Here is a 140,482-nt window from a genome sequence, read left to right as displayed (position 1 = left end):
CGTCCGAGGGCCATGGCCTGCGGTCCAGCGTGTTCCTGTGTAAGTTGTGATGCTGTGTACAGTTGATGGCGCGGTGTATAGCCTCCCATCCGGGGAGCCAGAAACTGTGGACTTACAGAAAATATTCGGATATGCGAGTCACGAGGACTTCTGATCCCACAGGCTCGATACAGTTAGTTGGTCTGCTTTTTCTTTACTCTTCCTTCACTGTTTTTGGTAGCCAGTGATTGACGTGACCCTTTGCTCAAGCCAGCGACCTTGGACCTCGATTCAGCGACCTTGGGGTCATGTGTATGATCCCATGTTCAAGCCGGCCACTAGGGTTCAAGAGCTGGTGAGTCTGTGCTTAAGACCGGGAGCTGGGCGTTTCTATCTGGGTCTTCAGCGTCCCAGGCGGACACTCTACTGCGCCTCCGCCTGGTCAGACATCGGAAGCCTGTTACATTTCCCTGCATAGCGAGGCGGTGAGCTTGGCCCTTTCCCGCATCCCCAGCAGAGGTGTTATATATGTTATTTATTTCCAGCCAGTAAAGAGATGCATTCGTTACTCAAATGGCAGTTGCCTAATCAATTTCTACATACACATGTACATATGACATTAAATCCATTCTAATCCTCAGCTTCTAACTTACTTCCGTAGATTCTCTTGTAGTATTTTTTACTTTTTAAGTCTTTATTTTTAAAAGTATAATGTAAACGTGATCTTTGTTTTTCTCTAGAGCAGTGCTGTCTATTAGAAATATAATGTAAACCACTTCCGTTAAGTTTTCTATTGTGGCTGCATTAAAAAAAAAGTAAAAAGAACCAGGTGGAATTAAACTTGATTTTACCAACTGAATCCCTTGTATCATTTTTACACGTAATTAATTTTGAACCATTGTCATTGAGATATTTTGCGTTCTTTTTTATACCGAGTCTCTGACACCTGATGTATATATTACTTGCATCACATCTCAGTTCAGACTAGGTGTGTTTTAGGTGCTCACTGGACACATGTGGCTTGTGCTTGTTGTATTGAACAGGACACATCAGCTGGATTAGGTGAATGGATAGCTGTGCCAACTCCATTTATGTAACTAGTTTTGTGTTTTTTGTTTTGACAGATTGTCAGACAGATGGGAAGGGAGAGAGATGAAAAGCATCAGTTCTTCCTTGCGGCACCTTAGCTGTTCATTGATTACTTTCTCATATGCGTCTTGGCCAGGGGGCTACAGCAGACCGAGTGACCCCGGTGACCTCGGGATTCTGAATCTGGGTCCTCCGCATCCCAGTCTGATGCCCTATCCACTGTGCCACCACTTGGTCAGGCTGCTTACTTCTCTTGAGCTGAATTTACCACGAAACACTTGAGATCCTGTTCCAGCCCCCCCATCAGAACTCGCAGCTAAGCTTCCAGGTGAGAGCAGGCCCCCTGCACACAGGTGGGGGGTGGGGGTGGGGGGAGAGGCCCCCAGGGGTGAGAAGCGGGGTCAGGCACACTCAGCTTCTGCTCCAACGCCACCGCCACCGGTTAGGTCCGACTTGACTAGGCCAGGGGGTGGGGATGGCGGGCCATTTGGGGGAAATGTCTTCTCAGGGAAACCATGAGAATGAAGAGTAATTGTTCCCCCCAATTACTTTGAGTAGGTTGATATAGGAGTGCTTTTTTTTTTTTTTTTACAGAGGCAGAGATAGACAGGGACAGACAGACGGGAACGGAGAGAGATGAGAAGCATCAATCATCAGTTTCTCGTTGCGCGCTGCAACTTCTTAGTTCATCGATTGCTTTCTCACATGTGCCCTGGTGGGCCTTCAGCAGACCGAGTAACCCCCTGCTGGAGCCAGCGACCTTGGGTCCAAGCTGGTGAGCTCTTTGCTCAAGCCAGATGAGCCCACGCTCAAGCTGGCGACCTCGGGGTCTCGAACCTGGGTCCTTCCGCATCCCAGTCCGACGCTCTATTCACTGCGCCACCACCTGGTCAGGCAGGAGTGCTTTTTAAAACTGTGAAGTTGACATATTTAGAAAAGTCAAAACTAAAAAGTGTGGCACAAAGATATTTCTATTAAAAAAAAATCAGCCAGCTCAAGAAACAGGACACTGCCTGCCCTTAAGAACCCACCCTCTTGGGCTGCCTGCCCGCCCGCCCGCCCCTACCCTCCGTGAGGCAGGCTGCCCTGGCCTTGGTCACTTACGTCCTCGCTCTTCTGTATAGATCTGCCACCAGCTCGGTACGTGTTCCTAAACACCGCAGTAGTTTAGTTTTGCCTCAAGTCTTTTTGTAAAGAGTCACGTTGGACTCCTTAGTGTGTATGCTGCTTTGCTAGCACGGCGTTTCTCGCTCGCCTGTTGTACTTGTGGCTCGTTCATTTTCCACTGCTGGGCATCTCCACTTTAGGAGTGTGCCGAGTTACTCACGCCGTTGCTGGTAGCCTCCGGGGCGCTCTGCCAGTATTGGATAAAAAATTTATTGATTTTAGTGAGAGACGAAGGGGGGGAGAGAGAGAAAGACAGGAACATTGATCTGTTCTTGTCTGTGCCCTGACCAGGGATCGAACCGGCAACCCCTGTGCCTCAGGAGGATGCCTCACCAACCGAGCCGTCCGACCAGGGCTCTGCTGGGTTTCTGGCTGCTGTGAATAGCCGCGTATGTATTTTACGTGTGCTTTCTTACAGTTGTGAATGACTAGGAGTGGAGCCGCTGGGTCACTGGTCAAGCGTGTGTTCATCATTAGTAGATGATCCGCACCGTTTCCCAGAGGGTTTTCAGCGCCCCGCAGCTCAACCAGTACTGCTTCACATTCCCGTCAGCACTGCTCGCTTTCAGACTTTAGAATTTTAGTCACTGTTACCGAGTACTGTTGTGGTGTCAGTTTTTAATTTGTATTTTCCATAATTAGACATGAGATCGAATACCTTTTCCTACGCTTGTAGACCATTTGATAGCCTCTGCTTTTCAAGTGTCTGTTCTGCCCCTTTTCTGTCCTTTTGAGTTGTTGGCCTTTTTCCTATGGAGGAGGCTGAAGCGAGCACTGGAGGAGTTCCTTCTTTTCCTTTGATTTTAGTTTTTAAATTTTATTTATTTATTTATTCATTCATTCGCCTGACCAGGCGGTGGCGCAGTGGATAGAGCGTCGGACTGGGATGCAGAGGACCCAGGTTCGAGACCCCGAGGTCGCCAGCTTGAGTGCGGGCTCATCTGATTTGAGCAAAAGCTCACCAGCTTGGACCCAAAGTCGCTGGCTTAAGCAAGGGGTCACTCGGTCTACTGAAGGCCCATGGTCAAGGCGCATATGAGAAAGCAATCAATGAACAACTAAGGTGTCGCAGTGAAAAACAAATGATTGATGCTTCTCATCTTTTTCTGTTCTTGTCTGTCTGTCCCTGTCTATCCCTTTCTCTGACTCTCTCTCTGTCTCTGTAAAAAAATAAATAAAATAAATGTTTAAAAAAAGAAAACTCAGCAATTAAAAAAATGTTTAAAAATAAAAATTGCCTGACCAGGCGGTGGTGCAGTGGATAGAGTGTCGGACTGGGGTGCAGAAGACCCGGGTTCGAGACCCCGAGGTCGCCAGCTTGAGTGCGGTCTCATCTGGTTTGAGGAAAAGCCCACCAGCTTGAACCTAAGGTCACTGGCTCCAGCAAGGGGTTACTCGATCTGCTGAAGGCCCGCGGTCAAGGCACATATGAGAAAGCAATCAATGAACAACTAAGATGTCGCAATGAAAAACAAATGATTGATGCTTCTCATCTCTCTTCGTTTCTGTCTGTCTGTCCCTGTCTATCCCTCTCTCTGACTCACTCTCTGTGTAAAAAATAATAAATAAAAATTAAAAAAAATAAAATAAAATTTACTTATTTATTCAATGAGAGGAGGGGAGGCAAAGACAGACTCCTGCATGTGCTCTGACAGGGATCCACCTGACATGCCCACTAGGGGACGATTCTCTGCCCATCTGTGGCATTGCTCCGTTGCTCAGCAACCAAGCTCTTCTTAGTGCCTGAGGCAGAAGCCATGGACCCATCCTCAGTGCCCCGGGTAAACTCACTCTAGTTGAGCCTTGGATGCAGGAGGGGGAGAAGAAGAGAAAGAGAGAGAAGTGGGGGAGGGGAGGGGGGTGGAAAAGCAGATATGAGCTTCTCCTGTGTGTCCTAACTGGATGAGTTCCTAATATATTTTGTATAAGTTCCTTATATATTTTGGATATTACCCCAGGACATCTATAAGCCAGGCGGATACTCTACCAGTAAACAACAGTAAACAGTGGGCCATGGCTCTTTTCCTTTGGTTTTATTAAGGTACATTTACACAAATCACTGTATCAAGTTCCTGATATACAGTGTAATAACTTTACTTACACGTATTGTGAAACGGTTATTACAGTAAGTAGCATCCATTATCTCATATAGATACAAAGAAATAAAAGTACTTTTTTGTGTGTGAAGAGAACTTTTAGGATTTACTCTCATAACAACTTTAAATATATCATAGTGTTAGTGGTGGTCCTTGTATTGTTACATCTCCAGTACTTATTTATAATTTGAAGTTTGTACCTGTGACCACCTTTATCCTGTTCACTCACCCCTGGCTCCTGCCTCTGGTAACCACAAGTCTGATCTCTGAGTTTGTGTGTGTTTAAGGTTCTGCAGATAAGGGAGATCATACAGTATGTGTCTTTCTCTGTGTGACTTAACTTCACTTAGCACGATGCCCTCAGGGTTCACCCGTGTTGTTGCAAGTGGCAGGATCTCCTCTTTTGTAGCTGAGCGATGTTCATTATATATTACAGACCACGGCTTCTTATCTAGTCATTGGTGGTGGACACTCAGATTGCTTCCATGTCTTGACTGCTGTACACGATGCTGATTTGAATGTGGGGGTGCAGATGTCTCTTCAACACAGTGCTTTTGTTTCCTTTGGATGTATTACCAGAAGTGGAATTGCTGGATCATAAGGCAGTTCTAGTTCTAACGTTTTCATGAAATGTCTTACTCTTTTTCCATCGTGGGTGCATCAATTTACAATCACATAGCAGTGCACAAGGAAGGGTCACCTTTCTCCACATTCTTGCCAACACTTGTCATTTCTTTTTTTTTTTCTTTCTTTTTGGTAATAGGCATTCTGACAGCTGTGAGGTAATAGTGTGGTTTTGGTTTGCATTTCTCTGATAATCAGGGATACTGAGCACCTTTTCATGTACTGGTGACCACTTGTGTGCCTTCATTGAAAAATGTCTGTTCAGGCTCTTAGCCCATTTTTAAATTGAATTATTATTATTATTATTATTATTATTATATTATTTTCCTATGGAGTTGTATAAGTTCCTTATATATTTTGGATAACAGCCTCTTATAAATGGTTTGCAAATACTTTTTGCCATTTCATAGGTTGTCATTTCTTTTCTGTGCAGAAGCCTTTAGTTTGTTGGGGTCCCACTTGCTTATTTTTTATTTTGCTGCTTGTGTCTTATGCATCATATCCAAAACCTTATTGCCGAGACCCAATGTCAGGGAGCTTTTTTCATGTTTTCTTCTGGGAGTTTTATGGTTTCTGGTCTTACCTGTAAGTCTCTAATCAATTCCAACTTAATCTATGTTAGTGGTGTACTGTAGGGGTCTAGTTTCATTCTTTTACAGGTGACTATCCAGTTTTCCCAGCACCGTTTGTTGAAGAGACTGTCTTTTCTCCATTGAACATTTGTGGCTCCCTTGTGAAATGCCAGCTGACTGGTGGTATGGATTTATTTCTGGGCTCTCAAATCTGTGCCATTGGTCTATATGTGTGTGTTTTTTGTTGTTGTTGTTGTTTTTTTGTATTTTTCTGAAGCTGGAAACGGGGAGGCAGTCAGACAGACTCCCGCATGCGCCCAACCAGGATCCACCCAGCATGCCCGCCAGGGCGCGATTTTCTACCCACCTGGGGCGTCGCTCTGTCGCGACCAGAGCCACTGTAGTGCCTGAGGCAGAGGCCACAGAGCCATCCCCAGCACCCGGGCCATCTTTGCTCCAATGGAGCCTTGGCTGCGGGAGGGAAAGAGAGAGACAGAGTGGAAGGAGAGGGGGAGGGGTGGAGAAGCAGATGAGCACTTCTCCTGTGTGCCCTGGCCGGGAATCGAACCCGGGACTTCTGCACGCCAGGCCGACGCTCTACCACTGAGCCATCCGGCCAGGGCCTATATGTGTATTTTTATGCTGCTACCTCACTGTTCTGACCACTGTAGTTTTATAACATAGCTTGAAACCGTCAGTGTGGTGCCTCCCGTTTTGTTCTTTTCCCCACTGCCCTGCGGCGTCATAATTGTCAACACTTATCCACATCTGCCCACATCTGTACTTGTGCCAGCACCACGTCGTCTCAATCACTAACTTTATTGTCAGTCGTAGTGGCTGACAGGAAAGTCTTCCCACCTCCCCCTTGTTCTGCAGGGGCTCACGTGCCCCCGGAACGTGTGATAGAGGAGCATGCCTGTTAGGAAGAGAGCTGTTAACTTTGTAGAGGAAAGGCCATGTCCGACTCCATCAGGGGACCTGGAAGAGAGGGGAGCCCCTCGTGTGCAGGATTCAGTGTGAAGAAAAGGGGTGCTGAGGGCAGAAGTGGGTGCAGAAGGAGGCGCAGGGTATGGGGTCGCCTTCGGTTGGATTAGGTTGGTCCATGTGTCGTAGCTGAAGGGGGGGCAGTGGCGTAAAGAAGTAGAAATGTATTCTTTATATTAAAGTATGTGGAGGCGGTATCCAGGGTCTGTCTCATGTTCTTCTGGGTCCTGGGTTCCAGCTTCCCTCCAGCCTACATGCTAACATCACTGGGGTGTGGCCCTCGCCCTTCTGCCCGGGAGGGTGCCGGAGCTCTGGCTGCCTCCGCTGTGAACCGGGAGCAGGACGGGGGAGGAGGAAGACCAGCGTGCAGCCCCCTCTCAGGAAACGTTTCCGAGGGCCACCCGGCACTCTGGTAAACCCAGGATACGGTTTTGCCCTCGCATTGAACTTCAGCTGTTGCCAGTTCCTCGTGCGGCTGGTCCGGGTTAATTAAGTAGACGGCTGACCTTGGAGTGAGTGTTACGGGGACCGTGTTCTGCTCTCGGGTTTGCTGCGGCAGTTTGTGTGTTCAGAGGACTCGAGGGACGCGAGGTCGGCTTTCCTCTCAGTTTTGACGCTTCTGTAGCAGGACTTCTCGCTGCTGGCTTTTCATTTCCCCAGAGGAGCCCCCTCCGTTCCTCCGGCCTCTGGTGAGTGCCCCAGGGGTGCCCACGGGAGGGCGGGAGGGAAGGGAAGCTCCTCTCAGTCACAGGCCCCTACGACCTGCGTGCGACCTGCTTCTCTGGGTGGCGGCAGCACGGTGTGCTCAGTTTTGCTCCGTGAACAATGTATCGGGATTTCCACACTGTCCTGTGTATGCCTAACTTAAGTGAGCGGGTTTATAAGAAAGTCCCTTAGATGTTTTCCCCCATCTTTCCTTTTGCGGCAGGAAACCGCCATGAACAACAGCGGTTGCCTTAGAAACCACAGGGTTTCACTGTTTACAAACTGGCCTTCGGTGCAGACGGCGGACTCGGGCCGGAGCACCGCGCCGTTCGCTCGCAGGGGCGCTCGCGGTGTGCGCTGACCGCAGGGGGCGTCTGCGGACCGGCCAGGGGGTGAGGGGTGGACGTGAAGTTTGGATGTCCATAGTAACGGACACCCAGGCGGCCAGCAGAGGGAGGAGACCAGAGGCAGGGATGCCGGAGGAGAGGGGATTCTCGGTGTGAAATGACGGAGCGCCTGACTAGGCTCGTTAGGAAACCAACATTACAGCCGGGACGCCCGGAGAAGCCGGACCTCAGGGCGTGCGGAGCCGCAGCGGCCAGACGCCCGGTGTGGCTGTGACCGAGCACCCGAACGGGCCCAGGCGGCACAGAGGGGTCGGGGACGGTGGTAGACCAGCAGCCCCTCGGCCCTGCCTGCCTTCCCTCCTCTCCTCGTGGAAGGTGGGCGTGGGGTCGGAGGCTGGCAGACTGGCAGGGAGCCTGTCTGGTGGGGAAGGAGCAGGGTGAGCCGGCGGGGAGAAGTGGAATAGGAGCAGAAAATATCTCAGACGTAGAAAGACCTGCAGAGCACCTGACCAGGGGGTGGCGCAGTGGATACAGTGTCGACCTGGGATGCTGAGGACCCGTGTTCGAAACCCGAAGTCACTGGCTTGAGCGCAGAGTCGTTGAAAAACAATCATTGAACAACTAAAGTGATGCAACTACGAGTTGATGCTTCTCATCTCTCCCTTCCTGTCTGTCTGTCATTCTCTGTCCCTCTCTTGCTAAGAAGAAACAAAAACAAACCCAGTAGAGCAGGATAGCTATGTGATGACATACGGGATGCTCCACGGTATAATGGGAAACGTGAGAGATTTGAAATCAGACCATTCGAAGTTTAAATCTAGAAGTCCTGCCACTTACCAGCTTTGTCACCTTAAAGAAATTGTTTTCTGAACTGCAGTGTTTCATCTGTAAACATTATATAAGACTCGCTTCATAGAGGTGATTTACTGTAAAGGACTGGCTCGCTAATGCTAGGTTTATAACGTGAGAGTTATTTGTAAATAGTGTGATGTTACTGTCTAAGGTCCCAGTCACTTATGTATTTACGTGCATTTTATTTCATTTAGACCAACTGAAGCCTCCGAGATGCATGATGACGGAGTGGCCGTTTACCTGTGTCTGCATTTCCGGAGAACAAGGCTTGAGTGCAAACCACCCTAGGACGACGAGCCTCAACAAGGAGCTGACCAAGGATGTGAGGGCGATCTGGCTGTGACATCTGTCACCCCATGGATCGCCAGGGTTGATCTGGCTGGCTAGGCGGGTGTCCCCTTCCTCCCTCACCACTCCATGTGCATCCCTCCCGAAGCTGCACGCTCGGTCGAAGAGGACGACCTTCCACTTCCCCGCTAGAGGAGAGGACCGTTCTTCGGTCAAGAGTATATGAGTAGCTGTGCTCCCTGCTAGATCCTCCAAACAAGTCTCAAGGAGCTGACTGAGATGGTTGAACGCCCACGGCACTAGACTTGGAACAGTTGCTTCAGAAGGAATTACTTCTGCCGCTGCCCTAGAAGCCGGGCGTTGGCAGCGACAGTTGTTAGAGAAACAACTGTGGGTTCAAGAGTCAAGTTCTGGCTTCAGGCCGAGGGCCGGCAGCGGCAGGAGCTGAAGTGGACGCTGCGGAAGGAGCTGTGGAAGAAGATGCGTCCATGCAGCGGAGTGTCTCTGCGTCGGTGGGAGCGTCTCTGTGTCAGTGGGAGCGTCTCTGCGTCGGTGGGAGCGTCTCTGCGTCAGTGGGAGCGTCTCTGCGTCAGTGGGAGTGTCTGCATCAGTGGGAGCGTCTCTGAGTCAGTGGGAGCGTCTCTGCGTCAGTGGGAACGCCTCTGCGTCAGTGGGAGTGTCTCTGCATCAGTGGGAACGCCTCTGCGTCAGTGGGAGTGTCTCTGCATCAGTGGGAACGTCTCTGCGTCAGTGGGAGCGTCTCTGAGTCAGTGGGAACGTCTCTGCGTCAGTGGGAGCGTCTCTGCGTCACTGGGAACAGGCGTTTCCAACGCATCCTGTTTGAGGAGGTTCAGGCTGGAACTGCCATTGGCAACCTCAGAGCCCGGCTGTGGTCGCCCGAAGGCAGACACGCAGCAGCCGAGAGTCCCCCAGGGGCAGGCACAGCCCCCTCCGCGGGCAGTGGGGCACTCTGTGGTCCGGCCCCACACCAGACAGAGCTGATGGAGTTAGGGGTGAAAGTCAGGCAGAAACCCACCGAGTCCTGGGCAGCCTGGTTGCTGTGGTTGTGGGACGTAGGGGGTGGATGGCATCATGCTCTCCGGAACAGAGATGGAGAAATTAGCCACCATTACCACACACTCCCCCTTGAGGCAGCATCTTCAGAACTGCCAGGACAACCCAGGAAACCACACCCTATTAGAACCGATGACTGCCACTCGAACAGTCTGGCAGAACACGGGAGACTTGCCGGGGGCAGTGAGTCGGTGGCAGTCATATACTGAGCTGCAGCAGGTCCTCCCGGAACTGGGTACGAGGAATGCTGCTTTCAACCTGAGGTCCTGTGGGCCAGATTTACGGCAGTGATGAGGGACTTTATTCTCTGTAGTGCCTCATCAGCCCTTTTGGGGTCATTAGTGGCTATCTTGAGCCCCTATGTTGGGCAGCCTATTGTGATCTCGGGTTTCGAACACGGGTAACACTGTTATCCTGACGGTGGCAAATTTGGGAGAGGAGGAGGCAGCATGAGACCGTAAGGCTGTGTGGGCTGCTGCCTGTGCTGTCCCCCCACGACTAACGAGAAACGGGCCTGTAAAGGTCACCTGAACGCAGGTGTGGGTAGATTTGATTGCCATGGGGGCAGATAGGGAGAAGTTAGATGGCAGGACTCATAGAGCCCTGTTAGAGCTCTGGCAGCAGCTTAAACCAGAACAGAGGTTCCAGCTGCTGAAAAAGCGGGGGAAGTGGACGGCCCGGCAGCTGCTGAGGAAACGGCTGGTGTTCATGTGGCACAGCTGCAAGGTCACATTGGCAGCAGCTGCCAATAAAAAGCAGAGGCGGCTAAGAGAACTGTCAAGGGGTCACGGGCCTTTGAGTGTGTTCGGTCCCACCAGGCCCTGTGAGCTTGCTGAGGGGCTGGGTGGGGCTTGTGGCAACAGAGTGTTTATGGAAAGGCACTGAGGTCCGTTATCAAAGAGCTGTGTGGCTGGTTGCCTGTAATGAACCTTCACTTTGGGTGATTTGCACAGACAGCTGGGCTCTCTTGTGGACTGACTGTGTAATGGGTTCTTGTAGCAAGGCCTGAAACAAGAGGGGCCACTGGCTTGCTTGCTGGATGGACACGCCGCTGTGGACAGCATGGGAGACCATAATGGGGGGCAGCACCTGTGGGGGCCTCCTGCTCCGACAGCGTCCCTATCCAGTCGCAGAGACGCACTGAGGACACTTCACTCAGGCCGGGCTTTGGGCAGCAGAGCAACATGGTCCTGCCTGCCCCAAAGGCCAGCGGCTTCTGTGGACATGACTGGACTGTGCAGGCCCCCAGCCACAAGGGGTGGCCTTGCTGGCCCCATGGGGTGGGAGGCTATGGGTGGGCCTCCAGCTAACTCCCTGGGCTGTGCTAGGGGACGTCACTATGAAGGACACCTGTGTAATGACTGTCGTTCTTGGTATAGCGTGTGCCTTTGTGATTTGGTTGCTGTCGTCTGTGCGGTTCCTGTTTATGTGATGTGTGCCTCACTCCTCACTCCGGCCATCGCGGAGGATGCCTGTTGTGTAGTCTGTGAAGCGGGGGGCCGTCTTGCTGTTCGTGTTCCCGGCCTGAGTGCTCGTCCGCCCTTGTGAGAATCTAATAAACGGGAACAGCCCAACCCCTTCTGGCTCCCCGGTTCCTCTACCCTCTGCCCGAATCCAGTGTGGACCTGCCTGGCCTCGGTCACCCGCCTTACACAACCTCTGTGCTGTGTCTTGTGTCTCTCACACCCTTGAGATTTTCTAAAGATGTTACAATAAGTGTACACATGTATCCAACCCAAATATTAAGTTAAGCTCACCAGTTTTTCAATTTCCTGCACAGGGAACTCGAACTGCGTGGACTCTTCTGAGACTCAGCATTGGGTGATCGAGCTGTCACTCATCTGGGAGGCTGCCCTTCCATTTTCTCTGTTGAAATCTCACACTTTATGATCACAGCACAATTGTGCTATTTTCCTATTGATGTAGGCGTGGTTACTCCAGTGTTTGCTCTAAACATCAGTGTACAAGTCTCCTGGGCACAAGGCAAGACAGTCCCCAGAGTCCGTGGTCAGGGTGGGCGTGCTGAGCTCTGTGGGTCAGTACTCTAACCAGACTTGATAACGCTCACGGATTTCCAAGGCGCTGGTGCCAATTTACCTTTACAGGGAACGTGTAAGGCTCCACGTCCCTGATGTGTTCATTCTGCAAATAAACTAAACTCAGCTGACAAATAAGAATTAAGAGGTGAGTATCAGTTCCTTGGCTGCAGAATCCTTAGGCATTTTCTTTCATTTTTTTTTTTTGTTGTTGTATTTTTCTGCAGTTGGAAATGGGGAGGCAGTCAGACTCCCGTATGTGCCAGACCGGGATCCACTCGGCATGCCCACCAGGGGGTGATGCTCTGCCCATCTGAGGCGTTGCTCTGCTGCAACCAGAGCCATTCTAGCACCTGAGGCAGAGACCACGGAGCCATCCTCAGCGCCCGGGCCAACTTTGCTCCAGTGGGGCCTCGGCTGCAGAAGGGGAAGAGAGAGACAGAGAGGAAGGAGAGGGGGAGGGGTGGAGAAGCAAATGGGCACTTCTCCTGTGTGCCCTGGTCGGGAATCGAACCCGGGACTCCTGCACGCCAAGCCGACTCTCTACCACTGAGCCAACCGGCCAAGGCCCTGAGGCGTTTTCTTTCCAGGTTTTTTTTGGTGTGTGTGTGTGTGTGTGTGACAGAGACAGAAAGAGGGACAGATAGGGACAGACAGGAAGGGAGAGAGATGAGAAGCATCAATTCTTCATTGCGGCACCTTAGTGTCCTTAGTTCATTGATTGCTTTCTCATCTGTGTCATGACGGAGGTGGGGGTGGCTACAGCAGACACATGCCGGTTCGATGCTCTACCGCTGAGCCAATTGGCTAAGGTCACTAGAGAAAGTATTTAAATCAACTTTCTTAAATGTATTCAAAGAGATAAAGGAGACCAGAGACATAAAAGTAAAGGAAGCGGGGAGACATATGTTTAACATAGAGAGTATCAATAAAGAACTAGAAAAATTTAAAAGGACCAAGTGGATCAAGCATTGACCTAGAATGCTAAGGTCACTGGCTCAAAACCTGGGCTTGCCTGGTCAAGGCACATACAGGAAGCAACTACTATGAGTGGATGCTTCCCACTTCTCCCTCTTTCTCATTTTTTTCTTTCCCTCTTCTCTCCAAAAATCAATAAATAAAATAAAAAAAAAAATATTAATAAAAGGAACCTAGAAGTTATGGAGCCAAAATATACCATAACCAAAATAAGAAGTTTACCAGAGGGTTTCAACAGAAGATTTGAATATGCAGAAAGAGAATCAGCAAGCACACTTGAAGGTAAGCCCATTAAAATTAGCAGACCGAGTAACCCTTTGCTCAAGCCAGCGACCTTGGGTCCAAGCTGGTGAGCTTTTTTTTTGCTCAAACTGGCGACCTCGGGGTTTCGAACCTGCGTCCTCCGCATCCCAGTCCAACGCTCTGTCCACTGTGCTACTGGTCTGCCTCTTTCCAGACTATTACTACCTTTTCTTTCCTTTTATTCCCTTTACTTTGTCATTGTACTTTTTTTTTTAATTTTTTTAAAATTTATTCATTTTAGAGAGGAGAGAGAGAGAGAGAGGAGAGAGAGACGGGGGAAGAGCTGGAAGCATCAACTCCCATATGTGCCTTGACCAGGCAAGCCCAGGGATTTGAACCGGTGACCTCAGCATTTCCAGGTTGATGCTTTATCCACTGTGCCACCACAGGTCAGGCTGTCATTGTACTTTTAACATATACGCTCCCCCCCAATTCATATGTTGAAATCCTAACCCCCAAGGTGATAATGGGAAGAGGGGGGCTTTTGGGAAGGTGGAGCCCTCACAAATAGGATTAGAGCTCTTACCAGAGACCTGAGAGAGACCCCTGTCCCTCCCGCCACATGAGGTCACAGCTAGAAGGCACCATCTATGACAGTGGTTGGGAAACCTCAGCTTGCGAGCCACATGTGGCTCTGGCCCCTTGAGTGTGGTTCTTCCACAAAATACCACATTCTGGCTCTACCTCCATAAGGAATGTACCTACCTATATAGTTTAAGTTTAAAAAATTTGGCTCCCAGCCTGACCAGACAGTGGCGCATGACTACATTTTTTTTTTCAGGGACAGAGAGAGAGTCAGAGAGGGACAGATAGGGACAGACAGACAGGAACAGAGAGATGAGAAGTATCAATCATCAGTTTTTCGTTGCGACACCTTAGTTGTTCATTGATTGCTTTCCTCATATGTGCCTTGACTGCGGGACTTCAGCAGACCGAGTAACCCCTTGCTCAAGCCAGCGACCTTGGGCCCAAGCTGGTGAGTTTTTTTTTTTCTCAAACCAGATGAGTCCGCGCTCAAGCTGGTGATCTCGGGGTCTCGAACCTGGGTTCTCAGCATCCCAGTCCGATGCTCTATCCACTGCGCCACAGCCTGGTCAGGCCCTATGACTATTCTGTAACTTCCTTCCCTTTTCTTTTAGTCTCTGTGTGTCTTTTGACCTGAAGTAACTACATATTTAAAACATTATTATGTGATAACTCTAGAAACCAGATTTGTCCTCCTTCCCTGGTCTTTGGCTTTCTTGTTCATTGTGGGTGGTAATTGGGTGTTTCGTGACTTCTGAACTATTTTTGTAGAAACTGTATTCTTTGTCTGTGGTTAGTGAGGCCTGTGTTCTGTTAGTGTAGTGGTCAGCTAGTGATTTGACAGATATTCCCTTAAGTGTCTGGAGACACAGAAAAACAAACAGCATCTCTCAGTTTTTGGAGCTGGGTTCTGTTTATGTGTGAATTGTGACATGCCTGTGACACTCATCTGTGCCCTTTACAGCTCTTGCCTGTCCCATTCCTTCCTGTATATAGAAAAGGAGGTCAGCCTGAGGTGACATCACGGCCTTCTCGGGTCTTTCCTGATCACATGCCCCAAGCTGGACGTGCTCATGGCCCTCAGGACTCCCAGGAGGATATGAGAGTTCTCACAACACTTACTGCCTGTGGCTCCTCCTTCCCCAGCTCTGTCTCCCCAGCTCTGTCTCCCGGGCTGTTTCTACGTCCATTATTTGCCCCAGCTGATGTTTTTGTTCCAGTGACAGCTGCTGGTTCTTTGACATGAAACAGATTTCGCACCTGACCAGGTGGTGGCGCAGTGGACAGAGCATTGGCCTGGCATGCTGAAGACTCAGGTTCAAAACCCCGCCCTGGCCGGTTGGCTCAGCGGTAGAGCGTCGGCCTAGCGTGCGGAGGACCCGGGTTCGATTCCCGGCCAGGGCACACAGGAGAAGCGCCCATTTGCTTCTCCACCCCTCCGCCGCGCTTTCCTCTCTGTCTCTCTCTTCCCCTCCCGCAGCCAAGGCTCCATTGGAGCAAAGATGGCCCGGGCGCTGGGGATGGCTCTGTGGCCTCTTCCTCAGGCGCTAGAGTGGCTCTGGTCCCAACATGGCGACGCCCAGGATGGGCAGAGCGTCGCCCCTGGTGGGCGTGCCGGGTGGATCCCGGTCGGGCGCATGCGGGAGTCTGTCTGACTGTCTCTCCCTGTTTCCAGCTTCAGAAAAGTGAAAAAACAAAAACAAACCCCAAGTTCCCAGGCTTGATCTCGGGGTCACCAGCTTGCACATGGGATTTTAACATGACCCCATGGTCACTGGCTTGAGCCCACAGGTTGCTGGCTTGAGCAAGAGGTCACTGGCTCAACTGGAGCTGCCTCCTTGCCCCCCTCAGTCAAGACACAGAAAGCAATCAGTGAACAACTACAGAACCGCTTTACAGTGTAGCCCACATACAAAGCAGGGACCATGAGTGCACGCTCCTGTGAGTGACAGACTAAGGGAGGGAGCAGGGGCCATGAGTGCACGCTCCTGTGAGAGAAAGACTAAGGGAGGGAGCAGGGACCATGAGTGCACGCTCCTGTGAGTGACAGACTAAGGGAGGGAGCAGGGGCCATGAGTGCACGCTCCTGTGAGTAGTGCACGCTCCTGTGAGTGACAGACTAAGGGAGGGAGCAGGGGCCATGAGTGCACGCTCCTGTGAGTAGTGCACGCTCCTGTGAGTGACAGACTAAGGGAGGGAGCAGGGGCCATGAGTGCACGCTCCTGTGAGTGACAGACTAAGGGAGGGAGCAGGGACCATGAGTGCACGCTCCTGTGAGTGACAGACTAAGGGAGGGAGCAGGGGCCATGAGTGCACGCTCCTGTGAGAGACAGACTAAGGGAGGGAGCAGGGACCATGAGTGCACGCTCCTGTGAGTAGTGCACGCTCCTGTGAGAGACAGACTAAGGGAGGGAGCAGGGGCATGTGTTCCTTAGATTTCCAAGTTCCACATGAAGAGAACCCCCTTCCAGCAGGGGGAGCTGCATTCCTCCCCTTGAGTGTGGGCTGGACGGATCTTGTAGGTATCTGTGGTTTTGTGGGGTTTTTTGGCTTTTAAGAGTTTCTCTTTGTCTTTAACCTTTGCCATTGTAATGATGATGTGTATTGATGTGGCCTCTTTGGGTCCATCTTGTTTGGGACTGTCTGTGCTTCCTGAACTGGTGTATCTTTTTTCTTCATCAAGTTAGGGCCACTTTGGATCATTAGTTTTTCAAATAGGTTCCCAATCCCTTGCTCTGTCTCTCCTCCTTCTGGCACCTTGTGGTGTGGACGTTGTCACGATTCCTGTTGTCCTACAGGCCCCTTAACTACCCTCACTCTTATTGATACTGTTTCCATTTTGCTGCTCTGATTGTGCGTTCCTTTTTTGTACCTTGTTTTCTAAACCACTTATTCTACCCTCATCCAACCTCCTCATCACTCCTTCCAGTATATTTTTTGAATTTATTTTATTTATTTATTTATTTTTGTATTTTTCTGAAGCTGGAAACGGGGAGAGACAGTCAGACTCCCACATGTGCCCGACCGGGATCCACCTGGCACGCCCACCAGGGGGCGATGCTCTGCCCCTCCGGGGGCGTTGCTCTGCAGAGACCAGAGCCACTCTAGCGCCTGGGGCAGAGGCCAAGGAGCCATCCCCAGCACCCGGGCCATCTTTGCTCCAATGGAGCCTTGGCTGCGGGAGGGGAAGAGAGAGACAGAGAGGAAGGGGGGGGGGTGGAGAAGCAGATGGGCGCTTCTCCTATGTGCCCTGGCTGGGAATCAAACCCGGGTCCCCCGCACGCCAGGCCGATGCTCTACCGCTGAGCCAACCGGCCAGGGCCTTGAATTTATTTTTAAATGTATTGTGTTGACTTCATTTCAAGTGTCCGACTCAGTAGCACGCCGTCTGCACATGCGTCCTGCCCTGCCACGCCCCGTGCCACCCCTCTTCCCACCCCCATTTCCCCCTGTGCCCCCTCCTCCTGCCTCCACCTTCCCTTCCCCTCCAGCTATTGCCACCCGGTTGTTTGGATACATGTGCGATGTATATATAATTTGGCTAATCTCTTTACCTTCTTTGACCCAGTCCCCTCATCCCCCTTCCCTCTGACAGCTGTCCCTCTGCTCCCTGTGTCCCGGACTCTGTTTCTATTCTGTTCCTCAGTGCTCATTCGATTCCACATATAAGTGAGACCATAGGGTATTTGTGTACCTCTGCCTGGCTTATTTCACTTAGCATCATCTCCAGGTCCACCCCTGCCATCCCAAAGGTAAGATTTCCTTTTTTTTCATGGCCATTGTGTGTATGTACCACAGCCTTTTAACCCACTCGTCCACTGACGGACACTTGGGCTGTTTCCAGATTTTCACTATTGTGAACAATGCTGCCATAAACATGGGGGTGAGACCCACTTGTTTATTTTTTCCTGTATTTCACTTGCCTAAGGAGATATATCAGCAAGAATGTTCCTACAAGAGATGTTTGAGACTCTACTGCCTATAGGAATTTCTTTTAGTCATTTATGATTTTCTGACTTACATTTATCCGTTTTATTTCTGTGTTTGGTGTAAGTTAGTGGTCTAGTTTTATTTTTTTTGCATATACATGTCCAATTTTCCCATTTATCAAAGAGAATGTTTTTACTCCATTATATACTCTTGCCTCCTGCCTCAAATATTAATTTAATATAAAGGTGTGGGTTTATTTCTAGGTTCTCTGTTATGCTCCATTGATCTATATGCCTGTTCTTATGCCAGTACAAGGCTGTTTTGATTACAATGGCCTTGTAGTATAACTTGATATCAGGAATTGTGATACTTCCCAGTTTATTCTTCATTTTCCAGATTTCTGAGGCTACTCAGGTTCATTTTTGGTTCTGTATAAATTGTTGGAATATTTTTTCCAGATCTGTGAAGTATGCTATTGTTATTTTTATAGAAATTGCATGAATCTATAGATTGCTTTGGGTAATATAGACATTTTAATAATGTTCATTTCTTCCAATGCATGAACACAGTATATGCTTCCATTTGTTTGTATAAACAGCCCAAGGGTCCATCAGTGGATAACTGGATAAAAAGGCTGTGGTACATTTACACAGTGGACTACTATGTGGCCACAAAAAGGAAGGAAATATTACCTTCTGCAACAACATGGGTGGGCCTGGTGATTATTATGCTCAGTGAAATAAGCCAGGCAGTGAAATACAAATATCATATGATCTCACCTATATGTGGAATCTAATTAACACAATAAACTAAGGAACAAAATAGAAACAGAGGCAGGGTAACTAGGACCAGATGGAAGGCTGTCAGAAGAAATGAGAGGTGGGGATGGGATCAAAGATGGTGGAGGGAGTAGTCAGATTATATACATAGAACACATGAAATACAGGAAACAAGGTAGCAACAGGCCCAGGAGAGAGAGGGGTGAAAGGGGGAGGGGCAGAGGGTGGTGTGGGGGTGGAAAGAGACTTCGCGTGGGGCACGGGGGCGCGATGCCGTGTGCAAAGGGTTTATAATGCGTGGGATACTTGTAACCACGTCAACACAATAAGTTAAAAATATTTCTTTTTAAATAAAATGTTTTAAAACACACACACACAAAATGAATGGGACTATATCAAAGTAAACAGCTTCTGCAGAGCAAAAGAAACTGACAGCAAAACAAAAAGGCAGCCGACTAGAAGATACTTCCAAACAACAGCTCTGACAACAGGTGAACATCCACAATATAGAAAGAACGCATACAATTCAACAAGAAAAAAACAACCCAATTTTAAATATGGGGAGAGGACCTGAACAGACACTTCTTCCAAGGAGACAGACAAATGGCCAACAGATATATGAAAAGATGCTCATCTTCACCAGCTATTAGAGAAATGCAAATCAAAACTGCAATGAGACACCACCTTATACCTGTTAGAATCGCTATTACCAACAGGACAGGTCATAACAGTGTTAGAGAGGCTGTGGAGAAAAAGGAACCCTCACTCACTGCTGGTGGGAATGTAGACTGGTACAGCCACTGTGGAAGACACCATGAGGCTCCTCAGAAAATTAAAGAGTAGAACTACCTTATGACCCAGCAATCCCTCTACTGGATATTTACCCAAGAAACTTGAAAATATTTATTTGCAAAGATATATACGCCCTTATGTTCCTTGCAGCATTATGCACAGTGGCCAAGACATGCAAACAACACAGTTATTCTTCGATGGGTCATTACATGAAGAGGATGTGGTACATGTATACGATGGAATAGCACGCAGCCATAAGATAAAATCCTGCCATTTGTGACTACATGGATGGATCTTGAGAACATCACGCTAAATGAAATAAGTCAGACAGAAAAATTCGAGAACCATATGATTTCAGTCATATGTGGGATATAAAACTGAAAGCAACAAATGAACAAATAAACAAAAACTCATAGATCCTGACCTGTGGTGGCGCAGTGGATAGAGCATCAACCTGGAATGCTGAGGTCGCCGGTTCGAAACCCTGGGCTTGGCTGGTCAAGGCACATAGGAGAAGCAACCAATCAATGAAAAACTAAAGTGAAGCAACTATGAGTTGATACTTCTCACTCCCAACTCCTCTCTCCTCTCTCCTCTCTCTCTAAAATCAATAAATAAAATCTTTAAGAAAAGAAAAAACTGCCTGGCCTGTGGTGGCGCAGTGGATAAAGCATCGACCTGGAACGCTGAGGTCGCCGGTTCAAAACCCTGAGCTTGCCTGGTCAAGGCACATATGGGAGTTGATGCTTCCTGCTCCTCCCTTCCCCTTCTCACTCTCTTTCTCTCTTTCTCTCTCACTCTTCTCTCTAAAAAAAAAAAAGAAAAGAAAAGAAAAAACTCATACAAACTGACCAACAGCACAGTGGTTACCAGAGCAGGGGGGAGGTGGGGGAGTAAAGGGCAGAGGAGGTCAGGAAGTGGTGACGGATGATGTGACCGGGTGGTGGACAGCCAGTGAACTTACAGATGATACACAGAGAACTACTGCACACTTGAAACCTATGTCATTTTATTAATCAATGTCCCCACTGCCGAGACCAGCTCAGCAGGGGGGGTGCAGGAGAGGAAGATGCTGCAGGACTTAAGAAAACACACACACAAGACACAACGTAGAGAAAAGACGGCCCCAGGGGACTCCCGGCCTCCAGGACTGAGAGCCCAGCTCTCTGCAGCCTCATTGTTTATTTATCGGTCTCTTTGCTCATCAAGCACATTAGCAGAGCCTGGTCAGACTAGTCTACAACGGATTCAGGTGCAGAGAGGGGTAATTCACACCTTTCAGGTGTGCAGGAAAAGACCACAGGGATCAGCTGTTTCCTATAAACACTCTCCTCAGTGCTGCAGGGGCTGCGTTCTGCCCCCACAGGACTTGGTGGTCCGAAGTCCACACCACAGACTTGTCTCAGGACCACAGCCTAATTCCCAGCCATTTTCCTACACCCCACCAATAAATTAAATTTTTAAAAGTCTATTTACAAAAATGAACAGAGGGCCTGAATAGACTTTTTTCCCCCCCAAAACAGACATAGAGCTGGCCAACAGACGTGAATAGATACTGAAGACCAGTAGTCATCAGGGAAATGCCAATCACAACCCAATGAGGTGTCACCACACAGCTTGCAGAGCGGCCCTTTCTCCAAATGCAACAGAACACAAGCCTTGCCCAGGATGTGGAGTGAACTTCATGCTCTGTGGGGGGGGGGGGGTGTAAACTGGGGGAAAGTGTGGAGATTCCTCCAAAAATTAAAACTTCCAGGGACTTATCCAAACAAAGCAACAACATAAATTTAAAAAGATAAATCCTTCCCTATGTTCACCGCAGCGTTACTTACAGTCGTCAAAGTATGAAAGCACATTAATTCTTCACGGACGGGCGAATGAGTAAAGGTGTCATGTGTGTACGGTGGAATTAATCAGCCGTGAAAAAGAAGGAACTCCTGCTCTTTGTGACAGCAGAGAAGGACTTCGAGAGTATCATGCAAGTTACATAAGTCAGAACAGCAAACACTGTATGATTTCATTTATCTGTGGAATCCAAAAAACAAAGGAAATGAAACAGAAACAGACTCATAGATACAGAGAAAAAAGCTGGTGGCTGCCACAGGTGAGGGGGGCGGTGAGTAGGCAAAAACAAAGTGACAGAATTGAGGACTGAGAAGTACAAATGACCAGCTGTGAAGTAAGTCACAGGATGCAAAGTACAGCACAGGGAACACAGCCAGTGACATCCTTACAACTGAGTGCAGTGACAGGCAGCACCTGACTTACTGAGGTCACTACCCCACAAGGCATATAAATGCCCAATCCCTATGTTGTACACCTGCAACCTACGTAGTGTTGTATGTCGACTATAGCTTTAAAGTACATTTTGAAAAACAAAAGATAATGTTTGCATCACTTTTGCCAAATCCCTCGAAAGTCACGTGCCGGCATCATGACCCTCATTGCTACACACGTCAGCATGCATCTCCCAACAGTAAGAACATTTCTTCCTATCTGTAATATTATCACAACGGGGAAATTAATTCTCAAATCTTTTCTAAGTTACAGATAAAATTAGCGTCATTATCCTCTAAGTGTCAGATTTCACATCAATTTTTTTAAAAGTATCTCTAATTTGGTAGCAACTCTGCAATGTCTACATCATCATCCACCCTGTGCACATACACACTGATTCTACTGGGATGAGGACCCCAGCTGCCTAAGCCTTCTGTCCCCTCAGCAGGACAGAAGAGGTCCCTGTGCCCAGGTCACACCTGGTGCCCCAGGAGTGTCTCTCCTGAAGCAGGTGACGGGCAGATCTGAGAGCTGTACCCCCATCCCACAAGGGTCAACAGTGAATCCATGGACTCCCTGTAACACCCCTCCTCTACCAGGGATTGAACCCCACAATCAGGGTGTCAAGGAAGTGTCCACACACTGGAACTAAGACTGACCACCCCATACCTCCTCATTCCCACCGACAGAGCCCAAGTGAGAGCCCCAGACCCCTGCCCCTCCCACCTCCCTCTCTCACACTCACCACCATCTGCCCTGAATCCACCAGGATGAACCTCCTTCTCTCCTTTTCCCTGTCTGTCTCAGTCACCCCTGGTCCCCCAAACATCCTGCACACTCATCTACACAGGCTCCGTGCACCCCTACTCTGTCTCTCCTCACACCTCCTCCCCAGCTCCTGAAACCTTCCCACTGTGTCCCCCGGAGGTCTCAGCCCAGGATCAGCCAAATCCACACAGTCCTCCCAGGGTGTTCCTGCACCTGCAGCTCTGACAGGGACCTGGGTCTCCCTGAGGACACGGCTCCCTCTGAAGTCCTGCCATGGGGGTGTCTCCCCTCCCACAGACCTTATGCCCTGGGCCTGGAGGTGGGTGGGGTCCTTCTCCTCAACTGCTTTGACTTTTCCCTCCCTCTTCCCTAACATCCCTAATGTATCATCAGATCAGAGCCCCCACTCCCCTCATTGTAGGTGATCCCTGGGGACCCCTAGGCCATCACCTCATGTCTTCTAGCTCCTGGCTCACTGTCACCCTCCCCAGAGTGCCACCTCCTTGACCTCAGTGATTTCAACCTAATCAGATGAGGAAGGATGAACAGTGGTCCCCAAACATGTCCAGCCTGAATCTTTGCAGCCTGTGGACAGGCTTCCTTACATGACAAAGGGACTTGGTGATGTAATGAAGGTTAAGGACCTTAGGACAGGGAGACCATCCTGGGTCACCTGGCTGGGCCCAATCATGTCACATAAACCTAATAGCAGAGAGGTTTCTCTGGCTGGAGTCAGAGATGCTGCAGGAGAGATGAGGGTGAGGGGAGGCAGAGAGGTTCCACGTGGGGGAAGGATTGTGTGTGCTGTGGGGGCCACGTTCCAGAACTGAAGACATCCTCCAGTGTCAGGAGCCGATCAACAACTGCTGGCTGACAAGGTCACAACAGGAGAAGACCCACAACTGCTGGCTGACAAGGTCACAGCAGAAGAAGATCAAAAACTGCTGATTGACAAAGTCACAGCAGTGAAGACCAATGGCTGCGGGTTGACAAAGTCACCCAAAGGAGAGACACAACGATACTTCCCCCTTTGACTTTTTGAATTAATCTGGCCTTATATCCCCCCTTTTCTGGGTGTGTGCTATTATTTATGGCACAGGGATAATAGTATCATGCTTTCCCTGTAGATTTGTAGTAATTTCTTTGGAAATGAGACAGAGGTTGTGAGTTCCACAGAAAAGCCTGTAAGCCCCTTGAACTGGGCTCATAGACATAAGAGGCTGGCTATGATATCCCTCGTAAAGGGTTAAGTCTGTAGGAGAATTCCCTCTTAATCATGTTAGAAAGAATAGATTGTGACTTGTGAATGGGTAGGAGGCAGTGGCTGTGCACAGAGCACCTTTCAGCCTTCACTTAATTCAACATTTTTCCTCCCTAGCCTTTTCATGTGATAGAGTAGAGAAACTTTCCTTTCTTCTTGCTTATTTGATCTGCAGATAGTGGTAGACTCTGAGAAGAATCGAGTTAGAACTTAACTAGTGTTTAAATATAATAAATAAGTAATATTTGACTAGACAATAGAATCTTAGGTAAGGTGTAGTAGAATGGCCCATTGTGTGGCGTAGGATGAAAGCGCAGTTGGCAAGAAAAGAATGTTTTACTAAGAGAATTGTCTTTTGACTAAAGGCAATTGCTAGGCTTTCTCAATGAGATGTTCTCATGAGATTTATATGCTTTCCAAGATTTTTTGATAATGAGAAGAATGTAGGTGAATCCATAGAAATAATAACAGTTACTGTCTTCTGAAATTATGTTGCTACTAGGCTATCTTGCAAGTGCACTCTGTATATCTTTGGATGAAAGCTACTCTTAATGTTATGTCAATTTCCTTATGGGCAAGCCTTTTAGAATCTTGTGAGAAAAAGTAGGACACTGCTTAAACTCAAAGCCATTTACCTGAGCAAGCGGTGGTCCATTGTTAGTCCTTAATGATTTCGTCTGCTAATCTCTCTCTGCCCCTTGACTCACAACAGCAGTAAAGTTAGTTAACTATTAGTACTAATACCTTAAAAGCTTTTACCAATGTTGTTATCGCTATTCAAGTTATTTTGTATTTTGAATGATTTGCTACCTGGTTTGTGATTTATAGATATAAATTAACTGTTATTCGGAAACATGTAAACATAGTGAAACAAAAGCAATAATTAACACCATGTAATTGTAACTCAGTGTGTGTATAAAAAGGGACCTATACTAGCATTTGAGAGAGATGCCTGACAGTAAATGCTAACCAGAGAATAAAGAGAAAGAAAAGAATTTGGCTCTCTCACTCGATTTCGCCGACGCTGTCTCCTCCTGTGGGACCCCTGGATCCCCCCCGGGGCTGGACCCCGGCACTCTGGGAGCTCAGGGTGGCTCCAGCTGACACCCAGCGAGGAAACAGGGACTCAGTCCCACATCTGCAAGAATCTGAGTTCACACAACCAAGTGAATGAGCTTGGCAGTGGATTCTTCCAGAGCCCCGGTGAGGACATGTCGGATGTGTAACCTGCACAACCATGAGATAATAAAGGGCTGCTGTTTAGAGCCACTTGGTTTGTGGTCACTTTACAGCAGGGACAGAATACTCAGTCCCTGGCTCCTCACTTCCCTGAGCTCCTCTCCTCCATGACCTTCTGCTCTGCTCTTCCTGGGCCCTCTCCCTTGTCATCCCCTAGACTTGTCATTGCCAATAACCCAGCCCTCCCACAGTCTCCACGCCATGCTTCCCACGCTCTGCCCTCCATCTCCCTACTCACCCCGCAGGGCGGCCTGAGCTATGGAAACACTGGTGCGATTATTTGATCACATGTGTAATGTAATGTCAGCAAACCATTCATCACAAATGTGCCTGTTTCCCAGGCCCAAGACCACCCTGTGATACATCACCTCCCACAGTCGTTTGTGCCCACTGGGATCCCAGGTTATTATCCGACCATCTTGTCACTCTTTTTTTTTTTTTACAGGGACAGAGAGAGAGTCAGAGAGAGGGACAGATAGAGACAGACAGACAGGAACGGAGAGAGATGAGAAGCATCAATCATCAGTTTCTCGTTGCGACACCTTAGCTGTTCATTGCTTTCTCATATGTGCCCTGACCGAGGGCCTTCAGCAGACCGAGTGACCCCCTGCTTGAGCCAGCAAACTTGGGTCCAAGCTGGTGAGCTTTTTTTGATCAAGCCAGATGAGCTTGCACTCAAGCTGGCGATCTCGGGGTCTTGAACCTGGGTCTTCTGCATGCCAGTCCGACACTCTATCCACCGCGCCACCGACAGGCCCATCTAGTCACCGTCCCTCACCTCTCGATGTCCTCTCCTCCCTCCTCATTCATCTTCAATTCCATGAGACAGCATTTCAGTCCCTCCCTTGGTCTCCCTTGCCTTGTCACTCTTGCTTAGAAAAACCACACAACCAAGAAATTCTACCTCTGCCCTCCCTGCACCTGCCCCGTGCAGCTACAGGAGGCTGAAGACAACACAGACACGTGGATGCTGTCATGTTACCATCATGACCCAGACCACAAGGGGGTCCACACTGCTGCCCATAATCATCCTGTCCCTGCACGGCTCCCTCAGTCTCCCCTATCCTCTGCTCAAACACCCACCCTCCTTCCCCATCTCGTTACTGCCAGTGACCTTGTTTCCTGCTTCACTGAGAAAACCAGACACATTAGAAGACGATTATTACAGATTTCCAACACTGTCTACTTGGAGACGTCACCACAGGTGAGCTGTCCACACTCCCAGCCAGAGCCGTCCCTCTGCTGGTGCTCGAGGCCTCATCCCTTCTCGTCTACGTAAAGGTGCTGGTCCAGCAGTTCTTCCCTTTTCCTCTCTTGTCATTCTTTCCTCCACTAGGCCACGTGGCAGCGTGAGAATGCACACCCAGACCTCAGCCTGAGGGAGCATAACTGACCGATGGCCCCGCTGCTGTGCTCTCAAATCTGCTGCCCCATTTGCTCTGGGACCTCACTTCTCACAGGCTCCTTCCCGTCAAAGATGAGAACAGCAGGGAAACTGAGGCAGGACCATTGCCCCTCTGAAGGCTGACTTAGGCTCTAGGATCCCTGACACCCTCTCTGAACTTTCCTTACTCTGCCCTGGGTCTGGGACGCCTCCAGCCAACCTCCCTTCTCTCTCCATCATTTGGATGACCACATTGAGCACTTGTAACTTCTAGAATGTACATGCTGCTGTTGAAATGCACAGTGACACACGGCTTCCCTGGGCTTCTCTGTACTGAGGACGTGGGGGACTCACAGATAAACTCAGGGTTACTGAATGAAGATCATTTCACAATGTAACAATCCCGAGTCACAGACACACTGTGTGGGAAGTAGAATTCAGGAGCTCTGTGAGTCTGACTGCAGTGCTGGGTAGACACATTTCTGTACAAGGGGCCAAAATCACTTCTTTACAGATCAGCTTCCTGACGTTCAGGGTTTCCAAGACTGTGCTCCCCACTGGGGTTCACAGACAACAGGGAGACTGGTCTCTGAGGATCTCCATCCCCTGTTTTCAGACACAGCTCCTCCAGGGTTAAGAGAAACAAACTCCTGTCCGTCCACCTCCATTCCCAGGGCGAGCTCACTCTCTGACATCTAAGTCCTGGGGGTGAGTTTTCTTCTAGAAGAGTCCAGGGGGAGAGATAAGGGGTGCGAGGCAGGGAGTCCATTTCAGGGGGAGGGATTCCGGGGAGAGAAGAGAGGGAAGGGGCGGGGCCCAGCCTGGGGGTCTCCCTGGTGTCCTCACACAGCCCCTGGGCCAGGACTCAGGGACACAGGGTGACAAAGAGCTGTCCGTCAGGAGGAGGGGTCAGGACACAGTCCCGGGTCCCCAGGCCTGGCTCTCAGGGTCTCAGTCCGAGGGCGGAGTCTGGGCGGGGAAGGTCAGTGTTGGGGAGTCCCCATCTCCCCGGGTTTCACTTCTGCTTCTGACAACCTGTGTCGGGTCCTCCTTCCTGGATACTCATGATGAGTCCACAGATGTCACTCCCATTGGGTGACCGGTTTCTAGAGAAGCCAATCAGCCTCCCCGTCGTTCCCGGTTATAAGGTCTCCGCGGACCCGCCCGACACAGATTGTCCCCAGATCCTGAGAATTCGCGTCATGGGGTCCCCCACCCTCCTCCTGCTGCTCTCGGGGTCCCTGGTCCTGACCCCGACCTGGGCGGGTGAGTGCGGGTCGGGAGGAAACGGCTTCTGCGGGGAGGAGCGAGGGGACCCAGCGGGGGCGCAGGACCCCGGGGAGACGCGTGTCCACCGCCCCCTCCTGACCCCTGCTCTGTCCCGGCCCCTTTTCTGTTTCCCGGGACCCACGCGGGTAAGGGTCGCGCGTCTCAGAACCTCCCCGTCCCCAGGTTCCCACTCCCTGAGATATTTCTACTCCGCCGTGTCCCGGCCCGGCCGCGGGGAGCCCCGCTTCTTCGCCGTCGGCTACGTGGACGACACGGAGTTCACGCGGTTCGACAGCGACGCCGCGAGCCCGAGGATGGAGCCGCGGACGCCGTGGATGGAGCAGCCGTGGGTGGAGCAGGAGCGCCCGCAGTATTGGGACGAGCAGACGCGGGGCGCCAGGAGCACCGCACAGACTTTCCGAGTGAACCTGAACACCCTGCGCGGCTACTACAACCAGAGCGAGGACGGTGAGCCACGCGGGCGGGTCCCGGTCACGACCCCATCCCCACGGACGGGCCGGGGTCGCCCGAGTGTCCGGGTCCGAGCTCCACCCGAGACCGCGGGACCCCTCACCCCACCCGGGAGGAGTCCGCCGGACTTTGACCCAATTTCGTTTTCGGTTTCGGTTTAATCCCCGCGGTCGGGGCGGGGCCGAGTGGGCGGGGCTGACCGCGGGGCGGGGTCAGGGTCTCACACCATCCAGTTGATGTACGGCTGCGACCTGGACCGGGACGGGCGCCTCCTCCGCGGGTACTGGCAGTATGGCTACGACGGTACCGACTACCTCGCCCTGAACGAGGACCTGCGCTCCTGGACCGCGGCCGACGCGGCGGCTCAGATCTCCCGGCGCAAGTTAGAGAAGGGCGGTGAGGCGGAGTTCCAGAGGAACTACCTGGAGGGCAGGTGTATGGATTACCTCCGCCTTTACCTGGAAAAGGGGAAGGAGACGCTGCAGCGCGCAGGTACCAGGGCCGCGGGGCTCCCTCCTCTCCCCTCGGGCTGCGGCTCCTACACGGAGACAGGAAATGGACCGGGGTCAGAACACCCTCCTTTGGGTCTGGACATTGCGTCCCCTGGGTTTTCAGATCCGGGACCAGACAGCGACTCCCCCTTCTCTCAGGGACAATTAGGTGCAGTGTCTCTGGGATGGAGGGGAGACCAACCCTGAACTAACCCATCAGCGGTTCCCCTTGACCCTGGCAGTGACCCCGGGACCCACGGGGATTTTCTCCCTCAGGCCTTGTTCTCTGTCCCCTACCCAGTGTGTCTGAGGTCTGACCCGGCTTTTCTGGGTCACTTGTCCTCCACCCAGGTCAGGACTAGAAATCCCTTTTCTCCTCTCATAGACCTGCCTGCTACCCTGAGCTGTGTCCCTCGGAATCTAGAACTTTCCAAAGACTAGATCATCCCAGGTGCCTCTGTCCAGCTGGTGTCTGGGTTTTCTGCTCCCGCCCCCACCCCAGCTGTCCTGTCACCTCTCACGATGGTCACAGGAGTGCTGCTGGAGTGGCTCATAAAGGATGAAAAGTTCTGCATTTCTCACCCCTCTCCTCAGACCCCCCAAAGGCACACGTGACCCACCACCCCATCTCTGACCGTGAGGTCACCCTGAGGTGCTGGGCCCTGGGCTTCTACCCTGCGGAGATCACCCTGACCTGGCAGCGTGACGGGCAGGACCTGACCCAGGACATGGAGTTTGTGGAGACCAGGCCTGCGGGGGACGGGAGCTTCCAGAAGTGGGCGGCCGTGGTGGTGCCCCCTGGAGAGGAGCAGAGCTACACGTGCCATGTGCATCACGAGGGGCTGCCCGAGCCCCTGACCCTGAGATGGGGTGAGGAGGGGACGTGGGCACAGAGCCTCTTCTCAGGGAGCAGGGGCCTCTGGAGGACTTCAGCAGGGTCAGGGCTGTGGCCTTGGGGTCAGGGCCCTCACCTTCCCTTCCCTTCCCAGAGCCTCCTCAGGCCACCATCTCCACTGTGGTCATCATTGCTGTCCTGGTCCTCCTTGGAGCTGTGGTCACTGGAGCTGTGGTGGGAGCTGTGATGTGGAGGAGGAGGCGCTCAGGTAGGGAAGGGTGGGGTCTGAGTTTCTTGTCCCACAGGGGGTTTCAAGCCCAGGAAGAAGTGTGTCCGCTTCATTAATGGGAAGTACTGTCCCCACACATGTGCTTGACCAGTCTGGGGCTGTTTGTTAACAATGACTCTTTAGTGAGGCACGTGTGAACATGAGGGACAGATTTATCACTTGATGAGTCAGTGATGGGGACCTGGTCCCCAACAGTCACAGGTCAGAGGGGAGGGTCCTGCTGAGGACAGACCTTCAGAAGGATGGGTGGTCCAGTCCCCACACATGTACTTTCCTCAGGTTTCCTGGTCCTGCCCTGGGTCTGTAGTCACAGTTCTGGAAACTTCTCTGGGGCCCAGGACTAGGGGTTCCTTTAGGACCTCATGACCTTGCCTCCTCCCTGATCTCTCACAAGATATTTTCTTCCTGCAGGTGGGAAAGGAGGGAGCTACGCTCAGGCTGCCAGTGAGTATGGAGGGGTGACCCCTGAGACCCTGTGACAGTGCAGACAGGAACCATGAGGGACCCCACTCCCCATAGTTCCTCCTTTAGTCTCCTGTCCTGGGGGCTCTGACCACGTCCTGTTGTGTTCTACCCCAGACAGTGACAGTGCCCAGGGCTCTGATGTGTCTCTCACAGCTTCTAAAGGTGAGACCCTGATGGGAGGGGTTGGGACAGAGGGGACAGGATATTTTGAGCACATGGTGAGCTATTGAGAATGTCAGCAGTTACAGCCACTGACCTGAATTTGTTTGTGATTATTTTCTACAGCATGAGACAACTGCCTTGTGGGGGACTGAGTGACGGAAGATGCTTCACATACACACACACACACACACACCCGCCAACCCTGTTTGTGACTTCAGGAACCTCTCACTTCTCTCTCTGCAAAGGGCATCTGAACATGTCTGCATTCCTATCAGCATAGTGTGAGGAGGTGGGAGGCTGGCCCACCCCTGCCCCCACATCTCCTCCCCACACTTCCCTGTCCAGCAGAGGGGGGCTGAGCCTCCCCATCCCTGTCTGTACTTCGTGGAGCACTGAGCTGCAGCTTCTTACTCCCTCATTGAAATAAAACTGTGGGTGTGAATTTGTATTTTCAGTTCTTGAGTTGATGGGTTAGAGGAGAAGACCCTAAAGTGTGAGAGGAAATAAATGGGAGCACTGAGAACTTTCCAGAACCTCTGTGTCTGCTGTGCTGAGTCTGTTGCAGGGACAGGAGAGGCTGGGAGGACCAAGTGTTGCCGGGGTCCAGCCCCGGGGGGAATCCAAGGGTCCCACAGGAAGAGAGGCGTCGGCACGAATCGAGTGAGAGAACCGAATTCTTTTTTCTCTTTAGCATTTACTGCCAAGCATCTCTCCCAAATGCTGGTCTAGCTTTATTTTTATTTATTTTTTTAATTTTTAAATTTTTAATTTTTTATTTATTCATTTTAGAGAGGAGAGGGAAAGACAGAGAGAGAGAGAGAAAGATAGAGAGGAGAGACAGAGAGAAAGAAGGGGGGAGGAGCTGGAAGCATCAACTCCCACATGTGCCTTGACCAGGCAAGCCCAGAGTTTCGAACTGGTGACCTCAGCATTTCCAGGTCGACGCTTTATCCACTGCGCCACCAAAGGTCAGGCCTAGCTTTATTTTTATACACACACACTAAGTTACAATCACATGGTATTCAGAATACATTGATTAATCATTGTTTTTTATCACTATGGTTACATATTTCTAGGTAACAGTTAATGCATTTCTATAGCTATAAATCAGATGATAAGTCGTTCTAAGTACAGTTATACAATAACTTGAACAGCAATAACAATATTGGTACAAACTTCTAAAAGGTCAGTACTGATTAATAACTCTACCTTGCCTAATGTCCTATTGTCTACTCAAATTTTATTTATCTACTATATCCATATACTAGTTAAGTTCTAACTTTATTTTTCTCAGCATGTTCCACCACCTGCAGGTCAGGTAGGTATGCAAGAAGAAAGGAAAGTTTCTCTACTCTACCACATGAAAAGGCTAGGGAGGGAAAGCGATGAATTAAGTGAAGGCTGAAAGGTGCTTCTGTGTATAGTTACTGTTTCCTACCTCTTCATAAGTCACAATCTGTTCTTTCTAACATGATTAATAAGAAGAAATTCTCCTATAAACTTAACCCTTTACGAGGGATATCATAGCCAGCCTCTTATGTTTATGAGCCCAGTTCAAGGGGCTTACAGGCTTTTCTGTGGAACTCACACCTTCTGTCTCATTTCCAAAGAAATTACTACAAATCTACAGGGAAAGCACGCTATTATCCCTGTGCCATCAGTGATAGCACACACACCCAGAAAAGGGGGGATAGAAGGCCAGATTAATTCAAAAGGTCAAAGGGGGAAGTATCATTGTGCCTTTCCTCTGCTGTGACTTTGTCAACCAGCAGTTGTTGATCAGCTTCTGACAGAGTGTGGTCAGGCCTGTGCCCAGTCGGTGCTCAGAGCATCATGGGCTTTGACGTGGTCATTCCTCAGCTGGGTCACCTCTCTGCTCCTTTGTCCTCATCTCTTCAGTGGAACCTTGTCCCTCCAGGACCTGTGATCACAGGGACTCAAATGTCACCCAGGCCTTGTAACTTGTCCTAATAAAGGACCCCTCCAGGTCTGTGAGCACTGATGGCATCATACGCTGGTCAGCTGACGTTCAGGCCTGGGTCCACCTATCAGCCCCGTCTCCTGGGTCTTTATTTGTTGTTTCTTTGTTTCTGTGGGACAATGTGATTGATTTTGTTTATGCTTGGGGTTCCAGTCTCATTCTCCTCTGGGTGTCCCTGTCTGACAGCAGGCGATGATTTGTCTGTCATTGTCCCACAAAGCCCAAGAGGTCCCTGCACACAGGGTCCTCTGTGTGGTATTGAGAGAAGAATTTTCAGACGCATCCTGCTCGTTCCTCCTTTTGGTGCTTTATGGTTCTTTCCATCTTTTCCAAACCTTCTCAAAAACACAAACAAACAAAAACAAGCTCTGGAATGAGCAGAGAGGAGGGATTCCTCAGCTTAGAGAAGTCCCTGCTGGAATTCTCTCTGCCTACCCGCCCTCCCCTGCCCTGCGCTCTAGGGATGGCTCAGTGCAGACTCCGGGACGTGCAGAGTGGGGTCCACTGTAGATTTAGGGGAGCAGCCCAGGAAAGTGCAGGTGCATTGCGGTCAGTGTGAGGGCACCTTGTGCTGCAGCCGCCACAGGACAGCTGTGCTCTGAGGCCCCATCAATAGAGACGCGTCTCTAGCGCAGGGAGCTGCCCCACACGGACCACTCAGGAACCACGACTGGGTGTGTGCAGACGTGTGGCACTGTTGTTCACGTGGGGACATCACTGATCAGGAACACTGCTGGCCTGGGGAGCCTGTGTCGTGTGGGGAGAGACAGGTGTGTATGAGCGCAGTGAACAGGGAGGTGTCTGTGTCAGAAGGGGGGGTGTCCTGGGAAAACGCAGTGGGGAAGGCGACCCCGAGTGTGGGCTGTGGGGACAGGAAGATGGCTGTGTGATTTGGGGGGTCAGTGTGGGTCTCACTGGGAAGGTGGCCTTGAGGAAAGGTGTGAAGGACATGAGGAATTGTCCACGAGGATGTGAGGAGGAGTTCTGTCCAGGCAGGAACGTCCAGTGCTAATGGAGGCCTGCGTGGGAATCCACAGAGGCCCGGCCACACCCCGTGGGCCTGAGGACGTTAGAGGACGCGGGCTGTGCTCTGAGGTGGGAGCCGTGCTTTGTAGCAGGAGAGGAACATGGTCTGACGTCCCCTTTAATTTTTATTTTATTTTATTACTTTTTAGCGAGATAGACAGGGACAGACAGGAAGGGAGAGAGATGAGAAGCATCAACTCATAGTTGCTGCACCTTAGTTATTTATTGATTACTTTCTCATATGTGCCTTGACCAGGAGGGAGGGGCTCTAGCCGAGCTGTGACACCTAGCTCAAGCTGGGGACCTTGGGCTTCAAGCCACTGACCTTTGGGCTCAACACAGTGACCATGGGTCATGTCTATGATCCCACGCTTAAGCCAGATGAGCCCAGGTTCAAACCGGTGACCTCGGGGTTTTGAACATGGGTCCTTAGCGTCCCAGGCCGACGCTCTGTCCACTGCGCCACCACCTGGTCAGGTGGACGTCCCCTTTGAAGGGTCGCTGTGGCTGCTGTGCTGAGAACAGACGTGGAGGCGAGGGGGGCAGTGGGGAGCAGTGGGGTCTGTGCAGGCTCCAGGCTGGAGGTGCTTCCCCGGGGTGAGCGGTGGACGCAGTGGGCGTGGTGGGATCTGGTCCCTTCTGAGGATGGACTTCACACAGTGGTGGGATCCAGCCGGTTCACACCGGTTCTGCAGAACCGATGCAGACTTTTTTGTTGAGTTCGGTGAACTGGTTGTTAAAATGGTACTTGTCATCAGGGTTCCCTCTAAGGTGGGCGCCTGGGCAGCCGCCCCATGTGGAAATCACAAATTTACATTCCTCACTCTTTTTTAACATTTATCTGTGCAACAGCGCATTCTAAATGCCCATAGTAACGTTCATTCCGTCCATAGGTGAAAAAGATTTGACAGAACTATACTTGTGATATTTATGTATTAATTGCATAAAACTCGTTATACCTTTGATGAAATCCTACATTTTAATTCTTTTATGTTTATTACTTCATCAACAAACGTATAACATAAAGAGAAAAAGTGCCAAACAACCAGGGGTGACAAGCTGTCATTTGTTTCAGCTTTGTGTTGCTCCCCAAATTCCCCCGAGATATTATACGTGTGCTGCTGTTCCCTGATCAAGAACAATATGAAAATATCTTAAGTAACAGTTTTATTGTTTTTATCAGGTGTTATTTAAATTTTTTATTAAGATTTGAAACTCTTACAATCTAGTTTTGTGTACCTCTTTTATCATTCTTATTTAAGTATTAAATTCATGAAATAGTAAACTACCCTTCGGTATATCATTTTTTTATACTTGAAACAGTATTAGGATAGAGAACCAGTTGTTAAATCATTTGAATCCCACCACTGACTTTACAGCTTCCTAACGGGTTGATCTGGGGTGCGAGAGAGGAGTCAAGGTCGCCAAACATTTCAGGACACAAGTAGACAGACGCTGTCAGTGGAGATGGGGAGGCTCTGGAAGGAGCATATTTGAGGGGGCATCACAGGCGTTCATTGTAAGAGATATGGATCCATCATATCTCTTACATCTTGAGATGTTTGTTAGAAATACAAGAGAGCCTGACCGGGAGGTGGCGCAGTGGATGGAGCGTTGGACTGGGATGTGGAGGACCCAGGTTTGAAACCCTGAGGTTTCTGGCTTAAGCGTGGGCTCATCCGGCTTGAGTGTGGGGTCTCTGGCTTGAGTGTGGAATAGTTGACGTGACCCCATGGTTGCTCCCTAGAGCCCAGGGATCGCTGACTTGAGCAGGGGGTCATTCGCTCTGCTGCAGCCCCCTGGTCTGGCACATGTGGGAGCGCAATCAATGAACAACTAAGGAGACTAAGGAGCCACGATGAGGGGTTGATGCTTCTCATCTCGGTTCTTCCCTGTCTGCCTGTCCCTGTCTGTCTCTCTCTGTGTCTCTGTCTCTGTCACAAAAAATAAAAAAAAGAAAGAAAGAAATACAAGAGAGTCGTCCGATTGGCAGTTGGACAGATAAAGCCGGAGATGAGGAGAGATGCCTGCCAGCTGGAGAAATTTATGTCAACAGAAGAGACGGCAAAGAAAGAAGGTCCGGCAGTTGTAAACATTCTGCTTCCTCCAACCACACCCAGAACCTTTCACAGGTGAGTCCACTAATCCCTCCTGGAAGACGCCTGCTCTTCTGCACAGTATTCAGGAGAAGGAGGGTATATAGAGAAAGCCAAACAACTAATTTATTAGGCATGAATAACATCGATCCTAACGCCAGTTAAGAAAGAAATAAGAAAAAAAAAATAGAAAAATCGCATTTAAGAAAGCAGATGTGGAAATCCTGAGAAAATTCAGCAGACTGTATCTCTCAGTATACTATGAAGCAAATATTTTAACCAAGTTAGGTATCCCAGGAATACAAGAGTATTTAACCTTGAAATGTCTTAATGAAATCCACCACTTCATTAAGACTAAAAAGACAGGAATGATCATATCTTACTGTGTAGAAATCACTACAGATGAAATCAGTGCTCTGTCTGACCCACACTTCTTAGTCATGTTCACATTTAAGGACCCAGGAGACTCGATTAGCCCCTCCCTGCTAGCAGGATGATCTCCTTACTCCATGGTCCATGCCTTTAATGTCACCCTCAAAGTCCCTCTTGCTGAGCATGGTGACAGTCACAGGCTCCAGGGATTAGGGCTTGGACATATTCGTGCGGCCGTTATTCTGCGACCACAGCTGCATGGTGACTGAATGAGGAGGTTCAACATGAGTCTGGTTCAAGTCCAGAGGGGAGAAGAGAGCACATGGAGGGGGCGCGGTGTGGAGTAAAAAGATATATTTTCAAATAAGTGTAACTGGACATATTAGCAAAATACCTGCTCTGAATACATTGACAATGTCATAGGAACACGTGAGAAAGAAGGAAAGCAGAAAAACCAATTGGTGATGATGGATCCATATAAATGAACACTGTTTTTATACCATATTAATAATGTCGGGTTCAAAACACATAAAAAAGATAAAGTACCATGTTGTGCTGTAGTTTCTCCCCTGTATCCCACGACACCCAGGCGATGTCGTCCTCGACAGCTGAGAGAGCTTGTTACTTTTATTCAGATGCCACTTCTTATACACAGTACCCAGAATAAAGTAAGTACTTAGTCAATGTTACCAAATTAATGAATTACCGGGACGTCCTTAGAAGACCAGGAATTGTGATGCACAAGTACAACTTTAAATAGGCTGAAGGGAGTGACCTCAGAGAAAATGGTGGCCTAGGAACTTTAAAGGTCCGTCTTTACTCAGAACAATGAAAAACTAGCAAAAAATCTCAGAATCCACTTTATCAAAGTATGGAAAATTTAGAGTGTTTATAGCTACCAAGAAAATGCTAAAAACAGAAGAAGGCAACAGGGGTTGAACAGGACAGCCCTGTGTTGTCTTGTTACCCTTGACCCCTCCCCCTCCCCAGCTGAGCTGTGACCTTGAAGGCAGTGCCACCCGTATGAGTGGGTTCTTGGTGACAGAGGAATCAGAGTGGACATTGTCAAAGAATCGTGACTTTCTGTTGTGACCTGTCAGGTGGCTCCTTGCAGGATAAATGTAAATGTTTTACCTTTACTTTTTCTAACTCAGACCTCTCTCAGGGTAGAGAATGAACTAAGGCAAAGACCATGAGCAAAAACTATTTCATGTCAAGGAACCAGCAGCTGTCTCTGGGCTAAAACATCAGCTGGGGCAAATAATGGACGTGGAGAAGAGCCTGGGAGACAGAGCTGGGGAGGGAGGAGCCACAGGCAGTAAGTGTTGTGAGGACTCTCACATCTTCCTGGATTCTAGGTGCTTCTGTGTATCATCAATGTGCAAAGAGGAATCAAGACTCACCCACCACAGGAGGGCACCTGCAGTGCAGACAGGAACACACCTGGACCAGCCGGCTCAGGTGAGCAGGTGACCAGGAAGACGGCAACACTAGACCCCCCACAGAGCACTTACTACATAAGGCCACTCTATCAAGATGGGAGACAGAGCAGCTCTACCTAAGAGATACATAGAAACAAAGACAGGGAGGCAGCTACAGTGAGGAGACCAATAAATACATCTCAAGAGAAGAACAGTCTGACCAGGCGGTGGCGCAGTGGATAGAGCTTCGAACTGGAATGCTGAGGACCCAGATTCGAGACCCTAAGGTCACCAGCTTGAGCATGGGCTCATTCTGTTTGAGCAAGGCTCACCTGCTTGAGCCCAAGATTGCTGGAGCCCCCCGATCAAGGCATATATGAGAAGCAATCAATGAAAAACTAAGGTGCCACAACGAAGAATTGACGCTTCTCATCTCTCTCCCTTCCTGTCTGTCTGTCCCTATCTGTCCCTCTCTCTGACTCTCTCTGTCTCTGTCACAAGAGAGAGAGAGAGAGAGAGAGAGAGAGAGAGAGAAGAACAGGTCACAACTCCAGAATAAAAAATAAAAACTGATTACAATGAAGACAAGCAATGAACCAGATACAAAGTTCATTTATTTATTTATTTATTTATTTATTTATTTATTTATTTATTTTCATTTTTCTGAAGCTGGAAACAGGGAGAGACAGTCAGACAGACTCCCGCATGCGCCCGACCGGGATCCACCCAGCACGCCCACCAGGGGCGGTGCTCTGCCCCCCAGGGGGCGATGCTCTGCCCATCCTGGGCGTCGCCATATTGCGACCAGAGCCACTCTAGCGCCTGAAGCAGAGGCCACAGAGCCATGCCCAGCGCTCGGGCCATCTCTGCTCCAATGGAGCCTTGGCTGCGGGAGGGGAAGAGAGAGACAGAGAGGAAAGCGCGGCGGAGGGGTGGAGAAGCAAATGGGCGCTTCTCCTGTGTGCCCTGGCCGGGAATCGAACCCGGGTCCTCCGCACGCTAGGCCGACGCTCTACCGCTGAGCCAACCGGCCAGGGCCAAAGTTCAAAATACTGGTTCTATGGATGCTCAGTGGACTTAGGGGAAGAGCACGTGAACTCAGTGAGAACTTACACAGAGAGAGGAAATCATTTTAAAAAGCCAGTGAGAAATTAGGAACACAGTAACTGAAATGAAGATTGCATTGGATGGAGTTAACAGCAGATGAGATAAAGCAGAGAATCAAGTCAGCAATTTGGAACAGAAGTTAGCAAAAAACACCCAATCAGAACAGCAAAAAGCAAAATAGAATTAAGAAAAATTGAGATTGTTTAAGAGACCTCTGGGACATCATCAAGCATAAAAACATTCACATCACTGGGTACCAGAAAGGAGGGAGAGAACAAGGCGTTGAGAAATCTATTTGAAGAAACGACTGAAAACTTTCTTAGCCTAGAGAAGGAAATAGACATACAATCCAGGAAACCCAGAGTCCCAAACAAGATAAACCAGAGCCGTCCACACAAACACATCATAATTAACATGCTAAAAATTAAAGACAAAGAGAAATTATTTTAAATTTTTATGTAGAAAATTAAATTTAACAGGGTGACATTAATCAATGAGAGTCCATAAGTTTCAGGTAAACATTTCTACAGCATTTGAACTTGATTATGTTGTCTACCCATCGTCCAAAGTCAAATCATTTTCTGTCACCATATATTTCATCTTCTTTGCTCCCTTCTCCTCTCCGCCCTCCCCCAAGTCCCCTCCCTGGTAATGACTTCACTTTTATCTATGTCCCTGAGTCTCAGTTTTATATCCCATCCTGTGTGAAAGCATATAGTTCTTAGCTTTTTCTGATTTACTTATTTCACTCAGAATAATGTTCTGCAGGTTCATCCATGTTGCCTTAAATGGCAGTGTGTCATCATGTCTTATGCTGAGTGGTGTTCCAGTGAATATATGGACCAGCTCTCCTTTATCCAGTCCTCTATCCAGGGACACTCTGGTTGTTTCCATGTCTTGCCCACTGTGAATAACGCTGTGATAAAGATGGGGGGGGGTATGTGTCTTCACGTAACAATGTTTACAAATTTTTAAGGTAGATACCCAGTAGAAAGATTTTTGAATCATAAGATAGTTCTTCTTAATTTTTTGAGGAGCCATCATTTTTTCTTCCATACTGGCTGTACCAGTTTACATTCCCACCAGCAGGGAGTGAGGGTTCCTTCTGCTCCACAGCCTCTCCAACTCTTATTACCTGTCTTGTTGACAACAGCCAATCTAACAGGAGTGAGGCAGGACCTCACTGTGGTTTTGATTTGCATTTCTCTAATAGCTGGTGTAGATGAGCACCTTCTCATATATCTGTTGGCCTTCTGTCTGTCTTCTTGGGAGAAGTGTCAGTTCAGTTCCTCTCCTCATTTTTTAATTGGATTGTTTGCTTGTTTGTTGCTCAGTTTGTGAGTTCTTTACATATTTTGGATATTAATCTCTTATTGGAGCTGTTGTTTGTAAATACCATCTCCCATTTAGTTGGCTGCCTCTTTGTTTTGTTATCAGTTTCTTCTGCTGTGCAGAAGCTTTTTAGTTTGATAAGGTCCCGTTCATTTATTTTTGCCTTTACTTCCCTTGTCTTTGGGTCAAATTCACAAACTGTTCTCTACGCCCAACGTCCATGAGCTTAGTACCTATGTTTTCTTCTATGTGATTTATTGTTTCAGATCTTATATTTTGGTGCTTGATCCATTTTGAATTAATATTTGTGCAGGGGACAAACTGTAGTCAAGTTTCATTCTTTTGCACATGGCTTTCCAATTTTCCCAGCAACATTTATTGAGGAGACTTTCTTTGCTCCATTGTGTGTTTTGGCTTTTTTGTTAAAGATTACACTGGAGAACACAATTTTTGTTGCATCCACAAAAACACTTGTTTTTACCTAATTCGAGTGTGCTGATCTCAAATCTGACATTAGTTTTTTTTCTGTAAGCTACAGTTAATTTGCAATAGAAGATTTTAAGTTTTCATCTTATTGTAAAATTTGCAACATTTAGTTTAACATAATGAAGTAGAATGTCTTCTTGGGCATCATCTTTGTGAAAATATAATAATTTATATAATGCAGTAAATACACTGGTGTCCCCAGAACATCTAATGGGCCGACCCATCAGTCAGGGTTCCAGTCCCGTGATGGCTGAGTGAACTGGACTGGTTCACTGATGCTTCTTTTTTTAAAAAAAAATACATGATTTTTGTGTGTGTGTATTTTTTTTGAAGTTAGAAGTGAGGCGGCAGAGTCCTGCATGCGCCCAACTAGGATCCACCCGGCATGCCCACCAGGGGGGATGTTCTGTCCATCTGGGGCGTTGCTCTGTTGCAACCAGAGCCATTCTAGTGCCTGAGGTGGAGGCCATGGAGCCATCCTCAGTGCCCGGGCCAACTTTGCTCCAATGGAGCCTTGGCTGCAGGAGGGGAAGAGAGAGACAGAGAGGAAGGAGAGGGGGAGGGGTGGAGAAGCAGATGGGCGCTTCTCCTGTGTGCCCTGGCTGGGAATCGAACCTGGGACTTCTGCACACAACGCTGACGCTCTACCACAGAGCCCACCGGCCAGGGCCTCCCAGACTCTTCTTTGAGGAGAAGAGGTTGGCCCAGGCATGCTGGAAAGCCCCTTTACCCTGCACCCCGCCCCCCCCCCCCCAGCCGGAACACTAGAATAGAATTCATGAGTGGCGGCCGCTAGGGCGGAAGGATCCCTCGGGAGCGCCGCTCACACCAGATCCCAAGGGTTTCCAGCCCCCGGCGGCAGCATCACCCCTCTCCCTCCCCCCTGCAGAGGAAGCTCCAGGAGGAGAGGCAGCCATCGTGGCCGAGTTCGAGCAGGGCCACCAGTTCCTGCGGGAGCGGGAGCAGCGGCTGCTGGACCAGCTGACCAGGCTGGAGCAGGAGCTGGCGGAGGGCAGGGAGGAGGACCAGGCCCGGGGCGGCAGGGAGCTCGCCCGGCTGACGCTCCTCATCTCCGAGCTGGAGGGCAGGGCACAGCAGCCGGCTGCCGAGCTCATGCAGGTGAGACTTCTTCCCGGGGGGCAGGGAGCTTGGGCACCAGGGCGTCGGTTCCCCGGGGAGCCACTCCCGCTGGGGACCTCGGTGTCCTCCTCGGAAACAATGGGCCTGATCATCCTGCCCCCAAGCTCCTGTCCCGGTGGTGGCTTGGACATCAGATGAGATGACTGGGCTGCTGACACTTTAATAAAGAAACGTTCTGGCCCTGGCCGGTTGGCTCAGCGGTAGAGCGTCGGCCTAGCGTGCGGAGGATCCGGGTTCGATTCCCGGCCGGGGCACACAGGAGAAGCGCCCATCTGCTTCTCCACCCCTACCCCCCTCCTTCCTCTCTGTCTCTCTCTTCCCCTCCCGCAGCCAAGGCTCCATTGGAGCAAGGATGGCCCGGGCGCTGGGGATGGCTCCTTGGCCTCTGCCCCAGGCGCTAGAGTGGCTCTGGTCACGGCAGAGCGTCGCCCCTGGTGGGCGTGCCGGGTGGATCCCGGTCGGGCGCATGCGGGAGTCTGTCTGACTGTCTCTCCCTGTTTCCAGCTTCAGAAAAATGAAAAAAAAAAAAAAAAAAAAAAAAAAAAAAGAAACGTTCTGCCTGACCAGGCGGTGGCACAGTGGACAGAGCATCGACCTGGAAGGCTGAGGTCCCAGGTTCAAACCCTGAGGTCCCGGCTTGAGTGAGGGCTCATCCAGTTTGACTGTTGGATCATAGACACAACCCCATGGTCTCAGCGAGCCCAAGGTCGCTGGCTTTAGCAAGGGGTCACAGTTCCCCCCCCAGGAAAGGTGCCCACAGCCCCCCCCCCCCCCGCGCATGCCAGGAAGTGAGAACGCATCCTTGAATCGGGGACTTGCTGTCCACTGAAACAAGTCCCCTGTGGGGTCCCAGCCCCGTGCCCCTGTGTTACGGGGCATAATCACCCCTTTCTCTCCCCCTTCCAGCTTGCCGTGAGGGTTGAGGGAAACACGGGGACAGAGAGGCCGTGTCTGTCATCGTCTCAGGGATCCACGGAAGAAGTTCTGGATGGAGAAACCCACTGCCCAGGTGACTAAGAGGAGGACGGGAGAATTCCCAGATAAGCTTCTGTGTCTTTCTTTGTTTTCATTCATTTAATAAATACTGAGCACTAACCACAGGTCAGCCCCTGTGCTAGGTGCTAGAGACAGTGGTGAACACGGTGATCACATTATGCCCCGTGGAACTTAACGTCCTCAGTGGATGCTGTGAGACTCATGAAAAAAAGACTTTTGCAAACTTCAGAGAACTCATACCATTAGGAAGTGCTGCCCCCCCTCAGTGTTCCCCAACTTGGTTAATGGCATCACCTTCCAACCACTGTCCAGCTATAAACTTAAGAATTGCTCTCAGCTCCTCCCTCCCCTTACCTGCCCCCAGTTCTAATCTACCACCAGCCTCTTCTGACTCCCCTTTAGCCCTTTCAGTGGTGAGTGGTTTTTTTTTAAATGAAATTAATAATTAGTTCCAGTTTTATTAACCTAAAATCATGTTTGTTTGATAACCAATTTATGGAAACAAGAAGAACATACATTTGCCTTTTTCAATGTTGCCTGACACTTTTTTACAATAAATTGATCGCACTCTGGACGGTCAGGAGCCTCGAGGACGTCCATGAACGTTCGTGCTGCTCAGAGGTTAGAAAAGTCTGACGCGTATCGCTTCTCACCTTCTGTTCCATGCTCCTACACCGGGCACTTTGCTGCTACTCGAATAATCACAAGTGTCCGTATAATAATGACAACGGCAAGCCTTTGCTGATCACTTACCGTAGAATGGGCGTGTGTTAACAGCTTTGCATGCATAACATAATTTAACCCAATAAACTAGATTCCAGCACCCCTATTTCCAGGGGGGAGTCTGGGGTGCAGAGTGAGCTCCGGAGGTGCACATGGCTAGTGAGACAGCTCAGCACACCCCCCCATCCCTGAGACTCCACCCCCCGTCTGCTCCTGGATCCCTGCCCAGTCCCCGCCTGGTCGGTCTGCTCTGCCTTCCTGCTGCTGCTGGAGTGTCCTTCCAACGTGCAAGCTCATCTGTCTCTCCTGCTGTAAGACAGCCAGTGGCTCCTCACCGTGTCCAGGTCAGGGTGTAACAGCGACAGGCCAGTCCTGTGTCACCCTCTGCTGTCCTGCCACTCACACAGCTCCCAGACTCCGCGCTGACTCACCTCACATCTGCTCCTCCTGCTGCCTCCTCTGTCCTCCCCGCCCGACAGGAAGCTGCTCCTCCTCAGCCTTGGCTCCAAGTACACACTCAGGTTTCAGCACTGACTGATGTGTTTCCACCCTTCTGCCCTCCCTCTCCTCCTTCTTTCTCTCTCTCTCTCTCTCTCTCTCTCTCACACACACACACACACTGAAAACAAAACTACATACTTCCAACCCTGAGTCCCTGGGGGTTGGTCTCAGCACAGTATCAAGTCAGTAAGTGCCTGAGAGGCATGTGGTGGTGGTCACTCTTCGCAGCGCCATCCCAGTAAGCAGATAAGACCCTCTTCCTCAGAGGATGCTGAAAAGGGCAGAAGCTCCTGTCCTCTCAGGCCAACTCACGGAGTTAGACTGCTTCCGGCAGCTACTACAGCTGAGACTGGTCCTACCTCGTCTGCCGGAAGCCTCTCTCCAAGACTTATTTCAAAGCGTTTTTAATTGATTTTAGGGGGGGAGGTGGCACAAGAAGTGTCAAGTCACAGTTGCTTCAGTTAGTTGTTCACTGCTTGCTTGCTGGTTGTCACATGTGCCTTGACCCTGCAAGCCCAGGGTTTCAAACCGGCAGCCTCAGCCTCCAGGTTGATGCCTTATCCACTGCACCTCCACAGGCCAACCCTCTCTAAGCCTCTTGAAAGCCCATTCAGTCACCTCTAAAACTGCAGAAACTCCACTAGCTCCTGACCAGAAGACCACAGGAGCACTGGCCTCTGATGGGAGAGGAAGTGAAGTGATGCCCTCCTCTGCCGTCCTGCACGGGGCAGAGCGTTCCCCGTGCAGACGGGAGAGAACAGTGACTAATGACCATGAACAACGGGGGGTCCTGACTAAGAGTCGTCCAAGGAAAAAGCCAGAGACAGCAAACTGACCCTGCTCTCCATCCCAGAGCTTCAGCTGGAGTCCAGGCCACAAACATGACTGCATCCACTTCTCTCTGGGCTCTGGCTCCCCGCCCCCCTCCTCCCCTCTCCACCATTCTGTTCTCCAAAAAGCAGCCAGATGGTGTTTTTAAAACTATTACCAGTGATTAGAACACACTCCTGGATAACACCCTCCAACAGTCCCCCATCCACTTGAAATAAAATCAGAAGTTTTTACCAGGAAGTTCAGGGTCCACTCTCTGCCTCCTTATTTCACACCACTCTCCACTTTAATCACTACAGGCCAGAAACGTCTTCTGTTTCTTAAAACAAGCCCCCCTCTGGGCCTTTTGCTGTGCTAGCCCAAGGCCCCTGCCCTGGGATTTTACAGAGCTGGTTTCTTCTCAAGGAATAAACTTACCTTTCCAACGAGGACTTCCCTGGCCACTCTGTCTAAAGTGGCACCCCTTCCTACCCCATCACTGCCCATCAGATTTCTCCCCAGCACACCACAACTACACTCTATCTTCTTCTCTGACTTCCTGTCTCTGTCTTCTCCCTGTTAGGACTGGTTGACTAGCGACAGGGGCTTCCTCAAGACGGGCTAGCCCCTACTGTGTGCTGGACCCTGGGATAGCATGCTCTTCCTTTCCGGGAGGTAAATTAACCAGTTCAAGGTCACAGAACTAGGGACTACGCGACTTCTGAGTCCAATGACTGACCTGTCCAGCTCCCCAACCCCTCTCACCTGTGCCCCTCTTAGGGGAGGGTCTCATGCTGTGTAGGGTTCACTCTCATACTGACATAAATAAAAGCAGATTGGTCTAAATTGCTTCAAGTTATTAAAGTATTTTCCCCTTCACCTCATCCCGAAAGCCACACAACAAGAAGTACAGCGCATCAAGGTGCGATATCCCCGCCCCTAACACAGCAGCGGGGGCGGGGAGACCTCGGCCTGTGGAGGGATGGGGTCCTCGTTTCTGGTCAGAGAGATGGGGACGCTGTGAGTCACGGGGGAGGCTTCAACCCTGTGGAAGCTCCGAGAAGCCCGGGCTCCGAAGCAGCAAGAAGTGAATCGAGGCTGGAAGGCGCTGTAGGCCGATGGGGGTCACACCTGGCTGGGGGGCGGGGCAGGGGGGGGGCAACGGGACGAGAGAAAAAGTAACTTAATCAAGGTCCCTCGGCACGTGCACAGCGCCGGACCAGGGGTCTCCTCTCCCCCGGCCCCTTTTCTCTCCGTCAAGGGGGCTTCTCAAGGAAATCCTGAGCCAGGGAGTGGAAGGAGGCCCGGGGCAGCCCAGGGACCCCTCAGAGGGCAGGGGTGGGACAGCGTTAGGATGGGGGCAGAAAGGACTCTAGGAGGAGGATGCGGCAGGACCTGTGAAGGTGGGAGGGGGCAGGCCAGGGGGAGGAGGAAAAGGCAGAAGTGAAAATAGAGTGGGGGGTGTTGTGAAAACAGGGTCTGAGGGGCCTGGCAGGTTGGGGACAGGCTGGGAGTGAGAGTCTGATGGTGGAGGAGCCCAGGGTTCGCGGAGGCACCGAGGGAGTCCGGCTGGGGGAGCCCCAGCCCTGGAGAGGCAGGAACGGGGGGGGGGGGGGGGGGGGGCCAATACAGGGGAGAGTCCCACGAACCGGGCACACCCTGGCGCGTGGTGGACGAAGGCTGGAGAGTTTCAGGGTGAGGGCCGGTTAGAGCCTTGGGGTGGGAGCCGGGGAAAGCCCTGGGGTGGGGGGCCAGGGGACGGGCTATCACTGAGCCAGGTGCCTGCCCTTCCTGTCCTACTCTCCTGCCTTGGCCCTCAGAGGGTCGCCTGGTGGTTCTCACTCTGCTTCCAGGGACCCAGGGATGGAGCCTCTAAATTTGCCCGGCTTGAGGGTCATGCTGCCCTTTGTCCTCCCCAGGGAAGCTGCTGGGAGACTTGGAATATAAAACAGGAGAGTGTCCAGAGGGTTTTCTGGATTAACCTCTCCCCACAGCGATTGTGACAGTCCTTCAGTGCCCCTGGGGGGGGGGGCAGACCAGCACAGCTCATAATTCTGGGTTTTGAGGGAGAACAGTGCAGAATTAAGAAAACAGACTCATTAAGAAAAAGGATGGGACCGGGGGGACTCTTCAATGTTGATGGCAATATCCGAGTGCCCCATAGACCCAGTTTGCTTTATTACATAGCCATATGCAAATCAAGGAAGTCTTTGATACAAAGTTACACACCTGAGGCTAAAACAGGAACTCTCCCAAGGCATAAACAGGACTCCCCCCACCATGCATAAGTGAAATCAACCAACATCTGAACAAACAAAGAGTCAGAGGAAGGACATGTAAATTGCTTCCAGCAACTTAAGGAAGCAAGTGAAGTGGGTGCAAATACTCAGCATCACAGCCAATATGGAGGTGGAGGGGGAGAACTTAGCCTTTTGCTAAGCCTCCAATCTACAATGGCTTTTGCCACTTGCAGTCTATTACATATCATTTTTATTTTATTTTATTTTTTTATTTTATTTTATTTTTTTTATTTTTTTACAGAGGCAGAGATAGACAGGGACAGACAGACAGGAACGGAGAGAGATGAGAAGCATCAATCATTAGTTTTTCATTGCGCGTTGCGACTTCTTAGTTGTTCATTGATTGCTTTCTCATATGTGCCTTGACCGCGGGCCTTCAGCAGACCGAGTAACCCCTTGCTGGAGCCAGCGACCTTGGGTCCAAGCTGGTGAGCTTTTCGCTCAAGCCAGATGAGCCCGCGCTCAAGCAGGCGACCTCGGGGTCTCGAACCTGGGTCCTTCCGCATCCCAGTCCGATGCTCTATCCACTGCGCCACCACCTGGTCAGGCTCATTTTTATTTTTAAAGATTCTATTTATTGATTTTACAGAGAGGAGAAAGAGAGTAGGGGGAGGAATGAGAAGTATCAACTCCTGGTTGCTTTACTTTAGTGGTTCATTGATTGCTTGTGTGTGTGCCTTGACCAGGCAAGTCCAGGATTTCGAACTGGTGACCTCAGCGTTCCAGGTCGCTGCTTGATCCACTGTGCCACCACAGGTCAGGCCATATCCTCTTTTATTTTTAATTTGTGTGCTGTGATTTTCACTCATCTGATTTCCTAGTTTCCCAGATTCTAATTTGGAGGCAGACTGAAAAAATACAGAACACAAAATTAATATAGCCAATGCTAACAGATACCCAAACATTCTAATACATTACAGGAATTAAAGCCTCTAAGCAAATTCTTAGCCAATATAACAGGATCTATACGAGTCTTTGCTGTTTTGAATGTCCTTAACATGTTCACCAAGTCCGTGCGGACACATCATCATTCCACATCCCTGCAAATGCAACCCAACCCCACTTCAGTCCATTGAGAGCTGTCACAAGGGGCAAGAGTCCAGGAAAAGTCCACATGGCACTGAAATTGTTGTCACATTTCTATACTTCGCAGCTCACATCCAAGTCCCAATGACCGCTGCTTCTAGCTGGTAACGATTCAAGTAACTGGAAAAGCCATCTGCAACATGTGTGGAGACAGAGCTTCCGTTCTCTTTAAACTGGAGAGGTGAACCCAGGGGGCCTTTCTCTGGAGCTGTACAGCCGTGGGGTGGTGAGGAGAACCTTGGGATACACTATGCTGGGTGGCAGAGGTAAATTCGTAAGAGAAGTTGGCAAAAAGGAGAAAGAGAGCTCTAAGTTAGAATTAAGGCCTGGCCGGGTGGTGGCACAGTGGATAGAGCATCAGACTGGGATGCCGAGGACCCAGGTTCGAGACCCCAGGATCGCCAGCTTAAGCACGGGCTCCTCTGGTTTGAGGAAAGGCTCACCAGCTTGGACTCAAGGTCACTGGCTTGAGCAAGAGGTTACTCGGTCTGCTGAGGGCCCGCGGTCAAGGCATATATGAGAAAGCAATCAATGAACAACTAAGGTGTTGCAACAAAAAACTGACGATTGATGCTTCTCATCTCTCTCCATTCCTTCTGTCTGTCCCTATCTATTCCTCTCTCTGACTCTCTCTCTCTCTGTAAAAAAAAAAAAAAAGTAGGAATAAAAAAAGAAAAAGAAAAAGGAACAATAATTTGAGGCTCAAAACCTATAAGCTGTAAAAGTCGCCTACACCCTTTGATAATCAAGGAGGTGACAAGATCAATATACGGAGATAAAACTTTCTTAGGAGTAACAGCTAAATGAATCCATTCAGTAGGACCTGAAGCCACAATAGTCCCGTTGGAGTGTAACTCGAGGGACAAATTAGTAAGGCAATTGATTCTTCAGGATTTATGCGTTTTAGTTGTGCTTGTTGCAAGGCTTTTTCTACAAGCTGTAAAGCTTGCTGTCCCGCAGCTGTAAGTAGCGGAGGAGAAGCTGGTTCAGCCGAGCCTCTAAGAATATGAAAAAGTGGCTTCGGTTCCCCGGTAGTTAATTTCAAGGAAGGTCTAAGCCAATTAATACCTCCTAATAATTTCTGGAAATCGTTTAAAGTTTGCAAATGATCTGTCCTGATTTCTAATTTTTGCTGATGAATTTGTTGTCACTCAATAAGTTGTGCTAAATAAGAGAAAGGTAAAGATTGCTGTACCTTTTCAGGAGCTATATAAAGTCCTGATTCTTTCAAAGAATATTCTAGTTGTTGCAAAATGGTCAGCACAGTGTCTTTATCTGGATGAGCAATAAGAATATCATCCATATAATGAATTATGTACGCCTTAGGGTGCTTTCTTCGTACTGGAGAGAGAGCTTGAGCAACATATTTTTGGCACAAGGTAGGACTGTTAGCCATACCTTGAGGCAAAACTCTCCACTGGTATCGCTCCATTGGAGCCTGGAAATTAAGTGAAGGGACACTGAATGCAAAACACTTGCAATCCTGAGGGCTTAAAGGAATAGTAAAAAAGCAATCCTTCAAGTCAACAACTACAAGGTGATAATTCCATGGAATGGCAGCAGGAGAAGGGAGTCTAGCTGGAGAGGACCCATAATTCCATAGTCTTATTTATTGCTCTCAAATCTTGTAATAGTCTCCAGTTTCCTGATTTCTTTTTGATAACAAATACAGGCGTATTCCATGGCCTATTAGATGGTTCAGTGTGCCCAAGCTGTAGCTGCTCTTGTACCTTAAGTTTCTCCTGAGAAAGGGGCCATTGGTCTACCCGTACAGGATTATCTGATTTCCAAGTAATTGGGTCTGCACAATGCATTATTGGGGTAGCAGGAGCTACCAAGGCCCCTATGCTAAATTTTGATATCCTAATCCACGCCTTCTGGTATTGGGTGCCACTTCTATGGGGGTGAGAATTCCTCGCTGTTCTTTTCCTAGTCCCTTAGTGGGAAAAAATCCCTGATCAAGCATTTGAGTGCTGACTAAACTATTAGGATTGACAAGTAATGCGCCTATATTTTTCAAAACATCTCTACCCCACAAATTAACTTGCAATCCAGGGAGTACATAAGGCTTAAAAGAATCCAGAATGACCTTCTTTATCTTCCCATTGTAAAAAACTAGAACTTTGTTGAGGGGATTTTCTCTGCCCTGTACCTTGTAATTCCGTGGCTGCTGCATGAGTGGGCCAGGAAGGAGGCCAGTGTAGCTTAGCAATGACAGATACATCAGCTCCAGTATCTAAAAGTCCTTTAAATTTACACCCTTGTATTGTTAGTTCCATTTCAGGGAGTTCCTGACCTATTTTTTGAATCTAATAGGCAGCATCAGTGGAGCCAAATCCTCGATTCTCTCGGGGTCCCTTTTGCAGGGTTTGGCCTTGTCTTAAAAGAGGTAAAAGGGGAGAGCTCCAATGTCTGGATTTGGGCGGGAATTGAAACCGCCTCTGCCCCCTTCAAGAAACTCGTAGCTGCAGGTACCCAGCCTTGAAGGGAGCTATGGCGCGGCCTGTGAGGAATAAGAAACCTGTCAGTTACAGACAGTTTGAGGACTCTGACAGCGATGATGATTTTATTTGTGCAACTGCACCTTTAAATAAGAAATCCAGAACACCACCAAAGGAGTTAAAACAAGAAAAGTCAAAAGCTAAATTGAAGAATCTCCAGAAAGAAGGCATCCCATTACAAGAGAAAACTCCTATACAAAGGTTAAGTGCGTGCGTGCTTCCCAACTGGGTGGAACTGGTAGTAAGGATAGACTTCACAGTGAGGGGAAACAGATTGCTTTAGATGACAAGCCCTACCAGAGAGACTTAGAAATCGCTCCAGTATTATCAGCAAAGGAACTCCCAACAGTCAACATTGATGAGGAAAAGTCTCAAGGCGCTGAAAAACATGGCAGTAGTGCAGCACAAACAGCGGCTACATCTCCTCACATCTCCAATTGCAGTGCAGCCAGTGATTATTGAGATGTGGATAAGATTACCGAGGAAGATGATTTTCATGGTGCTCCGGGGCACAGAATAGCAGCATCGAAAGCTGTGGTGCAACAGAGGAGGACTCTCTTGGAAGGCAGTGCTAATGACTCTGAACCAGACTTTGCAACTGGTGAGGATTCTGAGGATGAGTCTGACTTTAGTGAGAGTGAAGATAATGATGAAGACTTCACTCTGAGAAAAACTAAGGAAATTAAAAAGAAAGAAGGGAAGGTTAAATCCCCAGTTTAAAAGAGAGAGAAGAAAGGTAAATCCAAATGTAATGCAGTGACTTCAGTAGACTCTGCTCTAGCTGCTGTCAACTCAGAACCTCAGCCCTCACCCAAAAAGGCTTCTCTCACTTCAGAGGCCACCAGGAAGACACTGTGGCCCAGAAGGGACCAGGAATCTGCCCAGAGCTGCACACTCACTTCCTGCCTCTCAGGTATCAAAACGCAGAGGCCCTGTTCCCACCTTTGTGCCTCTGAGCGCAGACAGGACCCTGAGAGCAGGACACGCCTGACACTCTGCACAGCTGCCCCACGCCCAGGATGACACCAGAGTCCACAGGGGTGGTCTCCTCCCCTGGACCTTGAACACGCTGCTCAGGACTCACTCTGTCCCGGGACACGTCCATGCATGCAGGGGCGGCACACACTGGGGACGGTGACACGCCTGGTGTCTGCACCAGAGGAAGGAACACGTGACACGCAACCCTCATGACCACACCGTTGCTCAGACGAGGATCCCCTCCTCACTCTGTCCCCAGTGAGTGTCACACCCTGAGGACCACAGGCTTCACACCAGCCCTCTGCCTGGGGCGTGGCGGTTCCCAGGACTGGTTCCTTATTTTGGGATCCGGCCACACCCCGGGGACAGTGGGTGGGGCTGTGCTGGCTCCTTGTCTCTAATCCTTCAGGAGGGAGACTCGCTCAGTGAGGGGGGGCTCTGACTGCGGCTACCAGCCCCCGGCCTTTCCCGGGCTCCAGGATGGTGGCCCCGCAGGTCCCTGGGGCGCCCTGGATGGCAGCCCTGATGGTGTCCTTGGTGATGCTGAGCTGCCCTGTGGCTCAGGGCGCTGACCCCCCAGGTGAGTGTGGAGCTGCAGCTCTCGGAGAGCCTGGGTCAAAGGAATGACCCGCGGGCTGTCCCACCAGGCCCTGTCCACAGACAGGCTTTGAGGGCGTGACATCGTCCAGAGGCCTTGTTGGTCAAATAAGTTTGTAAATATGATGTATATGTTTGCTCGCTTATAGTTTGTATTGGGTGTGGGGGACAGGCTGTAAGCAGGCAGGGTCCTTATAGCCTAAGGCTTAGTTTTAAGACTAAGCCTTTCCCACCTTTTTAATACTAAGATCTTCTCAACACTAAGCTTTCCCCCACACCCTGGACTGTTGCATGATGTGGGGTGGTGCACTCTCATGAGGAATCCCATTATGCCTCAGATAAGTGGCTTTGTATCAGAAACTTTCTTATTTGTATGTTGGCTACAAATTTGGGGGACACCTCCTCTCGAGTTCAATAATTTGCTAGAACAACTCAGAGGGTCAGAGAAGTGCTGTGCTTACTGTCACAGGTCTTTCTAAATGACACAGTGAGCGGCCAGATGAAGAGGGACGTGGTGAGGTGGGGAAGTGTCCTGACTGCAGGGGTGTAAAGCCAGGAGGCACGGCCAGGGCCACCATCAGAGCAGCCGCCTGGCCCATGCAGGTTCGCATTGGATTCGGACAGTCGGTAAAGAAACAATGGAGCCACAAACTGGTGGGCCATAGTCTTTAATTCTAGCTTGCACCCGGCGGGCAAGTAAAACATACACTGGGCTCCAAAACCCAATCACATTCAGTGCTCACAAAGCCACTGACTTATCCGAGTTTCCTAGAATCAAAGGTTTCTAGCTCACCAGACTTATTCTCCTCAGTTCCCCATCTCCTTCCTTATCCCAGATACAAACTCTGTACAAACTGGCATCTCACTCAGCACTCCGCCATCTTGGCTGCTTTTCCTGGCCTCCTCCACGTGGCCTCCTCCCGCTGCTGGCTCTATTCTCTCTGCTCTCTCATGCTAACCTCAGGAACCAAGTGGGCAAACTCTCGTTCTACCCCCATTTTATATCGTAGCTTCACAATCTCTAATCCAATATACAAAGTAGGGAAGTCCCTAATACAAAGTCACTTCTCTGAGGCATGATTGGATTGTACCACCCCACATCAAAAAGGGTGGGAAAGGCTTAATCCCAAAACCAAGCCCCAGGCTACAAAGTTTCTCAACACACATTAATATCACCTGGGCGATGGCCTCACGTGGGCAATGTCATCTTTAACAAAGTGAGCATAATATATTTTATCTGCCCAACAAGGGGCCTCCGTCACCAGGGAGCTGGAAAATGTCACACCCCTTCCCCTCCAGCATGTGAATGTGTTCGGTACTTCAGAAGCTCTCTGAACCCCATTGTTAAGGGTTTTTTAATGGAAGTTTCCCTATGTGGACATGATGATTAAATCATTGGCCATTGGTGATTGGACTCCCCAGAGGTGGGGCAGTGAGGCTGAAAGCTCCAGCCCTCTCATCAAGCTTGGTCTCTGGTGACCAGCCCCATCCTGAAGCTACCCAGGACCTCAGCCACGGGCCATCTCATGAGCCTCCCAGAGACACTCCTGTCACACCTGGGGAGTCTGAGGGCTTCAGGAGCTCTGTGCCAGGAACCAGGGGAAAGAGCAAATATTTTACATTATAGCACAGGCCTTAGATCACAGATCCATTACTCAAAAAAGCAGCATAGCAGTTAAAAGACGCTGACACACCCAGCGCTTAGGTTTGATTGAGGCCAACACTCAAAGTGAAAAACTATTCCTGCCCCAGGGAGTCTGCTGTGGTAAAGTAACATTCCACCAGGATTATGTAGAGACACCCAGTCCAGATGAATTTTAAAGTTTTATTAAAAGATTTATTAATATGCCGGTTGCATATGTCTAACATGGGGCATATTTGACCCAAATCGTGCAGCCCCAAATGTATCTCAGAGGCTGGTTATATACCCTTTGATCACATGCAGGTTGGCAGGGGGGTGTGTGTGTGTGACAGTGTTGGTCAAATAAGTCTGTAAACATGATATATATGTTTGCTTGCTTGTGACTTATAATGGGTGTGGGGGACAGGCTATAAGCAGGCCAGGTTGTTGTAGCCTGAGGTTTGGTTTTGGGACTAAGCTTTTCCCCACACCCTTGACTGATTGTATGATCTGGGTGGTGCACTCTCATGAGAAATCCAATTATGCCTTGGATAAGTGACTTTGTATCGGAGACTTCCTTGTTTGTATATTGGATTAAGGGATTTTGGTTTTCTACACTATAAAGTGGGACAGACCAGGAGCTCAGACACACAGTTCCTGCTATCACAATTGCAGGGGCTCCCCTGATCCCTTGCCCTTCATGGGAAGAGCTGGTTTTCTGCTTTTCCCTTGTCTTCTTTTGTGGTTTGCCTGTCTTGGTGAGACACCAATAAATAGGATGGCCCCCCATCCTCTGACTCCGCCATTTCTTTATCGTCTGCCCGAATCCAATGGGAACCTGCATGTGAATGGTCACGATGGTGGCTCCTGGCCTTACAGACAGCATGACTATAAAGCCAGTAGCCATGGCCACCATCACAGCCGCCTGGCCCATGCGGGTTTGCATTGGATTCGGACAGACAGTAATGAAACAACAGAGCCAAAAACTCGTGGGCCATTTAACCCTAGTTTGCACCCAGCGGGCAAGTAAAAACACACACTGGGCTCCAAAACCCACTCATTCAGTGCTCACAAAGCCACTGACTTATCCGAGTTTCCTAGAATCAAAGGTTTCTAGCTCACCAGATTTATTCACCTCTGTTCCCCATCTCCTCTCTGCACAAACTCTGCACAAACTGGCTTCTCCCTCAGCACTCCACCATCTTGGCTGCCTCTCCTTGCCTCCACATGGCCTTTCTCTGCTCTCCTCTCTAATGCAAATCCCAGGAACTGAGAGAGAGCAAGCTCCCGGTCTGCCCCACTTAATAGTGCAGAGATCAAAACCTTTAATCCAATATACAAACAAGGAAGTCTCTGATACAAAGTCACTTATCTGAGGCATAATGGGATTGCGCATGAGAGCGCACCACCCCACATCATGCAACAGTCAAGGGTGTGGGGAAAAGCTTAGTCCTAAAACCAAGCCCCAGGGTACAAGGATCCTGCCTGCCCACAGCCCGCACCCAACACACATTAATATATAATCAAGCCCATCCCAAGCAAGAAGGGCAACCAATACCATCACCTGGATCATATATTGGCCATGCTTGGTCTACGTGGATTTATAAAAACATTAAACTTTCAAGGTAACACAATGGTGATGTCATTTTACATGTCAAAATACATTCATAAGCTTTTTAGTGTCTATCTCTCCTCCTTTGCCTAGAGGTACATGTCACTCTCAGGATTCCAGGAAGGAGGGAAAGTTAACATCAGTGTAGGGTGGTATGTAAATGTCTCTTATTGAAAGGGAAAGGAAGCTCTTCAGATAACTCAATCCTTTCGGAGAACTAAAACTAAATGACCAGTTGTCCTTGTAAATCAGGAGACTTCTATATCCCTTTTCCTCCATTTTCCAAAGAGAGGACGGGACAGAAAGCCTGACTTTTCCTCTTTAAAATGGCATCACCAAATACTAAGTTTTACAGTTCTCTGGCACCTTACCACATTCCTCACTGGATTTATATCCTGAGTCAAATCCTTGACTCATTTTTAAGGAGGTGCATAAGGCTGTTGAGTGGGACTATCAGCCTCTATTATGCAGCAGATATTTATCAGGTAGACTTGATGTTTTTATTCATAATAATAGTCTACTGAAGAAATAAATGTTACTGATTTATTTCTTACAACCTGCACAAATTTTATGTAATTTATGTAAATTCTTAATTTTATAAATTTTCTTCCGTTCTCTTTTAAAAGTGTTTCCATACCCTATACCTTTAGTTACTAAAATTATACAATTCCTTTTCAGTTAGAATTAAAAAAAAAATCTTAACCTTGCCTGACCAGGCGGTGGCACAGCGGATAGAGCGACGGACTGGAACGCAGAGGGCCCAGGTTCAAGACCCCAGAGTCTCTGGCTTGAGCACAGGCTCATCTGGTTTGAGCAAGGTTCACCAGCTTGAGCCCAAGGTCACTGGCTCGAGCAAGGGGTCACTCGGTCTGCTGTAGCCCCCGGTCAAGGCACATATGAGAAATCAATCAGTGAACATCTAAGGCAGGGGTCCCCAAACTTTTTACACAGGGGGCCAGTTCACTGTCCCTCAGACCATTGGAGGGCTGGACTATAAAAAAAACTATGAACAAATCTCTATGCACACTGCACATATCTTATTTTAAAGTAAAAAAACAAAACGGGAACAAATATAACATTTAAAATAAAGAACAAGTAAATTTAAATCAACAAACTGACCAATATTTCAATGGGAACTATGCTCCTCTTATTGACCACCAATGAAAGAGGTGCCCCTTCCGGAAGTGCGGTGGGGGCTGGATAAATGGCCTCAGGGGCCGCATGTGGCCCTCGGGCCGTAGTTTGGGGACCCCTGATCTAAGGTGTCACAACGAAGAATTGATGTCTCTCATCTCTTTAAATGATCTCTCTCCCTTCCTGTCTGTCTGTCCCTCTCTCTGACTCTGTGCCACAAAAAGAAAAAAAAAAGCCAATGTTTGATTTGAGGCTGGAGGAGAAAATGGATTCTCCTGGGATAAGAATGTCAGATGCTCATTTGAAAAAAAAAAGTGGATACTAACCTGGCATGGGAGATACTATGATCACGAAGGTGGTTTTCCCAGGGCGAGGCTTATCCATTGCACTCCGGATGTGCTGACCCCAGCGATTTCCACAAACGTGGGAAACTCGACTGCATTTAAAAAAAAAAAAAAAGTGTTTCTAAAAGGATCTTCTCTCAGCGGCCACTGTCAGACCTCAGAGTCTGTTGCTATGGTAATTTCTGAAACTCCGTGAATGGGTCAGTCAATAAATACTTTCTCCTTTCGGCACCTGTCACGTGTGCGTGGGAACCGGCCTCCCCGCGGAGGCAGGTGGTGCAGACACTGAGCTCCTCCGCAGACGGCGGTGACCCGGCCTCCCGCCCCGTCTGCACGTCTCAGCCTGAGATGCTGCAAAAAGGAGAGTTTCACAATGTCCCTCATCTTTTTTCTTCTCCCTCTCTCTTTCCTCTTTCTCTTTCTCTAACTCTCTCTCTCTCTCTCTCTCTTCTCTCTCTTCTCTCTCTCTCTCTCTCTCTCTCTCTCAGACGCACTTTTTCTGGTTTTCCGGGCTTGTTTGTATGCTTTTCGCTCCCCGTGAGCCCAGGGAAATGAGCGCTGAGAGGTTCCTCGCAGAGTGATACAATAGTTACAGAGGCCGGAAGTCCTCGTGCAGAGTGAACCTCGGCGCTCTGATGGGAGGGAGAACCATGGCTGTACTTCTAGGTTCTTGATTTGAGAAGGAACAATGTTGCCCAACCCCCGGGCTCCTGTATCAGATTTCCGGCTGCGCCCCCTGCCTTCCCTAAGGGACTCTCCTGTGTGGCCCCAGTTCCCCAGGGTCTGGTCAGTGACCTGCTGCTGAGACTGGCCAGGAACCTGTGCTCAGACTCCCCTTAAACTTCTGCCTCCTGTTCTGGACCTGATCCCACCCCGGGGCCCCAGACCCCCGGTCTGCTGTCCTTGAGTCCGTCTCCTGCCCCGCGAGCTGAGCCCCGGGGTCCGGCTCTTCCGTCCCTGGCGCTGGGCGCACACGGACCCGCAGAGCCCCGCGGAGACTCCACCAGCGCTGTGCCCAGGAGGAGAGACTGAGCGCGGGAAGGACTGATGGGCGGCTGAGGGGGACCTGGGCGGGGAGGCTGGTTCAGAGCGCAGCCGAGAGTGGGAGCGGAGGTGTGGGCTCACGTCAGAGTCCACGCAGACCAAACACAGGGGACCTTGTTTCCACGGAGCCGGGGAAGCCGAGGGAGAGGGAGAAAGCCAGGACGGACACTGGCGCTGGCCGAGCTCCTGCTCGCCGCCAGGGGGTTTGAGGGGCACTTCTTAGGCTCCTCTCTGTCAGCCCACACAGCACGCCCACCACACAGGCGTGGCTGTCCCTGTGTGAGAGACGAGGACACTCTCACAGGGTGCGGAAGGTCCTAGACCCCGTGAGACAGGATGGGGCTGACTTCAGTTTATATTCTTCCTTCTCTACCACAAGTTTTGGGCTCTGTTCTATATCAGGGGTCGGGCACCTTTCTGGCTGAGAGAGCCATGAACGCCACATATTTTAAAATGTAATTCCATGAGAGCCATACAACAACCTGTGAACATTACGCATTATCCAGTAAAAATTTGGTGTTGTCCTGGAGGACAGCTGTGATTGGCTCCAGCCACCGACAACCATGAACAAAATGAATGGATTGCAATACATGAGAATGTTTTAAATTTTTCTTTTCTCTCTCTCTTTTTTTTTTTTTTTTTTTTTTTACAGAGTCAGAGAGAGGGATAGACAGACAGGAGTGGAGAGAGATGAGAAGCATCAATCATCAGTTTTTCATTGTGACACCTTAGTTGTTCATTGATTGCTTTCTCATATGTGCCTTGACCGTGGGCCTTGAGCAGACCGAGTAACCCCTTGCTCAAGCCAGAGACCTTGGGTCCAACCTGGTGAGCTTTTTTTTTGCTCAAACTGGCGACCTCAGGGTTTCGAACCTGCATTCTCCACATCCCAGTCTGACGCTCTGTCCACTGCGCTACTGGTCAGCCGCTTTCCAGACTATTAATTACTACCTTTTCTTTCCTTTTATTCCCTTTACTTTGTCGTTGTACTTTTACCATATATGCCCCCCCAATTCATATGTTGAAATCCTAACCCCCAAGGTGAAAATGGGAAGAGGGGGGCTTTTGGGAGGGTGGAGCCCTCACGAATAGGATTAGAGCGCTTACAAGAGACCTGAGAGAGACCCCTGTCCCTCCCGCCACATGAGGTCACAGCTAGAAGGCACCATCTATGACAGTGGTTGGGAAACCTCAGCTTGCGAGCCACATGTGGCTCTGGCCCCTTGAGTGTGGCTCTCCCACAAAATACCACATTCTGGCGCTACCTCCATAAGGAATGTACCTACCTATATAGTTTAAATTTAAAAAATTTGGCTCTCAGCCTGACCAGGCAGTGGCGCATGAATAGATTTTTTTTTTTTTTTTTTAAACAGGGACAGAGAGAGTCAGAGAGAGGGATAGACAGGGACAGACAGACAGGAACAGAGAGATGAGAAGTATCAATCATCAGTTTTTCGTTGTGACACCTTAGTTGTCATTGATTGCTTTCTCATATGTGCCTTGACCGTGGGCCTTCAGCAGACCAAGTAACCCCTTGCTGGAGCCAGCGACCTTGGGTCCAAGCTGGTGAGCTTTTTTTTTTGTATTTTTCTGAAGCTGGAAACGGGGATAGACAGACAGACTCCCCCATGCACCCAACTGAGATCCACCCGGCACGCCCACCAGGGGCGACGCTCTGCCGTGACCAGAGCCACTCTAGCGCCTGGGGCAGAGGCCAAGGAGCCTCCCCAGCACCCGGGCCATCTTTGCTCCAATGGAGCCTTGGCTGGGGAGCCTCCCTCTCCACCCGGGAGGGGAGGAGAGAGACAGAGAGAAAGGAGGGGGGGGGGTGGAGAAGCAAATGGGCGCTTCTCCTATGTGCCCTGGCCGGGAATCGAACCCGGGTCCCCCACACACCAGGCTGACGCTCTACCACTGAGCCAACTGGCCAGGGCTAGTGAGATTTTTTTTTTTTTTTTTCCTCAAACCAGATGAGTCCGCACTCAAGCTGGTGATCTCGGGGTCTTGAACCTGGGTTTTCCGCATCCCAATCCGATGCTCTATCCACTGTGCCACCGCCTGGTCAGGCCCTATGACTATTCTGTAACTTCCATCCCTTTTCTTTTAGTCTCTGTGTGTCTTTTGACCTGAAGTAGCTACATATTTAAAACATTATTATGTGATAACTCTAAAAACCAGATTTTTCCTCCTTCCCTAGTCTTTGGTTTTCTTGTTCATTGTGGGTGGTAATTGGGTGTTTCGTGACTTCTAAACTATTTTTGTAGAAACTGTATTCTTTGTCTGTGGTTAGTGAAGCCTGTGTTCTGTTAGTGTAGTGCTCAGCTAGTGATTTGACAGATACTCCCTTAAGTGTCTGGAAACACAGAAAAACAAACAGCATCTCTCAGTTTTTGGAGCTGGATTCTGTTTATGTGTGAATTGTGACATGCCTGTGACACTCATCTGTGCCCTTTACAGCTCTTGCCTGTCCCATTCCTTCCTGTATATAGAAAAGGAGGTCAGCCCGAGGTGACCTCATGCCTTCTCGGGTCTTTTCTGATCACACGCCCTGAGCCGGACGTGCACATGACCCTTCAGACCCCCAGGAGGATGTGAGAGTTCTCACAACACTGACTGGCTGTGGCTCCTCCCTCCCCTGCTCTGTCTCCCGGACTTGTTCTACGTCCATTATTTGCCCCAGCTGATGTTTTTGTTCCAGTGACAGCTGCTGGTTCCTTGACATGAAACAGATTTTGCAGCTGACCAAGTGGTGGCACAGTGGACAGAGCATTGGCCTGGCACACTGAAGACCCAGGTTGAAAACCCCAAGTTCCCAGGCTTGATCTCGGGGTCACCAGCTTGCGCATGGGACTTTAACATGACCCCATGGTCACTGGCTTGAGCCCACAGGTTGCTGGCTTGAGCAAGAGGTCACTGGCTCAGCTGGAGCTCCCCCTTTACCCCCCTCCGTCAAGACACAGAAAGCAATCAGTGAACAACTACAGAACCGCTTTACAGTGGAGCCCACATACAAAGCAGGGACCATGAGTGCACACTCCTGTGAGTGACAGACTAAGGGAGGGAGCAGGGACCATGAGTGCACGCTCCTGTGAGTGACAGACTAAGGGAGGGAGCAGGGACCATGAGTGCACGCTCCTGTGAGTGACAGACTAAGGGAGGGAGCAGGGACCATGAGTGCACGCTCCTGTGAGTGACAGACTAAGGGAGGGAGCAGGGGCCATGAGTGCACGCTCCTGTGAGTGACAGACTAAGGGAGGGAGAAGGGACCATGAGTGCACGCTCCTGTGAGTGACACACTTAAGGGAGGGAGCAGGGACCATGAGTGCACGCTCCTGTGACTGACAGACTAAGGGAGGGAGCAGGGACCATGAGTGCACGCTCCTGTGAGAGACAGACTAAGGGAGGGAGCAGGGACCATGAGTGCACGCTCCTGTGAGTGACAGACTAAGGGAGGGTGCAGGGACCATGAGTGCACGCTCCTGTGAGTGACAGACTAAGGGAGGGAGCAGGGACCATGAGTGCACGCTCCTGTGAGAGACAGACTAAGGGAGGGAGCAGGGACCATGAGTGCACGCTCCTGTGAGTGACACACTTAAGGGAGGGAGCTGGGGCCATGAGTGCACGCTCCTGTGAGAGACAGACTAAGGGAGGGAGCAGGGACCATGAGTGCACGCTCCTGTGAGTGACACACTTAAGGGAGGGAGCTGGGGCCATGAGTGCACGCTCCTGTGAGTGACACACTTAAGGGAGGGAGCAGGGGCCATGAGTGCACGCTCCTGTGAGTGACAGACTAAGGGAGGGAGAAGGGACCATGAGTGCACGCTCCTGTGAGTGACACACTTAAGGGAGGGAGCAGGGACCATGAGTGCACGCTCCTGTGACTGACAGACTAAGGGAGGGAGCAGGGGCCATGAGTGCACGCTCCTGTGAGTGACAGACTAAGGGAGGGAGCAGGGGCCATGAGTGCACGCTCCTGTGAGTGACAGACTAAGGGAGGGAGCAGGGGCCATGAGTGCACGCTCCTGTGAGTGACAGACTAAGGGAGGGAGCAGGGGCCATGAGTGCACGCTCCTGTGAGTGACAGACTAAGGGAGGGAGCAGGGGCCATGAGTGCACGCTCCTGTGAGTGACAGACTAAGGGAGGGAGCAGGGGCCATGAGTGCACGCTCCTGTGAGTGACAGACTAAGGGAGGGAGCAGGGGCCATGAGTGCACGCTCCTGTGAGTGACAGACTAAGGGAGGGAGCAGGGGCCATGAGTGCACGCTCCTGTGAGTGACAGACTAAGGGAGGGAGCAGGGACCATGAGTGCACGCTCCTGTGAGTGACAGACTAAGGGAGGGAGCAGGGACCATGAGTGCACGCTCCTGTGAGTGACAGACTAAGGGAGGGAGCAGGGGCCATGAGTGCACGCTCCTGTGAGTGACAGACTAAGGGAGGGTGCAGGGACCATGAGTGCACGCTCCTGTGAGTGACAGACTAAGGGAGGGAGCAGGGACCATGAGTGCACGCTCCTGTGAGTGACAGACTAAGGGAGGGAGCAGGGGCCATGAGTGCACGCTCCTGTGAGTGACAGACTAAGGGAGGGAGCAGGGGCCATGAGTGCACGCTCCTGTGAGTGACAGACTAAGGGAGGGTGCAGGGACCATGAGTGCACGCTCCTGTGAGTGACAGACTAAGGGAGGGAGCAGGGACCATGAGTGCACGCTCCTGTGAGAGACAGACTAAGGGAGGGAGCAGGGACCATGAGTGCACGCTCCTGTGAGTGACACACTTAAGGGAGGGAGCAGGGGCCATGAGTGCACGCTCCTGTGATTGACACACTTAAGGGAGGGAGCTGGGGCCATGAGTGCACGCTCCTGTGAGTGACAGACTAAGGGAGGGAGCAGGGACCATGAGTGCACGCTCTTGTGAGTGACAGACTAAGGGAGGGAGCAGGGACCATGAGTGCACGCTCCTGTGATTGACAGACTAAGGGAGGGAGCAGGGGCCATGAGTGCACGCTCCTGTGAGTGACAGACTAAGGGAGGGAGCAGGGGCCATGAGTGCACGCTCCTGTGAGTGACAGACTAAGGGAGGGAGCAGGGGCCATGAGTGCACGCTCCTGTGAGAGACAGACTAAGGGAGGGAGCAGGGGCATGTGTTCCTTAGATTTCCAAGTTCCACATGAAGAGAACCCCCTTCCAGCAGGGGGAGCTGCATTCCTCCCCTTGAGTGTGGGCTGGACGGATCTTGTAGGTATCTGTGGTTTTGTGGGGTTTTTTGGCTTTTAAGAGTTTCTCTTTGTCTTTAACCTTTGCCATTGTAATGATGATGTGTATTGATGTGGCCTCTTGGGGTCCATCTTGTTTGGGACTGTCTGTGCTTCCTGAACTGGTGTATCTTTTTTCTTCATCAAGTTAGGGTCACTTTGGGTCATTAATTTTTCTTTTTTTTTTTCTTTTTCTTGTATTTTTCTGAAGCTAGAAACGTGGAGGCAGTCAGACAGACTCCCGCATGCGCCCGACCAGGATCCACCCAGCACGCCCACCAGGGGCAATGCTCTGCCCATCTGGAGCTTCGCTCTGGCAAGACCAGAGCCACTTTAGCGCCTGGGGCAGAGGCCAAGGAGCCATCCCCAGCGCCCGGGCCATCTTTTGCTCCAATGGAGCCTCAGCTGCGGAAGGGGAAGAGAGACAGAGAGGAAGAAGAGGGGGAAGGGTGGAGAAGCAGATGGGCGCCTCTCCTGTGTGCCCTGGCCGGGAATCGAACCCGGGACTTCCGCACACCAGGCCGACGCTCTACCACTGAGCCAACCGGCCAGGGCTGGGTCATTAATTTTTCAAACAGGTTCCTGATCCCTTGCTCTGTCTCTTCTCCTCTGGCACCTTGTATGGACGTTGTCACGTTTCCTGTCGTCCCACAGGTCCCTTAACTACCCTCACTCTTTTTTTTTTTTAAATTTAAATTTTATTTTATTTATTCATTTTAGAGAGGAGAGAGAGGGGGGAGAGAGAGTGAGAGAGACAGGGGGGAGGAGCTGGAAGCATCAACTCCCATATGTGCCTTGACCAGGCAAGCCCAGGGTTTCGAACCGGCGACCTCAGCGTTTCCAGGTCGACGCTTTATCCACTGCGCCACCACAGGTCAGGCTACTCTCACTCTTATTGATACTGTTTTCATTTTGCTGCTCTGATTTTGTGTTTTTTTTTGTACCTTGTTTTCCAAATTACTTATTCTACCCTCATCCAACCTCCTCATCACTCCTTCCTGTGTATTTTTGAATTTATTTTTAAATGTATTGTGTTGACTTCATTTCAAGTGTCCGACTCAGTAGCACGCCGTCTGCACATGCGTCCTGCCCTGCCACGCCCCGTGCCACGCCCCTTCCCACCCCCATTTCCCCCTGTGCCCCCTCCTCCTGCCTCCACCTTCCCTTCCCCTCCAGCTATTGCCACCCGGTTGTTTGGACACATGTGTGATGTATATATAATTTGGCTAATCTCTTTACCTTCTTTGACTCAGTCCCCTCACCCCCCTTCCCTCTGACAGCTGTCCCTCTGCTCCCTGTGTCCTGGACTCTGTTTCTATTCTGTTCCTCAGTGTATTGTGCTCATTCGATTCCACATATAAGTGAGACCATATGGTATTTGTCTACCTCTGCCTGGCTTATTTCACTTAGCACAATCTCCAGGTCCACCCCTGCCATCCCAAAAGGTAAGGTTTCCTTCTTTTTCATGGCCATTGTGTGTATGTACCACAGCCTTTTAACCCACTCGTCCACTGACGGACACTTGGGCTGTTTCCAGATTTTCACTATTGTGAACAATGCTGCCATAAACATGGGGGTGAGACCCACTTGTTTATTTTTTCCTTTATTTCATTTGCTTAAGGAGATATATCAGCAAGAATGTTGCTACAAGAGATGTTTGAGACTCTACTGCCTATAGGAATTTCTTTTAGTCATTTATGATTTTCTGACTTACATTTATCCGTTTTATTTCTGTGTTTGGTGTAAGTTGGTGGTCTAGTTTTATTTTTTTTGCATATACATGTCCAATTTTCCCACCACCATTTATCAAAGAGAATGTCTGTACTCCATTGTATACTCTTGCCTCCTGCCTCAAATATTAATTTAATATAAAGGCGTGGGTTTATTTCTAGGTTCTCTGTTATGTTCCATTGATCTAGATGTCTGTTCTTATGCCAGTACAAGGCTGTTTTGATTACAATGGCCTTGTAGTATAACTTGATATCCGGAAGTGTGATACCTCTCAGTTTATTCTTCATTTTCCAGATTTCTGAGGCTATTCAGGTTCATTTTTGGTTCTATATAAATTGTTGGAATATTTTTTCCAGATCTGTGAAGTATGCTATTGTTATTTTAATAGAAGTTGCATTGAATCTATAGATTGCTTTGGATAATATAGACATTTTAATAATGTTAATTTCTTCCAATCCAGGAACACAGTATATGCTTCCATTTGTTTGTATAAACAGCCCAAGGGTCCATCAGCGGATAACTGGATAAAAAGGCTGTGGTACATTTACACAGTGGACTACTACGTGGCCACGAAAAGGAAGGAAATATTACCTTTTGCAACAACATGGGTGGGCCTGGCAATTATTATGCTCAGTGAAATAAGCCAGGCAGAGAAATACAAATATCATATGATCTCACTTATATGTGGAATCTAATTAACATAATAAACTAAGGAACAAAATAGAAACAGAGGCAGGGTAACTAGGAACAGATGGAATGCTGTCAGAAGAAAGGGAGAGGTAGGGATGGGATCAAAGATGGTGAAGGAAATAGATTATATATACCGTGTGTCCATAAAGTCATGGTGCACTTTTGACCAGTCACAGGAAAGCAACAAAAGACGACAGAAATGTGAAATCTGCACCAAATAAAAGAGAAACTCTCCCAGTTTCATACCTATTCAGTGCAGTTCGATGTGGGCTCACACACAGATTTTTCTAGGGCTCCTTAGGTAGCTATCCCGTATAGACTCGTCACTGACTGATGGCCTACCAGAACGGAGTTTCTCCACCAAACTGCCGGTTTCCTTCAACTGCTTATCCCACCGAGTAATGTTATTCCTATGTGGTGACGCTTCGTTATAAACGCGCCGATATTCATGTTGCACTTTGGTCATGGATTTGAATTTAGCGAGCAACAGAACACACTGAAGTTTCCTCTGTTCCGTCCACATCTCAACTGGCATGACTGTGGGCTGCTCCGCTGTATACACGGTGTTACGTCATCATCTGTGCATGTGTACATGCTGCCACATCATCCTACAGAAACTGGGGGGGGGTTCCTTTTATTTGGTGCAGATTTCACATTTTATCGTCTTTTGTTGCTTTCCTGTGACCGGTCAAAAGTGCACCATGATTTACGGACACACTGTATATAGAACACATAAAATACAGGAAACAAGGTAGCAACAGGCCCAGGAGAGGGAGGGGTGGAAAGGGGGAGGGGCAGAGGGTGGTGTGGGGGTGGAAAGAGACTTCGCATGGGGCACGGGGGCGCGATGCCGTGTGCAGCGGGTTTATAATGCGTGGGATACTTGTAACCACGTCAACACAATAAATTAAAAATATTTCTGGCCCTGGCCGGTTGGCTCAGCCGTAGAGCGTCGGCCTGGCATGCGGGGGACCCGGGTTCGATTCCCGGCCAGGGCACACAGGAGAAGCACCCATTTGCTTCTCCACCCCTCCCCCTCTCCTTCCTCTCTGTCTCTCTCTTCCCCTCCCGCAGCCAAGGCTCCATTGGAGCAAAGATGGCCCGGGTGCTGGGGATGGCTCCTTGGCCTCTGCCCCAGGCGCTAGAGTGGCTCTGGTCGCTAGCAGCAGAGCGACGCCCCAGAAGGGCAGAGCATCGCCCCCTGCTGGGCAGAGCCTCGCCCCTGGTGGGCGTGCTGGGTGGATCCCGGTCGGGCGCATGCGGGAGTCTGTCTGACTGTCTATCCCCGTTTCCAGCTTCAGAAAAATACAAAAAAAAAAAAAAAAAAGGCAGTAGACTAGAAGATACTTCCAAACAACAGCTCTGACAACAGGTGAACATCCACAATATGAAAGAACTCATATAATTCAACAAGAAAAAACCCCCAATTTTAAAAATGGGGAGAGGACATGAACAGACACTTCTCCCAAGGAGACAGACAAATGGCCAACAGATATATGAAAAGATGCTCATCTTCACTAGCTATTAGGCCGGAAGTGCAAATCAAAACTGCAATGAGATACCACCTTATACCTGTTAGAATCGCTATTACCAACAGGACAGGTCATAACAGTGTTAGAGAGGCTGTGGAGAAAAAGGAACCCTCACTCACTGCTGGTGGGAATGTAGACTGGTACAGCCACTGTGGAAGACACCATGAGGCTCCTCAGAAAATTAAAGAGTAAACGGACTGAACTGGGGTTGGGTTGCATTTGCAGGGATTTGGAATGGTGTTGGTGCCAACTTGGACTTGGTTGCCGGGGTCCAGCCCCGGGGGGGATCCAGGGGTCCCACAGGAAGAGACGGCGTCGGCGAGAATCGAGTGAGAGAGCCGAATTCTTTATTCTCTGGTTAGCATTTACTGCCAGGCATCTCTCTCAATGGCTGGTCTAACATTACTTTTTATGCATACACACTGAGTTACAGTCACATGGTATTTTGAATACATCATTGTTTTAGTTTCACTATGGTTACATATTTCTAGATAACAGTTAATTCATATCTATAAGCTACAAGTCAGGTGGTAAGTCATTCAAAGTACAGTTATACAATAGTAATAATAATATTGGTACAAACTTCTAAAAGATTAGTACTAATTAATAACTCTATTTTACTCTTGTTGTGAGTCAAGGGCACAGAAAGAGATAGCAGACGAAATCATCAAGGACTAGCAGAGGACCACTGCTTGCTCAGGCAAATAGCCTTGAGTTCATGTAGTGTCCTAATTCTTTTCTCACAAGACTACAAAAGGCTTGCTATTAAGAAACTGACATAGTATAAAGAGTAATTTTTACTTAGAGATACATAGAGTGCACCTGCAAGATAGCTAGTAGCAACATAATATCAGAAGGCATTAGTTGCTACTGCTGCTATGAATCCCACCACATAACTCTCCTATTCTAGGAAAATACAAAAATCTCATGAGAATGTTTTACTGAGAAAAGCCCAGCAACTGTCTTCAGTGACAAAACAAGTCTTTTAACAAGACATTCTTTACTAGCCAGCTGCACTCCTATCCAAGGCCACGCAACAGGCCACTCCACTCCACTTTACCTAAGATTCTAATGTCTAGTTAAACTTTATTTATTTACTATATTCATATACTAGCTGAGTTCTAACTATATTCTTTCTAACATGATTAATAAGAAGAAATTCTCCTACAAACTTAACCCTTTATGAGGGATATCATGGCCAGCCTCTTATGTTTATGAGCCCAGTTCAAGGGGCTTACAGGCTTTTCTGTGCAACTTACACCTTCTGTCTCATTTCCAAAGAAATTACTACAAATCTACAGGGAAAGCACGGTACTATTATCCCTGTACCATAAATAATAGCACACACCCAGAAAAGGGGGGAATATAAGGCCAGATTAATTCAAAAGATTGAAGGGGGGAGTATCGTTGTGCCTATCCTTTGCGGTGACTTTGTCAACCCGCAGCTGTTGGTCTTACTGCGGTGACTCTATCTTCTTTTTGCTGTGACTTTGTCAACCAGCAGTTGTGGATCTTCTGCTGTGACCTAGTTAGCCAGCATTAGTGGATCGGCTCCTGACACTTGGTGAACATGTTAAGGACACTACTCTTTTATAGATTCTTGTTGTATTGGCCAGGAGTTTGCTTAAAGGCTTTAACCACTGTAAAAAAAAAAAAAAAAAAAAAATATATATATATATATATATATATATATATATATATATATATATATATGGAAGGCTGGATAAAGAAGATGTGGCACATATACACTATGAAATACTACTCAGCCATAAGAAATGATGACATCGGATCATTTACAACAAAATGGTGGGATCTTGATAACATTATACAGAGTGAAATAAGTAAATCAGAGAAAACCAAGAACTGCATGATTCCATACATTGGTGGGACATAAAAACCAGACTAAGAGACATGGACAAGAGTGTGGTGGTTATGGGAGGGGGGGAGGGGAGGAGGGAGAGGGGAAGGGGGAGGGGGAGGGGCACAAAGAAAACTAGATAGAAGGTGACGGAGGACAATCTGACTTTGGGTGATGGGTATGCAACATAATTGAATGACAAGATAACCTGGACATGTTTTCTTTGAATATATGTACCCTGACTTATTGATGTCACCCCATTAAAATTAACAAAAATTTATTTATAAAAAAAAAAATTAAAGAGTAGAACTACCTTATGACCCAGCAATCCCTCTACTGGATATTTACCCAAGAAATTTGAAAATATTTATTTGCAAAGATATATACACCCTTATGTTCATTGCAGCATTATGCACAGTGGCCAAGACATGCAAACAACACAGTTATTCTTCGATGGGTCATTACATGAAGAGGATGTGGTACATGTATACAATGGAATAGCACACAGCCATAAGATGAAATCCTGCCATTTGTGACAACATGGATGGATCTCGAGAACATCACGCTAAACGAAATAAGTCAGACAGAAAAATTCGAGAACCATATGATTTCAGTCATATGTGGGATATAAAACTGAAAGCAACAAATGAACAAATAAACAAAAACTCAGACCCTGACCTGTGGTGGCACAGTGGATAGAGCATCAACCGGGAATGCTGAGGTCGCCGGTTCGAAACCCTGGGCTTGGCTGGTCAAGGCACATAGGAGAAGCAATCAATCAATGAAAAACTAAAGTGAAGCAACTATGAGTTGATACTTCTCGCTCCCAACTCCTCACTCCTCTCTCTATAAAATCAATAAATAAAATCTTTAAGAAATGAACAAACTCATAGAAACTGACAACAGCACAGTGGTTACCAGAGCAGGGGGGACGTGGGGGAGTAAAGGGCAGAGGAGGTCAGGAAGTGGTGACGGATGATGTGACCGGGTGGTGGACAGCCAGTGAACTTACAGATGATACACAGAGAACTACTGCTCACTTGAAACCTATGTCACTTTATTAATCAATGTCCCCGCTGCCGAGACCAGCTCAGCAGGGGGGGTGCAGGAGAGGAAGATGCTGCAGGACTTAAGAAAACACACACACAAGACACAACGTAGAGAAAAGACGGGTCCAGGGGACTCCCGGCCTCCAGGACTGAGAGCCCAGCTCTCTGCAGCCTCATCGTACTTATTCGTGTCTTTGCTCATCAAGCACATTAGCAGAGCCTGGGTGAGATTAGTCTAGAATGGGTTCAGGAGCAGAGAAGGATGACTAACTAATAGCTTTCAGGTGTGCAGGAAAAGGCTCCAGGGATCAGCTGCTTCTATGAAACCATCTTATCAGTGCTGCCGGGGCGGGTTCTGCCCCCACAGGACCTGGTGTTCCGAAGTCCCCACCACACACTTGTCTCAGGACCACAGTCTAATTCCCAGGCATTTTCCTACACCCCACAAATAAATTTAATTTTTAAAAGTCTATTTACAAAAATGAACAGAGGACCTGAATAGATTTTTTTCCCCCCAAAACGGACATAGAGCTGGCCAACAGACATGTGAATAGATACTGAACACCAGTAGTCATCAGGGAAATGCCAATCACAACCCAATGAGGTGTCACCGCACACCTCAGAGTGGCCCTTTCTCTAAATGGCAACAGAACACAAGCGTTGCCCAGGATGTGGAGTGAACATCACGCTCTGTGAAGGGGGGAGGGTTGTAAACTGGGGGAAAGTGTGGAGATTCCTCCAAAAATCAAAACTTCCAGGGACTGCCTGACTGGGTGGTGGCACAGTGGACAGAGCGTCGAACTGGGACGCAGAGGACCCAGTTTCGAGACCCTGAGGTCGCCAGCTTGAGCGCGGGCTCATCTGGTTTGAGCAAAAGCTCACCAGCTTGAACCCAAGGTCGCTGGCTCGAGCAAGGGGTTACTCGGTCTGCTGAAGGCCCGCGGTTAAGGCACATATGAGAAAGCAATCAATGAACAACTAAGGTGTCGCAACGAAAAACTGATGATTGATGCTTCTCATCTCTCTTCGTTCCTGTCTGTCTGTCCCTCTCTCTGTCTCTGTAAAAATAAAAAAAATAAAAAATAACTTCCAGGAACTTATCTAAACAAAGCAACATTAATTTAAAAAGATAAATCCTTCCCTATGTTCACCGCAGCGTTACTCAGTCGCCAATGTATGAATGCAAATTAATTGTTCACGGACGGACAAATGAGTAAAGGTGTGTCATGTGTGTACGGCGGAATTAATCAGCCGTGAAAAAGAAGGAACTCTTGCTCTTTGTGACAGCAGAGAAGGACTTCGAGAGTATCACGCTAGTTACATAAGTCAGAACAGCAAACACTGTATGATTTCACTTATCTGTGGAATCCAAAAAACAAAGGAAATGAAACAGAAACAGACTCATAGATACAGAGAAAAAAGCTGATGGCTGCCACAGGTGAGGGGGACGGTGAGTAGGCAAAAACAAAGTGACAGAATTGAGGACTGAGAAGTACAAATGACCAGCTGTGAAGTAAGTCACAGGAGGCAAAGTACAGCACAGGGAACAGAGCCAGTGACATCCTTATAACTGAGTGCAGTGACTTACCGAGGTCACTACCCCATAAGGTGTATAAACGCCTAATCCCTATGTTGTACACCTGCAACCTACGTAGTGTTGTATGTCGACTAGAGCTTTAAAGTACATTTTGAAAAACAAAAGATAATGTTTGCATCACTTTTGCCAAATCCCTCGAAGGTCACGTGCCGGCATCATGACCCTCGTCGCTACACACGTCAGCATGCATCTCCCAACAGTAAGAACATTTCTTCCTATCTGTAATATTATCACAACGGGGAAATTAATTCTCAAATCTTTTCTAAGTTAAAGGTCAGATAAAATTAGCTTCATTATCCTCTAAATGTCAGATTTCACATCAAGTTTTTAAAAAGTATCTCTAGCCTGACCAGGCAGTGGCACAGTGGATAGAGCGTCGGACTGGGATGCAGAGGACCCAGGTTCGAGGCCCCGAGGTCACCAGCTTGAGCGCGGGCTCATCTGGTTTGAGCAAAAAAAAAAAAAAAAAAAAAGCCAACCAGCTTGAACCCAAGGTCGCTGGCTCCAGCAGGGGGTTACTTGGTCTGCTGAAGGCCCGCGGTCAAGGCACATATGAGAAAGCAATCAATGAACAACTAAGGTGTCCCAACGCGCAACGAAAAACTAATGATTGATGCTTCTCATCTCTCTCCGTTCCTGTCTGTCTGTCCCTGTCTATCCCTCTCTCTGACTCTCTCTCTGTCTCTGTAAAAAATAAATTAATTAATTAAAATTAAAAAAAAAATAGCTCTAATTTGGTAGCACCTCTCTAATGTCTACATCATCATCCACCCTGTCCACATACACATTGATTCTACTGGGATGAGGACCCCAGCTGCCCCTCTCAGCCTTCTGTCCCCTCAGCAGGACAGAAGAGGCCCCTGTGTCAGGGGTGTTACAAGGAGTGACACACCTGGTGGCCCAGGAGTGTCTCTCCTGAAGCAGGTGACGGGCAGATCTGAGAGCTGTACCCCCATCCTACAAGGGTCAACAGTGAATCCATGGACTCCTTGTAACACCCCTCCTCCACCAGGGATTGAACCCCACAATCAGGGTGTCAAGGAAGTGTCCACACACTGGAACTAAGACTGACCACCCCAAACCTCCTCATTCCCACCGACAGAGCCCAAGTGAGAGCCCCAGACCCCTGCCCCTCCCACCTCCCTCTCTCACACTCACCACCATCTGCCCTGAATCCACCAGGATGAATCTCCTTCTCTCCTTTCCCCTGTCTGTCTCAGTCACCCCTGGTCCCCCAAACATCCTGCACGCTCATCTACACAGGCTCCGTGCACCCCTACTCTGTGTCCCCTCACACCCCCTCCCCAGCTCCTGAAACCTTCCCACTGTGTCCCCCGGAGGTCTCAGCCCAGGATCAGCCAAATCCACACAGTCCTCCCAGGGTGTTCCTGCACCTGCAGCTCTGACAGGGACCTGGGTCTCCCTGAGGACACGGCTCCCTCTGAAGTCCTGCCATGGGGGTGTCTCCCCTCCCACAGACCTTATGCCCTGGGCCTGGAGGTGGGTGGGGTCCTTCTCCTCAACTGCTTTGACTTTTCCCTCCCTCTTCCCTAACATCCCTAATGTATCATCAGATCAGAGCCCCCACTCCCCTCATTGTAGGTGATCCCTGGGGACCTCTAGGCCATCACCTCATGTCTTCTAGCTCCTGGCTCACTGTCACTCTCCCCAGAGTGCCACCTCCTTGACCTCAATGATTTCAACCTAATCAGATGAGGAAGGATGAACAGTGGTCCCCAAACATGTCCAGCCTGAATCTTTGCAGCCTGTGGATAGGCTTCCTTACATGACAAAGGGACTTGGTGATGTAATGAAGGTTAAGGACCTTAGGACAGGGAGACCATCCTGGATCACCTGGCTGGGCCCAATCACGTCACATAAACCTAATAGCAGAGAGGTTTCTCTGGCTGGAGTCAGAGATGCTGCAGGAGAGATGAGGGTGAGGGGAGGCAGAGAGGTTCCACGTGGGGGAAGGATTGTGTGTGCTGTGGGGGCCACGTTCCAGGACTGAAGACATCCTCGGGTGTCAGGAGCCGATCAACAACTGCTGGCTGACAAGGTCACAGCAGAAGAAGATCAAAAACTGCTGATTGACAAAGTCACAGCAGTGAAGACCAATGGCTGCGGGTTGACAAAGTCACCCAAAGGAGAGACACAACGATACTTCCCCCTTTGACTTTTTGAATTAATCTGGCCTTATATCCCCCCTTTTCTGGGTGTGTGCTATTATTTATGGCACAGGGATAATAGTATCATGCTTTCCCTGTAGATTTGTAGTAATTTCTTTGGAAATGAGACAGAGGTTGTGAGTTCCACAGAAAAGCCTGTAAGTCCCTTGAACTGGGCTCATAGACATAAGAGGCTGGCTATGATATCCCTCGTAAAGGGTTAAGTCTGTAGGAGAATTCCCTCTTAATCATGTTAGAAAGAATAGATTGTGACTTGTGAATGGGTAGGAGGCAGTGGCTGTGCACAGAGCACCTTTCAGCCTTCACTTAATTCAACATTTTTCCTCCCTAGCCTTTTCATGTGATAGAGTAGAGAAACTTTCCTTTCTTCTTGCTTATTTGATCTGCAGATAGTGGTAGACTCTGAGAAGAATCGAGTTAGAACTTAACTAGTGTTTAAATATAATAAATAAGTAATATTTGACTAGAAATAGTATCTTAGGTAAGGTATAGTAGAATGGCCCATTGTGTGGCCTAGGATGAAAGCGCAGTTGGCAAGAAAAGAATGTTTTACTAAGAGAATTGTCTTTTTTTTTATTTTATTTTTTTTTATTTTTTTTTTAAATTTTTATTTATTTATTCATTTTACAGAGGAGAGGGAGGATAGAGAGAGACAGAGAGAGAGGAGAGACAGAGAGAGAGAGAAGAGGGGGAGGAACTGGAAGCATCAACTCCCATATGTGCCTTGACCAGGCAAGCCCAGGGTTTTGAACCGGCGACCTCAGCATTTCCAGGTTGATGCTTTATCCACTGCGCCACCACAGGTCAGGCAGAGAGAGAATTGTCTTTTGACTAAAGGCAATTGCTAGGCTTTCTCAATGAGATGTTCTCATGAGATTTATATACTTTCCAAGATTTTTTGATAATGAGAGGAATGTAGGTGAATCCATAGAAATAATAACAGTTACTGTCTTCTGAAATTATGTTGCTACTAGGCTATCTTGCAAGTGCACTCTGTATATCTTTGGATGAAAGCTACTCTTAATGTTATGTCAATTTCCTTATGGGCAAGCCTTGTAGAATCTTGTGAGAAAAAGTAGGACACTGCTTAAACTCAAAGCCATTTACCTGAGCAAGCGGTGGTCCATTGTTAGTCCTTAATGATTTCGTCTGCTAATCTCTCTCTGCCCCTTGACTCACAACAGCAGTCAAGTTAGTTAACTATTAGTACTAATACCTTAAAAGCTTTTACCAATGTTGTTATCGCTATTCAAGTTATTTTGTATTTTGAATGATTTGCTACCTGGTTTGTGATTCATAGATATAAATTAACTGTTATTCGGAAACATGTAAACATAGTGAAACAAAAGCAATAATTAACACCATGTAATTGTAACTCAGTGTGTGTATAAAAAGGGACCTATACTAGCATTTGAGAGAGATGCCTGACAGTAAATGCTAACCAGAGAATAAAGAGAAAGAAAAGTATTCGGCTCTCTCACTCGATTTCGCCGACGCCGTCTCTTCCTGTGGGACCCCTGGATCCCCCCCGGGGTTGGACCCCGGCACTCTGGGAGCTCAGGGTGGCTCCAGCTGACACCCAGCGAGGAAACAGGGACTCAGTCCCACATCTGCAAGAATCTGAGTTCACACAACCAAGTGAATGAGCTTGGCAGTGGATTCTTCCAGAGCCCCGGTGAGGACATGTCGGATGTGTAACCCGCACAACCATGAGATAATAAAGGGCTGCTGTTTAAAGCCACTCGGTTTGTGGTCACTTTACAGCAGGGACAGAACACACACAGCAGAGGACGCTCAGTCCCTGGCTCCTCACTTCCCTGAGCTCCTCTCCTCCATGACCTTCTGCTCTGCTCTTCCTGGGCCCCCTCCCTTGTCATCCCCTAGACTTGTCATTGCCAATAACCCAGCCCTCCTACAGTCTCCACGCCATGCTTCCCACGCTCTGCCCTCCATCTCCCTACTCACCTCGCAGGGCGGCCTGAGCTATGGAAACACTGGTGCGATTATTTGATCACATGTGTAATGTAATATCAGCAAACCATGCATCACAAATGTGCCTGTTTCCCAGGCCCAAGACCACCCTGTGCTACATCACCTCCCACAGTCGTTTGTGCCCACTGGGATCCCAGGTTATTATCCTACCATCTTGTCACTCTTTTTTTTTTTTTTTACAGGGACAGAGAGAGAGTCAGAGAGAGGGACAGATAGAGACAGACAGACAGGAACGGAGAGAGATGAGAAGCATCATCAGTTTCTCGTTGCGACACCTTAGCTGGTCATTGCTTTGTCATATGTGCCCTGACCGAGGGCCTTCAGCAGACCGAGCGACCCCCTGCTTGAGCCAGCAAACTTGGGTCCAAGCTGGTGAGCTTTTTTTGATCAAGCCAGATGAGCTTGCACTCAAGCTGGCGATCTCGGGGTCTTGAACCTGGGTCTTCTGCATGCCAGTCCGACACTCTACCCACTGCGCCACCGACAGGCCCATCTAGTCACCATCCCTCACCCCTCCATGTCCTCTCCTCCCTCCTCACTCATCTTCAATTCCATGAGACAGCATTTCAGTCCCTCCCTTGGTCTCCCTTGCCTTGTCACTCTTGCTTAGAAAAACCACACAACCAAGAAATTCTACCTCTACCTCCCTGCACCTGCCCCGTGCAGCTACAGGAGGCTGGAGACAACACAGACACGTGGATGCTGTCACGTTACCATCATGACCCAGACCACAAGGGGGTCCACACTGCTGCCCACAATCATCCTGTCCCTGCACGGCTCCCTCAGTCTCCCCCATCCTCTGCTCAAACACCCATCCTCCTTCCCATCTCATTACTGCCAGTGACCTTGTTTCCTGCTTCACTGAGAACACTGGACACATTAGAAGATGATTATTTCAGATTTCCAACACCATCTACTTGGAGACGTCACCACAGGTGAGCTGTCCACACTCCCAGCCAGAGCCGTCCCTGTGCTGGTGCTCGAGGCCTCATCCCTTCTCGTCTACGTAAAGGTGCTGGTCCAGCAGTTCTTCCCTTTTCCTCTCTTGTCATTTTTTCCTCCACTAGGCCACGTGGCAGCGTGAGAATGCACACCCAGACCTCAGCCTGAGGGAGCATAACTGACCGATGGCCCCGCTGCTGTGCTCTCAGATCTGCTGCCCCGTTTGCTCTGGGACCTCACTTCTCACAGGCTCCTTCCCGTCAAAGATGAGAACAGCAGGGAAACTGAGGCAGGACCATTGCCCCTCTGAAGGCTGACTTAGGCTCTAGGATCCCTGACACCCTCTCTGAACTTTCCTTACTCTGCCCTGGGTCTGGGACGCCTCCAGCCAACCTTCCTTCTCTCTCCATCATTTGGATGACCACATTGAGCACTTGTAACTTCGAGGATATACATGCTCCTGTTGAAATGCACGGTGACACACGGCTTCCCTGGGCTTCTCTGTATTGAGGATGTGGGGGTCTCACAGACAAACTCAGAGCTACTGAATGAAGATCATTTCACAATGTAACAATCCCGAGTCACAGACACACTGTGTGGGAAGTAGAATTCAGGAGCTCTGTGAGTCTGACTGCAGTGCTGGTTAGACACATTTCTGTACAAGGGGCCAAAATCACTTCTTTACAGATCAGCTTCCTGACGTTCAGGGTTTCCAAGACTGTGCTCCCCACTGGGGTTCACAGACAACAGGGACACTGGTCTCTGAGGATCTCCATCCCCTGTTTTCAGACACAGCTCCTCCAGGGTTAAGAGAAACAAACTCCTGTCCGTCCACCTCCATTCCCAGGGCGAGCTCACTCTCTGACATCTAAGTCCCGGGGGTGAGTTTTCTTCTAGAAGAGTCCAAGGGGAGAGATAAGGGGTGCGAGGCAGGGAGTCCATTTCAGGGGGAGGGATTCCGGGGAGAGAAGAGGGGGAAGGGGCGGGTCCAGTCTGGGGGTCTCCCTGGTGTCCTCACACAGCCTCTGGGCCAGGACTCAGGGACACAGGGTGACAAAGAGCTGTCCGTCAGGAGGAGGGGTCAGGACACAGTCCCGGGTCCCCAGCCCTGGCTCTCAGGGTCTCAGCCCCAGGGCGGAGTCTGAGCGGGGAAGGTCAGTGTTGGGGAGTCCCCATCTCCCCGGGTTTCACTTCTGCTTCTGACAACCTGTGTCGGGTCCTCCTTCCTGGATACTCATGATGAGTCCACAGATGTCACTCCCATTGGGTGACCGGTTTCTAGAGAAGCCAATCAGCCTCCCCGTCGTTCCCGGTTATAATGTCTCCGCGGACCCGCCCGACACAGATTGTCCCCAGATCCTGAGAATTCGCGTCATGGGGTCCCCCACCCTCCTCCTGCTGCTCTCGGGGTCCCTGGCCCTGACCCCGACCTGGGCGGGTGAGTGCGGGTCGGGAGGGAACGGCCTCTGCGGGGAGGAGCGAGGGGACCCGGCGGGGGCGCAGGACCCCGGGGAGACGCGTGTCCACCGCCCCGTCCTGACCCCTGCTCTGTCCCGGCGCCTTTACAGTTTCCCGGGACCCACGCGGGTAAGGGTCGCGCGTCTCAGAACCTCCCCGTCCCCAGGTCCCCACTCCCTGAGATATTTCTACTCCGCCGTGTCCCGGCCCGGCCGCGGGGAGCCCCGCTTCTTCGCCGTCGGCTACGTGGACGACACGGAGTTCGTGCGGTTCGACAGCGACGCCGCGAGCCCGAGGGAGGAGCCGCGGGCGCCGTGGATGGAGCAGCCGTGGGTGGAGCAGGAGGACCCGGAGTATTGGGACCGGAACACGCGGATCTACAAGGACACCGCACAGGATTTCCGAGTGTATCTGAACACCCTGCGCGGCTACTACAACCAGAGCGAGGACGGTGAGCCACGCGGGCGGGTCCCGGTCACGACCCCATCCCCACGGACGGGCCGGGGTCGCCCGAGTGTCCGGGTCCGAGCTCCACCCGAGACCGCGGGACCCCTCACCCCACCCGGGAGGAGCCCGCGGGACTTTGACCCGGTTTCGTTTTCGGTTTCGGTTTAATCCCCGCGGTCGGGGCGGGGCCAGGGTCTCACACCCTCCAGTGGATGATTGGCTGCGAAATGGACCGGGACGGGCGCCTCCTCCGCGGGTACTGGCAGGACGCCTACGACGGTACCGACTACATCGCCCTGAACGAGGACCTGCGCTCCTGGACCGCGGCCGACGCGGCGGCTCAGATCTCCCGGCGCAAGTGGGAGGAGGCCCGTGAGGCGGAGCGCGTGAGGATCTACCTGGAGGGCAGGTGTATGGAGGGACTCCGCCTTTACCTGGAAAAGGGGAAGGAGACGCTGCAGCGCGCAGGTACCAGGGCCGCGGGGCTCCCTCCTCTCCCCTCGGGCTGCGGCTCCGACACGGAGACAGGAAATGGACCGGGGTCAGAACACCCTCCTTTGGGTCTGGACATTGCGTCCCCTGGGTTTTCAGATCCGGGACCAGACAGCGACTCCCCCTTCTCTCAGGGACAATTAGGTGCAGTCTCTCCGGGATGGAGGGGAGGCCAACCCTGAAATAACCCATCAGCGGTTCCCCTTGACCCTGGCAGTGGCCCCGGGACCCACGGGGATTTTCTCCCTCAGGCCTTGTTCTCTGTCCCCCACCCAGTGTGTCTGAGGTCTGACCCGGCTTTTCTGAGTCATTTGTCCTCCACCCAGGTCAGGACTAGAAATCCCTTTTCTCCTCTCATAGACCTGCCTGCTACCCTGAGCTGTGTCCCTCGGAATCTAGAACTTTCCAAAGACTAGATCATCCCAGGTGCCTCTGTCCAGCTGGTGTCTGGGTTTTCTGCTCCCGCCCCCACCCCAGCTGTCCTGTCACCTCTCACGATGGTCACAGGAGTGCTGCTGGAGTGGCTCATAAAGGATGAAAAGTTCTGCATTTCTCACCCCTCTCCTCAGACCCCCCAAAGGCACACGTGACCCACCACCCCATCTCTGACCGTGAGGTCACCCTGAGGTGCTGGGCCCTGGGCTTCTACCCTGCGGAGATCACCCTGACCTGGCAGCGTGACGGGCAGGACCTGACCCAGGACATGGAGTTTGTGGAGACCAGGCCTGCGGGGGACGGGAGCTTCCAGAAGTGGGCGGCCGTGGTGGTGCCCCCTGGAGAGGAGCAGAGCTACACGTGCCATGTGCAACACGAGGGGCTGCCCGAGCCCCTGACCCTGAGATGGGGTGAGGAGGGGACGTGGGCACAGAGCCTCTTCTCAGGGAGCAGGGGCCTCTGGAGGACTTCAGCAGGGTCAGGGCTGTGGCCTTGGGGTCAGGGCCCTCACTTTCCCTTCCCTTCCCTTCCCAGAGCCTCCTCAGGCCACCATCTCCACTGTGGTCATCATTGCTGTCCTGGTCCTCCTTGGAGCTGTGGTCACTGGAGCTGTGGTGGGAGCTGTGATGTGGAGGAGGAGGCGCTCAGGTAGGGAAGGGTGGGGTCTGAGTTTCTTGTCCCACAGGGGGTTTCAAGCCCAGGAAGAAGTGTGTCCGCTTCATTAATGGGAAGTACTGTCCCCACACATGTGCTTGACCAGTCTGGGGCTGTTTGCTAACAATGACTCTTTAGTGAGGCACGTGTGAACATGAGGGACAGATTTATCACTTGATGAGTCAGTGATGGGGACCTGGTCCCCAACAGTCACAGGTCAGAGGGTCCTGCTGAGGACAGACCTTCAGAAGGATGGGTGGTCCAGTCCCCACACATGTACTTTCCTCAAGTTTCCTGGTCCTGCCCTGGGTCTGTAGTCACAGTTCTGGAAACTTCTCTGGGGCCCAGGGCTAGGGGTTCCTTTAGGACCTCATGGCTCTGCCTCCTCCCTGGTCTCTCACAGGATGTTTTCTTCCTGCAGGTGGGAAAGGAGGGAGCTACGCTCAGGCTGCCAGTGAGTATGGAGGGGTGACCCCTGAGACCCTGTGACAGTGCAGACAGGAACCATGAGGGACCCCACTCCCCATAGTTCCTCCTTTAGTCTCCTGTCCTGGGGGCTCTGACCACGTCCTGTTGTGTTCTACCCCAGGCAGTGACAGTGCCCAGGGCTCTGATGTGTCTCTCACAGCTTCTAAAGGTGAGACCCTGATGGGAGGGGTTGGGACAGAGGGGACAGGATATTTTGAGCACATGGTGAGCTATTGAGAATGTCAGCAGTTACAGCCACTGACCTGAATTTGTTTGTGATTATTTTCTACAGCATGAGACAGCTGCCTTGTGGGGGACTGAGTGACGGAAGATGCTTCACATACACACACACACACACACACCCGCCAGCCCTGTTTGTGACTTCAGGAACCTCTCACTTCTCTCTCTGCAAAGGGCATCTGAACATGTCTGCATTCCTATCAGCATAGTGTGAGGAGGTGGGAGGCTGGCCCACCCCTGCCCCCACGTCTCCCCACACTTCCCTGTCCAGCAGAGGGGGGCTGGGCCTCCCCATCCCTGTCTGTACTTTGTGGAGCACTGAGCTGCAGCTTCTTACTCCCTCATTGAAATAAAACTGTGGGTGTGAATTTGTATTTTCAGTTCTTGAGTTGATGGGTTAGAGGAGAAGACCCTAAAGTGTGAGAGGAAATAAATGGGAGCACTGAGAACTTTCCAGAACCCGTGTGTCTGCTGTGCTGAGTCTGTTGCAGGGACAGGAGAGGCTGGGAGGACCAAGTGTTGCCGGGGTCCAGCCCCGGGGGGAATCCAGGGGTCCCACAGGAAGAGAGGCGTCGGCGCGAATCGAGTGAGAGAACCGAATTCTTTTTTCTCTTTAGCATTTACTGCCAAGCATCTCTGCCAAATGCTGGTCTAGCTTTATTTTTATTTTTTTTTTTAATTTTTAAATTTTTAATTTTTTATTTATTCGTTTTAGAGAGGAGAGGGAAAGACAGAGAGAGAGAGAGAAAGATAGAGAGGAGAGACAGAGAGAAAGAAGGGGGGAGGAGCTGGAAGCATCAACTCCCACATGTGCCTTGACCAGGCAAGCCCAGAGTTTCGAACTGGTGACCTCAGCATTTCCAGGTCGACGCTTTATCCACTGCGCCACCAAAGGTCAGGCCTAGCTTTATTTTTATACACACACACTAAGTTACAATCACATGGTATTCAGAATACATTGATTAATCATTGTTTTTGTATCACTATGGTTACATATTTCTAGGTAACAGTTAATGCATTTCTATAGCTATAAATCAGATGATAAGTCGTTCTAAGTACAGTTATACAATAACTTGAACAGCAATAACAATATTGGTACAAACTTCTAAAAGGTCAGTACTGATTAATAACTCTACCTTGCCTAATGTCCTATTGTCTACTCAAATTTTATTTATCTACTATATCCATATACTAGTTATGTTCTAACTTCATTTTTCTCAGCATGTTCCACCACCTGCAGGTCAGGTAGGTATGCAAGAAGAAAGGAAAGTTTCTCTACTCTACCACATGAAAAGGCTAGGGAGGGAAAGCGATGAATTAAGTGAAGGCTGAAAGGTGCTTCTGTGTATAGTTACTGTTTCCTACCTCTTCATAAGTCACAATCTGTTCTTTCTAACATGATTAATAAGAAGAAATTCTCCTACAAACTTAACCCTTTACAAGGGATATCATAGCCAGCCTCTTATGTTTATGAGCCCAGTTCAAGGGGCTTACAGGCTTTTCTGTGGAACTCACACCCTCTGTCTCATTTCCAAAGAAATTACTACAAATCTACAGGGAAAGCATGATACTATTATCCCTGTGCCATCAGTGATAGCACACACCCAGAAAAGGGGGGATAGAAGGCCAGATTAATTCAAAAGGTCAAAGGGGGAAGTATCGTTGTGCCTTTCCTCTGCTGTGACTTTGTCAACCAGCAGTTGTTGATTAGCTTCTGACAGAGTGTGGTCAGGCCTGTGTCCAGTCGGTGCTCAGAGCATCATGGGCTTTGACGTGGTCATTCCTCAGCTGGGTCACCTCTCTGCTCCTTTGTCCTCATCTCTTCAGTGGAACCTTGTCCCTCCAGGACCTGTGATCACAGGGACTCAAATGTCACCCAGGCCTTGTAACTTGTCCTAATAAAGGACCCCTCCAGGTCTGTGAGCACTGATGGCATCATACGCTGGTCAGCTGACGTTCAGGCCTGGGTCCACCTATCAGCCCCATCTCCTGGGTCTTTATTTGTTGTTTCTTTGTTTCTGTGGAGCAATATGACTGATTTTGTTTATGTTTGGGGTTCCAGTCTCATTCTCCTCTGGGTGTCCCTGTCTGACAACAGGCGATGATTTGTCTGTCATTGTCCCACAAAGCCCAAGAGATCCCTGCACACAGGGTCCTCTGTGTGGTATTGAGAAGAATTTTCAGACGCATCCTGCTCATTCTTCCTTTTGGTGCTTTATGGTTCTTTCCATCTTTTCCAAACCTTCTCAAAAACACAAACAAACAAAAACAAGCTCTGGAGTCAGCAGAGAGGAGGGATTCCTCAGATTAGAGAAGTCCCTGCTGGAATCCTCTCTGCCCGCCCGCCCTCCCCTGCCCTACGCTCCAGGGCTGGCTCAGTGCAGACTCCGGGACGTGCAGAGTGGGGTCCACTGTAGATTTAGGGGAGCAGCCCGGGAAAGTGCAGGTGCATTGCGGTCAGTGTGAGGGCACCTTGTGCTGCAGCCGCCACAGGACAGCTGTGGTCTGAGGCCCCATCAATAGAGACGCGTCTCTAGCGCAGGGAGCTGCCCCACACGGACCACTCAGGAACCACGACTGGGTGTGTGCAGACGTGTGACACTGTTGTTCACGTGGGGACATCACTGAAGGCAGATCAGGAACACTGCTGGCCTTGGGAGCCTGTGTCGTGTGGGGAGAGACAGGTGTGTATGAGCGCAGTGAACAGGGAGGTGTCTGTGTCAGAAGGGGGGGTGTCCTGGGAAAACGCAGTGGGGAAGGCGACCCCGAGTGTGGGCTGTGGGGACAGGAAGATGGCTGTGTGATTTGGGGGGTCAGTGTGGGTCTCACTGGGAAGGTGGCCTTGAGGAAAGGTGTGAAGGACATGAGGAATTGTCCACGAGGATGTAAGGAGGAGTTCTGTCCAGGCAGGAACGTCCAGTGCTAATGGAGGCCTGCGTGGGAATCCACAGAGGCCCGGCCACACCCCGTGGGCCTGAGGACGTTAGAGGACGCGGGCTGTGCTCTGAGGTGGGAGCCGTGCTTTGTAGCAGGAGAGGGACATGGTCTGACGTCCCCTTTAATTTTTATTTTATTTTATTACTTTTTAGCGAGATAGACAGGGACAGACAGGAAGGGAGAGAGATGAGAAGCATCAACTCATAGTTGCTGCACCTTAGTTATTTATTGATTACTTTCTCATATGTGCCTTGACCGGGAGGGAGGGGCTCTAGCCGAGCTGTGACACTGAGCTCAAGCTGGGGACCTTGGGCTTCAAGCCACTGACCTTTGGGCTCAACACAGTGACCATGGGTCATGTCTATGATCCTGTGCTCAAGCCAGATGAGCCCAGGTTCAAACCGGTGACCTCGGGGTTTCAAACCTGGGTCCTTAGCGTCCTAGGCCGATGCTCTCTCCTCTGTGCTACCACCAGGTCAGGTGGACGTCCCCTTTGAAGGGTCGCCGTGGCTGCTGTGCTGAGAACAGACGTGGAGGCGAGGGGGGCAGTGGGGAGCAGTGGGGTCTGTGCAGGCTCCAGGTTGGAGGTGCTTCCACGGGGTGAGCGGTGGATGTAGTGGGCGTGGTGGGATCTGGTCCCTTCTGAGGATGGACTTTACACAGTGGTGGGATCCAGCCGGTTCACACCGGTTCTGCAGAACCGATGCAGACTTTTTTGTTGAGTTCGGTGAACCGGTTCTTAAAATGGTACTTGTCATCAGGGTTCCCTCTAAGGTGGGCGCCTGGGCAGCCGCCCCATGTGGAAATCACAAATTTACATTCCTCACTCTTTTTTAACATTTATCTGTGCAACAGCACATTCTAAATGCCCATAGTAACGTTCATTCCGTCCATAGGTGAAAAAGATTTGACAGAACTATACTTGTGATATTTATGTATTAATTGCATAAAACTCGTTATACCTTTGCTGAAATCCTACATTTTAATTCTTTTATGTTTATTACTTCATCAACAAACGTATAACATAAAGAGAAAAAGTGCCAAACAACCAGGGGTGACAAGCTGTCATTTGTTTCAGCTTTGTGTTGCTCCCCAAATTCCCCCGAGATATTATACGTGTGCTGCTGTTCCCTGATCAAGAACAATATGAAAATATCTTAAGTAACAGTTTTATTGTTTTTATCAGGTGTTATTTAAATTTTTTATTAAGATTTGAAACTCTTACAATCTAGTTTTGTGTACCTCTTTTATCATTCTTATTTAAGTATTAAATTCATGAAATAGTAAACTACCCTTCGGTATATCATTTTTTTATACTTGAAACAGTATTAGGATAGAGAACCAGTTGTTAAATCATTTGAATCCCACCACTGACTTTACAGCTTCCTAACGGGTTGATCTGGGGTGCGAGAGAGGAGTCAAGGTCGCCAAACATTTCAGGACACAAGTAGACAGACGCTGTCAGTGGAGATGGGGAGGCTCTGGAAGGAGCCTATCTGAGGGGGCATCACAGGTGTTCATTGTAAGAGATATGGATCCATCATATCTCTTACATCTTGAGATGTTTGTTAGAAATACAGGAGAGCCTGACCGGGAGGTGGCGCAGTGGATGGAGCGTTGGACTGGGATGTGGAGGACCCAAGTTTGAAACCCTGAGGTTTCTGGCTTAAGCGTGGGCTCATCCGGCTTGAGTGTGGGGTCTCTGGCTCGAGTGTGGGATAATAGACGTGACCCCATGGTTGCTCCCTAGAGCCCAGGGATCGCTGACTTGAGCAGGGGGTCATTCGCTCTGCTGCAGCCCCCTGGTCTGGCACATGTGGGAGCGCAATCAATGAACAACTAAGGAGACTAAGGAGCCACGATGAGGGGTTGATGCTTCTCATCTCGGTTCTTCCCTGTCTGCCTGTCCCTGTCTGTCTCTCTCTGTGTCTCTGTCTCTGTCACAAAAAATAAAAAAAAGAAAGAAAGAAATACAAGAGAGTCGTCCGATTGGCAGTTGGACAGATAAAGCCGGAGATGAGGAGAGATGCCTGCCAGCTGGAGAAATTTATGTCAACAGAAGAGACGGCAAAGAAAGAAGGTCCGGCAGTTGTAAACATTCTGCTTCCCACCAACCACACCCAGAACCTTTCACAGGTGAGTCCACTAAACCCTCCCGGAAGACGCCTGCTCTTCTGCACAGTATTCAGGAGAAGGAGGGTATATAGAGAAAGCCATACAACTAATTTATTAGGCATGAATAACATCGATCCTAACGCCAGTTAAGAAAGAAATAAGGAAAAAAAATAGAAAAATCGCATTTAAGAAAGCAGATGTGGAAATCCTGAGAAAATTCAGCAGACTGTATCTCTCAGTATACTATGAAGCAAATATTTTAACCAAGTTAGGTATCCCAGGAATACAAGAGTGTTTAACCTTGAAATGTCTTAATGAAATCCACCACTTCATTAAGACTAAAAAGACAGGAATGATCATATCTTACTGTGTAGAAATCACTACAGATGAAATCAGTGCTCGTCTGACCCACACTTCTTAGTCATGTTCACATTTAAGGACCCAGGAGACTCGATTAGCCCCTCCCTGCTAGCAGGATGATCTCCTTACTCCATGGTCCATGCCTTTAATGTCACCCTCAAAGTCCCTCTTGCTGAGCATGGTGACAGTCACAGGCTCCAGGGATTAGGGCTTGGACATATTCGTGCGGCCGTTATTCTGCGACCACAGCTGCATGGTGACTGAATGAGGAGGTTGAACATGAGTCTGGTTCAAGTCCAGAGGGGAGAAGAGAGCACATGGAGGGGGCGCGGTGTGGAGTAAAAAGATATATTTTCAAATAAGTGTAACTGGACATATTAGCAAAATACCTGCTCTGAATACATTGACAATGTCATAGGAACACGTGAGAAAGAAGGAAAGCAGAAAAACCAATTGGTGATGATGGATCCATATAAATGAACACTGTTTTTATACCATATTAATAATGTCGGGTTCAAAACACATAAAAAAGATAAAGTACCATGTTGTGCTGTAGTTTCTCCCCTGTATCCCACGACACCCAGGCGATGTCGTCCTCGACAGCTGAGAGAGCTTGTTACTTTTATTCAGATGCCACTTCTTATACACAGTACCCAGAATAAAGTAAGTACTTAGTCAATGTTACCAAATTAATGCATTTCCTGGACATCCTTAGAAGACCAGGAATTGTGATGCACAAGTACAACTTTAAATAGGCTGAAGGGAGTGACCTCAGAGAAAATGGTGGCCTAGGAACTTTAAAGGTCCGTCTTTACTCAGAACAATGGAAAAACTAGGCAAAGCTCTCAGAATCCACTTTATCAGAAGTATGAAAAATTTGGAGTGTTTATAGCTACAAAGAAAGTGCAAAAAACAGAGGAAGGCAAAAGAAATTGAATAGGACAGCCGTGTGTTGTCTTGTTACCCTTCTCCCTTCCCCCTCCCCAGCTGAGCTGTGACCTTGAAGGCAGTGCCACCCGTATGAGTGGGTTCTTGGTGACAGAGGAATCAGAGTGGACATTGTCAAAGAATCGTGACTTTCTGTTGTGACCTGTCAGGTGGCTCCTTGCAGGATGGATGTAAGTGCCTTATCTTTATTTTTTCTAACTCAGAACTCTCTCAGGGTAGAGAATGAACTAAGGCAAAGACCATGAGCAAAAACTATTTCATGTCAAGGAACCAGCAGCTGTCTCTGGGCTAAAACATCAGCTGGGGCCAATAATGGACGTGGAGAAGAGCCTGGGAGACAGAGCTGGGGAGGGAGGAGCCACAGGCAGTAAGTGTTGTGAGGACTCTCACATCTTCCTGGATTCTAGATGCTTCTGTGTATCATCAATGTGCAAAGAGGAATCAAGACTCACCCACCACAGGAGGGCACCTGCAGTGCAGACAGGAACACACCTGGACCAGCCGGCTCAGGTGAGCAGGTGACCAGGAAGATGGCAACACTAGACCCCCCACAGAGCACTTACTACATAAGGCCACTCTATCAAGATGGGAGACAGAGCAGCTCTACCTAAGAGATACATAGAAACAAAGACAGGGAGGCAGCTACAGTGAGGAGACCAATAAATACATCTCAAGAGAAGAACAGTCTGACCAGGCGGTGGCGCAGTGGATAGAGCTTCGAACTGGAATGCTGAGGACCCAGATTCGAGACCCTAAGGTCACCTGCTTGAGCGTGGGCTCATTCTGTTTGAGCAAGGCTCACCTGCTTGAGCCCAAGATCGCTGGAGCCCCCCGATCAAGGCATATATGAGAAGCAATCAATGAAAAACTAAGGTGCCACAACGAAGAATTGACGCTTCTCATCTCTCTCCCTTCCTGTCTGTCTGTCCCTATCTGTCCCTCTCTCTGACTCTCTCTGTCTCTGTCTCTGTCGAGAGAGAGAGAGAGAGAGAGAGAAGAACAGGTCACAACTCCAGAATAAAAAATAAAAACTGATTACAATGAAGACAAGCAATGAACCAGATACAAAGTTCAAAATACTGGTTCTATGGATGCTCAGTGGACTTAGGGGAAGAGCACGTGAACTCAGTGAGAACTTACACAGAGAGAGGAAATCATTTTAAAAAGCCAGTGAGAAATTAGGAACACAGTAACTGAAATGAAGATTGCATTGGATGGAGTTAACAGCAGATGAGATAAAGCAGAGAATCAAGTCAGCAATTTGGAACAGAAGTTAGCAAAAAACACCCAATCAGAACAGCAAAAAGCAAAATAGAATTAAGAAAAATTGAGATTGTTTAAGAGACCTCTGGGACATCATCAAGCATAAAAACATTCACATCACTGGGTACCAGAAAGGAGGGAGAGAACAAGGCGTTGAGAAATCTATTTGAAGAAACGACTGAAAACTTTCTTAGCCTAGAGAAGGAAATAGACATACAATCCAGGAAACCCAGAGTCCCAAACAAGATAAACCAGAGCCGTCCACACAAACACATCATAATTAACATGCTAAAAATTAAAGACAAAGAGAAATTATTTTAAATTTTTATGTAGAAAATTAAATTTAACAGGGTGACATTAATCAATGAGAGTCCATAAGTTTCAGGTAAACATTTCTACAGCATCTGAACTTGATTATGTTGTCTACCCATCGTCCAAAGTCAAATCATTTTCTGTCACCTTATATTTCATCCTTTTTACTCCCTTCTCCCCTCCCCCCTCCCCCAAGTCCCCTCCCTGGTAATGACTTCACTTTTATCTATGTCCCTGAGTCTCAGTTTTATATCCCATCCTGTGTGAAAGCATATAGTTCTTAGCTTTTTCTGATTTACTTATTTCACTCAGAATAATGTTCTGCAGGTTCATCCATGCTGTCGTAAATGGCAATGTGTCATCATGTCTTATGCTGAGTGGTGTTCCAGTGTATATATGGACCAGCTTTCCTTTATCCAGTCCTCTATCCAGGGACACTTTGGTTGTTTCCATGTCTTGCCCACTGTGAGTAACGCTGTGATAAAGATGGGGGGGGGGGTATGTGTCTTCACGTAACAATGTTTACAAATTTTTAAGGTAGATACCCAGTAGAAAGATTTTTGAATCATAAGATAGTTCTTCTTAATTTTTTGAGGAGCCATCATTTTTTCTTCCATACTGGCTGTACCAGTTTACATTCCCACCAGCAGGGAGTGAGGGTTCCTTCTGCTCCACAGCCTCTCCAACTCTTATTACCTGTCTTGTTGACAACAGCCAATCTAACAGGAGTGAGGCAGGACCTCACTGTGGTTTTGATTTGCATTTCTCTAATAGCTGGTGTAGATGAGCACCTTCTCATATATCTGTTGGCCTTCTGTCTGTCTTCTTGGGAGAAGTGTCAGTTCAGTTCCTCTCCTCATTTTTTAATTGGATTGTTTGCTTGTTTGTTGCTGAGTTTGTGAGTTCTTTACATATTTTGGATATTAATCTCTTATTGGAGCAGTTGTGTGTAAATACCATTTCCCATTTAGTTGGCTGCCTCTTTGTTTTGTTATCAGTTTCTTCTTCTGTGCAGAAGCTTTTTAGTTTGATAAGGTCCCATTCATTTATTTTTGCCTTTACTTCCCTTGTCTTTGGGTCAAATTCACAAACTGTTCTCTATGCCCAACGTCCATGAGCTTAGTACCTATGTTTTCTTCTATGTGATTTATTGTTTCAGATCTTATATTTTGGTGCTTGATCCATTTGAATTAATATTTGTGCAGGGGGACAAACTGTAGTCGAGTTTCATTCTTTTGCACATGGCTTTCCAATTTTCCCAGCAACATTTATTGAGGAGACTTTCTTTGCTCCATTGTGTGTTTTGGCTTTTTTGTTAAAGATTACACTGGAGAACACAATTTTTGTTGCATCCACAAAAACACTTGTTTTTACCTAATTCGAGTGTGCTGATCTCAAATCTGACATTAGTTTTTTTCTGTAAGCTACAGTTAATTTGCAATAGAAGATTTTAAGTTTTCATCTTATTGTAAAATTTTCAACATTTAGTTTAACATAATGAAGTAGAATGTCTTCTTGGGCATCATCTTTGTGAAAATATAATAATTTATATAATGCAGTAAATACACTGGTGTCCCCAGAACATCTAATGGGCCGACCCGTCAGTCAGGGTTCCAGTCCCGTGATGGCTGAGTGAACTGGACTGGTTCACTGACTCTTCTTTTTTTAAAAAAAATACATGATTTTTGTGTGTGTGTATTTTTTTTGAAGTTAGAAGTGAGGCGGCAGAGTCCTGCATGCGCCCGACTGGGATCCACCTGGCACGCCCACCAGGGGGGATGTTCTGTCCATCTGGGGCGTTGCTCTGTTGCAACCAGAGCCACTCTAGTGCCTGAGGTGGAGGCCATGGAGCCATCCTCAGTGCCCGGGCCAACTTTGCTCCAATGGAGCGTTGGCTGCAGGAGGGGAAGAGAGAGACAGAGAGGAAGGAGAGGGGGAGGGGTGGAGAAGCAGATGGGCGCTTCTCCTGTGTGCCCTGGCTGGGAATCGAACCTGGGACTTCTGCACACAACGCTGACGCTCTACCACTGAGCCCACCGGCCAGGGCCTCCCCGACTCTTCTTTGAGGAGAAGAGGTTGGCCCAGGCATGCTGGAAAGCCCCTTTACCCACCCACCCCAGCCGGAACACTAGAATTCATGAGTGGCGGCCGCTAGGGCGGAAGTATCCGTCTGGAGCGCTGCTCACACCAGATCCCAGGGGTTTCCAGCCCCCGGCGGCAGCATCACCCCTCTCCCTCCCCCTGCAGAGGAAGCTCCAGGAGGAGAGGCAGCCATCGTGGCCGAGTTCGAGCAGGGCCACCAGTTCCTGCGGGAGCGGGAGCAGCGGCTGCTGGACCAGCTGACCAGGCTGGAGCAGGAGCTGGCGGAGGGCAGGGAGGAGGACCAGGCCCGGGGCAGCAGGGAGCTCGCCCGGCTGACGCTCCTCATCTCCGAGCTGGAGGGCAGGGCACAGCAGCCGGCTGCCAAGCTCATGCAGGTGAGACCTCCTCCCCGGGGGGCAGGGAGCTTGGGCACCAGGGCGTCGGTTCCCCGGGGAGCCACTCCCGCTGGGGACCTCCGTGTCCTCCTTGGACACAACGGGGCTGATCATCCTGCCCCCAAGCTCCTGTCCCAGGGGTGGCTTGGACATCAGATGAGATGACTGGGCTGCGGACACTTCAATAAAGAAACGTTCTGGCCCTGGCCGGTTGGCTCAGCGGTAGAGCGTCGGCTTAGCGTGCGGAGGACCCGGGTTCGATTCCCGGCCAGGGCACACAGGAGAAGCGCCCATTTGCTTTTACACCCCCCCCCTTCCTCTCTGTCTCTCTCTTCCCCTCCCGCAGCCAAGGCTCCATTGGAGCAAGGATGGCCCGGGTGCTGGGGACGGCTCCTTGGCCTCTGCCCCAGGCGCTAGAGTGGCTCTGGTCACGGCAGAGCGTCGCCCCTGGTGGGCGTGCCGGGTGGATCCCGGTCGGGCGCATGCGGGAGTCTGTCTGACTGTCTCTCCCTGTTTCCAGCTTCAGAAAAATGAAAAAAAAAAAAAAAAAAAAAAAAAAGAAACGTTCTGCCTGACCAGGCGGTGGCACAGTGGACAGAGCATCGACCTGGAAGGCTGAGGTCCCAGGTTCAAACCCTGAGGTCCCGGCTTGAGTGAGGGCTCATCCAGAAAGGTGCCCACAGCCGCCCCCCCCCCCCCCCTTCGCATGCCAGGAAGTGAGAACGCATCCTTGAATCGGGGACTTGCTGTCCACTGAAACAAGTCCCCTGTGGGGTCCCAGCCCCGTGCCCCTGTGTTACGGGGCATAATCACCCCTTTCTCTCCCCCTTCCGGCTTGCCGTGAGGGTTGAGGGAAACACGGGGACAGAGAGGCCGTGTCTGTCATCGTCTCAGGGATCCACGGAAGAAGTTCTGGATGGAGAAACCCACTGCCCAGGTGACTAAGAGGAGGACGGGAGAATTCCCAGATAAGCTTCTGTGTCTTTCTTTGTTTTCATTCATTTAATAAATACTGAGCACTAACCACATGTCAGCCCCTGTGCTAGGTGCTAGAGACAGTGGTGAACACGGTGATCACATTATGCCCCGTGGAACTTAACATCCTCAGTGGATGCTGTGAGACTCATGAAAAAAAAGACTTTTGCAAACTTCAGAGAACTGATACCATTAGGAAGTGCTGCCCCCCCTCAGTGTTCCCCAACTTGGTTAATGGCATCACCTTCCAACCACTGTCCAGCTATAAACTTAAGAATTGCTCTCAGCTCCTCCCTCCCCTCACCTGCCCCCAGTTCTAATCTACCACCAGCCTCTTCTGACTCCCCTTTAGCCCTTTCAGTGGTGAGTGGTTTTTTTTTTAATGAAATTAATAATTAGTTCCAGTTTTATTAACCTAAAATCATGTTTGTTTGATAACCAATTTATGGAAACAAGAAGAACATACATTTGCCTTTTTCAATGTTGCCTGACACTTTTTTACAATAAATTGATCGCACTCTGGACGGTCAGGAGCCTCGAGGACGTCCATGAACGTTCGTGCTGCTCAGAGGTTAGAAAAGTCTGACGCGTATCACTTCTCACCTTCTGTTCCATGCTCCTACACCGGGCACTTTGCTGCTACTCGAATAATCACAAGTGTCCGTATAATAATGACAACGGCAAGCCTTTGCTGATCACTTTCCGTAGAATGGGCGTGTGTTAACAGCTTTGCATGCATAACATAATTTAACCCAATAAACTAGATTCCAGCACCCCTATTTCCAGGGGGGAGTCTGGGGTGCAGAGCGAGCTCCCGAGGTGCACACGGCTAGTGAGACAGCTCAGCACACACCCCCATCCCTGAGACTCCCCCCCCCCCCTCTGCTCCTGGATCCCTGCCCAGTCCCCGCCTGGTCGGTCTGCTCTGCCTTCCTGCTGCTGCGGGAGTGTCCTTCCAACGTGCAAGCTCATCTGTCTCTCCTGCTGTAAGACAGCCAGTGGCTCCTCGCCGTGTCCAGGTCAGGGTCCAACAGCGACAGGCCAGTCCTGTGTCACCCTCTGCTGTCCTGCCACTCACACAGCTCCCAGACTCCGCACTGACTCACCTCACATCTGCTCCTCCTGCTGCCTCCTCTGTCCTCCCCGCCCGACAGGAAGCTGCTCCTCAGCCCTGGCTCCAAGTACACACTCAGGTTTCAGCACTGACTGATGTGTTTCCACCCTTCTGCCCTCCCTCTCCTCCTTCTCTCTCTCTCTCTCTCTCTCTCTCTTTTACACACACACACACACACACACACACACTCAAAACAAAACTACATACTTCCAGTCCTGAGTCCCTGGGGGATTGGTCTCAGCACAGTATCAGGTCAGTAAGTGCCTGAGAGGCATGTGGTGGTGGTAACTTCGCAGCGCCATCCCAGTAAGCAGATAAGACCCTTTCCCACAGAGGATGCTGAAAACGGCAGAAGCTCCTGTCCTCAGGCCAACTCACGGAGTTAGACTGCTTCCGGCAGCTACTACAACTGAGACTGGTCCTACCTAGTCTGCCGGAAGCCTCTCTCCAAGACTTATTTCAAAGCTTTTTTTTTAATTGATTGATTTTGGGGGGAGGGGGAGTTGGCACAAGAAGTGTCAGGTCATAGCTGCTTCAGTTAGTTGTTCACTGCTTGCTGGTTGTCACATGTGCCTTGACCCTGCAAGCCCAGGGTTTCAAACCGGCAACCCCAGCCTCCAGGTTGATGCCTTATCCACTGCGCCACCACAGGCCAACCCTCTCTCAGCCTCTTGAAAGCCCATTCAATCACCTCTAAAATTGCAGAAAGTCCACTAGCACCAGACCAGAAGACCACAGGAGCACTGGCCTCTGATGGGAGAGGAAGTGAAGTGATGCCCTCCTCTGCCATCCTGCAGGGGGCAGAGCATCCCCGTGCAGACGGGAGAGAACAGTGACTAATGACCATGAACAACGGGGGGTCCTGACTAAGAGTCGTCCAAGGAAGAAGCCAGAGACAGCAAACTGACCCTGCTCTCCATCCCAGAGCTTCAGCTGGAGTCCAGCCACAAACATGACTGCATCCACTTCTCTCTGGGCTCTGGGCTCCCCGCCCCCCTCCTCCCCTCTCCACCATTCTGTTCTCCAAAAAGCAGCCAGATGGGGTTTTTAAAACTATTACCAGTGATTAGAACACACTCCTGGATAACACCCTCCAACAGTCCCCCATCCACTTGAAATAAAATCAGAAGTTTTTACCAGGAAGTTCAGGGTCCACTCTCCGCCTCCTTATTTCACACCACTCTCCGCTTTAATCACTACACGCCAGAAACGTCTTCTGTTTCTTAAAACAAGCCCCCCTCTGGGCCTTTTCCTGTGCTAGCCCAAGGCCCCTGCCCTGGGATTTTACAGAGCTGGTTTCTTCTCAAGGAATAAACTTACCTTTCCAACGAGGACTTCCCTGGCCACTCTGTCTAAAGTGACACCCCATCCTACCCCATCACTGCCCATCAGATTTCTCCCCAGCACACCACAACTACACTCTATTTTCTTCACGGATTTCCTGTCTCTGTCTTCTCCCTGTTAGGACTGGTTGACTAGCGACAGGGGCTTCCTCAAGACGGGCCAGCCCCTACTGTGTGCTGGACCCTGTGATAGCATGCTCTTCCTTTCCGGGAGGTAAATTAACCAGTTCAAGGTCACAGCACTAGGGACTACGCGACATCTGAGTCCAATGACTGACCTGTACAGCTCCCCAACCCCTCTCACCTGTGCCCCTCTTAGGGGAGGGTCTCATGCTGTGTAGGGTTCACTCTCATACTGACATAAATAAAAGCAGATTGGTCTAAATTGCTTCAAGTTATTAAAGTATTTTCCCCTTCACCTCATCCCGAAAGCCACACAACAAGAAGTACAGCGCGTCAAAGTGCACTATCCCCGACCCTAACACAGCAGCGGGGGCGGGGAGGCGTCGGCCCGTGGAGGGATGGGGTCCTCGTTTCTGGTCAGAGAGATGGGGACGCTGTGAGTCACGGGGGAGGCTTCAACCCTGTGGGAGCTCTGATAAGCCCGGGCTCCGAAGCAGCAAGAAGTGAATCGAGGCTGGAAGGCGCTGTGGGCCGATGGGGGTCACACCTGGCTGGGGGGCGGGGCGGGTGGGGCAACGGGACGAGAGAAAAAGTAACTTGCTCAAGGTCCCTCGGCACGTGCACAGCGCCGGAACCAGGGGTCTCCTCTCCCCTGGCCCCCTTTTCTCTCCGTCACGGGGGTTTCTCAAGGAAATCCTGAGCCAGGGAGTGGAAGGAGGCCCGGGGCAGCCCAGGGACCCCTCAGAGGGCAGGGGTGGGACAGCGTTAGGATGGGGGCAGAAAGGACTCTAGGAGGAGGATGCGGCAGGACCTGTGAAGGTGGGAGGGGGCAGGCCAGGGGGAGGAGGAAAAGGCAGAAGTGAAAATAGAGTGGGGGGTGTTGTGAAAACAGGGTCTGAGGGTCCTGGCAGGTTGGGGACAGGCTGGGAGTGAGGGTCTGATGGTGGAGGAGCCCAGGGTTCTCGGAGGCACCGAGGGAGTCCGGCTTGGGGAGCCCCAGCCCTGGAGAGGCAGGAACGGGGGTGGGGGGGAAGACAGGGGAGAATCCCACGAACCGGGCACACCCTGGCGCGTGGTGGACGAAGGCTGGAGAGAGTTTCAGGGTGAGGGCCGGTTAGAGCCTTGGGGTGGGGGGGCCAGGGGACGGGCTATCACTGAGCGAGGTGCCTGCCCTTCCTGTCCTGCTCTCCTGCCTTGGCCCTCAGAGGGCCGCCTGGTGGTTCTCACTCTGCTTCCAGGGACCCAGGGATGGAGCCTCTAAATTTGTCCGGCTTGAGGGTCATGCTGCCCTTTGTCCTCCCCAGGGAAGCTGCTGGGAGACTTGGAATATAAAACAGGAGAGTGTCCAGAGGGTTTTCTGGATTAACCTCTCCCCACAGCGATTGTGACAGTCCTTCAGTGCCCCTGGGGGGGGGGGGGGAGCAGACCAGCACAGCTCATAATTCTGGGTTTTGAGGGAGAACAGTGCAGAATTAAGAAAACACTCATTAAGAAAAAGGATGGGACCGGGCGGACTCTTCAATATTGATGGCAATATCCGAGTGTCCCATAGCCCCAGTTTGCTTTAGTACATAGCCATATGCAAATCAAGGAAGTCCTTGATACAAAGTTACACACCTGAGGCTAAAACAGGAACTCTCCCAAGGCATAAACAGGACTCCCCCCACCATGCATAAGTGAAATCAACCAACATCTGAACTAAGAGTCAGAGGAAGGACATGTAAATTGCTTCCAGCAACTTAAGGAAGCAAGTGAAGTGGGTGCAAATACTCAGCATCACAGACAATATGGAGGTGGAGGGGGAGAACTTAGCCTTTTGCTAAGCCTCGAATCTACAATGGCTTTTGCCACTTGCAGTCTATTACATATCATTTTTATTTTTAAAGATTCTATTTATTGATTTTACAGAGAGGAGAAAGAGAGAAGGGGGAGGAATGAGAAGTATCAACTCGTGGTTGCTTTACTTTAGTGGTTCATTGATTGCTTGTGTGTGTGCCTTGACCAGGCAAGTCCAGGATTTCGAACTGGTGACCTCAGCGTTCCAGGTCGCTGCTTGATCCACTGTGCCACCACAGGTCAGGCCATATCCTCTTTTATTTTTAATTTGTGTGCTGTGATTTTCACTCATCTGATTTCCTAGTTTCCAAGATTCTAATTTGGAGGCAGACTGAAAAAATACAGAATAAACACAAAATTAATATAGCCAATGCTCACAGATACCCAAACATTCTAATACATTACAGGAATTAAAGCCTCTAAGCAAATTCTTAGCCAATATAACAGGATCTATACTAGTCTTTGCTGTTTTGAATGTCCTTAACATGTTCACCAAGTCCGTGCGGACACATCATCATTCCACATCCCTGCAAATGCAACCCAACCCCAGTTCAGCCCGTTGAGAGCTGTCACAAGGGGCAAGAGTCCAGGAAAAGTCCACATGGCACTGAAATTGTTGTCACATTTCTATACTTCGCAGCTCACATCCAAGTCCCAATGACCGCTGCTTCTAGCTGGTAACGATTCAAGTAACTGGAAAAGCCATCTGCAACATGTGTGGAGACAGAGCTTCCGTTCTCTTTAAACTGGAGAGGTGAACCCAGGGAGCCTTTCTCTGGAGCTGTACAGCCGTGGGGTGGTGAGGAGAACCTTGGGATACACTATGCTGGGTGGCAGAGGTAAATTCGTAAGAGAAGTTGGCAAAAAGGAGAAAGAGAGCTCTAAGTTAGAATTAAGGCCTGGCCGGGTGGTGGCACAGTGGATAGAGCATCAGACTGGGATGCCGAGGACCCAGGTTCGAGACCCCAGGATCGCCAGCTTAAGCACGGGCTCCTCTGGTTTGAGGAAAGGCTCACCAGCTTGGACTCAAGGTCACTGGCTTGAGCAAGAGGTTACTCGGTCTGCTGAGGGCCCGCGGTCAAGGCATATATGAGAAAGTAATCAATGAACAACTAAGGTGTTGCAACAAAAAACTGACGATTGATGCTTCTCATCTCTCTCCATTCCTTCTGTCTGTCCCTATCTATTCCTCTCTCTGACTCTCTCTCTCTCTGTAAAAAAAAAAAAAAGTAGGAATAAAAAAAGAAAAAGAAAAAGGAACAATAATTTGAGGCTCAAAACCTATAAGCTGTAAAAGTCACCTACACCCTTTGATAATCAAGGAGGTGACAAGATCAATATACGGAGATAAAACTTTCTTAGGAGTAACAGCTAAATGAATCCATTCAGTAGGACCTGAAGCCACAATAGTCCCGTTGGAGTGTAACTCGAGGGACAAATTAGTAAGGCAATCGATTCTTCAGGATTTATGCGTTTTAGTTGTGCTTGTTGCAAGGCCTTTTCTACAAGCTTTAAAGCTTGCTGTCCCGCAGCTGTAAGTAGCGGAGGAGAAGCTGGTTCAGCCGAGCCTCTAAGAATATGAAAAAGTGGCTTCGGTTCCCCGGTAGTTAATTTCAAGGAAGGTCTAAGCCAATTAATACCTCCTAATAATTTCTGGAAATCGTTTAAAGTTTGCAAATGATCTGTCCTGATTTCTAATTTTTGCTGATGAATTTGTTGTCACTCAATAAGTTGTGCTAAATAAGAGAAAGGTAAAGATTGCTGTACCTTTTCAGGAGCTATATAAAGTCCTGATTCTTTCAAAGAATATTCTAGTTGTTGCAAAATGGTCAGCACAGTGTCTTTATCTGGATGAGCAATAAGAATATCATCCATATAATGAATTATGTACGCCTTAGGGTGCTTTCTTCGTACTGGAGAGATAGCCAGAGCAACATATTTTTGGCACAAGGTAGGACTGTTAGCCATACCTTGAGGCAAAACTCTCCACTGGTATCGCTCCATTGGAGCCTGGAAATTAAGTGAAGGGACACTGAATGCAAAACACTTGCAATCCTGAGGGCTTAAAGGAATAGTAAAAAAGCAATCCTTTAAGTCAACAACTACAAGGTGATAATTCCATGGAATGGCAGCAGGAGAAGGGAGTCTAGCTGGAGAGGACCCATAATTCCATAGTCTTATTTATTGCTCTCAAATCTTGTAATAGTCTCCAGTTTCCTGATTTCTTTTTGATAACAAATACAGGCGTATTCCATGGCCTATTAGATGGTTCAGTGTGCCCAAGCTGTAGCTGCTCTTGTATCTTAAGTTTCTCCTGAGAAAGGGGCCATTGGTCTACCCGTACAGGATTATCTGATTTCCAAGTAATTGGGTCTGCACAATGCATTATTGGGGTAGCAGGAGCTACCAAGGCCCCTATGCTAAATTTTGATATCCTAATCCACGCCTTCTGGTATTGGGTGCCACTTCTATGGGGGTGAGAATTCCTCGCTGTTCTTTTCCTAGTCCCTTAGTGGGAAAAAATCCCTGATCAAGCATTTGAGTGCTGACTAAACTATTAGGATTGACAAGTAATGCGCCTATATTTTTCAAAACATCTCTACCCCACAAATTAACTTGCAATCCAGGGAGTACATAAGGCTTAAAAGAATCCAGAATGACCTTCTTTATCTTCCCATTGTAAAAAACTAGAACTTTGTTGAGGGGATTTTCTCTGCCCTGTACCTTGTAATTCCGTGGCTGCTGCATGAGTGGGCCAGGAAGGAGGCCAGTGTAGCTTAGCAATGACAGATACATCAGCTCCAGTATCTAAAAGTCCTTTAAATTTACACCCTTGTATTGTTAGTTCCATTTCAGGGAGTTCCTGACCTATTTTTTGAATCTAATAGGCAGCATCAGTGGAGCCAAATCCTCGATTCTCTCGGGGTCCCTTTTGCAGGGTTTGGCCTTGTCTTAAAAGAGGTAAAAGGGGAGAGCTCCAATGTCTGGATTTGGGCGGGAATTGAAACCGCCTCTGCCCCCTTCAAGAAACTCGTAGCTGCAGGTACCCAGCCTTGAAGGGAGCTATGGCGCGGCCTGTGAGGAATAAGAAACCTGTCAGTTACAGACAGTTTGAGGACTCTGACAGCGATGATGATTTTATTTGTGCAACTGCACCTTTACATAAGAAATCCAGAACACCACCAAAGGAGTTAAAACAAGAAAAGTCAAAAGCTAAATTGAAGAATCTCCAGAAAGAAGGCATCCCATTACAAGAAAAAACTCCTATACAAAGGTTAAGTGCGTGCGTGCTTCCCAACTGGGTGGAACTGGTAGTAAGGATAGACTTCACAGTGAGAGGAAACAGATTGCTTTAGATGACAAGCCCTACCAGAGAGACTTAGAAATCTCTCCAGTATTATCAGCAAAGGAACTCCCAACAGTCAACATTGATGAGGAAAAGTCTCAAGGCGCTGAAAAACATGGCGGTAGTGCAGCACAAACAGCGGCTACATCTCCTCACATCTCCAATTGCAGTGCAGCCAGTGATTATTGAGATGTGGATAAGATTACCGAGGAAGATGATTTTCATGGTGCTCCGGGGCACAGAATAGCAGCATCGAAAGCTGTGGTGCAACAGAGGAGGACTCTCTTGGAAGGCAGTGCTAATGACTCTGAACCAGACTTTGCAACTGGTGAGGATTCTGAGGATGAGTCTGACTTTAGTGAGAGTGAAGATAATGATGAAGACTTCACTCTGAGAAAAACTAAGGAAATTAAAAAGAAAGAAGGGAAGGTTAAATCCCCAGTTTAAAAGAAAGAGAAGAAAGGTAAATCCAAATGTAATGCAGTGACTTCAGTAGACTCTGCTCTAGCTGCTGTCAACTCAGAACCTCAGCCCTCACCCAAAAAGGCTTCTCTCACTTCAGAGGCCACCAGGAAGACACTGTGGCCCAGAAGGGACCAGGAATCTGCCCAGAGCTGCACACTCACTTCCTGCCTCTCAGGTATCAGAACGCAGAGACCCTGTTCCCACCTTTGTGCCTCTGAGCGCAGACAGGACCCTGAGAGCAGGACACGCCTGACACTCTGCACGGCTGCCCCACGCCCAGGATGACACCAGAGTCCACAGGGGTGGTCTCCTCCCCTGGACCTTTAACCCACTGCTCAGGACTCACTCTGTCCCGGGACACGTCCGTGCATGCAGGGGCGGCACACACTGGGGACGGTGACACGCCTGGTGTCTGCACCAGAGGAAGGAACACATGACACGCAACCCTCATGACCACACCGCTGCTCAGACGAGGATCCCCTCCTCACTCTGTCCCCAGTGAGTGTCACACCCTGAGGGCCACAGGCTTCACACCAGCCCTCTGCCTGGGGCGTGGCGGTTCCCAGGACTGGTTCCTTATTTTGGAATCCGGCCACACCCCGGGGACAGTGGGTGGGGCTGTGCTGGCTCCCTGTCTCTAATCCTTCAGGAGGGAGACTCGCTCAGTGAGGGGGGGCTCTGACTGCGGCTACCAGCCCCCGGCCTTTCCCGGGCTCCAGGATGGTGGCCCCGCAGGTCCCTGGGGCGCCCTGGATGGCAGCCCTGATGGTGTCCTTGGTGATGCTGAGCTGCCCTGTGGCTCAGGGCGCTGACCCCCCAGGTGAGTGTGGAGCTGCTGCTCTCGGAGAGCCTGGGTCAAAGGAATGACCCGCGGGCTGTCCCACCAGGCCCTGTCCACAGACAGGCTTTGAGGGTGTGACATCATCCAGAGGCCTTGTTGGTCAAATAAGTTTGTAAATATGATGTATATGTTTGCTCGCTTATAGTTTGTATTGGGTGTGGGGGACAGGCTGTAAGCAGGCAGGGTCCTTATAGCCTAAGGCTTAGTTTTAAGACTAAGCCTTTCCCACCTTTTTAATACTAAGATCTTCTCAACACTAAGCTTTCCCCCACACCCTGGACTGTTGCATGATGTGGGGTGGTGCACTCTCATGAGGAATCCCATTATGCCTCAGATAAGTGGCTTTGTATCAGAAACTTTCTTATTTGTATGTTGGCTACAAATTTAGGGGACACCTCCTCTCGAGTTCAATAATTTGCTAGAACAACTCAGAGGGTCAGAGAAGTGCTGTGCTTACTGTCACAGGTTGTTGGTCAAATAAGTTTGTAAACATGATATATATGTTTGCTCGCTTGTGACTTATATTGGGTGTGGGGGACAGGCTATAAGCAGGCCAGGTCGTTGTAGCCTGAGGTTTGGTTTTGGGACTAAGCTTTTCCCCACACCCTTGACTGATTGTATGATCTGGGTGGTGCACTCTCATGAGAAATCCAATTATGCCTTGGATGAGTGACTTTGTATCGGAGACTTCCTTGTTTGTATATTGGATTAAGGGATTTTGGTTTTCTACACTATAAAGTGGGACAGACCAGGAGCTCAGACACACAGTTCCTGCGATCACAATTGCAGGGGCTCCCCTGATCCCTTGCCCTTCATGGGAAGAGTTGGTTTTCTGCTTTTCCCTTGTCTTCTTTTGTGGTTTGCCTGTCTTGGTGAGACACCAATAAATAGGATGGCCCCCCATCCTCTGACTCCGCCATTTCTTTATCGTCTGCCCGAATCCAATGGGAACCTGCATGTGAATGGTCACGATGACGGCTCCTGGCCTTACACAGGTCTTTCTAAATGACACAGTGAGCGGCCAGATGAAGAGGGACGTGGTGAGGTGGGGAAGTGTCCTGACTGCAGGGGTGTAAAGCCAGGAGGCACGGCCAGGGCCACCATCAGAGCAGCCGCCTGGCCCATGCAGGTTCGCATTGGATTCGGACAGTCGGTAAAGAAACAATGGAGCCACAAACTGGTGGGCCATAGTCTTTAATTCTAGCTTGCACCCGGCGGGCAAGTAAAACATACACTGGGCTCCAAAACCCAATCACATTCAGTGCTCACAGAGCCACTGACTTATCCGAGTTTCCTAGAATCAAAGGTTTCTAGCTCACCAGACTTATTCTCCTCAGTTCCCCATCTCCTTCCTTATCCCAGATACAAACTCTGTACAAACTGGCATCTCACTCAGCACTCCGCCATCTTGGCTGCTTTTCCTGGCCTTCTCCACGTGGCCTCCTCCCGCTGCTGGCTCTATTCTCTCTGCTCTCTCATGCTAACCTCAGGAACCAAGTGGGCAAACTCTCGTTCTACCCCCATTTTATATCGTAGCTCCACAATCTCTAATCCAATATACAAAGTAGAGAAGTCCCTAATACAAAGTCACTTCTCTGAGGCATGATTGGATTGTACCACCCCACATCAAAAAGGGTGGGAAAGGCTTAATCCCAAAACCAAGCCCCAGGCTACAAGGATTCTGCCTGCCCACAGCCCACAGAGACACACATTAATATCACCTGGGCGATGGCCTCACGTGGGCAATGTCATCTTTAACAAAGTGAGCATAATATATTTTATCTGCCCAACAAGGGGCCTCCGTCACCAGGGAGCTGGAAAGTGTCACACCCCTTCCCCTCCAGCATGTGAATGTGTTCGGTACTTCAGAAACTCTCTGAACCCCATTGTTAAGGGTTTTTTAATGGAAGTTTCCCTATGTGGACATGATGATTAAATCATTGGCCATTGGTGATTGGACTCCCCAGAGGTGGGGCAGTGAGGCTGAAAGCTCCAGCCCTCTCATCAAGCTTGGTCTCTGGTGACCAGCCCCATCCTGAAGCTACCCAGGACCTCAGCCACGGGCCATCTCATGAGCCTCCCAGAGACACTCCTGTCACACCTGGGGAGTCTGAGGGCTTCAGGAGCTCTGTGCCAGGAACCAGGGGAAAGAGCAAATATTTTCCATTATAGCACAGGCCTTAGATCACAGATCCATTACTCGAAAAAGCAGCATAGCAGTTAAAAGACGCTGACACACCCAGCGCTTAGGTTTGATTGAGGCCAACACTCAAAGTGAAAAACTATTCCTGCCCCAGGGAGTCTACTGTGGTAAAGTAACATTCCACCAGGATTATGTAGAGACACCCAGTCCAGATGAATTTTAAAGTTTTATTAAAAGGAGATTTATTAATATGCCGGTTGCATATGTCTAACATGGGGCATATTTGACCCAAATCGTGCAGCCCCAAATGTATCTCAGAGGCTGGTTATATACCCTTTGATCACATGCAGGTTGGCGGGGGTGTGTGTGTGTGTGACAGCATGACTATAAAGCCAGTAGCCATGGCCACCATCACGGCCGCCTGGCCCATGCAGGTTTGCATTGGATTCGGACAGACAGTAATGAAACAACAGAGCCAAAAACTCGTGGGCCATTTAACCCTAGTTTGCACCCAGCGGGCAAGTAAAAACACACACTGGGCTCCAAAACCCACTCATTCAGTGCTCACAAAGCCACTGACTTATCCGAGTTTCCTAGAATCAAAGGTTTCTAGCTCACCAGATTTATTCACCTCTGTTCCCCATCTCCTTCTCTCTGCACAAACTCTGCACAAACTGGCTTCTCCCTCAGCACTCCACCATCTTGGCTGCCTCTCCTTGCCTCCACATGGCCTTTCTCTGCTCTCCTCTCTAATGCAAATCCCAGGAACTGAGAGAGAGCAAGCTCCCGGTCTGCCCCACTTAATAGTGCAGAGATCAAAACCTTTAATCCAATATACAAACAAGGAAGTCTCTGATACAAAGTCACTTATCTGAGGCATAATGGGATTGCACATGAGAGCGCACCACCCCACATCATGCAACAGTCAAGGGTGTGGGGAAAAGCTTAGTCCTAAAACCAAGCCCCAGGGTACAAGGATCCTGCCTGCCCACAGCCCGCACCCAACACACATTAATATATAATCAAGCCCATCCCAAGCAAGAAGGGCAACCAATACCATCACCTGGATCATATATTGGCCATGCTTGGTCTACGTGGATTTATAAAAACATTAAACTTTCAAGGTAACACAATGGTGATGTCATTTTACATGTCAAAATACATTCATAAGCTTTTTAGTGTCTATCTCTCCTCCTTTGCCTAGAGGTACATGTCACTCTCCTAGAGGATTCCAGGAAGGAGGGAAAGTTAACATCAGTGTAGGGTGGTATGTAAATGTCTCTTATTGAAAGGGAAAGGAAGCTCTTCAGATAACTCAATCCTTTCGGAGAACTAAAACTAAATGACCAGTTGTCCTTGTAAATCAGGAGACTTCTATATCCCTTTTCCTCCATTTTCCAAAGAGAGGACGGACAGAAAGCCTGACTTTTCCTCTTTAAAATGGCATCACCAAATACTAAGTTTTACAGTTCTCTGGCACCTTACCACATTCCTCACTGGATTTATATCCTGAGTCAAATCCTTGACTCATTTTTAAGGAGGTGCATAAGGCTGTTGAGTGGGACTATCAGCCTCTATTATGCAGCAGATATTTATCAGGTAGACTTGATGTTTTTATTCATAATAATAGTCTACTGAAGAAATAAATGTTACTGATTTATTTCTTACAACCTGCACAAATTTTATGTAATTTATGTAAATTCTTAATTTTATAAATTTTCTTCCGTTCTCTTTTAAAAGTGTTTCCATACCCTATACCTTTAGTTACTAAAATTATACAATTCCTTTTCAGTTAGAATTAAAAAAAAAATCTTAACCTTGCCTGACCAGGCGGTGGCACAGCGGATAGAGCGACGGACTGGAACGCAGAGGGCCCAGGTTCAAGACCCCAGAGTCTCTGGCTTGAGCACAGGCTCATCTGGTTTGAGCAAGGTTCACCAGCTTGAGCCCAAGGTCACTGGCTCGAGCAAGGGGTCACTCGGTCTGCTGTAGCCCCCGGTCAAGGCACATATGAGAAATCAATCAGTGAACATCTAAGGCAGGGGTCCCCAAACTTTTTACACAGGGGGCCAGTTCACTGTCCCTCAGACCATTGGAGGGCTGGACTATAAAAAAAACTATGAACAAATCTCTATGCACACTGCACATATCTTATTTTAAAGTAAAAAAACAAAACGGGAACAAATATAACATTTAAAATAAAGAACAAGTAAATTTAAATCAACAAACTGACCAATATTTCAATGGGAACTATGCTCCTCTTACTGACCACCAATGAAAGAGGTGCCCCTTCCGGAAGTGCGGTGGGGGCTGGATAAATGGCCTCAGGGGCCGCATGTGGCCCTCGGGCCGTAGTTTGGGGACCCCTGATCTAAGGTGTCACAAAGAAGAATTGATGTCTCTCATCTCTTTAAATGATCTCTCTCCCTTCCTGTCTGTCTGTCCCTCTCTCTGACTCTGTGCCACAAAAAGAAAAAAAAAGCCAATGTTTGATTTGAGGCTGGAGGAGAAAATGGATTCTCCTGGGATAAGAATGTCAGATGCTCATTTGAAAAAAAAAAGTGGATACTAACCTGGCATGGGAGATACTATGATCACGAAGGTGGTTTTCCCAGGGCGAGGCTTATCCATTGCACTCCGGATGTGCTGACCCCAGCGATTTCCACAAACGTGGGAAACTCGACTGCATTTAAAAAAAAAAAAAAAGTGTTTCTAAAAGGATCTTCTCTCAGCGGCCACTGTCAGACCTCAGAGTCTGTTGCTATGGTAATTTCTGAAACTCCGTGAACAGGTCAGTCAATAAATACTTTCTCCTTTCTGCACCTGTCACGTGTGCGTGGGAACCGGCCTCCCCACGGAGGCAGGTGGTGCAGACACTGAGCTCCTCCGCAGGGGGCGGTGACCCGGCCTCCCGCCCCGTCTGCACGTCTCAGCCTGAGATGCTGCAAAAAGGAGAGTTTCACAATGTCCCTCATCTTTTTTCTTCTCCCTCTCTCTTTCCTCTTTCTCTTTCTTTCTCTCTCTCTCTCTCTCTCTCTCTCTCTCACGCACTTTTCCCGGTTTTCCGGGCTTGTTTGTATGCTTTTCGCTCCCCGTGAGCCCAGGGAAATGAGCGCTGAGAGGTTCCTCGCAGAGTGATACAATAGTTACAGAGGCCGGAAGTCCTCGTGCAGAGTGAACCTCGGCGCTCTGATGGGAGGGAGAACCATGGCTGTGCTTCTAGGTTCTTGATTTGAGAAGGAACAATGTTGCCCAACCCCCGGGCTCCTGTATCAGATTTCCGGCTGCGCCCCCTGCCTTCCCTAAGGGACTCTCCTGTGTGGCCCCAGTTCCCCAGGGTCTGGTCAGTGACCTGCTGCTGAGACTGGCCAGGAACCTGTGCTCAGACTCCCCTTAAACTTCTGCCTCCTGTTCTGGACCTGATCCCACCCCGGGGCCCCAGACCCCCGGTCTGCTGTCCTTGAGTCCGTCTCCTGCCCCGCGAGCTGAGCCCCGGGGCCCTGCTCTTCCGTCCCTGGCGCTGGGCGCACACGGACCCGCGGAGGCCCGCGGAGACTCCACCAGCGCTGTGCCCAGGAGGAGAGACTGAGCGCGGGAAGGACTGATGGGCGGCTGAGGGGGGACCTGGGCGGGGAGGCTGGTTCAGAGCGCAGCCGAGAGTGGGAGCGGAGGTGTGGGCTCACGTTAGAGTCCACGCAGACCAAACACAGGGACCTTGTTTCCACGGAGCCCGGGAAGCCGAGGGAGAGGGAGAAAGCCGGGCCGGACACTGGCGCTGGCCGAGCTCCTGCTCGCCGCCAGGGGGTTTGAGGGCACTTCTGCTCACCTCTGTCAGCCCACACAGCACGCCCCCCACACAGGCGTGGCTGTCCCTGTGTGAGAGACGAGGACACTCTCACAGGGTGCAGAAGGTCCTAGACCCGGTGAGACAGAGTGGGGCTGACTTCAGTTTATATTCTTCCTTCTCTACCACAAGTTTTGGGCTCTGTTCTATATCAGGGGTCGGGAACCTTTCTGGCTGAGAGAGCCATGAACGCCACATATTTTAAAATGTAATTCCATGAGAGCCATACAACGACCTGTGAACATTACGCATTATCCAGTAAAAATTTGGTGTTGTCCCGGAGGACAGCTGTGATTGGCTCCAGCCACCGACAACCATGAACAAAATGAATGGATTGCAATACATGAGAATGTTTTAAATTTTTCTTTTCTCTCTCTCTTTTTTTTTTTTTTTTTTTTTACAGAGTCAGAGAGAGGGATAGATAGGGACAGACAGACAGGAGTGGAGAGAGATGAGAAGCATCAATCATCAGTTTTTCATTGTGACACCTTAGTTGTTCATTGATTGCTTTCTCATATGTGCCTTGACCGTGGGCCTTGAGCAGACCGAGTAACCCCTTGCTCAAGCCAGAGACCTTGGGTCCAACCTGGTGAGCTTTTTTTTTGCTCAAACTGGCGACCTCAGGGTTTCGAACCTGCATTCTCCACATCCCAGTCTGACGCTCTGTCCACTGCGCTACTGGTCAGCCGCTTTCCAGACTATTAATTACTACCTTTTCTTTCCTTTTATTCCCTTTACTTTGTCGTTGTACTTTTACCATATATGCCCCCCCAATTCATATGTTGAAATCCTAACCCCCAAGGTGAAAATGGGAAGAGGGGGGCTTTTGGGAGGGTGGAGCCCTCACGAATAGGATTAGAGCGCTTACAAGAGACCTGAGAGAGACCCCTGTCCCTCCCGCCACATGAGGTCACAGCTGGAAGGCACCATCTATGACAGTGGTTGGGAAACCTCAGCTTGCGAGCCACATGTGGCTCTGGCCCCTTGAGTGTGGCTCTCCCACAAAATACCACATTCTGGCTCTACCTCCATAAGGAATGTACCTACCTATATAGTTTAAATTTAAAAAATTTGGCTCTCAGCCTGACCAGGCAGTGGCGCATGAATACTTTTTTTTTTTTTTTTTTTTTTTTTTTTTTAACAGGGACAGAGAGAGTCAGAGAGAGGGATATGCAGGGACAGACAGACAGGAACAGAGAGATGAGAAGTATCAATCATCAGTTTTTCGTTGTGACACCTTAGTTGTCATTGATTGCTTTCTCATATGTGCCTTGACCGTGGGCCTTCAGCAGACCAAGTAACCCCTTGCTGAGCCAGCGACCTTGGGTCCAAGCTGGTGAGCTTTTTTTTTTTTTTTTTTTTTGTATTTTTCTGAAGCTGGAAACGGGGATAGACAGACAGACTCCCGCATGCGCCCAACTGAGATCCACCCGGCACGCCCACCAGGGCGACGCTCTGCCGTGACCAGAACCACTCTAGCGCCTGGGGCAGAGGCCAAGGAGCCTCCCCAGCACCCGGGCCATCTTTGCTCCAATGGAGCCTTGGCTGCGGGAGGGGAGGAGAGAGACAGAGAGGAAGGAGGGGGGGGGTGGAGAAGCAAATGGGCGCTTCTCCTATGTGCCCTGGCCGGGAATCGAACCCGGGTCCCCCACACACCAGGCTGACGCTCTACCACTGAGCCAACTGGCCAGGGCTGGTGAGATTTTTTTTTTTTTTTTTTTTCTCAAACCAGATGAGTCCGCACTCAAGCTGGTGATCTCGGGGTCTTGAACCTGGATTTTCCGCATCCCAATCCGATGCTCTATCCACTGTGCCACCGCCTGGTCAGGCCCTATGACTATTCTGTAACTTCCATCCCTTTTCTTTTAGTCTCTGTGTGTCTTTTGACCTGAAGTAGCTACATATTTAAAACATTATTATGTGATAACTCTAAAAACCAGATTTTTCCTCCTTCCCTAGTCTTTGGTTTTCTTGTTCATTGTGGGTGGTAATTGGGTGTTTCGTGACTTCTAAACTATTTTTGTAGAAACTGTATTCTTTGTCTGTGGTTAGTGAAGCCTGTGTTCTGTTAGTGTAGTGCTCAGCTAGTGATTTGACAGATATTCCCTTAAGTGTCTGGAGACACAGAAAAACAAACAGCATCTCTCAGTTTTTGGAGCTGGATTCTGTTTATGTGTGAATTGTGACATGCCTGTGACACTCATCTGTGCCCTTTACAGCTCTTGCCTGTCCCATTCCTTCCTGTATATAGAAAAGGAGGTCAGCCCGAGGTGACCTCATGCCTTCTCGGGTCTTTTCTGATCACACGCCCTGAGCCGGACGTGCACATGACCCTTCAGACCCCCAGGAGGATGTGAGAGTTCTCACAACACTGACTGCCTGTGGCTCCTCCCTCCCCTGCTCTGTCTCCCGGACTTGTTCTACGTCCATTATTTGCCCCAGCTGATGTTTTTGTTCCAGTGACAGCTGCTGGTTCCTTGACATGAAACAGATTTTGCAGCTGACCAGGTGGTGGCGCAGTGGACAGAGCATTGGCCTGGCACACTGAAGACCCAGGTTGAAAACCCCAAGTTCCCAGGCTTGATCTCGGAGTCACCAGCTTGCGCATGGGACTTTAACATGACCCCATGGTCACTGGCTTGAGCCCACAGGTTGCTGGCTTGAGCAAGAGGTCACTGGCTCAGCTGGAGCTCCCCCTTTACCCCCCTCTGTCAAGACACAGAAAGCAATCAGTGAACAACTACAGAACCGCTTTACAGTGGAGCCCACATACAAAGCAGGGACCATGAGTGCACGCTCCTGTGAGTGACAGACTAAGGGAGGGAGCAGGGACCATGAGTGCACGCTCCTGTGAGTGACAGACTAAGGGAGGGAGCAGGGACCATGAGTGCACGCTCCTGTGAGTGACAGACTAAGGGAGGGAGCAGGGACCATGAGTGCACGCTCCTGTGAGAGACACACTTAAGGGAGGGAGCAGGGACCATGAGTGCACGCTCCTGTGAGTGACAGACTAAGGGAGGGAGCAGGGACCATGAGTGCACGCTCCTGTGAGAGACAGACTAAGGGAGGGAGCAGGGACCATGAGTGCACGCTCCTGTGAGTGACACACTTAAGGGAGGGAGCAGGGACCTTGAGTGCACGCTCCTGTGAGTGACAGACTAAGGGAGGGAGCAGGGACCATGAGTGTACGCTCCTGTGAGTGACAGACTAAGGGAGGGAGCAGGGGCCATGAGTGCACGCTCCTGTGAGTGAAACACTTAAGGGAGTGAGCAGGGACCATGAGTGCACGCTCCTGTGAGTGACACACTTAAGGGAGGGAGCAGGGACCATGAGTGCACGCTCCTGTGAGTGACAGACTAAGGGAGGGAGCAGGGGCAAGTGTTCCTTAGATTTCCAAGTTCCACATGAAGAGAACCCCCTTCCAGCAGAGGGAGCTTCATTCCTCCCCTTGAGTGTGGGCTGGATGGATCTTGTAGGTATCTGTGGTTTTGTGGGGTTTTTTGGCTTTTAAGATTTTCTCTTTGTCTTTAACCTTTGCCATTTTAATGATGATGTGTATTGATGTGGCCTCTTTGGGTTCATCTTGTTTGGGACTGTCTGTGCTTCCTGAACTGGTGTATCTTTTTTCTTCATCAAGTTAGGGTCACTTTGGGTCATTAATTTTTCTTTTTTTTTTTCTTTTTCTTGTATTTTTCTGAAGCTAGAAACGTGGAGGCAGTCAGACAGACTCCCGCATGCGCCCGACCGGGATCCACCCAGCACGCCCACCAGGGGCAATGCTCTGCCCATCTGGGGCGTCGCTCTGGCAAGACCAGAGCCACTTTAGCGCCTGGGGCAGAGGCCAAGGAGCCATCCCCAGCGCCCGGGCCATCTTTTGCTCCAATGGAGCCTCAGCTGCGAAAGGGGAAGAGAGACAGAGAGGAAGAAGAGGGGGAAGGGTGGAGAAGCAAATGGGCGCCTCTCCTGTGTGCCCTGGCCAGGAATCGAACCCGGGACTTCCGCACACCAGGCCGACGCTCTACCACTGAGCCAACCGGCCAGGGCTGGGTCATTAATTTTTCAAACAGGTTCCTGATCCCTTGCTCTGTCTCTTCTCCTCTGGCACCTTGTATGGACGTTGTCACGTTTCCTGTCGTCCCACAAGTCCCTTAACTACCCTCACTCTTTTTTTTTTTTTTAATTTAAATTTTATTTTATTTATTCATTTTAGAGAGGAGAGAGAGGGGGGAGAGAGAGAGAGAGAGACAGGGGGGAGGAGCTGGAAGCATCAACTCCCATATGTGCCTTGACCAGGCAAGCCCAGGGTTTCGAACCGGCGACCTCAGCGTTTCCAGGTCGACGCTTTATCCACTGCGCCACCACAGGTCAGGCTACTCTCACTCTTATTGATACTGTTTTCATTTTGCTGCTCTGATTTTGTGTTTTTTTTTGTACCTTGTTTTCCAAATTACTTATTCTACCCTCATCCAACCTCCTCATCACTCCTTCCTGTGTATTTTTGAATTTATTTTTAAATGTATTGTGTTGACTTCATTTCAAGTGTCCGACTCAGTAGCACGCCGTCTGCACATGCGTCCTGCCCTGCCACGCCCCATGCCACGCCCCTTCCCACCCCCATTTACCCCTGTGCCCCCTCCTCCTGCCTCCACCTTCCCTTCCCCTCCAGCTATTGCCACCCGGTTGTTTGGACACATGTGTGATGTATATATAATTTGGCTAATCTCTTTACCTTCTTTGACTCAGTCCCCTCACCCCCCTTCCCTCTGACAGCTGTCCCTCTGCTCCCTGTGTCCCGGACTCTGTTTCTATTCTGTTCCTCAGTGCTCATTAGATTCCTCATATAAGTGAGACCATATGGTATTTGTGTACCTCTGCCTGGCTTATTTCACTTAGCATCATCTCCAGGTCCACCCCTGCCATCCCAAAGGTAAGATTTCCTTCTTTTTCATGGCCATTGTGTGTATGTACCACAGCCTTTTAACCCACTCGTCCACTGACGGACACTTGGGCTGTTTCCAGATTTTCACTATTGTGAACAATGCTGCCATAAACATGGGGGTGAGACCCACTTGTTTATTTTTTCCTTTATTTCACTTGCCTAAGGAGATATATCAGCAAGAATGTTGCTACAAGAGATGTTTGAGACTCTACTGCCTATAGGAATTTCTTTTAGTCATTTATGATTTTCTGACTTACATTTATCCGTTTTATTTCTGTGTATGGTGTAAGTTGGTGGTCTAGTTTTATTTTTTTTGCATATACATGTCCAATTTTCCCACCACCATTTATCAAAGAGAATGTCTGTACTCCATTGTATACTCTTGCCTCCTGCCTCAAATATTAATTTAATATAAAGGCGTGGGTTTATTTCTAGGTTCTCTGTTATGTTCCATTGATCTATATGTCTGTTCATGTGCCAGTACCAGGCTGTTTTGATTACAATGGCCTTGTAGTATAACTTGATATCCGGAAGTGTGATACCTCTCAGTTTATTCTTCATTTTCCAGATTTCTGAGGCTAACTAAAATAACTCTATTTTAGTTCATTTTTGGTTCTATATAAATTGTTGGAATATTTTTTCCAGATCTGTGAAGTATGCTATTGTTATTTTAATAGAAGTTGCATTGAATCTATAGGTTGCTTTGGATAATATAGACATTTTAATAATGTTAATTTCTTCCAATCCAGGAACACAGTATATGCTTCCATTTGTTTGTATAAACAGCCCAAGGGTCCATCAGCAGATAACTGGATAAAAAGGCTGTGGTACATTTACACAGTGGACTACTACGTGGCCACGAAAAGGAAGGAAATATTACCTTTTGCAACAACATGGGTGGGCCTGGCAATTGTTATGCTCAGTGAAATAAGCCAGGCAGAGAAATACAAATATCATATGATCTCACTTATATGTGGAATCTAATTAACACAATAAACTAAGGAACAAAATAGAAACAGAGGCAGGGTAACTAGGAACAGATGGAATGCTGTCAGAAGAAAGGGAGAGGTAGGGATGGGATCAAAGATGGTGAAGGAAATAGATTATATATACCGTGTGTCCATAAAGTCATGGTGCACTTTTGACCAGTCACAGGAAAGCAACAAAAGACGACAGAAATGTGAAATCTGCACCAAATAAAAGAGAAACTCTCCCAGTTTCATACCTATTCAGTGCAGTTCGATGTGGGCTCACACACAGATTTTTCTAGGGCTCCTTAGGTAGCTATCCCGTATAGACTCGTCACTGACTGATGGCCTACCAGAACGGGGTTTCTCCACCAAACTGCCGGTTTCCTTCAACTGCTTATCCCACCGAGTAATGTTATTCCTATGTGGTGACGCTTCGTTATAAACGCGCCGATATTCATGTTGCACTTTGGTCATGGATTCGAATTTAGCGAGCCACAGAACACACTGAAGTTTCCTCTGTTCCGTCCACATCTCAACTGGCATGACTGTGGGCTGCTCCGCTGTATACACGGTGTTATGTCATCATCTGTGCATGCGCACATGCTGCCACATCATCCTACAGAAACTGGGGGGGGGTTTCCTTTTATTTGGTGCAGATTTCACATTTTATCGTCTTTTGTTGCTTTCCTGTGACTGGTCAAAAGTGCACCATGATTTACGGACACACTGTATATAGAACACATAAAATACAGGAAACAAGGTAGCAACAGGCCCAGGAGAGGGAGGGGTGGAAAGGGGGAGGGGCAGAGGGTGGTGTGGGGGTGGAAAGAGACTTCGCATGGGGCACGGGGGCGCGATGCCGAGTGCAGCGGGTTTATAATGCGTGGGATACTTGTAACCACGTCAACACAATAAATTAAAAATATTTCTGGCCCTGGCTGGTTGGCTCAGCCGTAGAGCGTCGGCCTGGCATGCGGGGGACCCGGGTTCGATTCCCGGCCAGGGCACACAGGAGAAGCACCCATTTGCTTCTCCACCCCCGCCCCCGTCCTTCCTCTCTGTCTCTCTCTCTTCCCCTCCCGCAGCCAAGGCTCCATTGGAGCAAAGATGGCCCGGGCGCTGGGGATGGCTCCTTGGCCTCTGCCCCAGGCGCTAGAGTGGCTCTGGTCGCTAGCAGCAGAGCGACGCCCCAGAAGGGCAGAGCATCGCCCCCTGGTGGGCAGAGCCTCGCCCCTGGTGGGCGTGCTGGGTGGATCCCGGTCGGGCGCATGCGGGAGTCTGTCTGACTGTCTCTCCCCGTTTCCAGCTTCAGAAAAATACAAAAAAAAAAAAAAAAGGCAGTCGACTAGAAGATACTTCCAAACAACAGCTCTGACAACAGGTGAACATCCAAAATATGAAAGAACTCATATAATTCAACAAGAAAAAACCCCCAATTTTAAAAATGGGGAGAGGACATGAACAGACACTTCTCCCAAGGAGACAGACAAATGGCCAACAGATATATGAAAAGATGCTCATCTTCACTAGCTATTAGGCCGGAAGTGCAAATCAAAACTGCAATGAGATACCACCTTACACCTGTTAGAATCGCTATTACCAACAGGATAGGTAATAACAAGTGTGGGAGAGGCTGTGGAGAAAAAGGAACCCTCACTCACTGCTGGTGGAAATGTAGACTGGTACAGCCACTGTGGAAGACACCATGAGGCTCCTCAGAAAATTAAAGAGTAAACGGACTGAACTGGGGTTGGGTTGCATTTGCAGGGATTTGGAATGGTGTTGGTGCCAACTCGGACTTGGTTGCCGGGGTCCAGCCCCGGGGGGGATCCAGGGGTCCCACAGGAAGAGACGGCGTCGGCGAGAATCGAGTGAGAGAGCCGAATTCTTTATTCTCTGGTTAGCATTTACTGCCAGGCATCTCTCTCAATGGCTGGTCTAACATTACTTTTTATGCATACACACTGAGTTACAGTCACATGGTATTTTGAATACATCATTGTTTTAGTTTCACTATGGTTACATATTTCTAGATAACAGTTAATTCATATCTATAAGCTACAAGTCAGGTGGTAAGTCATTCAAAGTACAGTTATACAATAGTAATAATAATATTGGTACAAACTTCTAAAAGATTAGTACTAATTAATAACTCTATTTTACTCTTGTTGTGAGTCAAGGGCACAGAAAGAGATAGCAGACGAAATCATCAAGGACTAGCAGAGGACCACCGCTTGCTCAGGCAAATAGCCTTGAGTTCATGTAGTGTCCTAATTCTTTTCTCACAAGACTACAAAAGGCTTGCTATTAAGAAACTGACATAGTATAAAGAGTAATTTTTACTTAGAGATACATAGAGTGCACCTGCAAGATAGCTAGTAGCAACATAATATCAGAAGGCATTAGTTGCTACTGCTGCTATGAATCCCACCACATAACTCTCCTATTCTAGGAAAATACAAAAATCTCATGAGAATGTTTTACTGAGAAAAGCCCAGCAACTGCCTTCAGTCACAAAACAAGTCTTTTAGCAAAACATTCTTTTCTTGCCAGCTGTGCTCCCATTCAAGGCCACGCAAAGGGCCACTCCACTACACCTTACCTAAGATTCTATTGTCTAGTCAAATTTTATTTATTTACTATATTCATACACTAGTTAAGTTCTAACTATATTCTTTCTAACATGATTAATAAGAAGAAATTCTCCTACAAACTTAACCCTTTATGAGGGATATCATGGCCAGCCTCTTATGTTTATGAGCCCAGTTCAAGGGGCTTACAGGCTTTTCTGTGGAACTTACACCTTCTGTCTCATTTCCAAAGAAATTACTACAAATCTACAGGGAAAGCACGGTACTATTATCCCTGTGCCATAAATAATAGCACACACCCAGAAAAGGGGGGAATATAAGGCCAGATTAATTCAAAAGATTAAAGGGGGGAGTATCGTTGTGCCTATCCTTTGCGGTGACTTTGTCAACCCGCAGCTGTTGGTCTTACTGCGGTGACTCTATCTTCTTTTTGCTGTGACTTTGTCAACCAGCAGTTGTGGATCTTCTTCTGCTGTGACCTAGTTAGCCAGCATTAGTGGATCGGCTCCCGACACTTGGTGAACATGTTAAGGACACTACTCTTTTATAGATTCTTGTTGTATTGGCCAGGAGTTTGCTTAAAGGCTTTAACCACTGTAAAAAAAAAAAAAAAAAAAAAAAAAAAAAAAATATATATATATATATATATATATATATATATGGAAGGCTGGATAAAGAAGATGTGGCACATATACACTATGAAATACTACTCAGCCATAAGAAATGATGACATCGGATCATTTACAACAAAATGGTGGGATCTTGATAACATTATACAGAGTGAAATAAGTAAATCAGAGAAAACCAAGAACTGCATGATTCCATACATTGGTGGGACATAAAAACAAGACTAAGAGACATGGACAAGAGTGTGGTGGTTATGGGAGGGGGGGAGGGGAGGAGGGAGAGGGGAAGGGGGAGGGGGAGGGGCACAAAGAAAACTAGATAGAAGGTGACGGAGGACAATCTGACTTTGGGTGATGGGTATGCAACATAATTGAATGACAAGATAACCTGGACATGTTTTCTTTGAATATATGTACCCTGACTTATTGATGTCACCCCATTAAAATTAACAAAAATTTATTTATAAAAAAAAAATTAAAGAGTAGAACTACCTTATGACCCAGCAATCCCTCTACTGGATATTTACCCAAGAAATTTGAAAATATTTATTTGCAAAGATATATACGCCCTTATGTTCATTGCAGCATTACGCACAGTGGCCAAGACATGCAAACAACACAGTTATTCTTCGATGGGTCATTACATGAAGAGGATGTGGTACATGTATACGATGGAATAGCACGCAGCCATAAGATAAAATCCTGCCATTTGTGACAACATGGATGGATCTCGAGAACATCACGCTAAACGAAATAAGTCAGACAGAAAAATTCGAGAACCATATGATTTCAGTCATATGTGGGATATAAAACTGAAAGCAACAAATGAACAAATAAACAAAAACTCAGACCCTGACCTGTGGTGGCGCAGTGGATAGAGCATCAACCGGGAATGCTGAGGTCGCCAGTTCGAAACCCTGGGCTTGGCTGGTCAAGGCACATAGGAGAAGCAACCAATCAATGAAAAACTAAAGTGAAGCAACTATGAGTTGATACTTCTCGCTCCCAACTCCTCACTCCTCTCTCTATAAAATCAATAAATAAAATCTTTAAGAAATGAACAAACTCATAGAAACTGACAACAGTGCAGTGGTTACCAGAGCAGGGGGGACGTGGGGGAGTAAAGGGCAGAGGAGGTCAGGAAGTGGTGACGGATGATGTGACCGGGTGGTGGACAGCCAGTGAACTTACAGATGATACACAGAGAACTACTGCTCACTTGAAACCTATGTCACTTTATTAATCAATGTCCCCGCTGCCGAGACCAGCTCAGCCATGGGGGTGCAGGAGAGGAAGATGCTGCAGGACTTAAGAAAACACACACACAAGACACAACGTAGAGAAAAGACGGGTCCAGGGGACTCCCGGCCTCCAGGACTGAGAGCCCAGCTCTCTGCAGCCTCATCGTACTTATTCGTGTCTTTGCTCATCAAGCAGATTAGCAGAGCCTGGGTGAGATTAGTCTAGAATGGGTTCAGGAGCAGAGAAGGATGACTAACTAATAGCTTTCAGGTGTGCAGGAAAAGGCTACAGGGATCAGCTGCTTCTATGAAACCATCTTATCAGTGCTGCCGGGTGGGTTCTGCCCCACAGGACCTGGTGTTCTGAAGTCCGCACCACACTCTGGTTTCTCTTCAGATCGCATAAATCTTTCGCCTTTTACAAAGTCTGCACCGAAGACTTGTCTCAGGACCACAGTCTAATTCCCAGCCATTTTCCTACACCCCACAAATAAATTTAATTTTTAAAAGTCTATTTACAAAAATGAACAGAGGACCTGAATAGATTTTTTTTCCCCAAAAATGGACATAGAGCTGGCCAACAGACATGTGAATAGATACTGAACACCAGTAGTCATCAGGGAAATGCCAATCACAACCCAATGAGGTGTCACCGCACACCTCAGAGTGGCCCTTTCTCTAAATGGCAACAGAACGCAAGCGTTGCCCAGGATGTGGAGTGAACGTCACGCTCTGTGAAGGGGGGAGGGTTGTAAACTGGGGGAAAGTGTGGAGATTCCTCCAAAAATTAAAACTTCCAGGGACTGCCTGACTGGGTGGTGGCACAGTGGACAGAGCATCGAACTGGGATGCAGAGGACCCAGTTTCGAGACCCTGAGGTCGCCAGCTTGAGCGCGGGCTCATCTGGTTTGAGCAAAAGCTCACCAGCTTGAACCCAAGGTCGCTGGCTCGAGCAAGGGGTTACTCGGTCTGCTGAAGGCCCGCGGTTAAGGCACATATGAGAAAGCAATCAATGAACAACTAAGGTGTCGCAACGAAAAACTGATGATTGATGCTTCTCATCTCTCTTCGTTCCTGTCTGTCTATCCCTCTCTCTGTCTCTGTAAAAATAAAAAAAATAAAAAATAACTTCCAGGAACTTATCTAAACAAAGCAACATTAATTTAAAAAGATAAATCCTTCCCTATGTTCACCGCAGCGTTACTCAGTCGCCAATGTATGAATGCAAATTAATTGTTCACGGACGGACAAATGAGTAAAGGTGTGTCATGTGTGTACGGCGGAATTAATCAGCCGTGAAAAAGAAGGAACTCTTGCTCTTTGTGACAGCAGAGAAGGACTTCGAGAGTATCACGCTAGTTACATAAGTCAGAACAGCAAACACTGTATGATTTCACTTATCTGTGGAATCCAAAAAACAAAGGAAATGAAACAGAAACAGACTCATAGATACAGAGAAAAAAGCTGATGGCTGCCACAGGTGAGGGGGGCGGTGAGTAGGCAAAAACAAAGTGACAGAATTGAGGACTGAGAAGTACAAATGACCAGCTGTGAAGTAAGTCACAGGAGGCAAAGTACAGCACAGGGAACAGAGCCAGTGACATCCTTATAACTGAGTGCAGTGACTTACCGAGGTCACTACCCCATAAGGTGTATAAACGCCTAATCCCTATGTTGTACACCTGCAACCTACGTAGTGTTGTATGTCGACTACAGCTTTAAAGTACATTTTGAAAAACAAAAGATAATGTTTGCATCACTTTTGCCAAATCCCTTGAAAGTCACGTGCCGGCATCATGACCCTTGTCGCTACACACGTCCACATGCATCTCCCAACAGTAAGAACATTTCTTCCTATCCATAATATTATTACAACGGGGAAAATTAATTCTCAAATCTTTTCTAAGTTAAAGGTCACATAAAATTATCTTCATTATCCTCTAAATGTCAGATTTCACATCAAGTTTTTAAAAAGTATCTCTAGCCTGACCAGGCAGTGGCACAGTGGATAGAGCGTCGGACTGGGATGCAGAGGACCCAGGTTCGAGGCCCCGAGGTCACCAGCTTGAGCGCGGGCTCATCTGGTTTGAGCAAAAAAAAAAAAAAAAAAAAAGCCAACCAGCTTGAACCCAAGGTCGCTGGCTCCAGCAGGGGGTTACTTGGTCTGCTGAAGGCCCGCGGTCAAGGCACATATGAGAAAGCAATCAATGAACAACTAAGGTGTCCCAACGCGCAACGAAAAACTAATGATTGATGCTTCTCATCTCTCTCCGTTCCTGTCTGTCTGTCCCTGTCTATCCCTCTCTCTGACTCTCTCTCTGTCTCTGTAAAAAATAAATTAATTAATTAAAATTAAAAAAAAATAGCTCTAATTTGGTAGCACCTCTCTAATGTCTACATCATCATCCACCCTGTCCACATACACATTGATTCTACTGGGATGAGGACCCCAGCTGCCCCTCTCAGCCTTCTGTCCCCTCAGCAGGACAGAAGAGGCCCCTGTGTCAGGGGTGTTACAAGGAGTGACACACCTGGTGGCCCAGGAGTGTCTCTCCTGAAGCAGGTGACGGGCAGATCTGAGAGCTGTACCCCCATCCTACAAGGGTCAACAGTGAATCCATGGACTCCTTGTAACACCCCTCCTCCACCAGGGATTGAACCCCACAATCAGGGTGTCAAGGAAGTGTCCACACACTGGAACTAAGACTGACCACCCCAAACCTCCTCATTCCCACCGACAGAGCCCAAGTGAGAGCCCCAGACCCCTGCCCCTCCCACCTCCCTCTCTCACACTCACCACCATCTGCCCTGAATCCACCAGGATGAACCTCCTTCTCTCCTTTCCCCTGTCTGTCTCAGTCACCCTTGGTCCCCCAAACATCCTGCACGCTCATCTCCACAGGCTCCGTGCACCCCTACTCTGTCTCTCCTCACACCCCCTCCCCAGCTCCTGAAACCTTCCCACTGTGTCCCCCGGAGGTCTCAGCCCAGGATCAGCCAAATCCACACAGTCCTCCCAGGGTGTTCCTGCACCTGCAGCTCTGACAGGGACCTGGGTCTCCCTGAGGACACGGCTCCCTCTGAAGTCCTGTCATGGGGGTGTCTCCCCTCCCACAGACCTTATGCCCTGGGCCTGGAGGTGGGTGGGGTCCTTCTCCTCAACTGCTTTGACTTTTCCCTCCCTCTTCCCTAACATCCCTAATGTATCATCAGATCAGAGCCCCCACTCCCCTCATTGTAGGTGATCCCTGGGGACCCCTAGGCCATCACCTCATGTCTTCTAGCTCCTGGCTCACTGTCACCCTCCCCAGAGTGCCACCTCCTTGACCTCAGTGATTTCAACCTAATCAGATGAGGAAGGATGAACAGTGGTCCCCAAACATGTCCAGCCTGAATCTTTGCAGTCTGTGGATAGGCTTCCTTACATGACAAAGGGACTTGGTGATGTAATGAAGGTTAAGGACTTTAGGACAGGGAGACCATCCTGGATCACCTGGCTGGGCCCAATCACGTCACATAAACCTAATAGCAGAGAGGTTTCTCTGGCTGGAGTCAGAGATGCTGCAGGAGAGATGAGGGTGAGGGGAGGCAGAGAGGTTCCACGTGGGGGAAGGATTGTGTGTGCTGTGGGGGCCACGTTCCAGGACTGAAGACATCCTCCGGTGTCAGGAGCCGATCAACAACTGCTGGCTGACAAGGTCACAACAGGAGAAGACCCACAACTGCTGGCTGACAAGGTCACAGCAGAAGAAGATCAAAAACTGCTGATTGACAAAGTCACAGCAGTGAAGACCAATGGCTGCGGGTTGACAAAGTCACCCAAAGGAGAGACACAACGATACTTCCCCCTTTGACTTTTTGAATTAATCTGGCCTTATATCCCCCCTTTTCTGGGTGTGTGCTATTATTTATGGCACAGGGATAATAGTATCATGCTTTCCCTGTAGATTTGTAGTAATTTCTTTGGTAATGAGACAGAGGTTGTGAGTTCCACAGAAAAGCCTGTAAGCCCCTTGAACTGGGCTCATAGACATAAGAGGCTGGCTATGATATCCCTCGTAAAGGGTTAAGTCTGTAGGAGAATTCCCTCTTAATCATGTTAGAAAGAATAGATTGTGACTTGTGAATGGGTAGGAGGCAGTGGCTGTGCACAGAGCACCTTTCAGCGTTCACTTAATTCAACATTTTTCCTCCCTAGCCTTTTCATGTGATAGAGTAGAGAAACTTTCCTTTTTTCTTGCTTATTTGATCTGCAGATAGTGGTAGACTCTGAGAAGAATAGAGTTAGAACTTAACTAGTGTTTAAATATAATAAATAAGTAATATTTGACTAGAAATAGTATCTTAGGTAAGGTATAGTAGAATGGCCCATTGTGTGGCCTAGGATGAAAGCGCAGTTGGCAAGAAAAGAATGTTTTACTAAGAGAATTGTCTTTTTTTTTTTTTAATTTTTTTTTTAAATTTTTTTTAAAATTTTTATTTATTTATTCATTTTACAGAGGAGAGGGAGGATAGAGAGAGAGAGAGAGAGGAGAGACAGAGAGAGAGAGAAGAGGGGGAGGAACTGGAAACATCAACTCCCATATGTGCCTTGACCAGGCAAGCCCAGGGTTTTGAACCGGCGACCTCAGCATTTCCAGGTCGACGCTTTATCCACTGCGCCACCACAGGTCAGGCAGAGAGAGAATTGTCTTTTGACTAAAGGCAATTGCTAGGCTTTCTCAATGAGATGTTCTCATGAGATTTATATACTTTCCAAGATTTTTTGATAATGAGAGGAATGTAGGTGAATCCATAGAAATAATAACAGTTACTGTCTTCTGAAATTATGTTGCTACTAGGCTATCTTGCAAGTGCACTCTGTATATCTTTGGATGAAAGCTACTCTTAATGTTATGTCAATTTCCTTATGGGCAAGCCTTTTAGAATCTTGTGAGAAAAAGTAGGACACTGCATAAACTCAAGGCCATTTACCTGAGCAAGCAGTGGTCCATTGTTAGTCCTTAATGATTTCCTCTGCTAATCTCTCTCTGCCCCTTGACTCACAACAGCAGTAAAGTTAGTTAACTATTAGTACTAATACCTTAAAAGCTTTTACCAATGTTGTTATCGCTATTCAAGTTATTTTGTATTTTGAATGATTTGCTACCTGGTTTGTGATTCATAGATATAAATTAACTGTTATTCGGAAACATGTAAACATAGTGAAACAAAAGCAATAATTAACACCATGTAATTGTAACTCAGTGTGTGTATAAAAAGGGACCTATACTAGCATTTGAGAGAGATGCCTGACAGTAAATGCTAACCAGAGAATAAAGAGAAAGAAAAGTATTCGGCTCTCTCACTCGATTTCGCCGACGCCGTCTCTTCCTGTGGGACCCCTGGATCCCCCCCGGGGCTGGACCCCGGCACTCTGGGAGCTCAGGGTGGCTCCAGCTGACACCCAGCGAGGAAACAGGGACTCAGTCCCACATCTGCAAGAATCTGAGTTCACACAACCAAGTGAATGAGCTTGGCAGTGGATTCTTCCAGAGCCCCGGTGAGGACATGTCGGATGTGTAACCTGCACAACCATCAGATAATAAAGGGCTGCTGTTTAAAGCCACTCGGTTTGTGGTCACTTTACAGCAGGGACAGAACACACACAGCAGAGGACGCTCAGTCCCTGGCTCCTCACTTCCCTGAGCTCCTCTCCTCCATGACCTTCTGCTCTGCTCTTCCTGGGCCCCCTCCCTTGTCATCCCCTAGACTTGTCATTGCCAATAACCCAGCCCTCCCACAGTCTCCACACCATGCTTCCCACGCTCTGCCCTCCATCTCCCTACTCACCTCGCAGGGCGGCCTGAGCTATGGAAACACTGGTGCGATTATTTGATCACATGTGTAATGTAATATCAGCAAACCATTCATCACAAATGTGCCTGTTTCCCAGGCCCAAGACCACCCTGTGCTACATCACCTCCCACAGTCGTTTGTGCCCACTGGGATCCCAGGTTATTATCCTACCATCTTGTCACTCTTTTTTTTTTTTTTTACAGGGACAGAGAGAGAGTCAGAGAGAGGGACAGATAGAGACAGACAGACAGGAACGGAGAGAGATGAGAAGCATCATCAGTTTCTCGTTGCAACACCTTAGCTGTTCATTGCTTTCTCATATGTGCCCTGACCGAGGGCCTTCAGCAGACCGAGCGACCCCCTGCTTGAGCCAGCAAACTTGGGTCCAAGCTGGTGAGCTTTTTTTGATCAAGCCAGATGAGCTTGCACTCAAGCTGGCGATCTCGGGGTCTTGAACCTGGGTCTTCTGCATGCCAGTCCGACACTCTACCCACTGTGCCACCGACAGGCCCATCTAGTCACCGTCCCTCACCCCTCGATGTCCTCTCCTCCCTCCTCACTCATCTTCAATTCCATGAGACAGCATTTCAGTCCCTTCCTTGGTCTCCCTTGCCTTGTCACTCTTGCTTAGAAAAACCACACAACCAAGAAATTCTACCTCTACCTCCCTGCACCTGCCCCGTGCAGCTACAGGAGGCTGAAGACAACACAGACACGTGGATGCTGTCACGTTACCATCATGACCCAGACCACAAGGGGGTCCACACTGCTGCCCACAATCATCCTGTCCCTGCACGGCTCCCTCAGTCTCCCCCATCCTCTACTCAAACACCCATCCTCCTTCCCCATCTCATTACTGCCAGTGACCTTGTTTCCTGCTTCACTGAGAACACTGGACACATTAGAAGATGATTATTTCAGATTTCCAACACCGTCTACTTGGAGACGTCACCACAGGTGAGCTGTCCACACTCCCAGCCAGAGCCGTCCCTCTGCTGGTGCTCGAGGCCTCATCCCTTCTCGTCTACGTAAAGGTGCTGGTCCAGCAGTTCTTCCCTTTTCCTCTCTTGTCATTCTTTCCTCCACTAGGTCACGTGGCAGCGTGAGAATGCACACCCAGACCTCAGCCTGAGGGAGCATAACTGACCGATGGCCCCGCTGCTGTGCTCTCAGATCTGCTGCCGCATTTGCTCTGGGACCTCGCTTCTCACAGGCTCCTTCCCGTCAAAGATGAGTACAGCAGGGAAACTGAGGCAGGGCCATTGCCCCTCTGAAGGCTGACTTAGGCTCTAGGATCCCTGACACCCTCTCTGAACTTTCCTTACTCTGCCCTGGGTCTGGGACGCCTCCAGCCAACCTCCCTTCTCTCCCTCCATCATTTGGATGACCACATTGAGCACTTTGAGGATGTACATGCTCCTGTTGAAATGCACAGTGACACACGGCTTCCCTGGGCTTCTCTGTATTGAGGACGTGGGGGACTCACAGAGAAACTCAGAGCTACTGAATGAAGATCATTTCACAATGTAACAATCCCGAGTCACAGACACACTGTGTGGGAACTAGAATTCAGGAGCTCTGTGAGTCTGACTGCAGTGCTGGTTAGACACATTTCTGTACAAGGGGCCAAAATCACTTCTTTACAGATCAGCTTCCTGACGTTCAGGGTTTCCAAGACTGTGCTCCCCACTGGGGTTCACAGACAACAGGGAGACTGGTCTCTGAGGATCTCCATCCCCTGTTTTCAGACACAGCTCCTCCAGGGTTAAGAGAAACAAACTCCTGTCCGTCCACCTCCATTCCCAGGGCGAGCTCACTCTCTGACATCTAAGTCCCGGGGGTGAGTTTTCTTCTAGAAGAGTCCAGGGGGAGAGATAAGGGGTGCGAGGCAGGGAGTCCATTTCAGGGGGAGGGATTCCGGGGAGAGAAGAGGAGGAAGGGGCGGGGCCCAGCCTGGGGGTCTCCCTGGTGTCCTCACACAGCCCCTGGGCCAGGACTCAGGGACACAGGGTGACAAAGAGCTCTCCGCGCAGGAGGAGGGGTCAGGACACAGTCCCGGGTCCCCAGGCCTGGCTCTCAGGGTCTCAGGCCGAGGGCGGAGTCTGGGCGGGGAAGGTCAGTGTTGGGGAGTCCCCGTTTCCCCGGGTTTCACTTCTGCTTCTGACAACCTGTGTCGGGTCCTCCTTCCTGGATACTCATGATGAGTCCACAGATGTCACTCCCATTGGGTGACCGGTTTCTAGAGAAGCCAATCAGCCTCCCCGTCGTTCCCGGTTATAAGGTCTCCGCGGACCCGCCCGACACAGATTGTCCCCAGATCCTGAGAATTCGGGTCATGGGGTCCCTCACCCTCCTCCTGCTGCTCTCGGGGTCCCTGGTCCTGACCCCGACCTGGGCGGGTGAGTGCGGGTCGGGAGGGAACGGCCTCTGCGGGGAGGAGCGAGGGGACCCGGCGGGGGCGCAGGACCCCGGGGAGACGCGTGTCCACCGCCCCGTCCTGACCCCTGCTCTGTCCCGGCCCCTTTTCTGTTTCCCGGGACCCACGCGGGTAAGGGTCGCGCGTCTCAGAACCTCCCCGTCCCCAGGTTCCCACTCCCTGAGATATTTCAGCACCGCCGTGTCCCGGCCCGGCCGCGGGGAGCCCCGCTTCTTCGCCGTTGGCTACGTGGACGACACGGAGTTCACGCGGTTCGACAGCGACGCCGCGAGCCCGAGGATGGAGCCGCGGACGCCGTGGATGGAGCAGCCGTGGGTGGAGCAGGAGGACCCGCAGTATTGGGACCGGAACACGCGGAACTGCAAGGACACCGCACAGCTTTACCGAGTGGACCTGAACACCCTGCGCGGCTACTACAACCAGAGCGCGGACGGTGAGCCACGCGGGCGGGTCCCGGTCACGACCCCATCCCCACGGACGGGCCGGGGTCGCCCGAGTGTCCGGGTCCGAGCTCCACCCGAGACCGCGGGACTTTGACCCGGTTTCGTTTTCGGTTTCGGTTTAATCCCCGCGGTCGGGGCGGGGTCAGGGTCTCACTCCCTCCAGTGGATGATTGGCTGCGAAATGGACCGGGACGGGCGCCTCCTCCGCGGGTCCAGTCAGTACGCCTACGACGGTACCGACTACCTCGCCCTGAACGAGGACCTGCGCTCCTGGACCGCGGCGGATGCTGCGGCTCAGATCACCCGGCGCAAGTGGGAGGAGGACGATATCGCGGAGCACCAGAAGATCTACCTGGAGGGGGAGTGCGTGGAGTGGCTCCGCCTTTACCTGGAAAAGGGGAAGAAGACGCTGCAGCGCGCAGGTACCAGGGCCGCGGGGCTCCCTCCTCTCCCCTCGGGCTGCGGCTCCTACACGGAGACAGGAAATGGACCCGGGTCAGAACACCCTCCTTTGGGTCAGGACATTGCGTCCCCTGGGTTTTCAGATCCGGGACCAGACAGCGACTCCCCCTTCTCTCAGGGACAATTAGGTGCAGTGTCTCTGGGATGGAGGGGAGGCCAACCCTGAACTAACCCATCAGCGGTTCCCCTTGACCCTGGCAGTGACCCCGGGACCCACGTGGACTTTCTCCCTCAGGCCTTGTTCTCTGTCCCCCACCCAGTGTGTCTGAGGTCTGACCCGGCTTTTCTGAGTCATTTGTCCTCCACCCAGGTCAGGACTAGAAATCCCTTTTCTCCTCTCATAGACCTGCCTGCTACCCTGAGCTGTGTCCCTCGGAATCTAGAACTTTCCAAAGACTAGATCATCCCAGGTGCCTCTGTCCAGCTGGTGTCTGGGTTTTCTGCTCCCGCCCCCACCCCAGCTGTCCTGTCACCTCTCACGATGGTCACAGGAGTGCTGCTGGAGTGGCTCATAAAGGATGAAAAGTTCTGCATTTCTCACCCTTCTCCTCAGACCCCCCAAAGGCACACGTGACCCACCACCCCATCTCTGACCGTGAGGTCACCCTGAGGTGCTGGGCCCTGGGCTTCTACCCTGCGGAGATCACCCTGACCTGGCAGCGTGACGGGCAGGACCTGACCCAGGACATGGAGTTTGTGGAGACCAGGCCTGCGGGGGACGGGAGCTTCCAGAAGTGGGCGGCTGTGGCGGTGCCCCCTGGAGAGGAGCAGAGCTACACGTGCCATGTGCAGCACGAGGGGCTGCCCGAGCCCCTGACCCTGAGATGGGGTGAGGAGGGAACGTGGGCACAGAGCCTCTTCTCAGGGAGCAGGGGCCTCTGGAGGACTTCAGCAGGGTCAGGGCTGTGGCCTTGGGGTCAGGGCCCTCACCTTACCCTTACCCTTACCCTTACCCTTACCCGTACCCGTACCCGTACCCTTACCCTTACCCGTACCAGAGCCTCCTCAGGCCACCATCTCCACTGTGGTCATCATTGCTGTCCTGGTCCTCCTTGGAGCTGTGGTCACTGGAGCTGTGGTGGGAGCTGTGATGTGGAGGAGGAGGCGCTCAGGTAGGGAAGGGTGGGGTCTGAGTTTCTTGTCCCACAGGGGGTTTCAAGCCCAGGAAGAAGTGTGTCCACTTCATTAATAGGAAGTACTGTCCCCACACATGTGCTTGACCAGTCTGGGGCTGTTTGCTAACAATGACTCTTTAGTGAGGCACGTGTGAACATGAGGGACAGATTTATCACTTGATGAGTCAGTGATGGGGACCTGGTCCCCAACAGTCACAGGTCAGAGGGGAGGGTCCTGCTGAGGACAGACCTTCAGAAGGATGGGTGGTCCAGTCCCCACACATGTACTTTCCTCAGGTTTCCTGGTCCTGCCCTGGGTCTGTAGTCACAGTTCTGGAAACTTCTCTGGGGCCCAGGACTAGGGGTTCCTTTAGGACCTCATGACCTTGCCTCCTCCCTGATCTCTCACAGGATATTTTCTTCCTGCAGGTGGGAAAGGAGGGAGCTACGCTCAGGCTGCCAGTGAGTATGGAGGGGGTGACCCCTGAGACCCTGTGACAGTGCAGACGGGAGCCATGGGGGACCCCACTCCCCATAGTTCCTCCTTTAGTCTCCTGTCCTGGGGGCTCTGACCACGTCCTGTTGTGTTCTACCCCAGACAGTGACAGTGCCCAGGGCTCTGATGTGTCTCTCACAGCTTCTAAAGGTGAGACCCTGATGGGAGGGGTTGGGACAGAGGGGACAGGATATTTTGAGCACATGGTGAGCTATTGAGAATGTCAGCAGTTACAGCCACTTACCTGAATTTGTTTGTGATTATTTTCTACAGCGTGAGACAACTGCCTTGTGGGGGACTGAGTGACGGAAGATGCTTCACACACACACACACACACACACACACACACACACCCCCGCCAACCCTGTTTGTGACTTCAGGAACCTCTCACTTCTCTCTCTGCAAAGGGCATCTGAACATGTCTGCATTCCTATCAGCATAGTGTGAGGAGGTGGGAGGCTGGCCCACCCCTGTCCCCACGTCCCCTCCCCACACTTCCCTGTCCAGCAGAGGGGGGCTGAGCCTCCCCATCCCTGTCTGTACTTTGTGGAGCACTGAGCTGCAGCTTCTTACTCCCTCATTGAAATAAAACTGTGGGTGTGAATTTGTATTTTCAGTTCTTGAGTTGATGGGTTAGAGGAGAAGACCCTAAAGTGTGAGAGGAAATAAATGGGAGCACTGAGAATTTTCCAGAACCCGTGTGTCTGCTGTGCTGAGTCTGTTGCAGGGACAGGAGAGGCTGGGAGGACCAAGTGTTGCCGGGGTCCAGCCCCGGGGGGAATCCAGGGGTCCCACAGGAAGAGAGGCGTCGGCGCGAATCGAGTGAGAGAACCGAATTCTTTTTTCTCTTTAGCATTTACTGCCAAGCATCTCTGCCAAATGCTGGTCTAGCTTTATTTTTATTTTTTTTTTTAATTTTTAAATTTTAAATTTTTTATTTATTCATTTTAGAGAGGAGAGGGAAAGACAGAGAGAGAGAGAGAAAGATAGAGAGGAGAGACAGAGAGAAAGAAGGGGGGAGCAGCTGGAAGCATCAACTTCCACATGTGCCTTGACCAGGCAAGCCCAGAGTTTCGAACTGGTGACCTCAGCATTTCCAGGTCGACGCTTTATCCACTGCGCCACCAAAGGTCAGGCCTAGCTTTATTTTTATACACACACACTAAGTTACAATCACATGGTATTCAGAATACATTGATTAATCATTGTTTTTGTATCACTATGGTTACATATTTCTAGGTAACAGTTAATGCATTTCTATAGCTATAAATCAGATGATAAGTCGTTCTAAGTACAGTTATACAATAACTTGAACAGCAATAACAATATTGGTACAAACTTCTAAAAGGTCAGTACTGATTAATAACTCTACCTTGCCTAATGTCCTATTGTCTACTCAAATTTTATTTATCTACTATATCCATATACTAGTTAAGTTCTAACTTTATTTTTCTCAGCATGTTCCACCACCTGCAGGTCAGGTAGGTATGCAAGAAGAAAGGAAAGTTTCTCTACTCTACCACATGAAAAGGCTAGGGAGGGAAAGCGATGAATTAAGTGAAGGCTGAAAGGTGCTCTGTGTATAGTTACTGTTTCCTACCTCTTCATAAGTCACAATCTGTTCTTTCTAACATGATTAATAAGAAGAAATTCTCCTATAAACTTAACCCTTTACAAGGGATATCATAGCCAGCCTCTTATGTTTATGAGCCCAGTTCAAGGGGCTTACAGGCTTTTCTGTGGAACTCACACCCTCTGTCTCATTTCCAAAGAAATTACTACAAATCTACAGGGAAAGCATGATACTATTATCCCTGTGCCATCAGTGATAGCACACACCCAGAAAAGGGGGGATAGAAGGCCAGATTAATTCAAAAAGTCAAGGGGGAAGTATCGTTGTGCCTTTCCTCTGCTGTGACTTTGTCATCCAGCAGTTGTTGATCAGCTTCTGACAGAGTGTGGTCAGGCCTGTGCCCAGTCGGTGCTCAGAGCATCATGGGCTTTGACGTGGTCATTCCTCAGCTGGGTCACCTCTCTGCTCCTTTGTCCTCATCTCTTCAGTGGAACCTTGTCCCTCCAGGACCTGTGATCACAGGGACTCAAATGTCACCCAGGCCTTGTAACTTGTTCTAATAAAGGACCCCTCCAGGTCTGTGAGCACTGATGGCATCATACGCTGGTCAGCTGACGTTCAGGCCTGGGTCCACCTATCAGCCCCATCTCCTGGGTCTTTATTTGTTGTTTCTTTGTTTCTGTGGAGCAATATGACTGATTTTGTTTATGTTTGGGGTTCCAGTCTCATTCTCCTCTGGGTGTCCCTGTCTGACAGCAGGCGATGATTTGTCTGTCATTGTCCCACAAAGCCCAAGAGGTCCCTGCACACAGGGTCCTCTGTGTGGTATTGAGAGAAGAATTTTCAGACGCATCCTGCTCGTTCCTTCTTTTGGTGCTTTATGGTTCTTTCCATCTTTTCCAAACCTTCTCAAAAACACAAACAAACAAAAACAAGCTCTGGAATGAGCAGAGAGGAGGGATTCCTCAGCTTAGAGAAGTCCCTGCTGGAGTTCTCTCTGCCCGCCCGCCCTCCCCTGCCCTGCGCTCCAGGGCTGGCTCAGTGCAGACTCCGGGATGTGCAGAGCGGGGTCCACTGTAGATTTAGGGGGAGCAGCCCGGGAAAGTGCAGCTGCATTGGGGTCAGTGTGAGGGCACCTTGTGCTGCAGCCGCCACAGGACAGCTGTGGTCTGAGGCCCCATCAATAGAGACGCATCTCTAGCGCAGGGAGCTGCCCCACACGGACCACTCAGGAACCACGACTGGTTGTGTGCAGACGTGTGGCACTCTTGTTCACGTGGGGACATCACTGAAGTCAGATCAGGAACCCTGCTGGCCTTGGGAGCCTGTGTTGTGTGGGGAGAGACAGGTGTGTGTGAGCGCAGTAAACAGGGAGGTGTCTGTGTCAGAAGGGGGGGTGTCCTGGGAAAACGCAGTGGGGAAGGCGACCCCGAGTGTGGGCTGTGGGGACAGGAAGATGGCTGTGTGATTTGGGGGTCAGTGTGGGTCTCGCTGGGAAGGTGGCCTTGAGGAAAGATGTGAAGGACATGAGGAATTGTCCGTGAGGACGTGTGGAGGAGTTCTGTCTAGGCAGGAACGTCCAGTGCTAATGTAGGCCTGCGTGGGAACCCACAGAGGCCCGGCCACACCCCGTGGGCCTGAGGACGTTAGAGGACACGGGCTGTGCTCTGAGGTGGGAGCCGTGCTTTGTAGCAGGAGAGGGACATGGTCTGACGTACCCTTTATTTGTTATTATATTTTATTACTTTTTAGTGAGATAGGGATGGACAGTCAGGAAGGGAGAGAGAAGAGAAGCATCAAGGTCCCCAAACATCTCAGTACCCAAGTAGACAGACGCTGTCAGTGGAGATGGGGAGGCTCTGGAAGGAGCATGTCTGAGGGGACATCACAGGCGTTCATCGTAACAGATGTTGGAGCTGAGATGTCTGTTAGAAATACAAGAGAGCCTGACCAGGCGGTGGCGCAGTGGATGCAGTGTTGGACTGGGATGTGGAGGATACAGGTTTGAAACCCCAAGGTTGCTGTCATGAACACGGGCTCACCAGCTGGAGTGCAGGGTCATGGACGTGACCCCAAAGTTGCTGGCTTGAACCCAGGGGTCGCTGGCTTGAGCAGGGGGTCACTTCCTCTGCTGCAGCCCCCTGGTCTGCGCACATGTGGGAGCGCAATCAATGAACAACTAAGGAGACTAAGGAGCCACGATGAGGGGTTGATGCTTCTCATCCTCTCCTTTCCTGTCTGTCTGTCCCTGTCTGTCCCTCTCTCTGTCTCTGTCACAAAAAATAAAAGAATGAAAGAAATATAAGAGAGTCATCCAATTGGCTGTTGGACAGATAAAACCAGAGATGAGGAGAGATGGCGGCTGGAGAAATGGATGTCAATGGGAAAGACTGTAAAGAAAGAATTAATAGAGCATCGGACTGGGATGCAGAGGACCCAGGTTCGAGACCCCGAGGTCGCCAGCTTGAGCGCGGGCTCATCTGGTTTGAGCAAAACCTCACCAGCTTGGACCCAAGTGCCGGGGTCCAGCCCCGGGGGGAATCCAGGGGTCCCACAGGAAGAGACGGTGTCAGCACAAATTGAGTGAGAGAGCCGAATTCTTTTCTTTCTCTTTATTCTCTCATTAGCATTTACTGCCAGGCATCTCTGCCAAATGCTGGTCTAGCTTTCTTTTTATGCACACACACTAAGTTACAATCACATGGTATTTTGTTTCACTATGGTTACATGTTTCCAGATAACAGTTAATTCATATCTATAAGCTACAAATCAGGTGGTAAGTTATTCAAAGTACAGTTATACAATAACTTGAATAGCAATAACAATATCGGTACAAACTTCTAAAAGATTAGTACTAATTAATAACTCTACTGTTGTTGTGAGTCAAGGGCGCAGAGAGAGATTAGCAGACGAAATCATCAAGGACTAGCAAAGGACCACCGCTTGCTCAGGCAAATGGCCCTGAGTTCATGCACTGTTCTAATTTTTCTCACAAGACTTCAAAAGGCTTGCTTATTAAGAAACTGGCATAGCATCAAGAGTAACTTTTGCTTAAAGATACATAGAGTCACCTGCAAGATAGCTTAGTAGCAACATAATATCAGAAGGCATTAATTGCTATTGCTGCTATGGATCCCACCACATTCCTCTCCTTATTCTTGGAAAATACAAAAATCTCATGAGAATGTTTTACTGAGAAAAAGCCCAGCAACTGCCTTCAGTCACAAAACAAGTCTCTTATCAAAACATTCTTTTCTTGCCGGCTGTGCTCCCATCCAAGGCCAAGCAATGGGCCACTCCACTACACCTTACCTAAGCTTCTATTGTCTAGTCAAATTTTATTTATTTACTATATTCATACACTAGTTAAGTTCTAACTTTATTCTTTCTAACATGATTAATAAGAAGAAATTCTCCTACAAACTTAACCCTTTACGAGGGATATCATAGCCAGCCTCTTATGTTTATGAGCCCAGTTCAAGGGGCTTACAGGCTTTTCTGTGGAACTTACACCTTCTGTCTCATTTCCAAAGAAATTACTACGAATCTATAGGGAAAGCACGGTACTATTATCCCTGTGCCATAAATAATAGCACACACCCAGAAAAGGGGGGATATAAGGCCAGATTAATTCAAAAGGTCAAAGGGAGAAGTATTGTTGTGCCTTTCCTTTGCGGTGACTTTGTCAACCCACAGCCATTGGTCTTCTCTGCTGTGACTTTGTCAATCAGCAGTTTTTGATCTTCTTCTGCTGTGACCTTGTCACCCAGCAGTCGTGGGTCTTCTCCTGCTGTGACCTTGTCAGCCAGCAGTCATTGATCGGCTCCCGACACCCAAGGTCGCTGGCTCCAGCAAGGGGTTACTTGGTCTGCTGAAGGCCCACGGTCAAGGCACATATGAGAAAGCAATCAATGAACAACTAAGGTGTTGCAACATGCAATAAAAAACTAATGATTGATGCTTCTCATTTCTCTCCATTCCTGTCTGTCTGTCCCTGTCTATCCCTCTCTCTGACTCACTCTCAGTCTCTGTAAAAAAAAAAAAAAAAAAAAAAAAAGAAAGAAAGAATTAACAGCAGTTTTGTAAACATTCTGCTTCCCTCCAGCCACACCCAGAAGCTTCCACAGGTGAGTCCACTAAACCCTCCCAGAAGACTTCTGCTCTTCTGCACAGTATTCAGGAGAATGAGGGTATATAGGGAAAGCCAAACAACTCATTTATTAGGCATGAATAACATCAATGCTAATGCCAGATAAGAAAGAAATAAGGAAAAAATAGAAAAATCACATTTAAGAAAGCAAGTGTGAAAATCCTCAGAAAGTACAGCAGACTATATCTCTCAATGTTCTATGAAGCAAATATCTTGACCAGTTAAGTATCCTAGGAATCCAACAGTATTTAAACTTGAAATGTCTTAATGAAATCCACCACTTCATTAAGACTAAAAAAGACAGGAACAATCATATCTTACTGTGTAGAAATCACTACAGATGAAATCAGTGCTCCGTCTGAGCCACACTTCTTAGTCATGTTCACATTTAAGGACCCAGAGACTTGATTAGCTCCTCCCTGTTATTAGGATAATCTCTTTATTCCATGCTCTGTGTCTTTATTCACACCTGCAAAGTCCCTCTTGCTGAGCATGGTGACAGTCACAGGCTCCAGGGATTAGGGCTTGGACGTATTCCTGTGGCCGTTATTCTGCGACCACAGCTGCATGGTGACTGAATGAGGAGGTTTAACATGAGTCTAGTTCAAGTCCAGAGGGGAGAAGAGAGCACATGGAGGGGGCGCGGTGTGGGGAGACTACGGCTCAGGATTAAGGAGACATTGCAGAGATCCACACAGACTCATGTTTCACTGGAGCATCAGACACAGAGTCAAATGCTGACCTTAAAGTAGCCACAGAAGGAAACAGGTCACCTGGAAGGAACGACAGGTAGAAGGTGGCTCAGTCCCCCTGTCAGGAGTGGTGGTCAGAGGACAGGGCAATGTGGTCATCATAGACTGAGGGACAACCACTATCAAAGTAGGAATTTGGGATGGGAAACTGACCTTTCAAGTACAGGAGTAAAAAGAGGTATTTTCATATAAGTATAACTGGATCTGTTAGCAAAATACCTGCTCTGAATATATTGACAGTGTCATAGGAACATGTGAGAAAGAAGGAAAGCAGAAAAACCATTTGGTAATGATAGATCCATATAAATTAACACAGTCTTTATACCATATTAATAATGTCGGGTTCAAAACACATAAAAAAGATAAACAAAGCACCATGTTGTGCTACAGTTTCTTTCCCTGTATCCCACCACACCTAGGCGATGTCGTCCTCGACAGCTGAGAGAGAGTTTTATTCAGATGCCACTTCTTATGCACAGTACCCAGAATAAAGTAGGTACTTAGTCAATGTTACTAAATGAACACATTTCCTGGACGTCCTCAGAAGACCAGGAATTGTGATGCACAAGTACAACTTTAAATAGGCTGAAGGGAGTGACCTCAGAGAAAACGGTGGCCTAGAAAACTTCAAAGGTCCATTTTTACTCAGAACAATGGAAAAACTAGCAAAAACTCTCAGAATCAACTTTATCAGAACTCTGGAACTTTCTGTTGTGACCTGTCCAGTGGATCCTTACAGGATGGATGTAAATGTCTTACCTTTACTTTTTCTAACTCAGACCTCTCTCAGGGTAGAGAATGAACTAAGGCAAAGACCATGAGCAAAAACCATTTCATGTCAAGGAACCAGCAGCTGTGTCCGGGCAAAAACATCAGCCGGGCAAATAATGGACATGGAGAACAGCCTGGGAGACAGAGCTGGGGAGGGAGGAGCCACAGGCAGTAAGTGTTGTGAGAACTCTCACATCTTCCTGGAATCTAGATGCTTCTGTGTATCATCAATGTGCAAAGAGTCATCAAGACTCAACCCCCACAGGAGGGCACCTGCAGTGCAGACAGGAACACACCTGGACCAGCCGGCTCAGGTGAGCAGGAGACCAGGGAGACTGCAACACTAGACCCCCCACAGAGCACTTACTACATAAGGCCACTCTATCAAGATGGGAGACAGAGCAGCTCTACCTAAGAGATACATAGAAACAGAGACAGGGAGGCAGCTACAGTGAGGAGACCAATAAATACATCTCAAGGGAAGAACAGAAAGAAGAAAACCTGATTACAATGAAGACAAGCAATGAACCAGATGCAAAGTTCAAAATACTGGTTCTATGGATGCTCAGTGGACTTAGGGGAAGAGCACGTGAACTCAGTGAGAACTTGCACAGAGAGACAGAAATCAGTCAAAAGAACCAGTGGGGAATTAGGAACACAGTAACTGAAATAAAGAATACATTGGATGAGACAGCAGATGAGATGAAGCAGAGAATCAAGCCAGCAATTTGGAACAGAAGTTAGCAAAAACCACCTGATCAGAACAGCAAAAAGCAAAATAGAATTAAGAAAAATTGAGATTGTTTAAGAGACCTCTGGGACATCATCAAGCATAAAAACATTCACATCACTGGGTACCAGAAAGGAGGGAGAGAGCAAGGCGTTGAGAAATCTATTTGAAGAAACGACTGAAAACTTTCTTAGCCTAGAAAAGGAAATAGAGATACAATCCGGGAAGCCCATAGAGTCCCAAACAAGATAAACCAGAGCCGTCCTCACAAACACATCATAATTAACATGCTAAAAGTTAAAGACAAAGAGAAATTATTTTAAATTTTTATGTAGAAAATTAAATTTAACAGGGTGACATTAATCAATGACAGCCCATAAGTTTCAGGTAAACATTTCTATAGCATCTGAACTTGATTATGTTGTCTACCCATTGCCCAAAGTCAAATCATTTTCTGTCACTGTATATTTCATCCTCTTTGCTCCCTTCTCCACTCCCCCTCCCCCATAATCCCCTCCCTGGAAATGACTTCACTTTTATCTATGTCCATGAGTCTCAGTTTTATATCCCATCCTGTGTGAAAGCATATAGTTCTTAGCTTTTTCTGATTTACTTATTTCACTCAGTATAATGTTCTGCAGGTTCATCCATGTTGCCTTAAATGGCAATGTGTCATCATGTCTTATGCTGAGTGGTGTTCCAGTGTATATATGGACCAGCTTTCCTTTATCCAGTCCTCTAACCAGGGACACTTTGGTTGTTTCCATGTCTTGCCCACTGTGAATAACGCTGTGATAAAGATGGGGGGGGCATGTGTCTTTACGTAACAATGTTTACAAATTTTTAAGGTAGATACCCAGTAGAAAGATTTTTGAATCATAAGATAGTTCTTCTTAATTTTTTGAGGAGCCATCATTTTTTCTTCCATACTGGCTGCACCAGTTTACATTCTCACCAGCAGGGAGTGAGGGTTCCTTCTGCTCCCCAGCCTCTCCAACTCTTATTACCTGTCTTGTTGACAACAGTCAATCTAACAGGAGTGAGGCAGGATCTCACTGTGGTTTTGATTTGCATTTCTCTACTAGCTGGTGTAGATGAGCACCTTCTCATATATCTGTTGGCCTTTTGTATGTCTTCTTGGGAGAAGTGTCAGTTCAGTTCCTCTCCTCATTTTTTAATTGGATTGTTTGCTTGTTTGTTGCTGAGTTTGTGAGTTCTTCACATATTTTGGATATTAACCCCTTATCAGAGCTGTTGTTTGTAAATACCATCTCCCATTTAGTTGGCTGCCTCTTTGTTTTGTTATCAGTTTCTTCTGCTGTGCAGAAGCTTTTTAGTTTGATATAGTCCCATTCATTTATTTATTTATTTATTTATTTTGTATTTTTCTGAAGCTGGAAACGGGGCGAGACAGTCAGACAGACTCCCGCATGCGCCCAACCGGGATCCGCCCGGCACGCCCACCAGGGGCGAAGCTCTGCCCACCAGGGGGCGATGCTCTGCCGCGACCAGAGCCACTCTAGCGCCTGGGGCAGAGGCCAAGGAGCCATCCCCAGCGCCCAGGCCATCTTTGCTCCAATGGAGCCTTGGCTGCGGGAGGGGAAGAGAGAGACAGAGAGGAAGGAGGGGGAGGGGGTGGAGAAGCAAATGGGTGCCTCTCCTATGTGCACTGGCCGGGAATCGAACCCGGGTCCCCCACACGCCAGGCCAACGCTCTACCGCTGAGCCAACCGGCCAGGGCCCATTCATTTATTTTTGCCTTTACTTCCCTTGTCTTTGGGTCAAATTCACAAACTGTTCTCTATGCCCAACGTCCATGAGCTTAGGACCTATGTTTTCTTCTATGTGATTTATTGTTTCAGATCTTATATCTTGGTGCTTGATCCATTTTGAATTAATATTTGTGCAGGGGGACACACTGTAGTCAAGTTTCATTCTTTTGCACATGGCTTTCCAATTTTCCCAGCAACATTTATTGAGGAGACTTTCTTTGCTCCATTGTGTGTTTTGGCTTTTTTGTTAAAGATTACACTGGGGAACACAATTTTTGTTGCATCCACAAAAACACTTGTTTTTACCTAATTCTGATCTCAAATCTGACATTAGTTATTTTTCTGTAAACTACAGTTTATTTGCAATTGAAGATTTTAAGTTTTCATCTTATTGTAAAATTTTCAACATTTAGTTTAACATAATAAAGTAGAATGTCTTCTTGGGCATCATCTTTGTGAAAATATAATAATTTATATAATGCAGTAAATACACTAATACACTAAAAGATATGATTGCATCAGAATTTGTCTATAATTTCAAAATAGAACATTTTAAACACTTATTTTAATCATAAAATTTGCGCAAAACTTATTTAAATTCTATTCAGGCAAAAAATTGCGTTTGTAGCTCTTGCATTTGTGTACTTGTTGAGGACAATCTCGTTTGATGCTCCAGCAGTAGTCTGATCATTAGACAGCTCCATGATTTTCGGGAAACTTATCAAGGTGACTGTTCAGGAAGTGAATCTTAACACTCATATTACATCCAATGTCGCGGAAAGCCAACAGCATCTTTTGAACCAGAAGTTCATAGTTTTCTGCTTTTTTGTTGCCAAAAAAGTTCTTTGTAACTGCCACAAAAGACTGCCATGCTGCTTTCTCCTTATTCATCTTCCTGGCAAATTCTTTGTCACGTATGAGGGTTCAAATTTGAGGTCAATAGAAAACACCTGCTTTTATCTTCTGAAAAGAGAAGGCAGGAAAAGCAGAAATAATATGTTGAAAGCATTCACTTTCTCTACTCAAAGCCTGAAAAAACTGTTTCATTAAGCCAAGTTTGATGTGAAGTGGGGGGAAAATGATCCTGTCTCAATTAACTACAGGTTCATTCACAATATTTTGCATCCCTATTTCCAGAGTTTCACGTTTCGGCCACTTCTTCTGTGTCCAGTGTTTCTTCTGAGCTTGGTTGTCCCACAAACACAGAAAGCAAGGATACTTTGTGAAACCTCTCTGTTGTCCTAGCAGGAAATTTACCATTTTAAGATCCACACAAGTGATCCAGTTATGCTCCTCACACTTCAGAAAGTCGAGGACACTTTTTATGTCACTATAATCTTCTCGCAGATGAGTTGAATAACCAATTGGAACCCCTGCATAAACATTACTGTTGTGTAGGAGAACATATTTCAGACTCTGTTTAGAGCTGTCAAGAAATAGCCGCCATTCTGTTGGACTGTAAGTGGTAACACCTAGCTGGCTGAGAAGAATACTGATATCGAGACAGTAAACAAAGTGTTTGTCTTCGGGAAAAAAAGTCCACAAAAATTTGTTCACGCTTCCTGAAATGGGATACTTTAGCTGACCAGTGAAGTACATTCTTTTCTTGAAGCCTGGAGGCTAATAACTCAGCTGCTTTCTTTGATAGACCCAAATCTCTTACTAAGTCATTCAATTTGAGCTGGCTAAACTGCTGAGGGGTTAATGACTGTTTGGCATCAGAAGAAGACCCTTCAGATTCTACAACCATTTTCTTATGCATCTTATCAAAATACACTTGATCACCATGTTCACTTTCTTCGTCCTTAGAAGAAATAAAACCATTGAAAACTGGAACTGGGAGTGTCTCAGAGTGGGATAGGTCGTATTGCTGAAGAAATAATAGGATATGCGATCATATGCCGTTCTTTCTTGCCGATGCCCTTTGTATGTATCAGACAGAAATGACAGTCACTGCTGTGGTCCTTAGGTTCACGCCAAACCATGGGAATACCAAAAGGCATTCCTTTGCGTTTTCCTTTTGTCCAGTCACGAAGCATGTCCTCACAATTATGACACACAATATGAGGAGCCCAATTCTTGTCTTGATTGCCAAGGGGAACTTGAAAATAGGCAATATATGCACGTGTCACAAATGATGAAATATTGCACCTTTGACGTTGAAGTGTGTAACAGCCACATATATAACAGAAGGTGTCAGGACTATTCTTACATTTATGCCTACTCGAAGAAGCCATGATTCAATCTGAAAACAAAATAAGAGGGTGTTTTTATCAGATAATTTTTTACATTTTAAAACAACTACAATTATGTAAAAGTGATGTTTGTAAAACATTAATTGCCTTGTGGTTATGTTCAATCCAAGAGTCGTTGCCCTTTAACTCCAATTTAAATACCAAAGCATGCCATTAACTGTAACAAAAATAAATTAAAATTGTATAAAAACTAGAGCATGCACCAAAAAATGAATTTCAGTTTTGGAGTCAGTGATGCAGAAATATATAGAAAAAATTCTAAAACCTCATGCAACAGAAAAATAAATGTTCCCCAGTGTTAGTTGTCCATATATAGGTGGTTTTATTTCTGAGCTCTCAATTCTGTTCCATTATCTGTATGTCTGCTTTTCTGCCAATACCATGCTGTTTTGATTATCATGGCTCTGTCGTATAATTTGAAGTTAAGTCATATGATACCATTGGCTTTATTCTTTATTCTCAGGATTGCTTTGGCTATGCAGTGTTTTTTATGGTTTCATACAAACCTGGTTATTTTTGTTCTATTTCTTTTAAAAATAATATTGGGATTTTAATGGGGATTGCATTAAAATTGTATATTGGTTTGGGTAATATGGCCATTTTAACTATGTTGATT

General features: G+C 49.0%; 3 protein-coding genes, 1 non-coding gene and 4 pseudogenes across 8 annotated transcripts; 7 read left to right on the top strand and 1 right to left on the bottom strand.

Moving 5' to 3' along the window:
- The first annotated feature begins 26,945 nt into the window (after positions 1 to 26,945).
- LOC136331770 (patr class I histocompatibility antigen, A-126 alpha chain-like) lies at positions 26,946 to 30,564 on the top strand. The gene is made up of 8 exons (XM_066271192.1): positions 26,946 to 27,315; positions 27,502 to 27,786; positions 28,006 to 28,281; positions 28,875 to 29,150; positions 29,270 to 29,383; positions 29,816 to 29,848; positions 29,984 to 30,031; positions 30,155 to 30,564. The coding sequence occupies exons 1-8, from the start codon at positions 27,114 to 27,116 to the stop codon at positions 30,157 to 30,159; spliced, it is 1,239 nt and encodes a 412-aa protein (XP_066127289.1). The 5' UTR covers positions 26,946 to 27,113; the 3' UTR covers positions 30,160 to 30,564.
- A 19,337-nt stretch (positions 30,565 to 49,901) lies between these two features.
- On the top strand, positions 49,902 to 51,459 carry LOC136320962 (RAD51-associated protein 1-like; annotated as a pseudogene).
- Positions 51,460 to 56,169: 4,710 nt separating this feature from the next.
- LOC136321408 (U1 spliceosomal RNA) lies at positions 56,170 to 56,295 on the top strand (annotated as a pseudogene).
- Positions 56,296 to 62,967: 6,672 nt separating this feature from the next.
- On the bottom strand, positions 62,968 to 63,043 carry TRNAT-GGU (transfer RNA threonine (anticodon GGU)). The gene has a single exon. It is a non-coding gene; the product is annotated as a tRNA-Thr (tRNA).
- Positions 63,044 to 77,198: 14,155 nt separating this feature from the next.
- Positions 77,199 to 80,630, top strand: LOC136330412 (class I histocompatibility antigen, Gogo-OKO alpha chain-like). 2 transcript variants are annotated; one of them, XM_066267630.1, is made up of 8 exons: positions 77,199 to 77,506; positions 77,693 to 77,977; positions 78,166 to 78,441; positions 79,008 to 79,310; positions 79,435 to 79,548; positions 79,976 to 80,008; positions 80,144 to 80,191; positions 80,315 to 80,630. In XM_066267630.1, the coding sequence occupies exons 1-8, from the start codon at positions 77,305 to 77,307 to the stop codon at positions 80,317 to 80,319; spliced, it is 1,266 nt and encodes a 421-aa protein (XP_066123727.1). In that variant the 5' UTR covers positions 77,199 to 77,304; the 3' UTR covers positions 80,320 to 80,630. The 2 variants fall into 2 exon arrangements, with proteins under 2 accessions (XP_066123727.1, XP_066124615.1); XM_066268518.1 differs by having other exon boundaries at positions 77,202 to 77,506; positions 79,035 to 79,310.
- An 18,500-nt stretch (positions 80,631 to 99,130) lies between these two features.
- On the top strand, positions 99,131 to 100,688 carry LOC136320961 (RAD51-associated protein 1-like; annotated as a pseudogene).
- Positions 100,689 to 105,425: 4,737 nt separating this feature from the next.
- Positions 105,426 to 105,551, top strand: LOC136321407 (U1 spliceosomal RNA; annotated as a pseudogene).
- A 19,323-nt stretch (positions 105,552 to 124,874) lies between these two features.
- Positions 124,875 to 128,467, top strand: LOC136327905 (patr class I histocompatibility antigen, A-126 alpha chain-like). 4 transcript variants are annotated; one of them, XM_066264597.1, is made up of 8 exons: positions 124,875 to 125,309; positions 125,496 to 125,780; positions 125,937 to 126,212; positions 126,779 to 127,081; positions 127,251 to 127,364; positions 127,779 to 127,829; positions 127,966 to 128,013; positions 128,137 to 128,467. In XM_066264597.1, the coding sequence occupies exons 1-8, from the start codon at positions 125,108 to 125,110 to the stop codon at positions 128,139 to 128,141; spliced, it is 1,284 nt and encodes a 427-aa protein (XP_066120694.1). In that variant the 5' UTR covers positions 124,875 to 125,107; the 3' UTR covers positions 128,142 to 128,467. The 4 variants fall into 4 exon arrangements, with proteins under 4 accessions (XP_066120694.1, XP_066121881.1, XP_066121110.1 ...); XM_066265784.1 differs by having other exon boundaries at positions 124,878 to 125,309; positions 126,806 to 127,081; XM_066265013.1 differs by having other exon boundaries at positions 124,880 to 125,309; positions 127,797 to 127,829.
- The last annotated feature ends 12,015 nt before the right edge of the window (positions 128,468 to 140,482 follow it).

This window comes from Saccopteryx bilineata, chromosome 1 (assembly GCF_036850765.1).
Source record: "Saccopteryx bilineata isolate mSacBil1 chromosome 1, mSacBil1_pri_phased_curated, whole genome shotgun sequence".
Classification (NCBI taxonomy): Eukaryota; Metazoa; Chordata; class Mammalia; order Chiroptera; family Emballonuridae; genus Saccopteryx; species Saccopteryx bilineata.
This window is presented reverse-complemented; position numbering and strand designations above follow the sequence as displayed.

Excerpts from the sequence above, each read along its gene's own strand:
- LOC136331770 (XM_066271192.1), top strand. The coding sequence starts at position 27,114 with ATGATGAGTCCACAGATGTCACTCCCATTGGGTGACCGGTTTCTAGAG. Across the intron at positions 27,316-27,501 it reads CCTGACCCCGACCTGGGCGG|GTTCCCACTCCCTGAGATAT; the intron begins GTGAGTGCGGGT and ends CCCCGTCCCCAG. Across the intron at positions 27,787-28,005 it reads CTACAACCAGAGCGAGGACG|GGTCTCACACCATCCAGTTG; the intron begins GTGAGCCACGCG and ends GGGCGGGGTCAG.
- LOC136330412 (XM_066267630.1), top strand. The coding sequence starts at position 77,305 with ATGATGAGTCCACAGATGTCACTCCCATTGGGTGACCGGTTTCTAGAG. Across the intron at positions 77,978-78,165 it reads CTACAACCAGAGCGAGGACG|GGTCTCACACCCTCCAGTGG; the intron begins GTGAGCCACGCG and ends GGGCGGGGCCAG. Across the intron at positions 79,311-79,434 it reads GCCCCTGACCCTGAGATGGG|AGCCTCCTCAGGCCACCATC; the intron begins GTGAGGAGGGGA and ends TTCCCTTCCCAG.
- LOC136327905 (XM_066264597.1), top strand. The coding sequence starts at position 125,108 with ATGATGAGTCCACAGATGTCACTCCCATTGGGTGACCGGTTTCTAGAG. Across the intron at positions 127,082-127,250 it reads GCCCCTGACCCTGAGATGGG|AGCCTCCTCAGGCCACCATC; the intron begins GTGAGGAGGGAA and ends TACCCGTACCAG. Across the intron at positions 127,830-127,965 it reads GAGCTACGCTCAGGCTGCCA|ACAGTGACAGTGCCCAGGGC; the intron begins GTGAGTATGGAG and ends GTTCTACCCCAG.